At 48.1% G+C, this 144,179-nt stretch overlaps 1 protein-coding gene across 1 annotated transcript; it reads right to left on the minus strand.

Annotated features, from left to right (window-relative positions):
- Nucleotides 1-14,924: 14,924 nt before the first annotated feature.
- On the minus strand, nt 14,925-67,627 carry LOC119965407. Its single transcript, XM_038796158.1, has 8 exons — nt 67,538-67,627; nt 47,318-47,427; nt 39,309-39,650; nt 29,578-29,847; nt 24,539-24,877; nt 24,191-24,460; nt 17,166-17,281; nt 14,925-15,315 (listed from the first exon to the last, which is right to left on the minus strand). The coding sequence occupies exons 2-8, from the start codon at nt 47,403-47,405 to the stop codon at nt 15,223-15,225; spliced, it is 1,518 nt and encodes a 505-aa protein (XP_038652086.1). The 5' UTR covers nt 47,406-47,427; nt 67,538-67,627; the 3' UTR covers nt 14,925-15,222.
- Nucleotides 67,628-144,179: the final 76,552 nt, after the last annotated feature.

Here is a 144,179-nt window from a genome sequence, read left to right on the forward strand (position 1 = left end):
GGAAAATCTCAGCAGGTCTGGCAACATCCATAGGGAGAGAAATGAGCTAATGTTTCAAGTCCGATGAGTCTTTGTCAAAGCTAACAGGCAGAGAAAGTGGGAAATATTTATACTGTGGAGTGAGAATGATACATGAGTCATAGCCACAGAAGCCCAGGGAAACCGGGTGCTAATGGTCAGAGAAACCAAGAAGAAAGAGTGTTAATGGCAGTCCCCAGAGAGAACAAAAGATGTGAAAGGTCAAACAGCAGAGAAACTAACATCAGACGGTGAACTGTCGATGTCGGTGAAGGGGAAGGAGGAAGCTGGGAGGAGACAGGGTAAGGAAAGGTGGATAAAATGGGGGGTGGGGTTAATATATATTAAGAAAGACAGGAAAGAAAGAAATGGTAAAAGTCTGTTAAAATGAAATGGGATGAAAACAAGTGAGTTGAGGTGGGGTACAGCTAATCATCTGAAGTTGTTGAATTCGATGTTGAGACCTGAAGGCTGTAGCGTGCCTAACCGGAAGATATTCTTCCTCCAGTTTGCGTTGAGCTTCACTGGAACATTGCAGAAGGCCAAGAACAGACATGTGGGCATGGGAGCAGGATCTTTTGTTAAAATGGCAAGCAACGTGGTCAGGGTCCTGAATGTGCACAGACCGACGATGCTCAGCAAAGCGATTCTCCGATATAGAGGAGACCAGATTGGGAGTAGCGAATGCAGTAGACCAAATTGGAAGAGATGCAAGTGAAATACTGCTTAACCTGGAACGAATGTTTTGGGCCTGGGATGTTAAGTATGGAAGAGGTAAAGGGGCAGATGTTACACCTTCTGCGATTGCATGGGAAGGTCCCATGGGTGATGGGAGAGGTACTGGGTATGGTGGAGGAGTGGGCAAGATTATCCCGGAGGGAACAGTCTCTGTGGAATGCTGACAGGGAGCGAAGGGAAAATATGTTTGGTGGTGACATCACACTGGAGTTGGCGAAAATGGCGGAGGATTATGCTTTGCATACGGAGGCTGGTGGGATGAAATATCATAGAATTTACAGTGCAGAAGGAGGCCATTCAGCCCATCGAGTCTGCAACGGCTCTTGGAAAGAGCACCCTACCCAAGGTCAACACCTCCACCCTATCCCCATAACCCAGTAACCCACCCAACACTAAGGGCAATTTTGGACACTAAGGGCAATTTAGCATGGCCAATCCACCTAACCTGCACATCTTTGGATTGTGGGAGGAAACTGGAGCACCCGGAGGAAACCCACGCACACACGGGGAGGGTGTGCAGACTCCGCACTGACAGTGACCCAAGCCGGAATCGAACCTGGGACCCTGGAGCTGTGAAGCAATTGTGCTATCCACAATGCTACCGTGCTGCCCTAATGAGACCCCTCCCTATGAGAGCGAGGGCGAGGGAATAAATATTTCCCACTTTCTCTGTCTGTTAGCTTTGACAAAGAGTCAACAGACTCAAAACCTTAGCTCTTTTCTCTCCCTACAGATGCTGCCAGACCCACAGAGATTTTCCAGCAATTTCTCTTTCGTACTTGCTTAAGAGATGTTCTTTGAGACTGTTTTAAGCGATTGATCTGAACCCTGTCAGGACAATGCAGGATCTCCAGCTGAAGTCTTCAGAAACAGTCTTCATGGTTTGACATCCAGACCAACTGAACAATCTGCTTCTCTGCTAAAATGCCTGTTATTCTCGCTCCTCCATTAGTTACATCACCTTACTAACTCAATACATGGATCTCTAATTAAATAATCCACAGAATCTCCTTCATCCAAACAAAAATCCATTCACCCAAGTCTTTACAATGATTTAATTGCACTACTGGCTCCCAACCTTTCAAACCAGGATTCTTTTAAACCATGACTGCAGCAGTCACACAGACTAACCCAGGCTTTTAACCCTTACTGCACCAAATACATATTGTTGTGTTTGGTCTTCTATGTTTTGCAAAGGAATCCACCAAACATCTTGACTTGTCCAAACCAAGATCTTTGTGGAATCACACATGGTAAGATAGCGATCTGTTACAGAGCAAGTATCGTGGAGTTTCCTTGTACTCCTCTGGAACTACACCTCGCACGTCTGTTCACTTGTATGTCTTACTACCATCTCCTACAACTATCTGGTGATGGCCAGATGTGTCCCCACTTATGCAGGAGTCCCTGGTCACATGACCACGGTCTTGAGACCGCATGATGTGCCTGCACTACCACCTACTGGTTGAATGTTGCACACCATCCAGCTATGATATTGCTGACAGGCTTATCACCGCATCCCCTTCCTCAGAAAACATTAAGATGTGTTTACAAGCAACATTGATCTTTTAACTTTATACAATCATGAAATTTGTCTAACAATGTGAATGAGTTTTACTAGGGTGTCCATTAACATGATGTGCCTGGCCAGCATCCGTCTCTTTTGCAAATTTCATTGTGCCTCCCTCATGGGATCACCTCTGTGATCATTCAAGCTGTTGCCAGCCTCTTCGAAGTTTACATGCTGGTCTCTTGTTTCTTTTCCTCTTTGCTCTGTGCCTTTGGAAGGCCTGTGCCCATGACTGCCACACTTGTGTCACCAGCCTCTTTCTTTTGCGCTTCCTGGAATTATGCTCTTTGTTGCTTCTCATTATTCCCATTGCTGGTTTGTTAGTGGGATGAGCTGACATTATTTTGATGAGATGGTGATGCAGTGTCATGTGTTTCTTGCTCTTGTGTTTTGGTTCAGCAGCTTCTGGTATGGTGCTGATTTTTACCATGTGCTCAGAGGTCTGCAGAGTTTCAGGAGCACCTTGAGGGGCAGTCGCATCACCTTTGGGTGGTGTGACCATGCCCACTTCTGCGTCCTTACCGACATGTTAGAGCACTTCCATTCCTGGTGCCTAAGTGAAGGTTGGAACTGGGGCAACAGGTGCCACCCCTTCTTGGCTCGCTAGAGCATCGCTCACTTGCTCTTTATCACTCGAGATTATGATGCTCTCTGGTCATGATGATCCAGGTACTGGGTCAGGTCGCTGTCATTGCAGTCAACATCGTTATCTTCCCATTCATCATCATTGTTGTCGATGGTTTGGGAATGAATTACCGGAACCATCTCAAAGGCCTGGAATGGGTCACCACGTAGCACTGAGGCCAGTTTCTCCAATATTGTGATGATTCCATCCATTTCCAGCTCAGTCAGTGGCTGATCTCTGTGGCATCTGCAGATTCTATTTTTAAGTTCGCCATCTTCGGGCTCCCGCTCTTCACAGCGTCTAGTGCGGTCTGGGCATCCCGATAACCACCTTGTCATTCCTTCCAGACCACCGGAGTAATGCTTCTTGAGCCTGTCTGTGCTGCTGGAAAACAGATCAACAAGTCGTTCATACTGGTCTTCATCTGCCTCACCTTCCATGCCATCACTTTCTGCATCGTCAAAATCTTTGATCAGATATTCATAGCAGTCATCATCGATTCAGCATCGGCTGCAATGATCTCTCCTGTAAAATATAACATTAAAAACAGAATTATGAGTTCACACAATAGGATGGCAAGTTCAAAGTCAGCCTTGAGTTTGGCCGTTGAGCGTTGGCTTAACATGCCACACTTCAGTGGGACTGAAGAAGATAAAGAACAATTCATTTGGTACAGTTTTGTCACTGTTCTGCGAGTGCTTCCATCTTTTGTTTTGTTTGAATTGTTTTCATCGTTCCATTTTTGCCCTCCCTCACATTGTGGTTCTGCAAAGAATGATTTAAGCGGCCACGAGTCCAACTGATATACTTTCGTGATCACCACGTTTGTGAAATACTCATTAAGCTCGAACTGAAACTCCAGAGCGAAGATCCTCGGCTTCCCATGCTCTGTCCATTTAACATTCACACCTTGCTGGCTTTAATACAGGCTCATCAAGCTCCTCTATCATGCCATTGAGCCCATTCATGTCCTTGAAGACTGTCAACCAGAATTGCGGAATGCTCACTGGCTGTTCCGTCTCCTTGTCTGATTTGTCGTCCTCCACCTGGATTTCTCCTGAATCTTCATAATGAAGACACTGTAATGTCTTGTAGGAATCTGAAGTGTTCAGCTGACCAGCCATCTTCTGGGACTTATAGTGGCTGGACTAAATTCAGGGATTCACATGAATCTGTTCCTAGGATGGAGTCAATGTCCATGTCTACAATATTAAACAGTAACGTGTGCTTCCTGCCTGCCATGGATAACACCAATTCTCAGATACTGAAGGTCTCTATTGTTCTTGTTCCGATGTCCACGGGCAGCCCTGGTCGATCAGCGACTTCCGCTGCACGTTCAGCTTTTGCAGAGCAGAGGGACTCACGAGGTTGACTTTTTTTTATGGACAAAATCACATTTTAATAGAGAATTGTTCAGTACCACCATCAATTTCAATCTAGTTTTAACAGGTTCCGGAGAATTCTTATGAGCTTCAGTCTTCCTTCAGATTTTATTTACATCATTCTTGTTTGGACCCCTTGGGTCCTTCGCCGCGATGAGATCGATGAAAAACTGATCTTCGGTATTTATCTCATCAACTGCGTGCACAGATCTGATATGGTCCATTGTCGAACGCGCAAAATATTGTTTTGCAAAATGCCCAATACAGCAGGACCTGGAACAGACTTTTCCAAAGGCCAGGCATTGCCGTGGGGCATGTCAAGTGCCACATTTGTGGCAGAAGGTGGCGGCAGTGGCTCCTGTCGGCCGCTGAAAATGGCCACAGGTAGGATTCTCCGTCGGCCGATGCCAAAATTGGGAAATGCAATTGGACAGAGAATAGCTTCCGAAGCCAAAATCGCAGCAGCTGCCGGTTTGACGCCAAATTGCAATTCTCCGTAACCCCGGAAATGGGGTAACTGCGCCGCGTGCCGCGCGGAATCTAAACGGCATTTGCAATTCATTAGTGGGCCCACCGAGATTCTCTGCGTCCGATTGGACGAGTTCCAGATGGCGCAGTCCAAGTGTGCTCTCAAAAATTGTGAATGTGGCCTGGTGGCTACATGAGTTAAAAGGCCGTTTTATATAACTTTGAGCCATGACTCATAGCCCCTTTGTTCACTTCTTGGGTGGTCTGGTGATGTGTATTACGATGTCTGGTTAGCAGCCATTTTGCTTGAATGTAACCTTTAAAATGTCAATTCTTCCACTTGAAATTGGCCATGTTGTATCAGGTTTAATATAATGTCCATGTATCCTATGGAGTTCATCCAAATGATGGATTTGCTACATCTTACACACTTAATGGCATGATTCTGATGGATTCCTTCGCTAAGTTCATGTTTTGTCGTAAACCTCACCGATGTGCACCTTATCAAATATCTTTGATAACCAAGTACACTACATCTACCTGTTCCCCTTTATCTATCCTACACCATCAATAAACTTGAATACATTTAGCAAACATGATTTGCTCGCAGAAAAATACTTTTCACTGTACCGCAGTGCACGTGACAATAACCAAAACAACAAAAACAAAACAAAATCGGAACAGAATCCCGGAACGGGCACATTTAACCGGGTGTTTCCCAGTTCACGCTGTGCTGAGAATCACCATGCTATCTCCCGGGATTCTGTTTCCATTTGATGCCTCACTTCGTCCAATTTCCCGCACTGAGGTGCACTGCTAACCGAAGCTTCTCAGTGCAGGGAGAGAGCGGGACGCCATTTTGAATCACGTCCGAACCTCTCGAGCCCCCGACATGACCCCCAAAAGCCCCAAAGCCCCAACTCACCTATAAGAGGGTCCTCCGCTCCCCCCACCCCCACACCCCAGACACGCAAGACACCCCCAGCTCCAATCTCTGGTGTGGGACAAATGCCAGCCTGGCACCTTGGCAATACAATCTGGGCACCATGCCAGTTCCCATACCAGCTGGCAGTGCCACATGGACACCTTGGCAGTGCCAGGCTGGCACCCAGATGGCACTGCCATGGTGCCGGGTGGCACCAACAGTGCCTCGGTTCCACTCTGCCCAGAGGGGAAGCACCTTGTGGCCTCCGATCTCCTGGGAGATCTCCACAAGTGTTTCATCTGGTTCCCATTTATGGAGAGCAGCACAGAATGGTGCTCGCCCGACATTTTCAAGGCAAAGGGGTTAGAACCCAATTTCTCATGTACCTCAAGGAAATGCATGTTAGAGTGAGACAAGATGGCTTGTCCTATTACGCAAATTTGAAAAATAATGATCCCATCCACAATGGGCGGGATTCTCGCAAGATCGCTTTAGATCTCAGGAGCCGGGGTGGTCGCAGAATAGCGATCTACTGGCCGCGTTGCTGTTCGGGCACATCGTGGATGGTAGATCATGCCCATGGCTCTTTCCCAGATAGACTGTTAAATAATTTGTTGGCCAAGTTATAATTATCTGGATATTTTTAGGGGCTGGGGATCTTCTTCCCACTTTCTGAAAATACAAGAGAAGTTGGTTACGGTACTGCATCCAGAAGACTAGAAGAGATGTTACACTTTACCAACTTTTTTGTAAGTTTATTTTAGAACTATTGAACATGTAATACACTTTAAAGTGGATATGTTCATTGCAACATCAATGACTACAAACAATAAAAAGCATAGTCTTAATTCTAAAAGCAAATCCAATAAAACATGTTAAATGCTGGGGCTCATATCAATTTATGAATACCCATCAATATTCAAAGTAATGCTTTACCTGAATCCCAAGTGAATCAATTGTTGGGGCAGTTGGATTGCAAAGCTTTCTTTTTTTACAATATCCAACTCCTCGACAGCTGGAGATACATTGAAGAGCCCCTGGTGTTAGTAAGTAGCAAATTGGCATGGATAGGAAATTGGCTAATGGGCAGCAGACTGCACGTGGTGATAAGGGGTTCTTTTTCAGGTTGGTATCCTGTAACCAGTGGGGTTCCACAGGGATCAGTGCTGGGACCACAACTGTTTATGATATATATCAGTGACTTGGAGCAAGGAAGTGAATGTGCTGTTGTCAAATTTACAGAAAACACAAAAATAGGTGGAAAGGCAAGTTGCGAGAGGGATACAGACAGTTTGCAAAGAGATATTGATAGGTTAAACAAGTGGCCGCTGCAGTTGGCAAATGCGGGAAAATGTGAAGTTGTTCATTTTGGAAGGCAGAACAAAAGAACAAAGTTTTATTTAAATGGAGAAAATCTGCAGAAAGCTGCAACGCAAAGGGGCTTGTGGTTCTTGTGCACGAAACACAGAAAGCTAGCACATGGGTGCAGCAGGTAATTAGGAAGACTAATGGAACATTGGCCCTTATTTCAAGTGGATTAGATTAAAGTTAGGGATTCTTGCTGCAACTGCATAAGACACTGGTGAGACCAGGGGCTGGATTATCCGATCCCCGACGGCAAAATCACGTTCGACGGCAGGGCGGAGAATCCCCAATGACGCCAAATCGGGGGTGGCGCCGCTTTCGCGATGCTCCGCCCCCTGAAAAGCAGAGCACTCTAGGAATACGCCGCACACTGGATCCACGGCCTCAGGCCCCATGATGCTCCATCCTCGACCGGCCAAGTTCCCGGCGGCATGGGACACGTCTGGTGTCACCTGTCGTGAACTCAGTGTGGTGGCTGCGGACTCCGTCCAGCAACCGCCATAGTTGGGTGAGGGCCGTTCTGCGGGCAGGGGGGGGCTTTATTCGGAGCTGGGGGCACTGTGTGGGGGGGGGGGGGGGGGGGGGGGGTCCGTGGTTTGCGTCCGCCATGAAGCACGGCATGGCCGCTGCAGGCCGCTGCAATGCACAGGTGCAGCCACGGACCTGTCAATGATTCAGGCCATATTGGCAGCTAGAGCTGGGAGCCCTACGCTACCTGGCTGCTAAGCCCCCCCACCCCCCGGAACAGGGAATCGGTGGCCATTTTGCACCAGATTTCCTGGCGTAAAACGCCACCTTTTTCCCAGCGGCGTGGGGACTTAGTCTACCAAACAGAGAATCCAGCCCTACATCTGGAGTACTGTGAACAGATTTGGGCCCCTTATTTGGGGAAAGGTATCGGGTGGGACTCTCAGTCCGCGTCCACCCAACGACCTGAGAATCCCGCCAAGGTCAATGGACTTCTCCATTAGAATCCAGCCCATTATTTCATTGGACGTGGTTCAGAGAAGGTGTAAGGGTTCATTTACTCCACATGCGGTGGTCTCATCTACCACTCTTGGACGTGTGTCTCTCTCCTGCGAGTGATGGTAAACTGTGGAAGTGTCACACTGGGACGACTTCGCACGAGAGTGAGAGAGTGGTTCACTGTTTGCATCCCATTACATACATGTCAAAATTGATGAATTTCAGAGGCTTTAAGGCAGGAAGTTAGGGGATAAACAAAAATGCAGGGCCGCAAATGTAGTAATCTCAGGATTACTCCCAGTTCCACATGGTAGAGAGAGCAGGAACAGGAGGATAGATCAGATGAATGTGTGGCTGGAGAGATGGTGTAGCCGGGAGGGATTCAGATGCTTGCGGCATTGGGACTGGTTCAGGGGCAGGTGGGTCCTGTACAAACCAGACTGGTCGCATCCAGGCAAAGTTGGGACCAATATCCTTGTGGGGGCTTTTTCTAGTTCTGGTTGGAAGTATTTAAACTATTGTGGCAGGGCGATGGGATCCCAGGTGTAGGATCAGAGAGATAAAATTCAGACCAGGAGGATAGAAGTAGAACATGAGCTAGTGATGCAGCAGATTAGTGATAGAATTGGAATTACAGGAGAAGCAAACTTTCCAAAGTGTCCAGCAAGGAAAAATGGTGGGGTTAAACTGGTTATACTTCAATTAAAGGAGTATTAGGAACAGAGTGGACAACCTAAGAGCACAGGTTGACACACAACAGAAGGATGCCATTCCTATAACGGAAACCTGGCTAAAGGAGAGGCAAGATTGGCAGCTCAAAGTGCTGCCACACTTTACAAAAATATGAGAATATTCTACCCCATAACTTTTGGGGATCCTTTACCTCTGCTGTTAATGCTGACATGCTCAGCCTAGTTTGATATTTGGCCACAATTGTTAAGCAGTTTTTTAGGCTTCCTTGTCTGGCTCAGACGTACCAAATCAAGAAACCATAGGCGGGATTCTCTCAGCCCGGAGCCAGGCCGGAGAATCCCCGCGACTGGCGCGAATCGTGCCATGCCGCCCCATCACCAGCACGCGATTCTCCGTAGAGTGGAGAAACGGCGCCATTGAGCCGAGCGGCCGTCGTAGAAATGGTGAGTCCCACCGCTGCCGTCCACACCTGCTCTCAGCTGGTGGGACCACGGCATTGAAGGGTCCGGGGGCGGCCTGTGGAGGGGGTGGTCCGACTCCAGGGGGCCTCCAATGTGGCCTGTCCCGCGATCGGAGCCCAACAATCGGCAGGCCGGCCTCTCTGGCTGGCGGCCTCCTTTTCTCCGCGCTGGCCCCTTCAGTCCTGCGCCATGTTGCGTTGAAGGAAGCCACTGCGCATGCGCGCGTTGGCGCTGGTGCCACTGTGCATGCACGGATCCCGCACCGCCCAGTTGATGCCGCGATCAGCAGCTGGAGTGGCGTGAATGGCTCCAGTGCCATGCTCACCACACATGCAACTTAACCTCTTGGGGACCATTAATCCCACATATGGGACCATTAATCCCACTTCAAGTGAACAATTATCCCTGGGTTTTGTGGCGATGCTGGTAATGAAACTGTCAATTTTCACCACGATTACTCCACTGAAACTTACAGCAATTTCAGGGGCGGGATTATCTGACTCCCCGCGGGGTCGGAGTATTGCCAGGGGGCGGCGTGAACCCCGCCCCCGCCGGCTGCCAAATCGCGCCGGTATTTGGCGGGAGTGGGAATCGCACCGCGCCGGTCGACGGCCGCTGGCAGTGGTCTCCCCGGCAATTCTCCGGCCCACAATGGGCTGAGTGTCCGCCTGTTTACGGCCGGTCCCATCGGTGTAAATTACGACAGGTACTTATCGGCTGGACCTGGTTCTGCGGGCGGCCTCTCGTGTCCTCGGGGGGGGGGGGGGGGGGGGGGGGGGGGGGGGGTGTGAGGGGATCTGGCTCAGGGAGGTGCCCCCATGGTGGCCTGGTCCGCGATCGGAGTCTACCGATCCGCGGGCGGGCCTGTGCCGTGGGGGCACTCTAATACTCCGCGTCGGCCGCTGTAACAGTCCGCGATGGCCGATGCGGAGATGACTCCCCCTGCGGGTGCACTGGGATGACGCCAGCACACGCTGGTGCTCCCGCACATGCGCCAACCACCCCAGGAGTCTGCACATGTGCAGAGTATTCCAGAAATCTAGAGGTTACTGTCAGAGATTTATTGCTACCCTTGAAGGTGCAGTGTTCAAATCACCCCAGAGAGCAAACACCAAACAATAAAACAATTCACAAAAATTGCCATTTTAAGCTATTAATATCATTGGAAAATCCAGAGGAAAAGCTAAAGTTCATTGAATAAGATGTCGATCAGTTTTAACAGTAGTTAGTTTAAAATTACTGCTAAACACCCTCAAAGGCCCTGAAAAGATCAATTTGCATTTGTGGGATGTCAACCTCCTCCACAAATAGCCCAGAATATTCCGGCTGATTTACACACGTGATCTTCCAGCCCTGCCCAGGGTGAACCCCTTCCATGAGTTTCCTGGCAGCTCGACTGTCACCAAACACACCGCGGGGAGCGGGGAACATGCCAAACAATGTAAGATTTTTTGAATGTTACACTCAAAGTGATGAATAAAGTGCTCTTGATTTCCTCGTCGGCTGTTTCAGAGAATTCCTCTTTGTGATTGGCTGCTTACCCAGCTCGTCGATATCACTGCCGCTGCCTGACTGGAAATCTCCTGATACAGCAGCAGATTTAAATTATCTCCAGGAAAGCGGAAGTCTGAGCCACACACATTACTGGATATTTGTAACTAGATTTTTTTGAGAGCCATTTCACTGCTGACTACAAAATCCATCCTCAGCTCGAACACGACTGCAGATCTCTAGTGCCACCAATCCACGACAATCAGAGTAACAATGCACATCAATAAACAGAGCATTTTACACACGTTTCAGAAGGAGGCTGGGTCACTGTCTGTGTGGAGTCTGCACGTCCTCCCCGTGTGTGCGTGGGTTTTCTCCGGGTGCTCTGGTTTCCTCCCACAGTCCAAAGATGTGCGGGTTAGGTAGATTGGCCATGCTAAATTGCCCGTAGTGTAAGGTTAATGGGGGGATTGTTGGGTTGCGAGTATACGGGTTACATGGGTTTAAGTAGGGTGATCATTGCTCGGCACAACATCGAGGGCCGAAGGGCCTGTTCTGTGCTGTACTGTTCTATGATATGCTTTGGAGGCCTCACGGTAGCATGGTGGTTAGCATCAATGCTTCACAGCTCCAGGGTCCCAGGTTCGATTCCCGGCTGGGTCACTGTCTGTGCGGAGTCTGCACGTCCTCCCCGTGTGCGCGTGGGTTTCCTCCGGGTGCTCCGGTTTCCTCCCACAGTCCAAAGATGTGCGGGTTAGGTGGATTGGCCATGCTAAATTGCCCGTAGTGTAAGGTTAATGGGGGGATTGTTGGGTTACGGGTATACCGGTTACGTGGGTTAAGTAGGGTGATCATTGCTCGGCACAACATCGAGGGCCGAAGGGCCTGTTCTGTGCTGTACTGTTCTATGTTCTATGTTCTATGTTCTAAGAATTATAGCTTGTTGAGAGTTACATTTATATCTCACCAATCATGACCTCAGACGTCCCAAAGTGGATTACAGCTCTGTGGTTTCACAGCAGAAACACACGGCAGGATTATCTGCCCCACCCTGTGCAGCGGGTTTTGTGGTGGCACTGGTGGTTTGCAATTGGCCGGCGATGGGATTTTCCAGGCCCGCCGCTGTCAATGGGTTTTCCAATTGTTTGCGCACTCCGCCGTCGGTGGACCGGAAAATCCCGCTGGCTGGAGTGGCTGTAAACCCTCGGCATTGTCACGATTGTAATGTGGGAAACACACCAATCAATTCACGCAAAGCAAGATTTCATTGATAGCAATGTAATAAGGAGTAAATAATATGTTTTTATTGAAATTGGATGCAGGGTGAATGTTGGCCAGAACATCAGGAAACACTCAGTGCCTCAGTGCTGCACTGAACTCTCAGCCAAGATGTTGTGATCAAAGCCCTGGACTGCGATTGGATAATTCAATCTTCTTAATGTTGTATTTATTCAACGTTAAACATATCTGCACCATTGTAATCATTCCTATGTTCTGTACAATCATTTCTTTAACTTCTTCATCTAAAAACTTTAAAGTCACCTTTAAAAATATCAACAATATTGTTCATATTCCACCAAACTGTATCATCTTTCTTTTTACCATTTATTGGATTCAGAAATTAAAGTTGAATCGGACAGCTATCAATTAAACTTTAAAAATTGGTCTGGAAATGTTATCCTTCAATTGATTTTTATAAGTTATAACTCTACAAAGCTTGCTGTTGTTTCTTCAGTCCATCCATTTATCTGAGAGTTAAACTTCTTCCCTTATAAAACATTCTTTCATTGAACAATCACAAATCTAACCATATTAGGTGTGAGGTGATTCATTTTGCTCGTGAGAACATGGAGTGACAAATATGAATCAAGGGCTAAAACTCTCAATAGATTGTGCAGGATTAGAGGGACCTGGGTGTATAGCACAGGGCTAAATCGCTGGCTTTGAAAGCAGACCAAGCAGGCCAGCAGCACGGTTCAATTCCCGTAACAGCCTCCCTGAACAGGCGCCGGAATGTGGCGACTAGGGGCTTTTCACAGTAACTTCATTTGAAGCCTACTTGTGACAATAAGCGATTTTCATTTTCATATGTACATAATAAAAGCAAATTACTGCGGATGCTGGAATCTGAAACTAAGGAGAAAATGCTGGAAAATCTCAGCAGGTCTGACAGCATCTGCCGGGAGAGTCTAGGTGAGCTTTGACAAAGGGTCATAATTCATTTTAGGTGTAAGGACAGGTGGTGAGAACAATGAATAACGGATATAGTATTCTGGCCTTTATTATATTAATAGGGGCATTGACTACAAGGGCAAGAAAATTATGCTGCACTTATACAAGACACTAGTTAAAGCTCAGCTGGAACATTGTGGAAAATCTCTGGATGCTGCACTATGGGAATGACCTAAGCACATTGGAGAGCGTGCAGAAAAAGTTTCCAAAAATGGTTCCAGGGATGACAAACTTCAGTTATGAGGATAGATTGGAGAGGGTAGGACTGATGTTCTTGGAGAGGAGAAGGCTAAGAGGAGATTTGATGGAGATGTTCAAAATCAGAAGTGAGCTGGACACAGTAGGTAGGGAGAAACTGTTCCAACTTGTAAGAAGATTGTGAATGAGAGGGGATGAATTTAAATTGATTTGCAAAAGAAGGAAATGCGATACGGGAAAACATCTTTTCACACAGTGAATGGTTCAGGTCTGCAATGCACTGCCTGGAAGTGTGGTGTAGGCAGGTTCACTCAAGGCAGTCACGAGGGCCTTAGATGATTATTTGAATACAAACAACGTGCAGGAGTACAGGAAAAAGGCAGGAGAATGGCACCAAGTATTAATGTATATTCCGCAAGCTGGTGCAGACACGTGAGGCCAAATGGGCTCCTTCTGCACCATAACAATTCTATGATCCTATGATTCTATCCATTAAGTTAATGGCCATTCCACCAGAGTTTGCTGCAATCCCCATCTCAGAATAGTGGTGAAAGTGTTGTCACTGAGCCTATAAATGTACACACACTCAATAGTACACACAAACATCTGTATATATCATAAATGGACAGTCACAATCTTTAATTGTCAAAAGACTAAATGTTGAGCTAACAAAAGAAAACTCCAGGTGATGTTTACAACTTTAGGGCCTTGTGAAGAATGTTGGGAGTTCTCTATAGAAACAGGAAACGTTCCTGACAGGAAAAGATCAAAGGGGAAGATCTGTGATTGGGCAGAGAGCAGTAATGATTCATTGACTAAAGGAAACATTTCCCCATTCCATGCTGAACAAATCTCATCACCACAATCTATCAACACCATCAGAAAACAATTGATTATTGGAGATGCTAAATGATTGTGAAGAATAATTAATAAATCTTCCCGTCAAACTTCACTCATTCCTACTTTGTGTTTTTACGTTTCCATAACTTTTATTCTTGATGATGTTTCATTGACTATTTTGTGTTAATCTTTTAGACACGGTTGGTTTTAAACATTTTCTGTATCAGAGCACGGACACAGCCTTCTCCTGAGGATTTGCTGTGTCGTTGTGTGAACAGGGGTTGGGAGATGAACAGGTGACTCCCATATTTACTGAGCCGACTTTCATTGCTTCTCATTTGCAGAAACTCTGCACCATTCAGCTCTTCTGCAGAGAAAGTCCTGATCACTCTCTGGGGACCTACAGTCACAAAACCATATTGAAACACTTTGACATTTACACACAGTGCATGACTGGGTCATAGATCATAGATCATAGAATTTACAGTGCAGAAAGAGGCCATTCAGCCCATCGAGTCTGCACCGGCTCTTGGAAAGAGCACCCTACCCAAGGTCAACAATTCCACCCTATCCCCATAACCCAGTAACCCTACCCAACACTAAGGACAATTTTGGACACTAAGGTCAATTTATCATGGCCAATCCACCTAACCTGCACATCTTTGGACTGTGGGAGGAAACCGGAGCACCCGGAGGAAACCCACGCACACACGGGGAGGATGTGCAGACTCCGCACAGACAGTGACCCAAGCAAGAATCGAACCTGGGACCCTGGAGCTGTGAAGCGATTGTGCTATCCACAATGCTACCGTGCTGCCCCTTATGAAATGAAACTCACTATTGTCACGAGTAGGCTTCAATGAAGTTACTGTGAAAAACTCCTAGTCGCCACATTCCGGCGCCTGTCCGGGAAGGCTGGTACGGGAATCGAACCATGCTGCTGGCCTGATGGGTTTGCTTTAAAAGCCAGCGATTTAGCCCAGTGAGCTAAACCAGCCCAACAGTCAATGTCAATCCCTCCAGTCATAAAGCTGTGAGCTGGAAAGTTAGCTCTTGTAAAATAAAATAAGATACACTGAGACTGGGAACGATTGAAATGACACTTTGCAATAAAAACTAACCTAGCTTCATAGAAATATCACCACACAACATATCCAGAGTAAAACCAACTCAGGTTTCCAAGTTTGGTTTGATCATTGGGCCCAGATATGATCAGCTCAATAGTCTCCTTCTGTGCTGTATCATTCCATCTATGATCTCAAATCAGTGTCAGAGTTCAAGGTCTTTAATTGAACAGCTTCTTCATTTCCTGTCATTTTGTGTGATTTCCCACTCTTCGACATCTAAGAAGAGGAAAAATATTTACATTGAATAAATCCTTTAGGAACAAATGTTGGATTTAAGAGACAGATGAAATGGAAATCGAACAAAGCCATTTTTATAGAATAGGCAACATATCTGAACTTGACCCACACATGACATACTCATTGTTAATTAGATCATTACAACAGGCAAAGAGCCGTATTTTCCAAGCCCAAGGAGCTGGATTTGGAATGTGGTCAGCAAGGAAATTTGGAAAGATCGGGTTGGAACCTCAGTGCTTTCCCGTCTCCATGAGCTTTTCCTGAAGACGGACTAATGGGTTTGATGATAACCTGCAAGGCAGCAGTAAGATGCGAGTGAAGTCTGGTAATGAACTGCATGGGGAAAGAGATTGTCCCTGGAATGCATGTATCACTTGCTGCATCAGGAAACTGACAATGGATTGGTGTTGTCCTCACAACAGGAAGTCCAATTCAATTGAGGGTTTCAGTTTATTTGTCAGCAGTAACTGACAAATGGGATTTATCCCGAAGAAGCAAACATCTCTTGGCACAACTTCAAAGTAACTGATGTCTTCACTAAATCCTTGCCTTTCTGCAATGGCAGCCTCTCCCCCCCCCCCTCCCCCCCCTCCCTCCCTCCCCCCCTCCCTCCCTCCCTCCCCCCTCCCTCCCCCTCCCCCCCTCCCCTTCCTCCCTCCCTCCCCCTCCCCCCTTCCCTCCTCCCCTCCCCTCCCCTCCCCTCCCCCCTCTCCCCCCCTCCCCCCCTCCCCCCACCCCCCCTCCCCCCTCCTCCTCCCCCTCCCCCTCTCTCCCCTCCCCCCTCTCCCTCCCCCCTCCCTCCCCCCTCTCCCTCCCCCCTCTCCCCTCCCCCCTCTCCCCTCCCCCCTCTTCCCTCCCCACCCTCTCCCTCCCCCCTCTCCCTCCCCCTCCCCCCTCCCTCCCTCCCCCTCCCTCCCCCCTCCTCCCTCCCCCTCCCCCCTCCCCCCCCCACTCCTCCTCCCCCCTCTCCCCCCTCCTCCCCCCTCTCCCCCCTCCTCCCCCCTCCCCCCCTCCTCCCCCCCTCCCCCTCCTCCCCCCTCCTCCCCCCTCCTCTCCCCCCTCCCCCCCTCCCCCCTCCTCCCCCCTCCCCCTCCCCCCTCCCCCCCTCCTCCCCCCCTCCCCCCCTCCCCCCTCTCCCCCTCTCCCCCCCTCTCCCCCCCTCTCCCCCCCTCCCCCTTCCTCCCTCTCCCCCCCTCCCCCCCCTCCACCCCCCCTTGAAGATGCTTCCAAGGCATACGTCAAGGGAATGAGATAAAGTAGGGAAAGGAACTTTTGTGCCACATGAACCTGAAAATAGACCAACAGGGCTGAATGGTCTGTTCTGTGCTGTACCTATCATATAATTCTATGTAAATATCATAAACAATACAGATTATCTCACATCCTTGATGTTAAATTCAATCTTTCCACTGTTTACAATATTTATTTGTTTCTTACCCAACTGCCTCCTAGTCTACAATTCGCACTTCACCCAAGAATAAACAGCCTTGACATATTGCTTCCTCGAACACAAACTGTGCCGAGCTCTCAGAAACAGAATTGCTTATTTTGAATTGACTGAGATTTGAAGATGAGTAAACTAGGTATAGCAAACCGGCCACAGGGGAAGTGGTTTACAGAGAGACAAATTGATTTCGAAACCCAACTCTACTGAAGCTCTCTAGCGACACAAGACCACAGCAACAACAATGACAGCACACAGAAAAAATCTACTCAAATAGTCACAAAATAGATTATTGGAAGTTCATCATCATTTTTACTGTTCTTGCTTTCATTGTTCAAATATCACTTTGAGAATTTTCTTAAAGAAAGCCTGAAAAAATTCTTACTTTGTCCATCCTCTTCAACAAGAAAATTAGTCCAACAGCAAAGCCCAGTTTAACAAACAAGTAACCGGAAACTGTGATGATCCAAATGTCTGGAAATGTTCTCGCTCTCGCTCTCACTGTGAGGGAGAAAGTTATTATTTACAGTTTTACTCCACATCTCAATGAAAATTTAAAAACTGCAGCCATTTATTGAATAAAAAGAGACAGAAAATGATAACAATCTGATTTAAATTCTGGAAAATAAATGATCAAATATTTGTGAAAGGTTTCCCTGGTGTTTATTTATTTGGTCACAGTTTCTGTCTGTGGATTTCTTTTCATCAGGTTGTTGTGAAATGGTTTTGAAATAAAATGGTTGGCTCAGGGTGAATGGAAATGGAGTGTTAAACATTGGATCATTCATGTAAGTGAGAATAAATTGGATGTAAAGTGTTGTCTTCCCAGACTGGTAGAGTACATACACTGGGAAATTCCAGTAGTTAACAAAGGGGTTTCATTGATGAAAGGCAAAGGCAGTTAAGTAATAGGCACAGAATACTAGTCAACAGGTCTTAACACTTCAACTCCCTGGTCCACACTGCCCGAGGTCCTGCTTCCTGGACCCTGCGCAAGCTCCCCATTGGCTGGGGTTCACCGTCTCCAGAATGATTGGCCCTGAACCGGTCATGTGGTCCATGGAGTCTGCCCCTTAAAGGGGCCGTGCTACCACATCCCCCCCCCCCCCCCCCCCCCCTTAAGTACCTTCTTATAACTATCCAAAAGCTAGAGACGGAGGTTGTAAATGTGAACAGAGAAAACAGGAAAAAGAGAGTCCATCAAAAAGTCAATCGATGCCATTCATTCAAAGGAGGAGTAAACATGCTAAGAGGAGGACAAAGCATCCATGGCTGGCGAGGAAAATCAAGGACAGCCTAAAAGCAAAAGAAAGAGCATACAAAATGGTGAGGTTTAGTGGGAAGCCAGAGGATTGGGAAGCCTTTAAAAACAAGCAGAGGACAACTAAAAGAGCAATAGGGCGGGGGGGGGGTCGTTAATTTGTATCAATCTTCACAGTGGAAGACACCAGTGGGATGCCAGTGCTGCAGGAGAATCAGACCACTGTTTAAGAAGGGAGGGAGGCAGAAGACAGGAAATTATAGGCCGGTTAACCTGACTTCGGTCATTGGTAAGATGTTAGAATCCATTATTAAAGATGAGATCGCGGAGTACTGGGAAGTGCATGATAAAATAGGACTGAGTCAGTACAGCTTCGTCAAGTGGAGATCATGTCTAACAAATCTGTTAGATTTTGAGGAGGTAACAGGGAAGTTAGACAAAGGAGAACCAGTGGACACGATTTATTTAGATTTCCAGAAGGTCTTTGACAAGGTGCCGCATAGGAGACTGTTAGATAAGTTAAGAGCCCATGGTGTTAAGGGTAAGATCCTGGCATGGATAGAGAATTGGCTGACTGGCAGAAGGCAAAGCATGGGGAGAAAGAGTGGGTCTTGTTCAGGATGGCAGCCCGTAATTAGTGGTGTGCCTCAGGGACAACAAGTTTTCACAATATCCATTAACGATTTGGAAGAAGAAACTGAAGGCACTGTTGCTAAGTTTGCAGACGATACAAAGATATGTAATGGAACAGATAGTATTGAGAAAGCACATGGGCTGCAGAAGGTCTTGGATAGGCGAAGAGGGTGGGCAAACAAGTGGCAGATGGAATACAATGTGGAAAAGTGTGCGATTCTGCACTTTGGAAGGAGGAATGGAGGCAGAGACTATTTTCTAAATGGGAAAATGCTGAGGAAATCAGAAGCACAAAGGGACTTGGGAGTCCTTGTTCATGATTCTCTTAAGGTTAACGTGCAGGTTCAGTCTGCAGTTAGGACGGCAAATGCAATGTTCGCATTCATGACGAGAAGGCTACAATACAAGAGCAGGGATGTACTTTTGAGACGTTATAAGGTTCTGATCAGACCCTATTTGGAGTATTGTGAGCAGTTTTGGGCCCCGTATCTAAGGAAGGATGTGCTGGCCTTGAGGGTCCAGAGGAGGTTAACAAGAATGTCCCTGGAATAAAGAGCTTGTCACATGAGGAATGGTTGAGAGCTCTGGATCTGTACTCACTGGAGTTGAGAAAGATGAAGGGGATCTTATTGGAACTTATAGGATACTACGAGGCCTGGATGGAATTTACGTGGAGAGGATATTTCCATTCGTCAGAAAAACTAGATCCAGAGGACACAATCTCAGACTAAAGGGATGATCCTTTAAAACAGAGAAGAGGAGGAATTTCTTCAGCCAGAGGATGGTAAATCTGTGGAACTCTTTGCCGCAGAAGGCTGTGGAGGCCAAATCACTGAGTGTCTTTAAGACAGAGAAAGATAGGTTTTTGATTAATAAGGGGATCAGGGGTTACAAGAGAAGGCAGGAGAATGGGGATGAGAAAAATATCAGCCATGATTGAATGGCGGAGCAGACTCGATGGGCCAAGTGGCCTAATTCCGCTCCTATTTCTTATGGTCTAATGGTCTTATGATCAGGAGACCTCTGGGTTTTCTTTGACCTCCTTAGCCCTGCCACAGGCTTGGCACTCACTTAAGCTACCAAGTGGACAATATGGACAATAATTGATGCCACCTCTGGGGCACCCATCAATGACAGGCGAACTGGCCTCCCAGCCTCGAAAGCACAGCTGGCTGAACAGAAACGGGAGTCCCTGGCTCCAGTTGGCTGGACAGAGTTACATGTGTATTCATATTGCTAGCTGGACTTGCTGACTCCATGTTGTGAGTCGCCACCCCTCAACTCATCAAGTGGTTGGTGTGATTTATGATGGTCTTCCCATTCACATTGCCCACATAACACACCGGCCCTGGCTAGGCCACAGCCCATCCTTCTAACCAAGGTGAACCCAAGGTGAAAGTACGGACCAAAACTGGATCTCCCAACCAGAAACGAACTGTTGTCCTTCTATCCTCTGACCGCTGACTCTTCTGGAAGGCCTGATGTGCCTCCAACCTCCCCGCCAAATTTGGAAACACAAGATCCAATCCAGTTTTCAACCAATGGCCCATGAGTAGCTCAGCTAGTTTGACACCCCACAGTTGAATGAGGAGCTAAGTTGGATAACAACAAAGAAATTAGCCAACCTCTAGTAAAGGGGTTATCAGATTGCTTTTTCATGACATTCTTAAAAGATTGGGCCGTCTCAACCAGACCGTTCAATGTTGGGTGGTAGGGGGCTATCTTCATGTGACATATGCCATTGGCAACTTGCGTCCCAGGCTGGTGCTGAAAAGCATAGTTGTAGACCACCAACATCAAGGCCCAACGCTGTACCCTCACTGAGGCTGTGGGCTTATCTTCCCTTAAAAGGCCCAGTAACAGCTTGTGGTCAGTCCTCATGTCGAACTGTTGACTTTCCACATACTGGTGGAATTTCTTCACACTGAATATAACCCTCCTTCTCAGTCTGGACATAGTTTGTTCTGCTTCAGAAAGAGTCCTTGAGGAAAAGGCAAGAGGGTGTTCCTAACCTTATCCCATTTTGTGCGATAAGACTGCCCCTATACCGTAAAGGGACACCATCACCACGATTGTTTTCCCCATGTCAAAATGCACCAAGACATTTGAAGACTGTAAAGCTTGCTTCACAACTCAGAAGGCATCTCTCCATTGCCACCATTGATTCTTCCTGAATATCTGGTGAAATGGTGTCAATTTTGTAGCTAAATTCGAAATAAACTTGCATAATAATTGACGATAGGAAGGATTTAAGCTCTCTGATATTTTGGGGCACAGGGACATCTCGTGTGGCCTTGACGTTTTCTTACGATGTGTGCAACCCTGTTGCATGAACGCAAAATCCAGGTACATCACCTCAGGCCTATAAAGTATATTTTTAGCATTTTAGCTGGACCCGTACATCACAAAACCTCTTTAATACTTCCTCTAGGCTGACCATGTGTTCTTCTGGTGTAGTACCGGTGACTTGTGCGTCATCAATGTAAATCATCCACTTGGGAATATCTTGGGGGAGGGTTTCCATTGTGAGCTGGAAGATAGGACAGGCTGGAGCAATGTCGAATGGCAGTCTGGTATACTGGAAGCGGCCTTTCTGGGTAGTGACTGTAGCAAACATCTGAGATTCCTCATCCAACTCTAGTTGTTGATAGGCATCACTGAGGGCTAATTGTGAATATATGAGGCCCCCCACCAGCTTGGCATAGAAGTCCTCAATTTGGGGAATCAGATACCGATTGATCTGAGCAGCCTGATTTGTGGTCAACTTATAGTCCCCACAAATTCTTATCGAATGATCAGGTTTAAGGACAGGGACTATCAGCCCCACCCATTCTGAAAACTGGACCAGTTTGATGTTACCGAGCTCATCCAGTCTCTTTAACTGTGCTTCATCCTTCTGATGCAATGAGTATGGCCTTGGTCTGGCTCTGAAGAACTTGAGGGTTGAATTTGCATTGACATATTTCTCAGCGTTTATACCCTTAATCCTGTCCTATTACTTGTGGAAGATGTTTTTATACCTCCTAAGAGATCTTGGAGGATACCAATAGATATCTTGGTGATTTTCAGACTTTTGAGCCTAATCTTCTGTAACCAGTCTCTTCCCAACAGACTGGGTCGATGTTCTTCCATGACAACCAAAGGCAGATTGGTCTCCTGCCCTCTGTATGCCACTGGGATATTAGGTCTTCCGAGGATCTTCAAAATCTCCCCGGTGAAGGTTGAAAGCTTGTCTGTTGTACGCTTCAAGCCCCAGTATTGACTTCCAGTTTAAGGGGTCTACCATTTACTCTTAAGACAATTTTAGCACACTAGGCTTAATAGCTGGCTTTGAAAGCAGACCAAGGCAAGCCAGCAGCACGGTTCAATTTCCGTACCAGCCCCCCCGGACAGGTGCCGGAATGTGGCGACTAGGGGCTTTTCACAGTAACTTCATTGAAGCCTACTCGTGACAATAAGCCATTTCCATTGCATTCCCTTCTCCATTATGTTCAGTGGTACTGTGGATGGCTGTTGCTTTTCTTTTCTTTTGAATTGGCACACAAACTCCCAAACACAATAGGTCCCCCCCCCCCATCACAACCACCCCCACATTGATAGCAGTCCACCTCGGATTCGGATTGACGCCCAAACACTCTCCCGCTCCTTGGGTTCCGGTCCTATCCCAAAGTCTGTATCTGGTTCTGCGCTGTGCCTGTTGATTGCACCACAGATCTCGTGGCCATAGCACCCCATACCTGATTCACCTCCCCTCCTGCCATGCTTTTGAGTGCAATTGCGCCTGTTCGGCGCACTAAGTCACCTGAGCTATCTCGATCGCGATTCCACGGTAGCATTGTGGATAGCACAATGGCTTCACAGCTCCAGGGTCCCAGGCTCGATTCCGACTTGGGTCACTGTGCGGAGTCTGCACATCCTCCCCGTGTGTGCGTGGGTTTCCTCCGGGTGCTCCGGTTTCCTCCCACAGTCCAAAGATGTGCAGGTTAGGTGGATTGTCCATGATAAATTGCCCTTAATATCCAAAATTGCCCTTAGTGTTGGGTGGAGTTACTGGGTTATTGGGAAGAGGTGGAGGTGTTGAACTTGGGTAGGGTGCTCTTTCCAAGAGCCGGTGCAGATTCGATGGGACGAATGGCCTCCTTCTGCACTGTAAATTCTTAGAAAAAATATAACTGTAGTCTCAACCAGAGGCTTCTTCTTTCCCACAAACAGTCGGTCATGCAGCAGGTTACTATAACTGATCCCAACCTCGTAGTGCTCAGCAAGCTGAGAAAGGTTCTTCATGGTCCCTCACTGCAGAGTTAAACTAATAAAGCTGGAGGATAATCGAAGATAATTGGAGGATAATTTTAATCTTTGATTAAAATTTCACTATCTGGGCAAAGGTTTACAAGTCTGGTGCCTCCGGGGGCTTTAGGTTCCTCATCAAATTATAAGTTTGTGGGCGCCAAACTGATCTCTTCTGGAACTGTTCAACGTACTGACTCCATGGCTCAACCCATTGGTCAAATGGGTGTAGTTTCTCAATGATTGGCATTTCCACTCACTGTTTAAATGATTCCAGCTTTTACTGGAGCTTCACTACTTTCTGAACTGTTCCTTCCTCCCCCTCAGTTCATGACAACTGTCGGCTGCGATTGAAAACTTTTACCTCGTCGCCAATGTAGTGGCTCGAGAGATACACTGGAGACTTCCAATAGTTAACAAACAAAGTTTATTGATGAAAGGCAAAGGCAGTTACGTAACAGGCGCAGAACACCATTCAACAGGCCTTAACACTTTGACTCCCTGACCAAACTGCCCGGGGTCCTTCTCCAAGGGCCCCGCACAAACTCCCCATTGGCTGAGATTCACGCGCTTCCGTGCAATTGGCCTCAAGTCGGTCACATGGTCCGTGGAGCCAGGGCCTTTAAAGGGGCAGCGCTATCGCAGTGACCGTGCATTTTGTGAAAGTTCCATTTAAAAAATAATATGGGGTGAATGTATGGCATGGAGGACTTAGGCATGAGAGACGTCTGGGTTGAGGACTATGAAGTCTTATACTAATTTACCAAATGAAGTTGATACCCCAGGGAACAGAGGGAGGCTTTTTAAACTACACTCGCCAACCTCCAATTTTACCTCTAACCTGTTTTAGGAGGCGGTGACCCCAAGCCCATATGGTGAAAATAGCCGATGTACACTGGGAGGATGTGGCTAACTGAGAGGTGTCAGGAAATAGCTCGATTTCCAATTCCCACCTCAAAGGGGAAAATCAGGCCCTATACTATCCCTTTTCATTATCTGGCAGAATCCCCATGGGCTCAACCTTGTTATTATCAGATTAAATACAGACAAGAGATGAGGGATGATTGTCGGATCAACCAATTAATCCTTCAATGCAACAACTGTGACTCCAATCTTCACACTGTGGACTATAAAAAGGTATGAGAAGTGAGAATTTATCATTATAAAAGAGCAGAAAGTAAAAAGAACTTGCGATGGGAGTCAGAAAGAGTAAAATCTGAGACACTTACTGTTCACCTTCAGATAATGTGGAATGTAAATCTTGGGGGTGTGTTGATGAAACAAAACACATGTCCAGTTCCTGTTGCCTCTCTCAGCTTTCTGAATAATCAGTTTCAATGATTTCTCTTCCCCATTCTGTTCATTCAATGTTTTCTCTGCAACAGTTTTCCCATCACTGCTGATCCAAACAAGTCTCAGTGAGCCAGTGACATCAGAGACAGAGCAGGTCAGGGTAACGTTGTCTCCCTCACTCACTGCATCAGATGGTTCAGCTGTGACTGTGCAAAGAAGAAAATCATTTAGATTTTAAACAATGACTTGATCATTGAAAACAACAGCAACAGTCTGTCTCCTACCTTTAACTGTGATGAGTGTGATTGTCACTATTTTATGTGTTGCCATAGAACATGTGTAAACTCCAGCATCTTCAAATAGGACAGGGACAATTCTCACATTGAAGTTCGTGCCATTAAAAGTTGTCTCTGTGAGGCCCAGTCGATCCCCAAAGTCAGTCCTGTTTACATTGATGGGCTGAGATTTGTAATTAGAAGCTATTTCTTTCTCTTTGTTCTGAAAATTATACGATGACCAGGTCCATTTAGTTTTAATGTATTCAGAAAAAACTCCACAATTCAGGTTGACCTCACTGTGATTTGTGCTTGACCGATAAAGAGTGTATTTAATGTTGTGTAAATCTGTAACAGAGAGAGGAGAAGATGTTAGATTTTTATAGCTGCTGAGATACAGATCTTCAGAATTTCCACAGTAACAAACATGCCTTTTGCCATTATTCACTGGGAGGCATCACTGAGACAGGGAAATTGTCTGGGAGCTGGATACACTGGCTATTCATCCAGACTGACCATTGTTCAAACACTTTTGTTTGGTACAAAGTCTATCTGCCCCAAACATGGACCCCATCAAAGGTGGTCAAATAAAGACATTGGGCGCGATCTAACTGGAGAAGCTCCAGCACATCTTGGCACCAACCAGCACAACCCACCCTTACCCAGCAGTGGTCCCAAGCCTGTCCCCTGCTGTAGCTGCCCCCTCCCCTCCTTGATGCATGATGCCTGCGGCTCACAATGCCCTCACTGTGTTCCCACTGGAGAAGCTGGAACATAATATACGGGAAAGGGCCCAGACAGACAGCAGGGTGACAGAAATCAGAGTCCTGAGCTCCTATAAGGGACAGACCCTCGATGTCAGAGGGGTGACTGAGGGCAGAGCGGCCACTGACGATGATGTCGGCCTGCACCGCAGAGATGAGGATCCATCGGCCCCCACCCAGATGACCTGTGTCGCGTGAGTTGTTCATGTCAGATGAAATGATAATTTCCTCTCACTGACCACATGTCCGTTCTCTCGCAGGATCTCCATTTGATGGTACCTGCCCATCCAGAGACAACCGCCAACCCGTCATCCTGGGGTGGTCCTCGAAGTTGGCGGCAATTTCCGACTGTCCCAGGATGTAGCTGTCATGCATACTCCCTGGAAAGCGTGCACACGCGTGCATGATGCAGAGCAAGTGGTCGCACATGAGTTATGGATTCAGGGAGTGCAACTCCTTTCTGTTGATGAAAGGCACTCCCGGACCATCCGGTGCACACAAGGTGACATGCGTGCCATATTACTCTCTGGACCTGGGGCATCCCGGCGATGGCAGAGATTCCTACTGCTTGGGACATTGGTTCATGCCGTCAGAGTTCATGCCGTCGGTTGCCTGGGCAAAGAGGGCATCCATGATGCCACAAACGCACTTTTGGATTGTAGCTTGTGAGATGCTGCACAGGTCCCCGCTTAAGCCCTGGAATGAATCGATTACTTTCAATGCCACTGGGAGAACCCCCCCCCCCCCTCCCCACACACCAGGGATCCCATATCAAACATATAATTGCACTTCTCTTACACCTCTTTGATGTTGTCAATGTTTGTAAATATTGGGGTTTCACCATGAGTCACTAATCCATGAAGGGAGTTGAATGAATGGTTTGTGGATTCTGTCAATCACAATTCACCGTTCGAACGTTGTGAATGGCTTGCAGCTAATGGATCTGCGGGTTGAAACACAGGTCACAGCTGTACTCCTTTGAGGAATGGGTCTGTGGAGCCTCCAGGTAAGAGTTACAGCTTTAATGTTTTACACTGCCCCTATCTGGACTGCGCTCTAGCTTCCAGATAGGGGTCTCTTTTCTGGATGCTGGGGCACTGAGGAGAGGTCCCTCTAGTTTGGAGGACCCTGTGGGAGAGCCTTTTCATCAGGGGGTCTTTGTGGGAGTCCCTCTAGTACGGGGATCCCTGGAGAGTCTCCCTATTCATGGAGTCCCTGTTGGAGGGGTCTCCCTATTTGTGGGGTCCCTGGGAAGGGTTTCCCTATTCATGGGGTCCCGGGGGTATCCGATCTCTCGCTACATTGAGGAGTTCCGGCGAGCGGAGCTCCTCAGTGTACAAAACGGGGCTATGTGCAGCCTCTGCTGCGCATTCACCACTGAGGCCGCTTATACAACACAAGTCGCATTGTATAGTCATCCGTTTCTCCGCACTGCGAGCGTCGGGAAACACGCGGCTAAACGCACTCGCTCTGGAACTTTGTTCCCATTTAGTTGAATCGAGCCCTTCGTTTCCCAAACAGAGAATCCTGCTCATTGTCTTACCAAAGGCTGTTTGATCCTTTTTTTAAAAGAACTAAGCAATACATGTGAGATATACAAATAACCGAATTAGACCATAAGGGGATCTCATTCTGTGTTGCGACTGGTCACTAGTGAGGTTCCTCAAATTTATTCATCTGAAATTTATATCTGTACAATTCCTGCTTGATCTTTCTTTCTTTTTCTCTATTTCTACCACAACTTTCCAATTTTCTCAGCCAGACTAACCCAAAGTCATTTATTTGTTCTTGCAGTACATTCACCAGCTGACAAAATGGGAATGTTGGGAATCCTTTACCTATTGTCCAGGGAGCAATCATGAATGGGTAATAATAAATAAGCTGCACAATTTACATCTCACAAAGATGACTTTGCACATGTTACCTGTCCACAATCTATTCCACACTAAATCCTCCTGGTCCATCCTCACTGACAGACACTGGCTCCATGTTCTTCAATAGATCAAATCTCAAATCCTCATCATCATCAACAAATCAGTCCACAGCCTCACCCTGATTTACCTCGACAACTTCCTGCAGGATGATCTCCTTTCACATTCCCTGTCTGCCTCTCACTGTTCCCTCCCTCTATTCCACTATTGGTGGCAAAACCTGTTTCCTCAGCTGGAACCTCTCAAACTCCCTCCTTAAACCCTTCTATCTCTTCACGTGTTTTCACACAGACTGAAACTCTCTCCCTTTTCACAAACCCTCAGTCACATCTCTGAAATTTCTCCCTAACACTGATGTTCACCGGGATTTTCCAACCCGCCAAGGCAGCTCCCGGCATGCGACATTCGGCTCACAGTTGGAAGTCCATAGACCAGGTGATGCTGGTGGCGGTCAGGGCAGGGTATCATTGAAAGACTTTGCTGCTTTTTTCATATTATCGCACCGCTTGCTGCAATTCAGGTTTCTAATAGTCATTTGGTCGTATTGAACCTGAGTATTGATGAAAAACAGTTGTTGCTGTTGAATCTTTTCATCTTGCACTCATCAGGACAATTTACAAGAATGTCAAATTGGAGAGGCGTTGTCACGGAGAATGCAGCAATCAGAATGCACTTACAAACCAATCAGTACTCTCTCCTCATGCAGTATAAATTGTTTTTCTGTTTACGATTCTCTATTCTCAAGAATTTACCTGATGAATGCAAAATGAAAAGTATTGACAGAATGTGTTTTTTTCACAATACTCACATTTTCTACCTTCCGGTCCGGGATTCTGCTTTCTGGGGACGAAGTCGCCACGCCATTGGGAAAAACAGCGCCAACAACCCCGGCGTCAACAGGCCCCCAAGGTGAGGAATTCTCACCTGTCTCGGGGGCTAGGTGGATGCCGGAGGGGTTGGAGCTGCTCCAGCTGAAGGGGCTGCACGAGTTCGCGCATGCGCCAAAAGGCTGGCGTGATCTCGCGCATGCACGGATTGGCCAGCGTGTATTGGCGCATGCGCGGGGGGTTCTCTTCTCCATGCCAGCCATGGCGAGCCCTACACAGGCTGGCGCGGAAGGAAGGAAGGAATGCCCCCAATGCACAGGGCCGCCCTTAGATCGGTGGGCCCTGATCGCGGGCCAGGCCACCTCGGGGGCCTCCCAGGGTCGGATCCCCCACGCCCCCTCCTCCCGAGGACTGCCCCAGCCAACTTACCTGCCAGGCCTCGCCATGTGGGACTATACGTAACCCACGCTGACGGGACTGGCCAAAAACAGACGGCCACTCAGCCCATTGGGGCCCGGAGAATTGTCGGGGGGGAACTGCTGCCAACGGCTCCCGACTGGCGTGGCATGGACCCCAACCAAAAAACAGCGCCTGAGAATACGGCAGCTGGCGTCAGGTCAGTGGGGCGGGATTTGCGGCGCCCACCGGGGATTCTCCGACTCTGCGGGGGGTTGGAGAATCCCGCCCCCAATGTTCAACTGCTTCACTCACTCTGTTGATTCCAGTGTCTATCGGGTGTAAGGGACAAGGAAACACCTCACTAACTCTGTTCTTGTTCCTCAATCACAAGCTCTCTGTTTACAGCTGGACACTGGTTCCCCACTCAGTTACCTGGATTTATTCTACACTTCACATAAATACAAACTCTGATCTTTTATTCCAAAGTGTCACTCTCAGATATTCCCCTCTTCCTCTCTCAAAGCCCCACTTCCAGCCTCTGCCATTTCTCTCTATCCACCATCTCTCCTCCACGTTCCCATCCTTTCTATCCTGCCCTCTCCTGTTCATGGTCAAAGATTCCCTGCCCATTCCTCTTCCCTTAGTCGAGCTCCCAGCTCAATACTTCAGGAAGCTGAGAGTGTGCAGCAGCTGGAATCACTTCAAATAGCAGCAAAACCCAGTTAGAGGTGGCATTCAGGCTAGTTTTTTGATTAATGTTGTTTTGTGAACCAGATCACCAAATGGTGACTGTCACCATGAAGTGTTGATGATTGACGAGTAGGATCCCACTTTATATGTAACAGTTTTGTACGAGTAACTCATTTATATCTGTGGTAGTAACCACTGCTGTATATATTAGGGTATGTATGGTAAGGCCCTGTACTACAGGTACGGGGGTAGTCCCTGCCTGCTGGCTCCGCCCAGTAGGCGGAGTATAAATAGGTGTGCTCCCCATTCAGCAGCCATTTCGCCAGCTGCTGTAGGAGGCCACACATCTTAGTGTAAGAAAGCTTCAGTTGTATTCAACTCTCGTCTTTGTGCAATTGATTGTGCATCAATATCCACTGTGAGGAAACTGCACTTACATTGGGAAATGGAAAAATCAACTTTCACTGTCAGAGTAATGAATCCATTTTCCTTCACTTCACACACATACAACCTCGCATCCTCTCCAGGAACATGTTTGACTGTCAGATAGACTGTGTTGTTGATTCGGATCTGATCAGTTTTACTCCTGTTCAGCTGAGATGAGTCTCTCTGTTTCCAGTGAAGACTGACTGTGTCTGAGAGTCTGGAAATGGTGCAACTGAGGGTGACGTCACTGCCCAGCGGAGGCCACAGTGGACTTGATTCAACTGTGAAAAACAAATCAATAAGGTTCAGCGTAAATAGCGGCAGTTACAATCCAATGATTAGCATCTAACTAACTTATGATTTACCCATCATGGGCACTTAAACCCTTCTGCATTCATGAATAAGAACAGATTAAATACAAACTTCTTATCCTGGGCTGGCAGGATTTACTTATGGGGAAAAATTGGGTCAACTGGGCCTGTATTCACTGGATTTTAGAGCGATGAGAGGGAATCTCATTGGAATGTATAGAATTCTGACAGGGCTGAACAGACCTGGATACAGGGATGTTGTTTCCTCTGGATGAGGAAGGGTTGGGGGGCCAGTGTTCTCGAATACAGTCACAGTCTCAGGCTATGGGGTAATCCATTTAGGGCTGAGGTGAGGTGAAACCTCTTAACTCAGAGGGTGGTCAACCTGTGGAATTCTCAATCACAGACAGCTCTGGAGGCCAAGTCACTGAATATGTATTTTTTTAAATTTATGGGATGTGGGGGTCGCTGTTTAGGCCAGCATTTATTGCCTATTCCTAGTTGCCCTTCAGAAGGTGGTGGTGAGCTGCCTTCTTGAAGCACTGCAGTCCTTGAGGTGTAGGAGAGTTTAACAAACAAAATTGATTTATAGACTCTGGAGGTTTCAAGGTGTAGGGGGGAGAACTTGAGGGTGTGGCTTTGAGTTAGAAGAATGTTGAATGATAGAGCAGCTCAAAGGGCCGAATGGCCTATTCATACTTCTATTTTCTATGATTCAATGGGGATGGTGTAGATGCGGGGGTGGTGTGAGGGTGATGTGGGGGTGAGGGTGGAATGAGGGTGAAGGTGGTGTGAGGGGAGACTGGCGAACCATGTCCATATGTTTTGGGCATGTCGGAGGTTGAGGGGGTTTTGGACGGATTTTTCAGATATAATGTCAAAGATTTTGGGGGTAACATGAGCTCTGAGACCAGAGTTTGCAATATTTGGAGTTTCAGAGGATCCGGAAGTGCAGGTAGGGAGAGAGGCTGATGTATTGGCCTTTGCCTCCCTGTTATCCCAGAGATGGATTTTGTTGTGCTGTCGGGATTAGGAACTGCCTAGGGCAGGGCTACTGGGTGAGCGATTTGCCAGACTTTCTGCACTTAGAGAAAATCAAGTTCGCCACCAGGTTGGAAAAGGAAGATTCAGTTCGAGGTGGAACCGATTCATCGACTACTTTAAGGAATATTGATCATCAGCGAGTTAGGCTAATACAAGAAAAGAAAACGTGAGTTGAGGGTATAAAAGTTAAGGTTTTGGGAAGCCATTTATTAGCAGGTTATCCTCACACTGAGAGACCAAAGGGTTCTCATCGCTCCATGCCTTCGGACTGATCACCTGAGTGAGACGTGAGAAGTCTCTTTAGTTGTTAATTTCAGCTTGTTTTGGAGAATCCCTACAGTGCAGAAGGAGGCCATTCGCCCCATAATGTCTGCACCAACACTCTGAAAGAGCACTCTATCCAGGCACCTTATCCCCGTAGCCCAGTAACCCCACCTAACCTTTAGAGCATGAAGGGATATTTCAGCATAGCCAATCCACCTAACCTGCACATCGCTGGACGCTAAGGGATGATTTATCATGGCCAATCCACCTAACCTGCACATCGCTGGACACTAAGGGACGATTTATCATGGCCAATCCACCTAACCTGCACATCGCTGGACACTAAGGGACGATTTATCATGGCCAATCCACCTAACCTGCACATCGCTGGGCACTAAGGGACGATTTATCATGGCCAATCCACCTACATCTTGGACTGTGGGAGGAAACCGGAGCACCCAGAGAGAAACCACAGAGACACAGGGAGAATGTACAAACTCCACACAAACCCCTTTACTGTTAACTAAAACTTTGCATTCTACCTTTTTTATCTTGTTACCATCCTCAATAAATCTTTTGAAGTTACTGGTTGAAGTGTTTAGTCTTGCCTGATGGTTAAGTCTAATGTGAACGAAATGATTTAGTAGACAATTCACAATCGGTGATTTATTACAAGTGAGTTGTATCCCATCAATTAAATTGAACAGAGAATCAGATTGTCAGAGGCTCCAATCCAATGTGGGAGATTTGATTTGAGGTTTTCTTTATTGGAAAATATTTTATTGAGGCATTTATAATTTTAACATTTTAACATTTTAAACAACCCACACAAAAACACCACAATAACATACCCAGCTCTCCCCAGCCCTAAACCCTGACTATCCATACATTAGATACCCTGCCATTATTCGTCACATCCATGTCTCCCCTCCCCCCCTTGCTGACGGTCAATTTTCCTTGAAGAATCGATTAGCGGCTGCAACCTCCGCATGAACCCCTGTAGTAAGCCCCTTAAGGCAAACTTAATTTTCTCCAGCCTAAGAAACTGCCGTGTCACTGACCCAATCCCCCTGACTTTGGAGACTCCGCGTCCCTCTATCCCAGAAAAGTACGTCTCTGGGCTACCAGGGAGGCAAAAGCCAAAATGTCGGCCTTTCTTCCCCCCTGGGCTCCCAGATCTTCCGACACTCCAAATATTGCCACCTCTGGACTCGGAGTCACCCTCCTTCCCAGGATCTCTGACATGACATCTGAAAATCCCTGCCAAAATCCCTCAGCCTTGGACACGCCCAAAACATATGTACCTGGTTCGTAGGACTTCCCCCACACCGCCCATACCTCTCCTCCACCTCAAAAAACCGACTCATCTGAACCACCGTCATATGAGCTCTGTGGATCACCTTGAACTGGATCAGGCTAAGCCTGGCACACAATGAGGAAGCATTGACTCGCCTCAGGGCCTTCTCTCACAACCCAACTTCCAACTCTCCTCCCAGTTCTTCCTCCCACTTCCTCTTCACCTCACCAATTGGGACCCCTTTCCACTCCATCAGTTCCTTATATACTTCCGAGACGCTTCCCTCCCCTACCCCCATTTTAGACATCACCTTATCCTTAGTGGGAGGCAAGAGAAGCTCGGGACCTGCCTCCGAACAAAATCCCGTACCTGCAGGTACCGGAATCCATTCCGACCCGGCAACTCAAACACTTCCTCTAATTCCTCCAGGCTCGGGAAACCCTCCACTTTGAATGGCATCTCCCTCAGTCTCCTCTCCTGCCCCCTTGCCTGGATTACAAATACCTCACTGTTGCCCATATTCTGTTTGTAACCTGAGAACTGGCTAAATTCCTCCAGTAACCCATAATTCCTGCAATTCCCCCCAATGGGTGTTATCTTTGGAACAAATCGTCCGCATACGGCGAGACCCTATGTTTCAACCCCCTCTCACTATCCCCTGCCAAACGTTTGATGCTCTCACCGCCATTGCTAACGGCTCTATGGCCAGGACAAACAGTAGTGGGGAGAGTGGACACCCCTGTCTCATCCCCCGACACAGATTAAAATACTCTGATAGAACCCGGTTTGTCCTTACGTTCGCCACCGGTGCCTGATATAGCAATCAAACCCAATCCACAAATCCTTGCCTGAACCCAAAACTTTCCAGGACATCCCACAAATACTTCCACTCCACCCGATCAAAGTCCTTTTCAGTATCCATGGCCACCACCACCTCGACCTCGCGCCCCTCCGCAGGCATCATTATTACATTTAGGAGCCGCCTAATGTTGGACGTCAGGTGCCGTCCCTTAACAAATCCCGCCTGGCCTTCCCCTATTACTCCCGGAACACAATCCTCTATACTTGTGGCCAAGATCTTTGCCAGCAGTTTCGCATCTACATTTAGCAGAAAGATTGGCTTATACGAACCATAACACTCCGGATCCTTATCCTGCTTCATAATAATGGAAATCGATGCCTGTGATAAAGTTGAGGGGAGCACTCCCAGCTCCTTCGACTCATTGAAAGCCTTTACCAGGAGCGGCCCTAACAGTGGGCTTGGGGAGATTATAGACGGGTTGCGGGCAATGCATCAATTTATTGCGCAGAGATTTTACAACAATGGATCTCCGCATCAAGCCTGATTGCCTGCAGCTGCACCCTCAAGCAGACAACGCCAAGTCGGCCTTCGCACATTGGCTAGCTTGCTTTGAAGCATACATCGGATCTGCGACAGAACCACCCTCAGAGGCACAGAAGCTCCAGATCCTGTACACGTGTCTGAGCTCCGATATCTTCCCCTCATCTGGGACGCGCCTACCTACGCTGAGGCCATGGCGCTACTGAAGGAGAACTACACTCAGCAGAAGTCCACCTCTTGGGTTTCGCTCCCAACTTGACTGGCAGCTCCAGGATCCATTCTCCTCCCCAAGCACATGCGGCTCCACAAGGCAGACCCATTGGTCGAGAGGGTACAGCTACTTCACACAAACCCGCAGTAGTGGCGTACCCCGATGGCCGCCAAGACACAGTCTCCCTCAGGGACCTTGCACCAGCCGGGACCCCACACCCCTCCTCTCTGCCCCGGCGCCACCCTCCCTCCCCCCCCCCCCCCCCAGCGCATCTCACCACAGCCCCTGCTCCAGGACGATCCATCCTTCCCTTGGTCCCACCCGGGGATGAAGATGAGGTCGACACGCTTCCGGAGTCACCGGCGACCGAACCGACGCCTGCATCGCCACCGGGACTGCGGCGCTCACAACAAAGGATCAAGACACCCGACCTTCTGAATTTGTAAACTTTTCCTAAAATGTTAAACATATGCATGTAAATAGTCTTCCACTACCCCCACTGGACTCTTTTTTAAGAGGGGGTGAATGTGGTAGTCACCACTGTTGTATATATATCACATATGAGGTGTATTACGGTAAGGCTCCTGTACTACAGGTACGGGGATAGATCCCTGCCTATTGGCTCCGCCCAGTAGGTGGAGTGTACATGTGTGGGCTCTCTGAGCTGCAGCCATTTCGGCAGCAGCTGCTGGAGGCTACACATCTCTGCGTAATAAAGACTCAATTGCACTCTGCTCTCCTCTCGTCGTAATTGATAGTGCATCACCCCCCCCCCCCCCACTCTGCTTCCATGAACTAGCCCGCTTAGCTAGCCTGGCAGCCCCCGCCCATGGCGCCTCGCATTCTACCCCCCACTGATTTCCCCTCCCCCGCTCTTCGTGCAAACAGTCAAAACAAAAGCAAGAAGTAAAAACAAACAAATAATTCCTCCCAAGGTCTGGACACAAAGACCCACCCCTCATCCCTTCACAAATCACTGCAAACAGACCTCACCCCAACCAGAAACGACAAAAACAGAAAAACGAAAGAAACCAAAATAACAGAAATCCAAGTTTTTCACAGCATAGTTCCGTTCTCCTCATCAAAGTTCAAGGTCCTCCTTCCCTTGCCAGTCAATTCTCTTCAAAAAGTCCGCTGCCTCCCCCACCGATCCAAGCTACGACTCCCGGCCCCCATTGGTCACTCATAGGCAAGCCGGGTACAATAGTCCTAAATTTAAGCCTTTCTTGTACATGACCGACTTGATCTTATTAAAGCTCGCCCTCCTCTTCGCGAACTCTGCTCCCAGGTCCTGGTGCACCCGAATCTCGATATCCTCAAAGTGCATCGCCTCGTCTGCATGGCCCATCTCATGATACGTTCCTTATCCAGCAACTGATGCAGTCGTGTTAGCATTGCCCTTGGTGGCTCACCTCTCCGGAGCTTGCGCATCAGTGCCCTGTGGGCCAGATCTACCTCCAACAGCCGGTCAAATGCATCTTCCCCAAGCAGCTTCTCCAGCATCTTCCCAACGTATGTACCCGCATCCGATTCTTCGATTCCCTCCGGCAGACCCACGATCCGGACGTTCTGCCTCCAAGAATGGTTCTCCAGGTCCTCCACTTTCTCCATCAGTCACTTCTGCTAGTCACGCATCAGCCCATCTCTGCTGCCATTGAGGTGGACTGGTCCTCATGCTCCCCCACCAGCTCCTCCAACCTCTGGATCATCTATTCCTGGGCTGCCAGTCTCTTCCCCACACACTCAACCGCCGCCTTGATCAAGTCCACCAACCGGGCCAGGTCCCCAGAACTTTCCTTCCGCCGTTGGGTGAACGTCTCATTCAGGAAGCCCACCAACTGGTCCATCTACCACTGAGCCGGCAGGCACCTCCCCCATCTCCGCCTGCTTTGTCTGCTTCTCGCTCGCCTCTGCCAACTGGTTCACTTTCTTCCGGGCACTTCTGGACCGCAGCTCCATAAACTAGGGGTCACTCTCTTCTACTCTCACTTCTGCACCTTTTTCTTACAAAACTACCATGAGCGGGAGCTGACAAATGGGCGACCTCTCACTCCATGACCGCCACCAAAAGTCCCAGAATTGAGGTTTTCTAATGGGGGAAAAGGGGAGATTGGGGGAACTGGAATGAAGAATTCTTTCTCCTGGATCACAAGAAGTTTCCCAGTGAGTTTTCTTGTCTTGCAGCAACTGCTGAGATCCCTTAGGCTCAGGAAATCCGGCCGACCAGTTACTGTGAAGCAGGTTAAACCCGAGGCTGACAATTCATAACATACTTAAAATTTTTACCTCACTCCTAACCTACCTCAGGAAAACCCAAAGATCGACAGGTTGGAGTTGAGTTCAGCATTTTTCCATTGGTTGGGAGAATTTAAACCCCACTCACACACATTCACTCTCCCACACTTTAAGGTTTCCCCACAGTATTGACATTCTCCACCCTGTTTAACTCTTTAACAGAATATAAATCACATGGACATTCGTCACCTTTTGGAGCCTCAACTAAATGACTCACAAAATAGAGTCATTCACTGGATTTCAATCATGAGCAGTGATGATGGGGTTAATTACTGCAAGTGATGATTTGTTAACAGAATTCAGTCCATCTCCAGCAAGTGTGTCAGTGTACAGACCAAAATAGCCTCTTGTGTGGTAGATTCATCGGATTGCTGTTTCCGTTAGAGTTGCAAAACTAGGGTAGACAATGGCATAGTGGTAAGGTCACTGAATGAGCAAACAAGAAGCTCTGGGACATGGGGTGGCTGTGGGCAGGAAAGGCGACCTTGCAGATACCTGCTCTGACTGCGCCTTTTTCCGCTCTACCATTCGGCTGATTGAAAAATAATGTGGAGAGTAGCATCAAGGTGCCGGGGCAGGTTCAGTCTTAGTCCCTTAACAATCATGGCGCCAATTTTAACGGCTGCCCCAATACAAAAAAGTAAAATTAGGGGACAGTGCCAGGGTACTGCATGGGCATGACCCCCAACTCCCTGAGTGAGGCACTTACCTGAGCTCCTCTGGTGAGTCCTGCTCACCAGGTGTATGATGTGGGAGACTTGTCGTGATTATATAATGGGGAGAGGAATTACCAGATCAGAGACTTGATAATTTGATGTAAATTTATAGTAATGGAGATCCCGATGTTGAATGTCAAGATTCCCGTTATGTCACTGTCAATGGATAGGACACTTTTTCTTGTGGTATGTAATGCAATTTGGGCCTCCCGCAACATTATCTACTCCTGTCACTGATCCATCCTGGCAAAAACAAGAGTGGAAATCCATGCTCATGGGTTCAAATCCCACTACAGCAACGGTGGAGTTTAAATTTGATTGGTAAATCTGGAATATAAAGCTTGTCTCTGTAATGGTGTTTATGAAAATATCACCGATTGTTGTGAAATCCCATCTGGTTCACTAATAATAATAATCTTGATCAGTGACACACGTCGGCTTACATTAGCCCTCGGGGTTGGTTTAGCACAGTGGGCTAAACAGCTGGCTTGTAATGTATAGCCACCGAAGTTGGCCATTCCCTCAATACAAAATGGAGGAACGCAAAGCTTACAGGGTAAAATGGACAAAGTTTGCAGCACAAGCAGGCTGCAACAAGCCACTGTGTATTCTGTCTGCTAAGAGAGCAGACAGCACCGAAACGAACATTCCGCATACTAATGAGGCAATCTCCGGGACAGTCAACATAGTAATGGAACGATCCCAGAGACAATGGACACAAATAGGGAAGTGATTGCAACAGTGTATGGGAAACCAGACACCCCGGCACCAGCGGGGTTCGAAGACAAAGCACCTGAAGGCCCACCCAGTAGCCGAGGGACAGCCTCAGTATTGGGGGGATTCAAACAAATTGATTGGGAAGAGACCCAATCGTTCCCCAGCAGATAGAGGGTCCGCCCAAAAGGGCTCGAAGCCTTAGGACCTATAAAAGACAGGTCCCAAACTTAGTTCGTTCTTCTTGACCAGCCTTCCTCTCTTGACCAGCCCTCTTGACCAGCTTTTACCGAAGAAGACCTTGACCGAGAGAGAGGAGAGGTTCGGACAGCAGCCGCCAGCAAGTAAGTGTCTCACAACGATCCCTTTTAACCCGTACCAACCTGAAGTCTGCGGACCCAGTGCAGAGCAAGAGGCCTTGTCCCCTGATCTGGCAGTTCCCTTTAAGATAAGTATTGGTTTATTTACCAGACCTACACATGACTCCAGGCTCAAAACGATGTGGTTGATTCTAAACTGCCGACAGAAATACCCGATCAAGACGCTGAGTTCAAGGCCAATTGGGATGGATAACAAATGCTGGCCTTGCTGATGAGCCTCACATCTCATGAAAGAATAAAAAGTGTTTACAGTTATGTTGACAATTTCAAGAGAAATGATGAACAAAATCTTTCCCTGGTTGTTTTGATGAGAGAAGCAGCTTTGCAATGGGTGGTGTGAAGCTCATGTAATTGCATCAGTACATATGCAAATAGAACATAGAGCTTACAGTGCAGAAGGAGGCCATTTGGCCCATCGAGTCTGCACCGACCCACTTAAGCCCTCACTTCCACCCTCTCCCCCGAACCCAATAACCCCTCCTAACCTTTTTGGACACTAAGGGTATTTTAGCATGGTCAATCGACCTAACCTGTACGTCTTTGGACTGTGGGAGGAAACCGGAGCACCCGGAGGAAACCCACGCAGATACGGGGAGACTCCGCACAGACAGTGACCCAAGTCAGGAATCGAACCTGGGTTCCTGGAGCTGTGAAGCAATAATGAAAATGAAATGAAAATCGCTTATTGTCACGAGTAGGCTTCAATGAAGTTACTGTGAAAAGCCCCTAGTCGCCACATTCCGGCGCCTGTCCGGGGAGGCTGATACGGGAATTGAACCGTGCTGCTGGCCTGCTTGGTCTGCTTTAAAAGCCAGCGATTTAGCCTGGTGAGCTAAATCAGCCCCACAATAGTGTTAGCCACTTGTGCAACCGTGGTGCCCCTAAATAATTGGGCAGCACCATGGCATTGCTGCCTACGGCGCTGAGGACCTGTGTTCGAATCCCGGCCCTGGGTCACTGTCCATGTGGAGTTTGCACATTCTCCCGGTGTCTGTGTGGGTTTCACCCCCCACAATCTAAAGATGTGCAGGATAGGTGGATTGGCCACGCTAAATTGGCCCTTAGTTGGAAAAAATAATTGGGTACTCTAAATTTATAAAATAAAAACATATGCAAATATTTACAGAGAATTATTATATTGATTCTTTCTAAACTTTGTTTCACTCACCCTGGACCCCGAATATCTCGTGTTGTTTCAGGAGTTTTTTACTCGGCTGTGTTTGGAACAAGGTGAACAATCCTGAAAGTTTTAATGTGGGGTTTTGAATTATCAGATTAATGGTGTGACGATCCCGATATATCCACTGGTATAACTTGTTCTTTCTGAAGTATTCACTCCATTCTGCATTCCACGATCCCCAATACTTTTTCTGAAAAGTAACCAGTTGCTGGATTTCTTGCCCGGAGTGTGGTTTCCATTCCCAGAGAAAAGAGCCATCTCCAGGATTGTCTGGCCCTTTTAATGAAATGTCACCTCTCTTATCCGCAAAATAATAATGATTTGGGTTTCCTGGTAGAAATAGGAATGGTATAAACAATTTAATATCAAATCATAATCTTTAATCTGCTATTTATTTACATCTTTTGTCTTTCTATTTTATTGATCATTCCCTTCACTGGAGTCAGTCTTACAGGGAATACAGAACAATTCCATTATGCGCTCACTGTGTCAATGAGTTACCAGAAAGTACATCATTAAAGTAAAAAGAGTTCCAAATAAAACCAGCTGTGCTTCAATCTGGAGTGTTAATGCAAACTGAACCATGTTCTGCAAAGGTTTTGTCTACTGTGTACATACTGTATATTTTTTCTTGGCCACAGAAAAATACTTTTCACTACTTCGATACATGTGACAATAAATCAAATCAAATCAAGAATTCCTGCTGTGGTAATCAAGAAGCAAGAGGAATAGATGTACATCACCAACATGCTGTCGTGGGCTGCAGTCGTTTTGAAGGAATTTGATTCTTGTACAAAATGCAAAATCTTCCACATTCAGTAAGAAGCTAAAGCACAACATGTTCTGGAAGTCATCAACACAGCAGAGACACGGGGCGGGATTCTCCAGTCACCGACGCTGAAATCGCATTTGGCGATCGGCCGGAGAATCCACTTTTACGCAGGAATCGTTTTTTCCGATGCTCCCACCATCCCCCCCCCCCCCCTCAAAAATGGCATATTCAAGGACTATGCCGCACGCCATTGGGCTTGCCTCAGGACGTCACCTGAAGCCCACCCCGATGCTCTGCTCCCAATAATCTGAGTTCCCGATGGCGTGGGATACATGTGCTCACAACATTCTGGGGCCTAACATGGCAGCTACGGACTGTGTCCAGCACCGCCACAGTCGGGGGGGAGGGGGGGATGGGGTGGTCCAGGGGTGACGAGGGGGGTTACAGGGAGGCAGTATTTGGCAGGCTTGGTCCGCACGTGGCCGGCGCCATGCACATGTGCGGTCATGGACCCAGCCATTCTACAGCCCTAGCCGCAGGTAAAGCCGGGGCTTTACGTGGCGTGGCTGCTATCCCCCCCCCACCGGGCGGAGGATCGGTGCGGGGACAGAGCCAACTTTCTCGTCGTACGACCAGACGGTTCCTGCGGACATAGCCGCAGAATCAGAGAATCCAGCCCACTGAACCTGACAGCGAAGCATCTCGCTCAGGTAAAGAAAACTATACAACGAGATGCAACTCTACAAGTGATGCAGGAATTAGTGATGAAAGGATGGTCCAAAACTATCAAGGACACATCTGTTGCTATAAGAGAGTCTTGGGCACACAAAGATGTCCTGATTTGCCAAGTTGGTGCTGTGCACAAAGGAACTAGATTCATTATCTCCAAGGAGATGAGAAACAAATGCTGAAACACATCCATGCAAGTCATCAAGACATTGAGTCCAGTCTGAGAAAGTCAAGAGAAGTTCTCTTCTGGTCAAACATGAACAATGGGATTAAAGTCCACATCAGTCACCATCAGGCAACGTGCCTCAATGACTGTCATCCAGTGGCCTCAATATCCATCGTTAAGAAGTGCTTTAAGAGGTTGGTCATGAGCCACATGAACTCCAGACTCCCAGAATGCCTTGATGCACTGCAATTTGCATTCAGCCACAACCGGTCCACAGCAGACGCCATCTCCCTGGCCCTACACGTAACACTGGAGCATCTCAATAACAAGGACTCCTATGTCAGACTCCTATTCATTTACTAAAGCTCTGCCTTCAACACCATAATCCCAGCCAAATTATATCAAAACTCCAAAACCTAGGACTTAGCCCCTCCTCCTGCAACTGAATCCTCGACTTCCTGACCCATGGACCATAATCAGTAAGAATAAACAACAATGCCTCCTCCATGATAGTCCTCAATACCAGGGCCCCGCAAGGCTGCATACTCAGCCCCCTACTATGCCCCCTATCCACATACGTGTGTGTGGCAACATTTCTCTCCAACTCCATCTACAAGTTTGCTGATGACACGATCGCAGTGGGTCAGATCTCAAACAATGAGCAGTCGGAGTACAGGAGGGAGATAGAGAACTTAGTGGTGTGGTGTAACAACAACAATCTCTCCCTCAACATCAGCAAAACAAAGGAGCTGGTCATTAACTTCAGGAACAGAAGTATCAAGGAACAAAAAAAAAGAACAAAGAAAAATACAGCACAGGAACAGGCCCTTCGGCCCTCCAAGCCTGTGCCGATCATGATGCCCTAAGTAAAAAACGCTTCTGCTTTTACACGGTCCGTATCCCTCTATTTCCTCCCTATTCATGTACCCGTCCAGATGCCTCTTAAATGTTGCTAATGTGCCTCTGGCAGCCTGTTCCAGGCACCCACCACTCTCTGCATGAAAACCATACTCCACACATCTCCCTTCAATTTTCCCCATCTCACCTTGAACCTGTGCCCCCTTGTAATTGACACTTCCACCCCTGTGTGCATCAACGGTGCCGAGGTGGAGATGTTTGACAGCTTCAAATCCCTAGGTGTGCATATCACCAGCAATCTGTCCTGGTCCACCCATGACACCTATACCCCTTAGGGGCTGGTTTAGCACAGGGCTAAAGAGCTGGCTTTTAAAGCAGACCAAGACAGGCCAGCAGCACGGTTCAATTCCCATACCAGCATCCCCGAACAGGCTCCGGAATGTGGCGACTAGGGGCTTTTCACAGTAACTTCATTTGAAGCCTACATGTGACAATAAGCAATTTTCATTTTCATACTTCCTCAGGAAGCTAAGGAAATTCGGTAGGTCCCTCCCCATTGACTCATACTAATTTTTACATATGCACCATAGAAAGCATCCTATCTGGCTGCATCACAGCCTGGTATGGCAATTGCTTGGCCCAAGATCGCAAGAAACTATAGGGTCGTGAACACAGCCTAGTCCATCACACAAAACCATCTCCCATCCATTGACTCTATCTACACCTCCAGCTGCCTTGGGAAGGCAGGCAGCATAATGAAAGTGCCCTCCCACCCGGGTTATTCTTTCTTCCAACCTCTTCCATCGGGCCAGAAATATAAAAGTCTGAGAATACACACAAACAAATTCAAAAACTGTTTCTTCCCCACTGTTACCAAACTCCTGAATGGCCCTGTTATGGATTGAAATTATCTCTTCACACATCTTCTCTACTGAGTAGTGCAACACTCCGTATGCTTCACCCGATGCCTGTACCTATTTACATTGTGTATTTATGTATGTTCTATTTTTTTTAATGTATGGAACAATACTATTCATTGTACCTCGGAACACATGACAATAAACCAAATCCAAATCAAACCCAGATCCAAATACAAATCAAATACAAATCTAAATCCAAATCCAAATCAAATCCAAATCAAACCCAGATCCAAATACAAATCAAATACAAATCTAAATCCAAATTAAATCCCAGTGCAGTCCTTGTAATGAATATCATGCTAAGCAAGATAAATTGTCTCTCATGACTCATGACAACCCAGAAGGTCCATGGATGACACTTGGAATACACCTCTTCACTCTCTCAGAAATTGATTGTCTCATCACCATCGACTATCATTCAGACTATTAGGAGTTAGACCAGCTGATGTCAATGAATTCCAGTGAGATTGTAGCAGGCCTGAAAGCACACTTCAGTCTTTATTATATTCCAGATATTATGATGAGTGACAATGACCTACAGTTCATGATGAAGAATCCAGCTGCTTCAGAAATGATTGGAAAATTCAGCACGACACACTATTTCCACACTACCCCGGTAAAATGGAAAGGCTGAGGCAGCAGTGAAAATTGCCAAAGGGATGATCAGGAAATCAAGCTCCGCAGAACCCTGCAACAAGCAGTCAGCACTGCCCAAAGAAATGATTTGGTCCTTGAAGACTACGACTCAGATGTTGATTTCTTCTTTGGACATCGCGAGCACAGTGACAGCTCCGACACAGAAAGTGATGATATGGTCCTTGAAGACTACGACTCAGACGATGATTTCATTATTGGACATGGCGACCTCAGTACCAAATCCGAACCGCAATGAGATGTGTTGTACAGTGAAGAATCCAACACAGACATGGACGAGTTCTTCGGATTTGAGGATCCTCAGCCCAGCACAGACGACATCCTAACCCAGAAGTACAGGATTCTGCTGCGGCCTGACTTCAAGAGACAGAGAGCGGTACAAGCCCACAGAGAGCGGCCTGACGCCAATAGACAGAGAGGTACAAGCCCACAGAGAGCAACCTGATGTCAAGAGACACAGAGAGGTCCAAGCCGACAGAGAGCGGCCTGATGAACAGTGCTCCACACACCACGAAGAGTCCCGACTCCACTCAGAGAGTGGTCCATGCACCACAAAGAATCCCCGGCTCTGCAGAGAAAGCGATGACAGACTCCACAGCGAGACCACTGTACGACTCCGTTGAGAGCGCACAGATCGACTCGACAGCGAGACCACTGCATGACTCCACACAGGGAACGATGCCAGACTCCACAGAGAGATCAGTACAAGCCTCCACAGCGAGCTCATTGACAGACTCCACAATGGAAGCAACGCAAGGCTCCAGAGCACAGTCCTTGCATGAACAAAACCATGAAGGTCTAGCAACCTTATCTGAGCAACCAGCAGCAAGCGATGCAAGTTCTCCATGCTCAAGTGCACAGCAAGACGACTATGAAAGTCTGCCACGCTCACGTGACCAACAAAAAGACTCTGACAGTCTACCCAGATTATTTGAGCCACCAGAAGAACACTCTGACAGTCTACCCAGCTCATTTACCCGATAAGAAGACACTGAAGGTCTACCCACTGGATGTGTGACAAGTGACAAAGGCTTCACAATTCCCATGCAAGATATGCAACATCTCAGCGAGACTGACAGATCTCAGCTAGTATGTACAGAGGCACTCGACAATCAAAATGAGGTTACTAGTGACTCCAGTGACACCACGTTAATTGACACCTTATCCACTCGAGCCTCTCCACAAGAAAATACATTCCTGAATGTTTTGACTCCAGACGGGGAGCATCAAGACACCTCAGATGATTCAAGTGAACCTGAAATGACTCCGGACGGGGAGTGTCATGAAACCAAAGCTGATTCAGGTGCACCAGAAAGGACTCCAGACGGGGAGCATTGACAAGCCAAAGATGATTCTAGTGAACCGGACATGACTCCGGACGGGGAGCGCCGAGGAATCAGAGACGGCGCGCTCAATGAAACAGCAGATGCCACAAAGGACACTGACACAAGTAACTTTGTGAAGGGCTCGAATTCTCCACTCGGAATGGTCATTGAGCGCAACAAACACAACAACAAAACCTACAAAATCAACAACACTGACAACAACAAGAAGCGTACCAAAGGCACCAACGTCAGCATCAAGCATGACAAAAACAACAATAATGGAACAACGACTGGTACGACATGGTACAACTCTGCAAATGCAGGACAATGTAACAGCACAGCTCCTAATACTGGCAAGTGTGCAGACATACCATGGCATGAGAACGCATCTTACAAATTCACATTTGCTGCACTACAAACAAGCAGACCAGCTTTCAAGGCAGCTGACATACAGCATCTATACCGCAAACACAGACACCAGTCCAGATCAGACAGGGAAGATGATATCAAGAATCCCTACCACAAACATAGAAAGAAAAATAGTCCAAATCAGACAACAAAGTGATTTGATCTTTGAACACCTCCTGATGACTTTTTGGTTACGTAAACACCAGGACACTGGCGGCATTCACAAGGGAATGACAACATCAACATCGCCACTTCCATAACAGCACAAGAAAGCCACTCGACCGTGTAAATTCATGAACTTTGAACTCATACATATTGTATAATCATCACGGTCATGATTTGTACATGTCATCACTTATCTATCTATTTTGTTCAATTTTCTTTAACCAAGTACAGAAAATATGTAACATGAAAAAAGGGAGATGTGGTGATATGCATCATAGTAAATACACAAGAGGTTAATGCAAATACACTACAACTAAGTAAACACTAGAGGGAGCACCAGAGACATCATGACATGCAGACATGCAGCTAATGAACACACAGAATAGAATATGACCATGGGCAGTCAAGACACCCAGAGGTGACACTACCACAAGGGAGCAACCCATATAAAAGGACAGGGCACACACGCTCTTTCTCTTTCCACAGGTGACATGTAGAGAATAGGACAGGGGCAGATCAGAAGGATCACACCCACCACGTGGCTTAGAGCAGACTGATTAGTTAGACTGAGTTACTATAGCAAGGTTAGCAGGCGAGTCAAACTCAAGTAGGAGAATTGTTAACTGTTCAATTAATGTGTTAAACCTATCTCCAAGTCTGAACCTTCCTTTGTCAGAGCATACATCAAGGAAGCAGCTTGTGCTACATGAAGAAACATAACACAACAGGTTTTGAGCCCTGAAAACCATCAATGCCATGACACCGTGATGAAAGGAACACTGCTGTGGCGAGTGAAGTTAAATTGTTTCTGAACTATCCTTGTCCTGTGTATTTTCTGGCTTGTTCTATAATTCATATCTCTGGTTTACCTCAGAGCAAAGCAGAGATGACACAAGTTCTAGTGGTTAGCACTGCTGCCTCACAGTGCCAGGGACCGGGGTCCGATTCCAACCTTGGGTGACTGTGTGGTGTTTGTACGTTCTCCCCGTGTCTACGTGGGTTTTTTCTGGGTGCTCTGGTTTCCTCCCACAATCCAAAGATGCGCAGGTGAGGCGGATTGACCATGCCAAATTGCCACTTTGTGTCCGAAGATTGGATGGGGTTGCGGGGATGAGGTGAGGGAGTGGTTCTAGGTCGGGTGCTTTTTCGGAGGGTCGGTGCAGACTTGATTGGCTGAATGGCATCTTTCTGCACTGTAGGGATTCTATGATTCTAAGTCTACAATAGGTTTATTCACAATGTTTTATCGTAATCAGTCGTAATTGTGCATCGGTCACTGAGAGTAAGTGCGCAGGGCAGCAGGCAGTAAAGAAGGCAAATGGTCGGTTGGCCTTCGCAGCGAGAGGATTTGAGCATAGGAATAGAGTTGTTTTGAATTGTATAGGGCATTGATGATAATTTATGAGGTTTGAACCAGGGGCCAGGTGCCTCCTTACGTCACTGGCAAGAGGTGGGGAAAATCAGAAAAGGAGATCTCACCACCGAGTTTCACGTCTCGGCAGTCTTGTGAGATTTTCCTCCAGCGTCAGCATTTTGGCCCACAGTGAACGGCAACAGGAAATCTCAGAGTGTGAACCATTGAGATGTGACATTGTGCTCTGACTTGGAATTTTCCTAAATGTAAGAGCAGAGAAGGTTAAGGGGGGGGGTTGTTGGGTTACGGGTATAGGGTGGATACGTGGGTTTGAGTAGGGTGATCATTGCTCGGCACAACATCGAGGGCCGAAGGGCCTGTTCTGTGCTGTACTGTTCTGTGTATTGATGGACCGATAGAGAGAATTATACAGAGATCAAGAGAAAGATTTGTCGAACAATGAGAAAAAGGCTCAAATGTTCCATTGTATTAAGCTGTTCTATAGTTACAATCTGTAGAGTGAGCTCACACATTGATTAAAGGAGCAGCTCCTTCTCCCTTTCAGAATAGTAAATGTGTAAATTCATTAAATACAATGATATAAAGTGAAACAATGGATTGTGGTTGGTGGAAATTAGTCACTTACTTTGTGTGGAAATGGGTGGAAGAAGAAACACAAAAAAACTGAACATCAAACCAGCCGGCAATTTGCTGCAGAACAATTGTAGACTCATTTCCCAGATTCAGTCTCTTTCCCTGTAAGAAACATACATTTAGATACAGTGGCAGAAAACCTCTGAAGTAAAACTGAGTCATATCTCTTCAATATGTTTCACACCAGATTTTAAAGGAAACCTAACTTTGGTGAGAGGATGTGGAGATGCCGGCATTGGACTGGGGTGGGCACAGTAAGAAGTCTTACAACACCAGGTTAAAGTCTAACAGGTTCGTTTCAGCCACTAGCTTTCGGAGCACTGCACCTTCCTCAGGTGCATGAAGAGGTATGTTCCAGAAACATATATACAGACAAAGGGCGGAATTCTCCGCTCCCGGGAAAAATCGGGAGGGCCGTCGTGAACTCGGCTGAGTTTCACGACAGCCTTGGAGGCCGCTCCTCGCCTCCTATTCTCCCCTCCTGGCGGGGCTAGGAGCGGCACTCCGTAACTCTCGGCCGCCTGGAGGCGCGCCAAGAGTGATGCGACAGCGGCGCCTATGTGACATCAGCCGCGCATGCACAGGTTGGCCGGCTCCAACCCGCGCATGCGCGGCTGACGTCACGACGGCTGACAGATGAACCCGCGCATGCGCGGTGGCCGTCTTCCCCTCAGCCGCCCTGCAAGACGTGGCGGTTTGATCTTGCAGGGCGGCGGAGGAGAAATAGTGCGTCCGATTGAGACGCCGGCCCGACGATCGGTGGGCACCGATCGCGGGCCTGTCCCCTCCCGAGCACAGTCGTGGTGCTCATTCCCCACCAGGCCCCCTACAAGCCCCAAAACGGACATCTCACGGCGATTTCACGACGGCAGCAATCAGGTGTGGTTGCCGTTGTCATGAAACGGTCGCGAACGGCAGGTCGCTCGGCCCATCCGGGTCGGAGAATCGCCGGTCGCCGTGAAAAATGGCGAGCGGCGATTCTTCCGAGCGGAGGGTGGGAGAATCGCGGGGGGCGCCAGGAGGTCGTGAAATTAGTCGGGGGGCCCTCCCACGATTCTCCCACCCGGCATGGGGAGCGGAGAATCGCGCCCAAAGTCAAAGATGCAAGACAATGCTTTGAATGCGAGCATTTGCAACTAATTAAGTCTTAACAGATCAAGAGATAGGAGTAACCCCAAGTTAAAGAGGTGTGAATTGTCTCAAGCCAGGACGGTTGGTAGGATTACGCTAGCCCAGGCCAGATGGTGGGGGATGAATGTAATGCAACATGAATCCAAGGTCCTGGTTAAGGTCGTACACATGTGTGCGGAACTTGGCTAAAAATTTCTGCTCGGCAATTTTGCGTTGTCGCTCGTCCTAAAGGCTGCCTTGGAGAACACTTACCCGGAGATCAGAGGCTGAATGCCCTTGACTGCTGAAGTGTTCCCTGACTGGAAGGGGACATTCTTGCCTGGTGATTGTCGCGCGATGTCCGTTCATCCGTTGTCGCAGCGTCTGCGTGGTCTCGCCAATGCACCATGCTTTGGGACATCTGTTCCTGCAGCGTATGAGGTAGATATCGTTGGCCGAGTCGCACGAGTATGTACCACGTACCTGGTGGATGGTGTTCTCACGTGTAATCGTGGTACCCATGTCAATGATCTGGCACGTCTTGCAGAGATTGCCATGGCAGGGTTGTGTGGTGTCGTGGTTGCTGTTCTGAAGGCTGGGTAGTTTGCTGCAAACAATGGTTTGTTTGAGGTTGCGCGGTTGTTTGAAGGCAAGTAGTGGGGGTGCAGGGATGACCTTGGCATGATATTCATCTTCATTGATGACGTGTTGAAGGCTGCAAAGAAGATGTCGTAGTTTCTCCACTCCAGGGAAGTACTGGACGACAAAGGGTACTCTGTCAGTTGTGTCCCGTGTTTGTCTTCTGAGGAGGTAGGTGCGGTTTTTTGCTGTAGTGCGCTGGAACTGTTGATCGATGAGTCAAGCGCCATATTCCATTCGTAAAAGGGCATCTTTCAGCGTCTGTAGATGTCTGTTAAGCTCCTCCTCGGCTGAGTAGATCCTGTGTATCTGGAGGCTTGTCCATAGGGGATGGCTTCTTTAATGTATTTAGGGTGGAAGATGGAGAAGTGGAGCATCGTGAGGTTATCTGTGGGCTTGCGGTAAAGCGAAGTGCTGAGGTGACCGTTCTTGATGGAGATGAGTGTGTCCAAGAATGTAGCCGATTTTGGAGAGTAGTCCATGGTGAGTCTGATGATGGGATGGAACTTATTGATGTCATCGTGTTGTCGTTTCAGTGATTCATCGCCATGGGTCCAAAGGAAAAAATTGTCATTATCTTGTGTATAACGTCGATTGAAGGTCCTGTGCGGCGAGGAGGTCTTGTTCCAACTTGTGCATGAAGATGTTGGCATATTGAGGTGCGACTTTGGTCCTCATGGCTGTTCCGTGCTTCTGGATGATGAATTTGTTGTCGAAGGTGAAGATGTTGTGATCCAGAATGAAGCGGATGAGTTTTAGAATTGCGTCTAGAGATTGGCAGTTGTCGGTGTTGAGTACTGAGGCTGTTGCAGCAATGCCGTCGTCATGGGGGATGCTGGTGTAGAATGCCAAGATGTCCATTGTGCCGAGGAATGTTCCTGGTGCAACTGGTTCATGGGTGCTGAGTTTCTGTAGGAAGTCCGTCATGTCGTGACATGTCGCACTTAGCCAGCCTGTCCAAGTCACCCCACAACCTCTTTGCATCCTCCTCATAGTAAATACTGCCACCCAGCTTAGTGTCATCTGCAAATTTGGAGATGTTGCATGCAATTCCTTCATCCAAATCATTCATGTATATTGTGAACAGCTGGGGTCCCAGCATTGAACCCCACTCACCACTGCCTGCTACTCTGAAAAATACTTATTCCCACTCTCTGCTTCCTGTCTGCTGACCAGTTTTTTATCCACGTCAATACATTACCCTCAATAGCATGAGCTTAAACTGTGCTCACTAATCTTTTGTGTGAGACCTTGTGAAAAGCCTTTTGAAAGTCCAGATACACAATATCCACTGGTTCACTCGTGTCAACTCTGCTGGTCACATCCTCAAAAAAGTCCTGAATATTTGTCAAGCATGATTTTCTGATTTTCCTTTAGTGAATCCATGCTAACTTGGACCAATCCTGTCCCACTTTCAAATGCTCAGTTATTTCATCCTTAATAATTGACTTCAGGGCAGCACGGTAGCCTATTGGTTAGTATTGCTGCCTCATGGCACTGAGGTACCAGGTTCAATCCTGGTTCTGAGCAACCATCCATGTGGAGTTTGCACATTCTCCCCGTGTTTGCGTGGGTTTTGCCACCACAATCCAAAGATCTGCAGGGTATGTGAATTGGCCATGCTAAATAGCCCCTTCATTGGAAAAAAAATGAATTGGGTACTCTAAATTAAAATAAATTAATTAATTAAAATAATTGACTCCAGCATTTTCCCCACCACCGATGTCAGGCTGACTGGTCTATAATTCCCCGTTTTCTCTCCCTCCTTTTTAAAAAAGTGGAGTTACATCAGCTACCCTCCAATTCGTTGGAACTCTTCCAGAGTCTATAAAATTCTGGAAAATGATCACCAATGCGTCCAATATTTCTCGGGCCACTTCCTTAAGTACTCTGGGATGCAGAGCATCAGGCCTTGGGGACTAATTGGGTTTTATTCACATCAATTTCCCCAATACAATTTCCTAACTAATAGGGATTTCCTTCAGTTCCTCCTTCACGCTAGACCCTCTGTCCCCTAGTATTTCCAGAATGTTATTTGTCTCCTCCCTAGTGAAGACAAATCCAAAGTAATTGTTCAACTGGACTGCCATCTCTTTGTTGGCCAATATGAATTCATGCAAAGACTACAATGAGCATGTCACCTTTATCCTTAGTGGACACCCTCATTCCCCCAGCCCATATGGGCTGCAGATTAAACAAATCTTCCAACTGGAACAGCCAGCCACCAAGACGCTATGCCCTGACAGCCTGCCCCCCGAAACCAATGGCCTTGAACTTCCATAAAGCTCAAGCCATCTGTCTTCACACTTCTGTCTGAGTGCAGGGATTCATTCTCACTGCAGCCATAGTCCCCACTTTGTGAGGGATTTCAGGCCACACGAGGTTGGATAACACCTCTTGCCAGAGTCCCATGTCCCACTTTGCCCATGTAGCCTGGCGTCTCATAGGACCCCATCCAAGAGCCTCACCGTTACCCCCAATGCTGATCCTCTGATTGACCTGCTCCCACCCACTTTCCAGCTGCCACTCTGGAAGGGCAATCCGTTCTGTGATACAGTCACTAGCCCAGCAAGGACGACATGAGGAATGCGCCAGACGCATACCCCTTTAAATCTAGAGGCTCACAGCCGTGAAAGGGCGCGAAGACATGCGAGCGCCCCTACCCCACTGAGATGCCAAGACTGAACCCTCCCCCCCCAGCCCAGATTAGCATTTACCTGGATTCCCTCTGTCCTCTCAACTGTGCCCCCTCTGCAACTGGCACAAGGCTCACGGGGAGATTAATTGCTCTACCCCCGTTGGTCTCCAGCAAGTTATAACACCAAACAACAAGCAGGAAAGAATAAAATATGTAAACTAACATGACAGTCATTTAGTTATAAGAGCCCCCTCTTCCTATAGTTTGAAAATAAAGATAAAACTGTACAAATGGAATGATGTCCTTGTTTAGTCTCATGAAGAACAGGGTTTAGGAGAAGAACTGGTTTGAAAGAGTAAAAGTAGAGAAAGTAAAAGATCTTTGAACAATTATCATAGAATTTACAGTGCAGAAGGAGGCCATGCAGCCCATCAAGTCTGCACCGGCTCCTGGAAAGAGCACCCTACCCAAGGTCAACACCTCTACCCTATCCCCATAACCCAGTAACCCCACCCAACACTCAGGGCAATTTTGGACACGAAGGGCAATTTATCATGGCCAATCCACCTACTCTGCACATCTTTGGACTGTGGGAGAAAACCGGAGCACCCGGAGGAAACCCACGCAGAGGATGTGCAGACTCCGCACAGACAGTGACCCAAGCCGGAATCGAACCTGGGACCCTGGAGCTGTGAAACAATTGTGCTATCCACAATGCTACCGTGCTGTGTTCAATAACTCAAACCACCTTGAAGCAAATGCTTGAAAAGAAGCAGGTTTTCAGTAAGATGTCCTACCTTGTGGGGAGAATCTCTTGAAGAAGTCCGGAGGCTGAGCAGCAATGCTGCTAACACAGAGATACACAACAAACTGAGGCTCTTAAATGGTCCCAGCAAAGTGAAAGATCGCAAAAGTGGAACAGCAATTCAAAAAAAGAAGTGAGAAAGAAAATAGGAAACTACAGGCCTAGTTGGATTGGCACCAGTCATTGGGAAAGTATGAAAGTATGGGAATTTGTAATGCATTTAGAAAAAAAATAGTGTCAACAGAACAAGTCCACATGTTTAATGAAGAAGAAATTTGCATAACAAAATCATTGCTGTGTCTTCCTGTGAAACCACAGAACAGATCAGCTTCCTCTTCGTGGTTCCGAGTTCAGACATCATTGCAGTTTGCACATAATTTTCTAATGTTGCCACAGGGGAAAATTCCTGGAGTTCCCTCCATATGCCATCTTATTGCTCATTCACTGTCTGTATCTCTTTGCAGCATCTTGTGTCCTCCTCTCAGCTTGCATTCCCATCAAACCTTGTATTGTCAGCAGACTTTGTACATTAATCTCTGTCTTTTGATCGCAGTCATCAGTATGAATTGTAAATAAACCAGGCTCCAGCCCTGATCCTTGTGGTACTTGGCTAAATGAGCGCAGGCCCAACCTACTCAAGAAGCTGAACACCATCCAGAACAAAGCAGCCAATTGATTGTCACCCTATCAATCATCTTAAACATTTACTTCCTCCTTCACCAACACACAGGGTGGAATTTTCCGTATCGTGCAGAGTGCTGGCTGAGATGAGAAAACCTGTGTGCAGCTCGCTGACCACACAGCTAGCTTCTCTCACCGCATTGTGCAGTCCACTGTGCAAAATAATTCTGCAGGCTTGGTCCAAAACGCCAGGCTCGCGAGGTCATCTGCAATAAGCCGGCAACGCTGGGAATCCCAAGGTCGGGCACCACTTTTAAACGGCCCCCTGATTTCCAATGAGGAACAAAGATCTCACCACCCCCCATGTATACAGAAGCCACGCCCCCCCAACACCCTTCCTCTGCCACACACACTAGGGGATCTACCTCCCATGGGCGTGGGGATCTCCTCCACAAACATGGGGAATTCCACCCTCGCCCAAGGTCACAGTGGAAACACCCTACAGACAAAAGGGAAATGGATAAGTGGGTCCCCCAAATGAAGCCCCCCAGAGGGATCCCCTTGGCATTTCCCTCTGGCACCCAGGGGGCAGTGACATTTTGTAAGAGGTTAGTGGGCAGTGCTAGGGTGTCGCGGCAGTGCCAGGGTACTGCCCGGGAATGTCACTCTCTCCCTGGGAGCTACACAAAACTGTATGACTCCAACAGATTCCTTTGCTTGGTTCACGTTTTGCAAAGCCTGTTGTAAACCTCACCAATGTGCACCTTATCAAATGCCTTTTAATAACCAAGTACACTACATCTACCTGTTCCCCTTTATCTACCCTAGACCCTCAATAAACTCTAACACTCTAGCAATCTCCTCAGGATAACTCTACGTCATGTCATCGCCTACAGCTGCCTCTCAAGGCCCCTCAATGCATAACGGTGAGTCAAAGTCTCCACATGGATGCCTATGTTTAGAATGCATGGGCGGGCAACACAGCACTACCCCACACCACTTAACCGAGTGGTGACAACTTCAGCCACTCAACTCTTGAACTCTCACTACAGGCACAGGTAATGCACTCCAGGGCTTCATGGTTTGGTGGACCACGAAGGTAACTTTTCAGGAACAGCTTAAATATAATGCAAGGGACTAGAAGAGCGTTTGATGGCCACCTTTCCAAAGGGGACCTCAGGCTTGCCCAGTCACCCAATGGTTCTGCAGCACCATAACACTCACTCAAATTTGAAGTATGTGCAGTACAGGAGCTATCATTGGCACTGTCAGGAAGTAGTGTTGCTTGAAAGTGCTTCACTATTCTGACTCCAAGCATGTCAATCGAGTTCAAGTTAAATGCTCTCAGCTGTGGAAGTGCTATCTTTGACATAGAATCATAGAAAAATCATAGAATCCCTGCAGTGCAGAACAAAGCCATGCAGCCCATCGAGTGTGCGCCAGGCCCTCCAAAAGAGCACCCTACCTAGACCCAATCCCCCGCTCTATCCCCACAACCCCATCTAACCTTTGGACAGTAAGGGCAATTTAGCATGGCCAGTTCACCTAACCGGCACATCTTTGTACTGTGAGAGGAAACCGAAGCACCCGGAGGAAACCCGTGCAGACACGGGGAGAACATGCAAACTTCACACAGTCACCCAGGGGTGGAATTGAACCCGGGCCTCTTGCGCTGTGAGGCAGAAGTGCTAACCACTGTGCCACCATGCCGCACATATATTGGCATTTGTATGAACATTTTCTTCCCCACTTCCCACCATGCGTTTGTGTTCAAACTTCAGTAAGTGCTTCCATGTCACCCCCACGCCCTCCATCACCCCGCCTCCCCACTTGCACCGTTGCCATTACTCCACGGTTTTCGGTTTGTCAGGTGCACGCCTTTTAAAGACAGTTCTATATCACACGGTCATAAAATCACATTGACGTGGAAATTAAATTTGATGATGGGGGTGGGGGTGGGGGGGGGGGAGGAGGACTGGCCACAATAATAAGAGGCAGATGAATTCAAACTAAGTTCCCAACGTTCAATGGCAGGATACACCATTGGCTGGGGAAGGGACATTTTCTTCCTGGATGCACTCTGCCAGGAAGCATGCCTTGGGCCTTCTTGCGAGATTCTCTGATCTCATCACCATCGGAAAATCTCAGCATAAGTATCCTATGGTTTTCGGAACAAACCCAATAAGAAGGTTATGGAGCATGAACAGGACATAGAGAGTGGACAACAAGGAGACAGCAATAACCTTGTCATAGACTGAGTGTATATTTGTGTACAGGGAGGCAGTGAGATCATTCCGCATTGAAGTTCAGTGAATAAGAGTGTGACAAATTCAAAGAACAGGATGTTTGGGAGAGCTGAGGTGAATTGTAAGTATTTATTACCGTGTTACATTGACGTAGAATCATGAGCATCCGGTGACTGAGTTGCTGGGCTCAACCTTTCATATGAAATAGGAATACGTTGGCAACCTTGGGCTTTGGGACGATTGTTATGAAATGAGTGAGCTGTGGAGTGAAAGAGGCTGCTCACCAGCAGAATACTTTTGTAGATCGGGCTTTTGTGAAAATGGGCTGCACTCCCCCTGCCCCAGGGAAGCGAAGGGAAATGAGAGTAGTGTGTGGATAGATTGCTGGCAGTATTGGTTGTTGGGACAGGGGATGGTTGGCAGTAGGTCGGTGGAGCTCCCTTATTCTATGAGTGGCTTGGATATCGTCTGTATTAACATTTTCTTCAATCAATAAGACATCATGATGAGTGCATTATTCCCTTCAGACAGACCGTTCTGTGTCTTGCTCCCTTGACATCGCTTGGGCATCTCGTTTCTGATGTCATGTTTCCATCATCATTATCTAATTAACATAACTGTTAACTTTTTATCTTACATAGGCAGCTGTTTGGCAACTGAAAAACATGCTGCACATGTAATTCTAAGCCATATAATGTAAAAACAGAAAATGCGAGAACTGTTTTTACTTAGCACGGTAGCATCATGGTTAGCACTGTGGCTTCACAGCACCAGGGTCCCAGGTTCGATTCCCTGCTGGGATACTGTCTGTGCAGAGTCTGCACGTTCTCCCCGTATCTGCGTGGGTTTCCTCTGGGTGCTGCGGTTTCCTCCCACAGTCCAAAGATGAGCAGGTTAGATAGATTCGGCATGCTAAATTGCCCTTAGTGTCCAAAAAGGTTAGATGCGGTTATTGGGTTATTGGGTTGAGGGAATAGGGTGGAAGTGAGGACTTAAGTGGGTCGGTGCAGACTCGATGGGCCGAATGGCCTCCTTCTGCACTGTATGTTCTGTGTTCAGATTTCCAGCACCTACCGTATTTTGCTTTTATTATAATTTTAAGCCATGATTTGTTATCACTGAACAATAGATGTTAATCCAGAAAACTTGAGTTTATTGCAGTGCAGACAACAAATTGAAATGATAATTACACTATGTTGGATTACAGCCTGCTACACACATCTCTACTTATGTTATTCACGTAAAAAAAAGTTATTCTTTTTGCTTCTTCAAGCCTTTAAATCAAGAAATTGTAGAAAACCCAGGCCTGAATCTTGCGTTCGTCAGGCACGCATGGTCAGCAGGCCGGGAAACGGACATAATGTGCTTCTGGATGCAATCGGATCCCAACTTTGATTTCACTGGCTGGAATTTTATGTAGCGGATACTGGGAAAGGCTCAGTGCTGCCGGGGAAGGTGGATGCCGAGTGAAGTGCGGGTGCAAAGCAGAAGGTGCAACATCAAATTTGCTCTCAGTAACAATAATGAGACAAATCACCAGATCATCTTTTTTACAAATAATTTTTATTGAGATTTTCAAAAAATATCAAAAACAGAAAAAAAAAAACAAGCAAACAACAACAAAAAGAAAAACAAAATAACCCCCAAAACCAACCCCCCCCCCCCCCCCCCCCCCCCGCCAGTAACTACAAAAAGAAGAAATATATAAGCACCCGGCATATTCAATAAACACATATACATATTCCTCCCCTCCCCCGAAACAAACCTCCCCTCCCCCCACCTCCCTCTCCCCCCCCCCCCCACCTCCCTCTCCCCCCCCCGCCTCCCTCCCCCTCCCCCCCCCCCCACCCCCGCGGGTTGCTGCTACTGCCGGCCTATTTTCCTACCGTTCTGCCAGGAAGTCCAGGAAAGGCTGCCACTGCCTAAAGAACCCCTGTACTGATCCCCTCAAGGCAAATTTCACCCTCTCCAATTTGATGAACCCCACCATATCATTGATCCTGACCTCAACGTTGGGGGCCTCGAATCCTTCCATTGAAGCAAAATCTTCCACCAGTCTACTAGGGACGCAAAGGCCCGAACACCGGCCTCTTTCGCCTCCTGCACTCCCGGCTCCACTGCAACCCCAAAAATTGAGAGTCCCCAGCCCGTCTTCACCCTGGATCCTACCACCCTCGACACCATCCTTGCTACCCCCTTCCAAAATTCCCCCAGCGCTGGGCATGCCCAGAACATATGGGCATGGTTCGCTGGGCTCCCCGAGCACCTAGCACACCTGCCTTCGCCCCCGAAAAACCTACTCATTCTCGTCCCGGTCATGTGGGCCCTATGTAGCACCTTGAATTGTATGAGGCTAAGCCTCGCACAGGAAGAGGAGGAATTCGCTCTTTCCAGCTCCTCTTCCCATTTACTCTTCAGCTCCTCCACCGAGGCCTCATCCACCTCCTGCATGACGTGGTACACGTCTGAAATCCTCCCCCTTCCAACCCACACCCCCGAGAGCACCCTGTCCATTACCCCACATGGGGGCAGCAGAGGGAACCCCTCCACCTGCCGCCTGGCAAATGCCCTAACCTGCATGTACCTAAACATGTTTCCCAAATCACCAGAAGATCTGATGTTTGTTGAGAGATATCTGCCAGGAGACAGGAGAACTACTCTACTCTTCATTAAAATAGAAACTTTTACAGCAAGCAGAACCTCACCGGCATGCCCCTGGCTACATTTTGTAGACAAATGCTGGCGGGGCGATTTTCCTGGGTCTGTTTCGAGGAGCACTGGGTGTAGGGAATATTGTACACTCAGGCAGACTTGTTCTCAGGCACCAAGTGATATATCCACAACAGCTCAGTGAATGCAGTGCCAACCCAGAAAAATCTGCACATTGGTCTGTTCGTTCGGGATCTTCACTGCCATAACCTATCTCTGTTGAATTACTTCACATTGGAACAACAGGGTAATTTTACTTGTGATCAGTTGTGTCAATGAGAAATATCAGGATGGTCTTGAGTTGTACAATGATGCCTAATCTTCGCTGCTAGAGACTTCAAGCGGCCAATCTGATAGTGACCACTTCACATCATTCATCAGTATTAATTACCCCAAAGTGTGAGTAATCACAGACACAGCTGACCACCTTACACTAAACATAGTGGCACAAGTGGTAGCACGGTGGCACATGGTTAGTACTACTGCCTAAGGATACCAGAGAGCCGGGTTCAATCCTAGCCTTTGATGACTGTCTATGAGGAGTTATTGCAGTGTCTGTGTGGGTTTCTGACTATGTGGAGTTTGTATGTTATCCCTGTGTCTGTGTAGGTTGCCTCCGGGTGCTCCGGTTTCCTCCCACAGTTCAAAGATGGACAGATTAAGTAGATTGGCCAGGCTAAATTTCCCTTAGTGTCCAGGGGTGTGCAGGTTACTGGGATAGGGCAGGGGAGTGAGCCTGGGCAGGGCTCCTTCAGAGGGTCGGTGCAGACTCGAAGGGCTGAATGGCTCCTTCAGCACTGTAGGGATTCTATGATTCTAAAAAGTACCTACATCGTTGGCTTCTCATAAGTTTTAATCAACACTATGTTGACTAAAGGAATAAACTAAGTGATGCATAAATAAGTAATTCTTGAAAGACACACTTCAAAATACACAAAACATGCAAAATAAATTCAGAATATAAATCTCCAAATGTGCATTCTATTTGCAAAGTTTCCAAGTTGGACAAATCCGGTTTGCAGAGACAGATCTGGGTTCAGACCAATATCGGAATTCAGAGTCTATGTTCAGCTTCTTGTGAATTACTCGTCTCATTTCCTGCCACCTCGTGTGGAACCTGATACTTTGATGTCTGACAGAGACACAAAAGATGGTTTAAGGAAAGACCTTACAACAAGAAACACTGGCTTGGATAAAGATGACTCATTACATGTCAAATCACGAAGCAAATTAAATTGTGCTGAATCCAGCATACAAATAATCAACCACTTATGAGATATCAGTACTAGAATTAAGTAAAACAAAACAACAAAATGAGTAACTGGCGAGGGTCCGTCAGTGTCTGTGGAGAGTGAACAGCCAGTGAACATTTCCAATGAGGAGCCTTTGCCAGAACAACTCCTCAATGGTGAACTCATTTCCATCCTTCAATGTCGCTGCCTGACCTGTTTAGGTTTTCCAGGATTTTCTGTTTCCACCTCAAATGTTGTGCTCCCATTGAGTTGGAGAGGAATTGTCCATTGCTTAAGAATCAGACTGTGGTGGCATGCCCCTTTAAGGGGGTGAGTTCCCAAGTGTTGTGTGACCCAATTGGGCAATGGGCCAGAGCGCACGCACCCTGGGGGCGGAGTGCAGTTTTCCCAGTTAGTTAGGATTCTGGAATCTTGAAACATGGTAGCCTTTTATCTCACTCTCTGTATATAGTTATTACTTTAATAAACTGTTATTCATTAATCAACTTGGTGGTCGCCTGTCTGTTAGGATATTACATTGGCGATGCGGATCTACCTTGCCATCCTACTGCTACAGGAATCGAAAGTGCTGACTTCATGTTAAAGTCTTTCTTTGAAGCAAACTTGATCAGCAATCTGAGTGTCAAAATGATTCTTTTTGGCAAACTAGCACCTTTTTCGACCCCAATACAGAGAACTGGGGTCTCTAAGTCGAACCCCTCCACTTTTATAAGAGCAACGAAAGTGGGGGTGGGGAAGGGAAGCAGCATATCGACGGCCTGTGAAGCTCACACATATGACCTGATTAGCAATCTGACTTCCCCAGATGCCTCCAACCCAAAACCTTTTGAGGAGTTTGTGGAATTAATTAAGGCCCTCATTAATAATGCAAAGATACAAGTTCAATTCAACCACAAGGGCCCAGGGGTGACAATTGCGGAATTTGTGGCACACCTAAAGAAAAGGCTGAACGATGTGAGTTTGGGTCTGCAGTAAAGAACATGTTGAGGGACAGGCGGTTCTGTGGTGTTAACAACATGGCCATACAAAAATAATTGTCAGCAGAGGCAGAGATTACTTTAAAGAAGGCAGCAGAAGTTTCCTAGGCTATGGAAAGTGCCGAAAGGGGGGCAATGGATTTACAGAGCGTGCAAACAGGGGAGATCCACAAGGTTTGATGCGAAGCCACAGACAGGCGTGGCACCAAAAGGTGAAGATGCAGAAAGTAACAAGCAAAGAGGCTCAGAGCAGATATAAGGAATTTTGTCCACAGACTAGGAGCAAGGAAGACTGCTACTCATGTGGGGGAGGTCACCCCCAGGAAAGATCTGGATTCAAGGAAGCTTACAATAGGCGGGGGCACAATAGGAGGAAATGCAAAGCCCACAGAGGGTCAGCAAAAAAACCTCCGTCTCCAGTACATAGTGTTGAGAATAACCCTGACAATGGATCTGAAGTGTACACTTTAAACAACGTTAAGGTGGGCAAGGCACTCCCAATTACTTGATGGTAAATGGGCAGCCGCTTAGAATGGAGGTGGGCATGGGTGCCACCGCTACAGTTGCAGGTGAACAAAGGTATCATTATTTGCAAGGTGGGGTGCAGCCCCCAAAGCTAAAAAGCATGATGGCCAGGCTAGCCACGTATACCGAGGAAGTTTTAAGAATCCACGAACGAGGAGGTACGCGGAGGCTCCGAAGGAGGGATTGCTGAGGGAGCGACGTAACCTTCAGCCCAAGTTCGACTTGCTGACCACCAGAAAGGCGGAAGCTCAGTGGAGGAAGGCACAGGGAGCGGTGTACGAATATGGGAAGAAGGCGAGTAGGATGCTGGCGCATCAGCTCCGTAAGCGGGACGCGGCCAGGGAGATTGGTGGAGTGAAGGATAGGGGAGGAAATGTGGTGCGAAGGGGGGTGGACATTAATGGGGTCTTCAGGGACTTTTATGGGGAATTGTACCGGTCCGAGCCCCCAGTGGAGGGGGGGGGGGGGGGGCGGGAATGGGGCGCTTTTTGGACAGGCTGAGATTTCCGAAGGTGGAGGAGGGGCAGGTGGAGGGGCTGGGGACGCCGATTGAGCTGGAGGAGCTGGTTACTGGAATAGGCAGCATGCAGTCGGGGAAGGCACCGGGGCCGGATGGGTTCCCGGTAGAATTTTACAAAATGTACGCAGACCTGCTGTGCCCCCTGTTGGTTAGGACATTTAACGAGGCAAGGGAGGGGGGGGCTTTGCCCCCGACTATGTCACGGGCGCTGATTTCCTTGATCCTTAAACGGGACAAGGACCCCCTGCAGTGTGGATCATGTAGGCCGATCTCGCTGTTAAATGTGGATGCCAAGCTGTTGGCGAAGATCTTGGCCACAAGGATAGAGGACTATGTGCCGGGGGTCATTTGTGAGGACCAGACGGGGTTTGTGAAGGGAAGGCAGCTGAACACCAATATACGTAGGCTTCTGAATGTTATAATGATACCGGCGGTAGAAGGGGAGGCGGAGATAGTGGTAGCATTAGACGCGAAGAAGGCCTTTGATAGGGTTGAGTGGGGGTACTTGTGAGAGGTGCTGGAAAGGTTTGGGTTCGGGGAGGGGTTTGTCAGTTGGGTGAGGCTGTTATATGAGGCCCCGATGGCGAGCGTAGCCACAAATAGGAGGAGATCAGAGTACTTTCGGTTGTACCGGGGGAGGAGACAGGGGTGTCCCCTGTCCACCTTGCTCTTTGCGTTGGCAACTGAGCCCCTGGCCATGGCGTTGAGGGAGTCGAGGAATTGGAGGGGCCTGGTGCGGGATGGGGAAGAGCACAGAGTGTCACTATACGCAGATGACTTGTTGCTATATGTGGCGGACCCAGTGGGGGGAATGCCGGAGGTGATGAAGATTCTTAGGGAATTTGGGGGCTTTTCTGGGTACAAGCTCAACCTGGGTAAATGTGAGCTGTTCGTCGTGCACCCGGGGGATCAAGAGGAGGGGATTGGTAGGCTCCCACTGAAAAGGTCAGGAGGAGTTTTAGGTACCTGGGAGTCCAGGTGGCTAGGAGCTGGGGGGGCCCTACACAAACTTAACCTCACTAGGCTGGTGGAGCAAATGGAGGAGGAGTTTAAAAGATGGGACATGTTGCCGCTGTCGCTGGCAGGCAGGGTGCAGTCAGTCAAGATGATGGTGCTCCCGAGGTTTTTGTTCCTAATCCAGTGCCTCCTCATCCTTATCCCAAAGGCCTTTTTTAGGAGGGTCAACAGGAGTATTACGGGATTTGTATGGGCGCATGGGACTCCGAGGGTGAGAAGGGAGCGGGGCAGGGATGGGGGGGGCTGGCGTTGCCCAACCTCTGTGGGTACTATTGGGCTGCCAACGCAGCGATGGTGCGTAAGTGGGTAATGGACGTGGCAGGGGCAGCATGGAAGAGGATGGAGATGGCGTCCTGTGTGGACACGAGCCTGGAGGCGCTGGTAACGGCACCGTTGCCGCTCCCTCCAACGAGCTATACCACGAGCCCGGTGGTGGCGGCTACCCTCAAAATCTGGGAGCAATGGAGACGGCATCGGGGGGAGGTAGTGGGCTCGATGGTGTCCCCGATACGGGGGAACCACCTGTTTGTTCTAGGGAGCATCGATGGCGGGTTTCTTGGCTGGCACAGGGTAGGTATTAGGAGGTTGAGGGACCTGTTTGTGGATGGGAGGTTTGTGAGCCTGGGTGAGTTAGAGGGGAAGTTTGGGCTGCCCCCGGGGAACATGTTTAGGTACATGCAGTTTAGGGCGTTTGCCAGGCGACAGGTGGAGGGGTTCCCTCTGCTGCCCCCACATGGGGTATGGGACAGGGTGCTCTCGGGGGTGTGGGTTGGAGGAGGGAGGATTTCGGACGTGTACCACATCATGCAGGAGGTGGATGAGGCCTCGGTGGAGGAGCTGAAGGGTAAATGGGAAGAGGAGCTGGGTGAGGAGATTGAGGAGGGGACGTTGGCGGATGCCCTGGAAAGAGTGAATTCCTCCTCTTCCTGTGCGAGGCTTAGCCTCATAGAGTTGAAGGTGCTACATAGGGCCCACATGACCGGGACGAGGATGAGTAGGTTTTTCGGGGGTGAAGACAGGTGTTCTAGGTGCTCGGGGAGCCCAGCGAACCATGCCCATATGTTCTGGGCATGCCCAGCGCTGGGGGAATTTTGGAAGGGGGTAGCAAGGACGGTGTCGAGGGTGGTAGGATCCAGGGTCAAGCCAGGCTGGGGACTCGCAATTTTTGGGGTTGCAGTGGAGCCGGGAGTGCAGGAGGCGAAAGAGGCCGGTGTTCTGGCCTTTACGTCCCTTGTAGCCCGGCGGATGATTTTGCTTCAATGGAAGGATGCGAGGCCCCCAATCGTGGAGGCCTGGATCAATGATATGGCGGGGTTCATCAAATTGGAGAGGGTGAAATTTGCCCTGAGGGGTTCAGTACAGGGGTTTTTAGGCTGTGGCAGCCTTTCCTTGACTTCCTGGCAGAACGGTAGGAAAATAGGCCGGCAGCAGCAACCCGGGGGGAGAGGTGGGAGGTGGGAGGGAGGGGGGGGTTGGTTTCGGGGGAGGGGAGAAATGTGTACATGTGTTTATTGAATATGCCGGGTGCTTACCTTCTTCTTTTTGTAGTTGCTGGGTGGGGGGGGTTTGGTTTTGGGGGTTATTGTGTTTTTCTCTTTTTTTTGTTGTTGTTAATACTGTTTTTTTGTTGTTATTTTCTGTTTTTGATTTTTTTTGAAAATCTCAATAAAAATTATTTTAAAAAAAAAGAACCATGAACAACCACAACATCCATAATCAGCCTGCAACCAATCACAACTGCGTTTAGTAGTCGTACCCAAGGCCCAAGTCTATTAGGCCGGGATTGGCTTCACCAAATTAGAGTAAGGTGGCTATCAATCTTCCCAATTAACAAAAGTGGTCTTTATGGCAGTCTTTAAAAAATCAAGAAAATTTCCAAAATGAGTTCGGCAAGACGCAGGGCCTAAAAGCAAAGATTTACGTGGACCCTGGGGTCACACCCAACCCATTCCCTATGCCTTACATTGAGTCTGAACTCAAGCAACTAGAAGAATTAGGTATTATCAAACCTGTACAGTTTTCAGAGTGGGTGGCTTCAATGGTGCCAGTAGTTAAGCCATATGGAACTAACAGGATATGCAGAGACTACGAACTAACTGTAAATAAAGCAGCCAAATTGGACTGATACCCAATACCAAGAATTGAAGATTTATACACTAAATTGGCAGGAGGATTAATTTGTACTAAACTTGATATGAGTCATGCGTACCAACAATTAGGGTTAAAGAAACATCCAGGGAATTTGTCACTATAAACACCAAGTCACCAAGGTTTATACTAGTATACCTGGCTACCTTTTGGAGTCTTTTCTGCATGTGTGATAGTCCAGCGCACAATGGAAAGTTTACTACAGGATCTACCTCAGGTGGTTGTCCATCTAGAAGATGTACTGATTACTGGAGCTTCCAAGGAGGAGCATTTAGCAAATCTCAAAGAAGTCTTAAAAAGATTTAAGAAGGATGGAGTATTGGCTGAACAGGAAAAAATGGACGTTCCAAGCTCAGGGAGTGACGTGCTTAGGATTTAGGGTGGATGGCAAAGGGCTGCACCCTATACAGGAGACGATCAATGCAATTAAGCAAGCATGGCCCCCAAAAATAGGTCAGAATTGAAATTTATTTTAAGGAATTGTTCATTATTACGGCAGATTTATTCCTAATCTTTCTGCAATGTTGGCACCCTTTCACACACTGCTCAAGAAGCACCAGAGGTGGTATTGGAAAGTGCATCAGAAAGAAGAGTTTGAAGAGATTAAACTAGCTTTACAGTCATCCATTCTCTTCGTTCATTTTGACCCATCCTTACCCATGAGGAATCCCCTTATAGAATCACAGCGGTTTAGGTCCATAATATGGAAGATGGTGCAAAAAGGCTTATTGTCTGTGTCTCAAGGACTTTGACAGTGCTGAACAAGTTTGCTCGCAAATCAAAAAGGAAGGACTAGCCATAATATTTTGAGTAAACAAGTTCCATCAATACATCTATGGATGCCATTTCATAGTCATTACCAACCACAAACCCCTGTTGGGGGTTTTTAGGAAGGATAAGGCCATTCACCCCATAGGTTCAGCTCGGGGTCAAAGCTGGGCTCAATTGTTAGCAACCTATGAGTACACATTTCAACATAGGCGGGGAACCCACATTTCAAACACAGATGCTTTGCATTTACAGCATACTGCCTCTACCAGTATCACAGGAAATCATTCTTGCTTTACACTATCTCGATACAATGCCAGTGTCAACGTGGCAGGTCAAGCTTTGGACCCAGAAATGCACCTTATTATCTCAATCAAGAGCATTGTCCTTCACGGCTGACATTATGATAACAGGTCTGAGCAGTTGCGACCCTTTCAGATGAGGAAAGATGAGTTGAGGTGTGAGGTCGGTGTATTATTATGGGAAGCAAGGGTGGTTGTTCCCACTTTCACCAGAAAATCATGGTTACAGGTGCAACACTGTGCCCATCCTGGGATGACGAAGATGAAGATGCTCACACGCGTGGTGGCCCGGAATGAATATCGACATAGAGAATCTGGTCAAACAACATGACCAAATGTAGCAGCACTTGCCATCTGCGGCTGTCATGCATTCTTGGGAGTGGCCTGGTTGACCTTGGGTGCGACTACATGTCGATTTTGCTGGCCCATTTATGGGCTCCATGTTCTTGCTCATCACAGATGCTCATGCTAAGTGTTTGGACGTACACAAAATGAAGTCCAGAACCTCATCAGCGAAGGTAGAGGAATTGTGACTGACATTTGACTCCCCCCTCCCCCTCCACCCACTCAATGGATTGCTCGAGGTTTCAGATAATAGGATTAGTTTTACAAGTGAAGAATTCTAACATTTTATGCGAACCAACAGCGTTCAACATATTTGAACGCTCCCTACCACCCTGCTTTAAATGGACAGGCAGACAGAATCGTAACAATCAAAACCGCCATTCTCCACAATTCAGACTGGCCGGTTGTGGTTACCCTATCAGACTGCACATCATGCTACCCAGGTGTTACACCCGCCAAGTTACTAATGGACAGACGCATTAGAATGCAATTGAATCTTCTATTTCTGAATTTAGTGGCGAGGGTGGAGACTAAATAGAATGAAAAGAAATCTGAAAGAACATTTGAGGTGGACGATTTGGTATGTGTGAAGAATTTTGGTGCTGGTCCAATTTGGATCCTGGGAAAGGTCGTGGCAAAAAATAGGTCCAGTATCGGAGGTGGATGTTCAAGGGAGAAGGTTAAAAAATCACCTGGACCATCTGAGGAGGAGAGAACCGCTCACAGACCCACCCAATGGGATAACCTGGCCCTTGTCGGCTTGTCGGTGCTATGAATACAAATGGAAATGATGCCGCAGCAAACTACCCCGAGGATGAACCAAGTAATGTTCCAGGGGGACACAAATGAACCCTTCAAACATTTCCCCAATTCTTTCCAACCCCTCCGGAAAGTGATAGCAGGAATGGTTATATCATTAAAACCAGAAAAGAAGTTATAATCAATGAGGCTTCACAGAATTATAAAACATTGTTGGAAATAATATTAATATTTAATTGAAATTCTGTAAATTAGTGTAGGCTTCAATTCCAATTCTCTTCCTACAGCTAGTGATGCATTAAGGCAGACGTTCATCTGTTTCCATAGCTCGTAATTTCCGGAACAGGTCCTTAGCGGTTTATAAGATTGAGTTAAGGGAATCAAGGATTATGAGGAAAGGGCTGGAATGTGGTAGTGAGGAATGTTGTTGGCCATGATCCTATTGAAAGGCAGAGTAGACTCGAGGGGCCAAATGGTCTACTCCTGATCCTAATGGTCTTGGGGGCGCCACTCCACATACAACATGGCTGACCAGGAGTCACTTCCGCTCTTACCACCAGCCATTGGTGTGTTTGGATGAATTTGCAGGTTGACACACTCAACCTGTTTGATTGTGTTATGAACGCACCTTCCTTGGCCATCAAGTCCTGAGATGTGAGTTGAACCCAGAGCTTCTGACAAGGAGGCAGGGACTGTACCCACGGCACCACAAGCTTACATTTTGGAAGAGTCCAAATCAACTTTAAAAATGTCAAATGACAGCCCTGCATTAGTTTCTGATTTACTAAAAAGTCACAGAAAAGTTTTTTTTTAATGTTTACTTTACTCACTCTCTTCAAGTAGAAAATTAGTCCAATAGCAACACTCAGTTTCACGAACAAGTATCCGGAAAATGCCAGGATCCAAGTGTCCAGAAATGGTCCCACTGGAAAGGACAAAGACAACATTTTAGTTCCAATCACATCTCATTTAGTATTTAAACACTCCTCAGCTATTCTGAGGCACTGACAGCTCTTTTTGACATCAAGGCAGCATGCGACTGGGTATGGCATCAAGGAGCCCTAGCAAAACTGCAATCAATGGGAATCAGGGAGAAAACTGTCCGCTGGTTGGAATCATAGCTGGCACAAAGACAGATGTGGTTGCCGGGGAACAATCATCTCAGTTCCAGGGCATCATTGCAGGAGTTCCCCAGGGTAGTGGCCCAGGAACAACCATCTTCAGCGGCTTCATCAATTCATCATCCCTCCAATATAAGGCCAGAAGTGGGGCTGGTTGCTGGTATTTGCAAATTACTGCACAAATGTTCAGCACCATTGGAGTCTCCACGGGTACTGAATCAGACTGTGCACATGTGCACGAAGATATGGATAACATTCAGGTTTGAGCAGATAAGTGGCGAATAATATTCATGAAACACAAGTGGCAGGCAATGGCCACCTACAACAAGAGAGGGAATCCAACCATCTTCCCTTGACATTTAATGGCATCGCTACTTGCCTGGATAATGTAGCTCCAACACCACTAAAGTGAACACCATCCAGAAGAAAACAGCCCAATTCATTGGCACCAATCTACTATTTTCAATATTCATTCCCTCCACCAAAATAAATAGTGGCAGCCGTGTGTACCATCCACAAGGCACACTGCAGTAACTCACAGAAGCTCCTTCAGCAGCACCTTCCACACTAGCAACTGATAGCAACCTAAAGAATGGCAAGTACAGCAGATACATGGGAACACCTCCACCTGGATAGTTCCAAGTCGCACACCATCCTGAGTTGGAATTATCTTGCCATTACTTCCTGTGCTTGGGTCAAACTCTGATCCCTTTCCTAACAGCACTGTGGGTGTACCTACACCACATGGACTGCAGTGAATTAAGGCACCAGCTCGCCACCATGTTCCCAAGGTTATTTGAGAATGGGCAATGAATTCCAGCCACATCTAGATGGCATGAAATAATTATTTTTTTTAAATGATCACATTGTCGCCCCCACCGAAGAAATATTCGGCCGAGAGGCGGGAGCCAAAGGTGCTCGGCTTTTTTTTAAAAATGATTTATGGGATGTGGCATCACTGGCAAGGTCAGCAGTTATTGTCCATCCCTAATTACCCTTCTTGAACCTCTGCCGTTCCTGATGCGTAGGTACACCCACAGTGCTGTTAGGGAGGGAATTCCAGGATTTTGGCCCAGTGGCAGTGAAAGAATGATGATATATTTCCAAATCAGGATGGTGAGCGACTTGGAGGGGAACCTCCAAGTGGTGGTGTTCCCATATATCTGCTGCCTTTGTCCTTCGAGATGGTAGTGTTCGTGGGTTTGGAAGGTGCTGCCTAAGGAACGTTGGTGAGTTTCTGCAGTGCATCTTGTAGATGGTACACACGGCTGCTACTGTGTGTCGGTGATGAAGGGATTGAATGTTTTGGATGGAGTGCCAGACAAACAGGCAGCTTCATCATGGATTGTGTCAAACTTCTCAAGTGTTGTTGGAGCTGTACTCATCTAGGCAAATGGAGAGTATCCCATTACACTCCTGACCGACTCCTTGTCGATGATGGATGGAGAGGTTTTGGGGAGTCAGGAGGAGACTTACTCGCCGCAGGATTCTCAGCCACTGGCATACTCTGGTAGCCACAGTATTTGAATAGCTAGTTCAGTTCAGTTTCTGCTCAATGGTAACCCCCTGGGATCCAGCAATGGTAATGCCATTAAATGTCAAGGGGCAATAGTTATTTCCTCTCTTGTTGGAGATGGCCATTGCCTGGCACGTGTGTGGTGCAAATGTTACTTGCCACTTGCCAGCCCAACCTTGGATATTGTCCAGGTCTTGCTGCATTTGGATATGGAACACTTCCGTATCCAAGAAGTCACAAATGGTGAACACCACAATCATCTTAACACTTCTATCAACATTTATCATTCAACATTTTAACTGAGTTACCAACAGCAAACGTTGTACCCTGAGAAGAGGATGAGATGCAATGTCACAGTGGATCAATCTGTCAATTGTGAGGCTTGGGTGTGAACAAATATCTTTCTACCTGTTATGTATTATTGAATCCGGACACAAAAGACGAGGCTTTCAGCCTGCCATACCAATCATTTGAAAGGCAATTAATCCCGTTCCCTGTTCTTTCCTAGAACCCTCTTGTGCCACACCACTGGCTTTCTGTGTTGGCACTTCCATCAACATCTCCTGGACTATGCCCAGTCAGAGCTGGCAACCCTATCGATAATGTTAAACTAACTAAGCAAGAGACTTGAACCTCGAGTTTCTAAATCAGATGCAGGGGCACTACTAACCAAGCTACAAGACCACAAACTAACAACGTGTATGGACCGACAACAGGGAAATGCCCAATGAGGCAATTTGGGGGTCCAGGCACAATGAGGAACATCATTTTGGGTGGTGTCCCAATGGGTACAGGAGGTCCCCCCAAAAGGAGGTAACTCAATCTCTTCCCACCACCCACTAACCCCACCCATCCTCTCCGCCTTCCCACTTTTTACCCTGAGTTGTTAATTAGTAGTCTGGCCATTTTCCTTCCACCTTCACTTCCCACTGGATTATGGTGTTGGAGGCAGAGGCGGAAAGAGACCCTTAAGTGGCCTTTAATTGTCAACATAAAGGCCTCAATAGATTTATATACATTAATGATTTGGACGAAGGAATTGCATGCAATATCTCAAAATTAGCAGACAACACTAAGCTGGGTGGCTGTCAAGAGGATGCAAAGAGGTTGTAGGGTGACTTGAACAGGTTGGCTGGGTGGGCAAATACTTGGCAAATGCGAGGTTATCCACTTTGGTGGTAAAAACAGGAAGGCAGATTATTATCTGAATGGTGGCAGTTTAGGAAAAGGGAAAGTGCAACGAGACCTGGGTGTCATGGTGCAACAGTCACTGAAGGTACAGCAGGGGGTGAGTGTGATGATATGATCTGCATACTCGTCTGGCATTGGGCCAGAACGTCGGCTTACCATTGGCCCTGGTCGGTCACGTGCCTCTCGACCGATTGGCCAAGAGGCTGAGTTAACCACGCCTCTATCAACGAGGTATAAATGCTCAGAAGCCTGACGATCGTCCCTTTCCACTGTAGACGATCGCCAGGCTGTGTTCTAGTTAATTAAAGCCAGACTTTGGTAAATCACTCGCCTCGCGTGCAATCGATGGTGCATCAGTGAGGAAAGCTAATGACATGCTGTCTTTCATAGCGAGAGGATTTGAGTACAGGAGTAGGGGTGTAGTACCCTCAAAAACGACGCAAGAGAGTAGAACAGTAAAGAAGGCTTTAATAAGCTCAGAACTAGCCTGATGCCGAGACGCGTACTTACTGGGTGCCGCCTGCAGGGCGGCCCCTTATATGCAACTCCCTGGTGGGCAGAGCCAGAGGCGGAGCCCCCCAGGGTTCCAAGCCCGGTCTTAAAGGAGACATCACCTTACATGATGATAAGGGTACAGTAATACAGTAACCATTCATTACATTCACCCCCTGTTTAAAAAACAAAGTCTGGCGGGGGTGAAGTGGAATCACAAGTCTATTTGTTTCAGAGGCCTGATCGTCCTTATCGACCTCCTCAGCTCTGGGGGTGGTGCGGCGGACACAGACGTCTTAGTTGAGGGTACATCCGGGAGCATGGTGGTCGGTGCTTAGGTCCGGGTCGGGGTAGGGGGTCGGGGCACAGGGGGATTAGTTGGCTCTGGGGGTAGCGGTGCCAGCGCTGGCGGGGGGTGTAGGGGGGGAGGCACTAGGGGGCACGCGCGGTCGGTGTCCACCGACGGGGGAGGGGGGGGCAGGCAGCAATGGGTGCCAGGACCCGCAGGGGAATCGGGAGGGGGGTGGCCGGGGGGGGGGGGGGGGGGGGGGGGGGGGGGTGGCTCTGTAGTGGTGGAACCAGCGGGTGCCAGATCCTGGAGGGAAACCGTGTCTTGCCTGCCATCGGGGTGCTCGACATAGGCGTATCAGGGGTTCACATGTAGTAGCCGGACCCTCTCAACCAGGGGGTCCATTTTATGGCTCCAAACGTGCCTCCAGAGAAGAACAGGTCCCGGAGTTGTCAGCCAAGGTGGAAGCGAGACCCCGGAGGTGGACTTCCTGGGGAAGTCAAACAAGCGGTTGTGAGAGGTCTCATTCGTGGCTGTGCAGAGGAGCGACCTAATAGAATGTAGGGCATCGGGTAGGACCTCCTGTCAACAGGTGGTTGGGAGACTTCTCGACCGTAGGGCCAGAAGGACAGCCTTCCAAACTGTCGTGTTCTCCCTCTCCATCTGCCCGTTTCCCCGCAGGTTATAACAGGTCGTTCTGCTCGAGGCGATGCCCTTGCTGAGCAGATACTGACGCAGCTCATCGCTCATGAACAATGTACCCTGATCACTGTGGATATAAGCGGGGAAACCAAACAGGGTGAAGATGCAGTGCAGTGATTTTATCACGATGGCCGAGGTCATGTCGGGACAGGGGACGGCGAATGGGAAGCGGAAGAACTCGTTGATGACGGTTAGGAAGTAGGTATTGCGGTTGGTGGACAGGAAGGAGCCTTAGAAGTCCTTGCTTAGTCGCTCAAAGGCCCCCGAGGCCTTTACGAGGCGAGCCTCGTCTGGCCGTTAGAAGTGCGGTTTGCACTCCACGCAGATCTGGCAAGCCCTGGTCATGGCCTTGACCTCCTCGGTGGAGTAAGGTAGGTTGCGGGACTTGATAAAGTATGCGAGCTGGGTAACCCCCGGGTGACAGAGGTCATTATGGATGGCTCGCAGGCGATCCTCCTGCGCGTTGGTGCACGTGCCGTGGGACAGGGCATCTGGGGGCTCATTGAGCTCCCCTGGACAATTTTATCATTTTTAATGTTGCCCCGTTGTGCGTTATCAAACATGAAGGCTACCGATCGTTGGTCGGTGACGAGGGTGAACCTCCTACCGGCTAGGTAGTTCCTCCAGTGCCGCACAGCCTCCCCAATGGCTTGTGCCTCCTTTTCGACTGCAGTGTGTTGAATCTCAGAGGCGGTGAGAGTCCTGGAGAAGAAAGCTACTGGCCTGCCTGCCTGGTTGAGGGTAGCAGCCAGCGCGATGTCTGACGCATCACTCTCTACCTGGAACGGGATGGTTTCGTCCACCGCGTGCACAGCGGTCTTGATGATGTCGGCCTTGATACAGCTGAAGGCCGACCGGGCCTCAGCCGTCAGGGGAAATGTCGTGGTCTTTATGAGTGGGTGGGCTTTGTCCGCATATTTGGGGACCCACTGGGTGTAATAGGACAGAAGCCCCAAGCACCATTTGAGGGCCTTGAGGCTGCGGGGGGTGGGGAAGTTCCTTAACATGCATGCGGTCGGGGTTGGGGCCTAGACCCTGTTTTCCATGACGTAGCCGAGGATGGCTAGCGGGGTTGTCTGGAAAATGCATTTTTCCTTGTTATAGGTCAGGTTAAGGGCTCAGGGGGTCTGGAGGAACTTTGAGGTTCGCGTCATGGTCCTGCTGATCATGGCCACAGATGGTGACATTTTCCAAGTACGAGTATGTAGCCCGCAAGCCGTACTGGTCCACCATTTGGTCCAGAGCCCTCTGGAAGATGGTGACCCCATTTACGACGCCGAAGGGGACCCTGAGGAAGTGGAAGAGCCGGCCGGCTACTTCGAAGGCAGTATAGGGGCAGTCTTTCAGTCAGATAGGGAGCTGGTGGTAGGCGGGATTTGAGATCGACAGTGGAAAATACCCGGTATTGAGCGATCTGATTTATCATTCCTGCTATGCGTGGAAGTGGGTACGCATCGAGCTGCGTGAAGCGGTTTATGGTCTGGCTATAATCCACAACATCTGTTTCTTTTCCCTGGACCGGACTACCAACACTTGTGCTCTCCAGGGGCTGTTGCTAGCCTCGATGACGCCCTCTCCCAGTAAACGCTGGACCTCTGACTTGATAAAAGTCATATCTTGGGCACTGTACCACTGGCTCCTGGTGGTGATGGGCTTACAGTCAGGAGTGAGGTTCGCGAATAGAGAGGGGGGTGCGACTTTCAGTGTCGCAAGGCTGCATACCGTGAGGGGGGGGACAAGGGTCGCCGAACTTCAGTGGCAGGCTTCGGTGGCTGCATTGGAAATCCAGCCCGAGCAGCGGGGGGGGGGGGGGGGGGGGGGGGCAGAGGTGAGGGAGGATATAAAGTTTGAAACAAGTGTATTCGGCGCCCTGGATCGAAAGATCAGCAATTCAATACCCCTTGATTTGGACTGAGTGGGACCCGGAGGCGAGGGCTGTGGTTTGGGGCATGGGATGGGTGCACAAGGAGCAGCGCCTGACCATTTCTGGATAGATAAAGCTCTCCGTGCTCCCAAAGTTGAAGAGGCAGGGAGTGTTGCGCCCATTGACCTGGACCTGCATCATGGAATTCTGCAGGTGCTTTGGCCGCGTATGGTCTTGGGTGATCGCTCCCAGTTGCGGGCAGTCCGAATCCTCAGCCGAGTCGGATTCACAAAATGGCCGCCGTCGTCGGTTGCAAGTGTCAGGTCGAGAAGATGGCCACTGCCATGATTCGCATAAGGCAGATGACGTGTCAGAAGGGGGCGTGTCCTGTTGGTGCGCAGCCGCGTTGCGAGGACTGCGGGCCTGTGAGCCACATTTTCAGGCCTGATGATCTTTTTGCTTCTGGGCCTTGGGCCTGGCCAGGCAGACCCTCGCGAAATGCCCCTTCTTCCCACAGTCGCTGCAGGTGGTGGAGCGGGCTGGGCAGCATGGACGTGACCCTGCCCACAGAAATAGCACGGTGTGCCCCCGGTCTGGGTGGGTGGCCACGCGGCGCAGGCCCGTAGCGTGGCCGAGTCTGGGGAAGTCCGAGGGCAGCTCGCAGGGTCCGCAGAGTACGTGCGTAGATTGTGGCGGGCCACTTCCAGCGAGGTGGCGTGTGTTACCGTGTCCTGGAGGTCTTTTGCTCCATTTTCGAGGAGTCGCTGCCGGCTGTAGGTCGAACGGATGCCGGATACGAAAGTGTCTCTGAAGCGCAGGTTCATATGGACTTCCCCGTCACATCCTGATGATTGCAGTTCCTGGCAAGCGCAGTGAGTTTTTCGACGAATTCGTCTCGCATTTCCCCTGAGCGCTGCCGGCAGGTAGAGAGCAGATGCCGGGCATGTACCTCGTTTATGGGTTTGACGAACTGCTTGTGTAGTATCTCGACCGCCTCGTCATAAGTAGTAGCTTTCTCGATCGTGGCGGAGATTCTGTGACTCACCCGAGCGTGGAGTAGGCGCAGCTTGCGTGGCCCTTGGATGGGTGTCTCTGAGGAGTCCAGGTAGGTCTCGAAGCAGCGGAGCCAGTACTTTAAAATTTATTTTGCGTCCGGTGTCCGTGCTTCCAGGTTGAGCTTCTCTGGCTTGACGTCCATCCTGACGTAGTTTAGTTTAGCTTATTAAATTGTAGTACCCTCAATAACGACGCAAGAGAGTAGAACGGTAAAGAAGGCTTTAATAAGCTAAGAACCTGATGCCGAGACGGGTGCTTACTGGCTGCCGCCTGCAGGGCGGCCCCTTCTATACAACTCCCTGGAGCTGGAGGCGGAGTCCCCCAGGGTTCCAAGCCCGGTCTTAAAGGGGACTTCACCTTACATGATGATAAGGGTACAGTAATACAGTAACCATTCATCACAAGGGGTATCTTGCTGCAGTTATACAGGGCCTTGGTGAGGCCAAACCTTGAGTATTGTGTGCGGTTTTAGTCTCCTAGCCTGAGGAAGGACATTTTTGCTATTGAGGGTGTGCAGAGAAGGTTCACCAGACCAATTTCTGGGATGGCAGGACTGACATAGAAAGTAAAATTGGCTTGCCCACCCACTATAATATGAAGAACTGTGTAGATGTGGGCAGGTGTTGGTGGGACATTGTACAACTCCCCCCCCCCGCCCCACCAACCTTCATATATACCGGCAGGGGAGGAGGAGAAACATTAAAAGATAAACCTTCCAAATTTCACCAGTAAGGTTTGTTTCTTCCCATGTGGAAGCTATGCATTCTCCCATGGAAAAGCATTTGCACTTGCACACATTTCAAGATTAAGTAGCAGTCAAACCAATATGTGAGGCAGTGCGGGCTTTTAACCCCATTCGTTCAACAGCAGCAACAAATTGGATTGATGGAATGATGCTCACATTGTAAAATATTTGCAGCTCACTTCATTGGGATGTTATCAATGAACATTGGACACTGATTATCGTGCGGGTCACCAAACGTTTGGCCCATCTGTTAGGCCTGAACATCCACAGAGTAGCTATCAGAGTTAGATTGCCACTCCCCTCCTACTTACTTACCTTAAAGATTTTCCCAATCCTATCTCACCCAATGCTCCGATTCAGGCCGGATGTAATACGGGCAGTGCAACGTGTCCCTAAGACCCAATGTCAAGGGCAGCTCAGTCGATGTCAGGCAGCTATCCTCCATTTATACAACACCCGTCAACATAAACCAGGTAGGTTCACTGTCTGGCAAAGTTCAGAGGTCCTTGATAGGCCAGGGGGAAGCTAACTGTATGAGATAAGTGGGAAGGATTGGGGGGGGGGGGGGGGGGGGATAGAGGCCTCATTGTGGGGGTCAGATTGAGCGTTGGGTGAGGGGTTGTGTTGGGCCCAGGGGTGGAGGGGTGGTCAGGCTTGGTGAAAGTAGCGAGCCAGGCCTTGGAAATGGAAAGGTGGAGTACTTAATGCAAGTGGGGTGAGGGGGAAAGAGTCCTGAATGGAGGGAGGGGTAATGGGGGGTTCCTTTGAGGATGGGGAGTATTCAGGGAGGTGGGAGTCTCTGTGGGGGTTCGGTGTTGGTCTGTACAATATTTACCCAGAAGTTAGAAGTAGTTTTAATTTTTCTAACTCTGAATTACTACTGCTGTAGCAGAGTCGGAGCCATCCGAAGTTTATGTTTTAAATCACATTCGGGATGGTACCCAGTGCACTGAAGCCCAAGAGAATTTTGCGCTTCCAGGGCAGGTTCCCCAGAGCATCTTTGAGACACCACTCATTTACTCTACCCTGCAGTGGAAACCCAATAGGGTTAATGGGGAGAGAGAGGCAGAGAGTAGGAGAGTTTTGGTGAAATAATTCAAGTATTTAGGGCTGCGTAACTGAAAACAAGGCCATAAATGATGGGGTAAAATAAATACAGGTACCCAAGAGTTCCGAACTTGAGAAAAACAGAGTTTTGTTGGATGGTTGCTATGCTGGAGAAGGCTACATCGATAGGGAGGGGAAAGGCTGTGAAGGGATGTCAATACAATGAGAATTTTAAATTTGAAAATTAAACAGTGGGAATATTATTTCACGCAGGTAAATAATCGACATGGAAATTCATGATACCTCAGATTAAAACATAACCACCTCATAAAACCTCACATTCCGAACACTGGATTTCTGTTATAGTGCTATGTGAAGTACATTTCAATCAGTTGCACTGTCCATCTATTCCACATTATTTTGTAACAATGTCACAAGTTATCAGTAGGGAATATAAACACTTACCCATGATTCCTAGATAATATGGAATGTAAATCTTGGGCGTGTTTTGATGAAACAAAACACATTTCCAGTTCCTGCTGCCTCTCTCAGCTTTCTGAATAATCAGTCTCAATGATTTCTCTTCCCCATTCTGTCCATTCAATGTTTTCTCTGCAACAGTTTTCCCATCACTGCTGATCCAAACAAGTCTCATTGATCCAGTGACATCAGATACAGAGCAGGTCAGGGTCACGTTGTCTCCATCACTCACTGCATCAGATGGTTCAGCTGTGACTGTATAAATAAGAAAATCATTTAGATTTTAAACAACGACTTGATCATTGAAAACAACAGCAAGATTCTGTCTCCTACCTTTAACTGTGATTAGTTTAATAGTCAGAAATTCTTCTGAGTCAGTAGTTAATGTGTAATTTCCTGCATCATCGAACAGCACGGGGTCAATCAGCACAGCAGTAATGGGCCAATAAGCGTATTTCCGAGCTGTGGTTATTCGACTCCCAAAATACGTCCTGTTTAAATCGACATGCTCAGTTTCATTGATAGAAGCTATCTGGTTGCCTTCATTCGGAAAGCGAAATGACTTCCAAATCCAGACATTATTCCGATGTCTCCAGGAATGACGTCTTTCAGAAAACAGGTGAAGTTTACTGTGAACTGTACTCGACCGATAACATGTGTAGGCAGCATGTGAGAAATAAACTCTTGCTGTGATAGAAAAAGAAGACATTGGCTTTGATATTAACAATGACACATCAAAACAGGTACCGCTTTTTAAATGCCAACCAAGTCTGTCACTTATACACGTTTCTCTATCTCTCAATATCTCCAGCGAGAAAAAAGATTTGAAAAATATGTGAAATAAATGAAATAATTATTATTACACCAGAATTATTTGAGTTCATGGCATAAAATAAGTTAATGTAAGATATTGGGGATTTATGTACACTGTTGAGGAGGTTTTAAACTAATGTGGCAGGGGGATGGGAACCAGATTAGGAATTTAGAGGTCAGTAAAGAGGCAGCAACTAAAGCCAGTAAGGTACTAGATAATAAACTCATTGTGACAAAGGGGAAGAGTAGACCGGGAAGAGATAATGAACGCAAAGGGACAGGTGGTCTGAGGTGCATTTGTTTTAATGCGAGAAGTGTAGCAGGTAAGGCAGATGAACTGAGGGCTTGGATTAGTACCTAGGAATATGATATTGGTAATACTGAGACTTGGTTGAGGGAAGGGCAAGACTGGCAACTAAATATCCCAGGGTGTAGATGCTCCAGGAGGGATAGAGAGGGAGGTAAACGGGGTGGAGGAGTTGTATTACTGGTCAGAGATGATATCACAGCTGTGATTAAGGAGGGCATGATGGAGGATTCGAGCACTGAGGCAATATGGGTAGAGCTAAGAAATAGGAAGGGTTCAGTAACATTGTTGGGACTTTACTACAGGCCTCCCAAAAGTGAGCATGAAGTAGAGGTACAAATATGTAGACAGATTACAGAAAAATGTAGCAGCAATAGGGTCGTTGTGATGGGAGATTTTAACTTCCCCAACATTGAATGGGACTCATGTAGTGTTGGAGGCGTAGATGGAGCAGAATTTGTAAGGAGCATCCAGGAGAGTTTTTTAGAGCAGTATGTAAATAGTCCAACTCAGGAAGGGGCCATACTGGACCTGGTATTGGGGAATGATCGCGGCCAGGTGGTTGAAGTTTCAGTCGGTGATTACTTTGGGAATAGCGATCACAATTCCGTAAGTTTTAGAATACTCATGGACAAAGACGAGTGTCCTAAAGGAAGAGTGCTAAATTGGGGAAAGGCCAAGTATAACAAATTTCGGCAGGAGCTAGGGAATGTGGAATGGGAGCAGCTGTTTAGGGTAAATCCACATTTGAAATGTGGGAGTCTTTTAAGGAAAGGTTGATTAGAGTGCAGGACAGACATGTTCCTGTGAAAATGAGATAGAAATGGCAAGATTAGGGACCCATGGATGACAGGTGGAATTCTGAGACTAGCTAAAATGAAAAAGAAAGCTTACATAAGATCTAGGTGACTTAAAACTGATGAAGCTTTGGCGGAATATCGGGAAAGTAGGACAAATCTCAATCGCGCAATAAAGAGGGCTAAAAGGGGTCATGAAATATCTTTGGCTAACAGGGTTAAGGAAAATCTCAAAGCCTTATATTCGTATATAAGGAGCAAAAGGGTAACTAGAGAAAGGATTGGCCCACTCAAAGACAAAAGAAGGAATTTATGCGTGGAGTCTTGAAAAAATGGGTGAGACTTAATGAGTACTTTGCTTCAGTATTCGCCAAGGAGAGGGACATGACGGATGTTGAGGCTAGGGATGGATGTTTAAGTACTCTAGGTCAAGTCGGCACAAGGAAGGAGGAGGTTTAGGGTATTCTAAAAGGCATTAAGGTGGACAAGTCCCCAGGCCTGGATGGGATCTATCCCAGGTTACTGAGGGAAGCGAGCTGAGGCCTTAACAGATATGTTTGCAGCACCCTTGAGCACGGGTGAGGTCCTGGAGAATTGCTAATGTTGTCCCTTTGTTTAAGAAGGGTAGCAGGGATAATCCAGGGAATTATAGACCTGTGACCTTGACGTCAGTGGTAAGCAAACTGTTGGAGAAGATACTGAGGGATAGGATCTATTCACATTTGGAAGAAAATAGACTTATCAGTGAAAGGCAACATGGTTTTGTGCAAGGAAGGTCATGTCTTACAAACCTAATAGAATTCTTTGAGGAAGTGACAAAGTTAATTGATGAGGTAAGGGCTGTAAATACATGTAATCACATACATGGACTTCAGTAAGGCGTTTGATAAAGTTTCCCATGGCAGGTTGATGGAAAAAGACAGCGAGAGCCTTCTCCCGCGGATGGAGGTGGCTAGCACGAGGGGACATAGCCTTAAATTGAGGGGTAATAGATATAGGACAGAAGTCAGAGGTGGGTTTTTTACGCAAAGAGTGGTGAGGCCGTGGAATGCCCTACCTGCAACAGTAGTGAACTCGCCAACATTGAGGGCATTTAAAAGTTTATTGGATAAGCATATGGATGATAAGGGCATAGTGTAGGTTAGATGGCCTTTAGATTTTTTCCATGTCGGTGCAACATCGAGGGCCGAAGGGTCTGTACTGCGCTGTATCGTTCTATGTTCTATGTTCTAAGTGAAGTCGTATGGGGTTTAGGGTGTACTGGCTAGATGGATAAAGAACTGGCTGGGCAACAGGAGACAGGTAGTAGTGGTGGAAGGGAGTGTCTCAAAATGGAGAAAGGTGACTAGTGGTGTTCCACAGGGATCCGTGCTCGGACCACTGTTGTTTGTGATATACATAAATGATCTGGACGAAGGTATAGGTGGTCTGATTAGCACGTTTGTAGATGATACTAAAATTGGTGGAGTTGCAGATAGCGAGGAGGACTGTCAGAGAATACAGCAAAATATAGATAGATTGGAGAGTTGGGCAGAGAAATAGCAGATGGAGTTCAATCCAGGCAAATGCGAGGTGATGCATTTTGGAAGATCTAATTCTTCCAAAGAGCGGACTATACAGTCAATGGAAGAATCCTGGGGAAAATTGATGTACAGAGAGATCTGGGAGTTCAGGTCCATTGTACCATAAAGGTGGCAACGCAGGTTGATAGAGTGGTCAAGAAGGCATACAGCATGCTTGCCTTCATCGGACAGGGTGTTGAGTACAAGAGTCGGCAGGTCATGTTACAGTTGTATAGGACTTTGGTTAGGCCACATTTGGAATACTGCGTGCAGTTCTGGTTGCCACATTATCAGAAGGATGTGGATGCTTTAGAGAGGGTGCAGAGGAGGTTCACCAAGATATTGCTTGGTGTGGAGGGTTCTAGCTATGAAGAAAAGTTGAGTAGATTAGGATTGTTTTCGTTGGAAAGACGGAGGTTGAGGGGGGGACCTGATTGACGTCTACAAAATTATGAGAGGTATGGACAGGGTGGATAGCAACAAGCTTTTTCCAAGAGTGGGGGTGTCAATTACAAGGGGTCACGATTTCAAGGTGAGAGGGGGAAAGTTTAAGGGAGATGAGCGTGGAAAGTTTTTTACGCAGAGGGTGGTGGGTGCCTGGGACGCTTTGCCAGCGGAGATGGTAGAGGCGGGAACGATAGCATCATTTAAGATGCATCTAGACAGATACATGAACATAGGAACATAAGAACTAGGAGCAGAAGTAGACCGTCCGGCCCTTCGAGCCGGCTCCGCCATTCTATAAGATTATGGCTGATCTTTTCGTGGTCTCAGAACCACTTACCCGCATTCTCGCCATATCCCGTAATTCCTTTATTTTTCAAAAAAACATCTACCCTATCTTTAAATATATTCAATGAAGTAGCGTCTACTACTCCTTTCGGTAGGGAATTCCATACTTTAACCACCCTCTGAGTGAAGAAGTTCCTCCTTGATTCAGTCCCAAATCTGCTCCCCCTAATCGAGGCTATGCCCTCTTGTCCTACTTTTACCGACCATTGGAAACATTTTTCTTTTCCATTCCCTTCAAAATTTAATATGTTTCTATTAGATCCCCCCTCAACATTCTGAATTCCAGTGAATATAATCCCAATCTACTCAGCCTCTCCTCATACGATAACCCCCTCCACTCCGGAATCAGCCTAGTGAACCTCCTCTGCACCCCCTCTAGTGCGCGCACATCCTTTCTCAAGTGTGGAGACCAAAACTCCAGGTGTGGCCTCACCAGCACCTTGTACAACTGCAACATTACCTCTCTACTTTTAAACTCAATCCCCTTCGCAATGAAGGACAAAATTCCATTTGCCTTCCTAATTACTTGTTGCACCTGCAGACCAACCTTCTGTGACTCATGCACAAGTACACCCAGGTCCCTCTGCGTAGCAGCATGCTGCAGCTTTTTACCATTTAAGTAATAATACGTTCTATTGTTACTCCTACCAAAATGCATGACCTCACACTTATTGACATTATACTCCATCTGCCAGACCTTTGCCCACTCACTCAATGTGTTAATGTTCCTCTGTAAGGTTTTACAGTCCTCAGTACACTTTGCTCTGCCACAGACCTTCGTGTCATCTGCAAACTTGGATACCTTACACGTAGTTCCCAAATCCAAATCGTCTATATAAATTGTAAATAATTGTGGTCCCAACACCGATCCCTGAGGCACACCACTCGTCACTGATTGCCAGCCAGAATAGCACTCATTTATTCCCACTCTTTTTGTTTCCTGTTAGACAACCAATCCTCTATCCATGCTCGTACTCTATTCTTTTTTTAAAAAATGTTTTCTATTGAGTTTTCATATTTTATATCCAACAAATTACAAATTATTAGAAAACAAAACACGCAAAAATTAACATTATATTTACAGGTAAGCATTTTCATAATAACAACTGTGGCCGCCCCCTTTAGCCGGCATACATATTTTACATTCCCCAATATGGCCGAGGCACATGTTTATAGGCATTTATTTACAGTTTGGTTTTGGGCCTTAGCTAGCCATCAAACCCCCATAACGAACCCGTAGCCCCCCCCCCCCCCCCCCCCCCCCCCCGGCTACCTTCCCCCGATTCCCGTCCATTTTCCCCTGATTCTTGGCTACCTGGCTATTCTTCCTCTTGTTCGTTGGCCACAAACAGGTCCCGGAATAATTGCATGAATGGCTCCCACGTTCTGTGGAAGCCGTTGTCTGATCCTCGGATGGCGAATTTGATTTTCTCCATTTGGAGAGATTCCGAGAGGTCGGACAGCCAGTCTGCAACTCTGGGCGGTGCTGCTGACCGCCAGCCAAACAGGATTCTACGGCGGGCGATCAGGGAGGCAAAGGCAAGGGCGTCCGCCCTCCTCCCCAGGAATAGATCTGGCTGGTCTGAAACCCCGAAGACCGCCACTATCGGGCATGGCTCCACCCTCACCCCCACCACTTTGGACATAGCCTCGAAGAAGGCTGTCCAGTACTCTACAAGTCTGGCGCAAGACCAGAACATGTGGGCGTGGTTGGCCGGGCCTCTTTGGCACCGTTCACATCTGTCCTCCACCTCCGGGAAGAACCTACTCATACGGTTTCTTGTTAAGTGGGCTCTATGTACCACTTTTAGTTGCGTCAGGCTGAGCCTTGCGCACGTGGAGGTGGAGTTGACCCTATGCAGTGCTTCGCTCCAGAGTCCCCACCCTATCTCAATCCCCAGGTCGTCCACCCATTTCATTCTTGTTGCGTCCAGTACAGTGTCGTCCCTTTCTACCAGTCGGTCATACATGTCGCTACAGTTCCCTTTCTCTAGGATACTTGCGTCCAGTAGGTCTTCCAGTACTGTCTGTCGTGGCAGTTGTGGGTACGTCCTTGTCTCCTTTCGTAGGAAGTTTTTGAGCTGCAGGTACCGTAGCTCATTCCCCCCGGCTAGCCAAAATTTCTCTGTCGGTTCGTCCAGTGTAGTGATCCTGCCGTCCGTGTATAGGTCCCTGACTGTCAGTGTCCACCCCGTCCTGCCTCCACCTTTTGAAGGTGACGTCAGTCAGTGCTGGTTTGAACCTATGGTTGTTGCAGATGGGAGCCTTGTCCGACATTTTGGTCAGGCCAAATTGCTGCCACAGTTGGTTCCAGGATTGGAGGGTGGCTGTCACCACTGGGCTGCTGGAGTGTTTTTTGAGTGGGGATGGGAGTGCTGCCGTGGCGAGGGCCCGGAGGGAGGTCCCCATGCAGGAGGCCTCCTCCGCACGCACCCACTCGGCTCCTGGATCCATCCCCTTACTCGCTCGGCTGTTGCCGCCCAGTGGTAGAATTGTAGTTACGGGAGGGCTAGCCCCCCCCGGATTTTGTTTTTTGTAGGACCTTCTTTGGGATCCTAGCATTCCCCCCCAACCCCCCCCCCCCCCCCCTCCCCCCCGCCCATACGAACGCCATGATAAGTATGTCCAGCACTTTGAAAAAGGCCTTGGGGATGTAGATCGGAATGGATCTAAACAGGAAGAGGAACCTGGGCAGTACGTTCATTTTGATCGTCTGGACTCTCCCCATGAGGGAGAGTGGGAGTGTGTTCCATCTTTGCAGGTCCTTTTTTACTTCCTCCGTCAGGCTGGTGAGGTTCCATTTGTGGATCCCTTTCCAGTCATGGGCTATTTGGATCCCCAGGTAGCAGAATTTATGTCGGGCTTGTTTGAACGGTAGCCCCTTTAGTGCTGCCCCCCCCACTGCGGGTGTACTGGGAAGATCTCGCTTTTGCTCATGTTGAGTTTGTAGCCCGAGAAGGCTCCAAACTCTTTTCTGGAGTGCGATGATTCCGTCCATGCTGCTTTGTGGGTCCGAGATGTAGAGGAGCAGATCATCTGCATAGAATGAGACTCTGTGCTCTCTGCCTCCCCTTCAGATCCCCCTCCAATTTGTTGCTGCCCTGAGTGCGATTGCTAGCGGTTCGATTGCTCGTGCGAACAGCAGCGGGGACAGTGGGCATCCTTGTCTGGTGCCCCTGTGCTGCTGGAAGTATTGGGAGTTGGTATTATTGGTCCGTACACTCGCCATGGGAGCGTTGTATAGGAGCTTTACCCAAGCGGTGAACCCTGTTCCAAGCCCCAACCGCTCCAGTACCTCTATGAGGTATTTCCATTCGACTCTGTCGAAAGCCTTTTCTGTGTCCAGGGAGACGATCACCACTTGTGTTCTCTCCCCGGAGGGGGTCATTATCACGTTCAGCAGGCGCCTGATAAGCTGTCTACCTTTGACGAAGCCCGTCTGGTCCTCTGTGACCACCTCAGGCACACAGTCTTCTAGCCTTTTGGCTAGGATTTTGGCGTCTGCGTTCAGCAGAGATATGGGTCTGTCTGACCCACATTCCGTTGGGTCTTTGTCTTTCTTAGGTATCAGCGAGATTGAGGCCTGTGATACCGTGGGTGGCAGTGTGCCCCTAGCTAGCGAGTCTGTGAACATCTCCCGCAGGTGCGGGGCCAGCGCTGTCGTGAATTTTTTGTAGAAGTCCGCCGGGAATCCGTCCGGTCTCGGCGCCTTTCCCGTCTGCATGAAGCTAATGCTCTCCATGATCTCTCCCAGTGCTAGTGGTGCTTCCAGGTCCCGTTTTCTGCCCTCTCCCACGACTGGTATGTCCAGTCCATCAAGGAACCGGTTCATCCCAGCCTTCCCCGTTGGGGGCTCTGAGGTGTACAGCTCTTGGTAGAAGGCATTGAAGGTTTTGTTAATCCTCTCTGGTTCTGTTTCCAACGTGCCTCTGGTACCCCTGATTTGCGCAATTTCTCTGGTGGCTGCCTGCTTTCTCAGCTGGTGTGCCAACAGGCAGCTGGCTTTGTCTCCGTGTTCGTACAGGGTCCCGCGCGCCTGGCGGAGTTGGTGCACTGCTTTCCTGGTGGAGAACAGGTCAAAACTCCTTTGTAGTTCTTTTCTCTCTACCAGGAGCTCTCCGGTCGGGGCCTCGGAGTATTTACGGTCGACCTCCAGTATGGAGTCGACCAGCTTCTGCCTAGCCACCCTTTCCTCCCTATCTCTTTGCGCTTTGAAGGCAATGATTTCCCCTCTTAGTACGGCCTTAAGCGCTTCCCAGAACGTGGAGGATGAGACCTCCCCGTTTTGGTTGTTCTCCGTGTACTCTGCTATGGCCCTCGCTATCCTTTCGCTGAAGGCCTTGTCAGCTAGTAAGGCACCGTCCAACCTCCATTTGGGGCACTGGGCCCTTCCCATCTCTAGCCGCACGTCCATGTAGTGTGGAGCATGGTCTGATATCACAATTGTGGAGTATTCCACTTTGTCTATCCCTGGAAGCACCGTTTTCCCCACCACAAAGAAGTCAATTCTGGTGTACACGTTGTGTACTGGGGAGAAGAAGGAGAAGGAGAATTCTTTCTCCCCCGGGTGGGCGAACCTCCAGGGGTCCACTGCTCCCATCTGCTCCATAAAGTGACTGAGTTCCCTTGCCATGCTTGAGGTTTTCCACCTTTTGGAGCTTGATCTGTCCGTGTTTGGATCCTGCACACAGTTGAAGTCTCCCCCCATGATTAGTCGATGCGTCTACCGGCGCCCCATCCAGGGCCCCGCTGACCATGACATACCGCCCCCCTGGGTCTGTAACCGCCTTTGTCGCCCTAAACATTGTCCTCTTGCCGATCAGTATCGCCACCCCCCTGGCCCTTGTCCCATAGCAGGAATGGTAGGTTTGTCCCACCCAGCCCTTTCTTACCCGCAGTTGGTCCTGCTCCCTCAGGTGTGTCTCTTGGAGGAAGACTATGTCGGCCCTCATGTTTCTGAGGTGGGTGAGGACTCTAGATCTCTTCACTGGGCCGTTAAGTCGCCTTACGTTCCAGGTGATTATCCTGGTGGGGGGCTACTGCCCCCTCCTTCTTGTTGGATTAACCATATTTATCTGGTGGACGCGCCCCTGCCCTCCGGGTTTTCCCTTTGTTAGGGGGCCGTCCAGGATGGCCGCTATCACGGCATTCCGCATGCGGTCGGTCCTCTGCGCTCCGGGGTTTCCCTTTGTCCCGGGGGCACCCGCCATGGCCATTCACTGTGTGTTCGCCACGCGGGTAGTCCCCTGCACTCTGGGGGCCCCCTTCACCCACAGACCGTACTGGGTGGGTGCTTGCAGCGGTTCCTTGTTTCGAGCCCTTGGTTGTGGCACTTTGTAGCCCTGTTCCTTTTCTGGCCTCTTTTGTCCCTTTGTCCCTGCATTTCCCCTCCCTGGTGTCTCGCTCCCTGTGTGCCCCCCCCCCCCTGGTCTCTCCCTTTTCCCTCCTCCCCTGTATACCCCTCCTTTGCCCCTCTATCCCCTATTCCTGTTACCTGCTTTGTTGCGTGCCCCCGGCGTTAGCTTTCCTGCTAGTACGGTGGCCCCCCTCGCGGGGGTTATTGTCTCGCTTCTCCTCTGCCTGGCCTCTACGGTTTTCTGCCCGCTCTTCCCCCATCCTACCCTGCACCCCTCTTGCCTGCTCTCCCTTCTCCAATACTTTTGTTCCCTCGTGCTGGGGCCTGGCCTCCCACCTGCACCTGGAGCGGTCCCTTGGGCAGAGGGTTGTTTTTGTTCTGGGTGTTCCTGTCGGGGGGGGGGGGGGGGGGGGGGGGGGGGGGGGGGTTAGGGGGGGTGCTGGCTTTGCCTCGCCCTTCCCACCCCCCCTGTCGGCGTGTCGTTGCCTCTTGCCAGGGGCCCCTCGTCCCTACCCCCCCCCCCCTTCTATTTTTCCAGCCCGTGCTCCTCGACGAACCAATTCGCCTCAGCGGGGGCTGTAAAGAAGTATTCCCGGTTTCGGTATGTGACCCAGAGTTTCGCTGGGTACAGCAAACCAAAACGCACTCTGCTCCTGTAGAGAGCTGCTTTCGCTCTGTTGAACTCAGCCCGTCTCTTAGTTATGTCTGCTCCAGGATCCTCATAGATTCGGATGGCGTGCCCTTCCCATTTGCAGGCTCTATTTTCCTTGGCCCAGCGCAGGATTGTCTCCCTATCCCGGTACCGGTGCAGTTTGGCTATGACTGCTCTCGGTTGTTTCCCTGCCTTGGGCTTCGGGCGCAGCGACCAATGTGCTCTGTCCATTTCCGGTGGGGTGGGGAAAGTGTTCCTCCCCAATCCCCACTAAGTTGCCCAGCATCGCAGCCACGTATGCTGTGAGGTTTCTACCCTCGGTCCCCTCTGGCAGGCCCACTATCCTAACATTTTGCCTTCTCGAGCTGTTTTCCTGGTCATCTACCCTGCCCTTCAGCCTCCCCTGTGTTACGCCCAGTCTTGCCACTTCCCTCTCCAGGGCCGTGACCCGGTCGCTCATGTCGGTCGCTGCTTTCTCCAGCTCTTTAATGGTTGCCTCATGGGCTTCCAGTTTCTCCCCTTGGGCATCCACTTTCTCCTCCAATCTGGTCAGAGCCTGCTGCACCCCTGACATGGCCCTGGTCACTGCTGCCTGTGCTGCTGCCTCTGCGTCTGCTTTCACCTCTGCCTTGATTGCCTGCAGCTGCTCCCTCAGCACCTTGGTAAGGCTACCTTCCAATTCCAGCCCCCCTCTAGCCCCAGGGGAGAGGACACCTGTCTGTCCAGCTCTTTTTGATGCGGTGATACATCCGTCCCGCCGCTTCGCGTGCTAATCCGCTCGCCTGAGCTGGCTTGCCCTTTGTCCCGTCTGCTTCTGGTGCCCCCTCTCCCTTGGCTCCCTTCTGGCATTTTTTTCTCCCCCTTCCGTTTCATCTTTTCTTCTCCCCTTGTTTTTCTTTTCCCCCCTTTTCCGCACCCTATTTTTATTTCATTTATTTATTTATTTATTTAATACTTTTTTTTGTCTCTTCCTTTCCCCCCTCCCCCTCTTCCCTTCTTTCCTTTACCACTTTATTTTATTTATTTATTTATTTATTAATTATTTTCTCCCCCCACCTCTTTTATGCAACTCCTCTCAGGTGGGCTTACTTTTGATGGGAGTGAGTGTAAAAAGAGAGAAGATAGTACATATACCCCTCCCCCCTCTCTCTTTAACAGTTTTCTTTTGTTTTTTTTAATAAAAGTCCTTTTTCTTTTCTCCCCCCCCCCTTCCTTTCTCCTCACCCAGGAGAGAGAGAGAGGCTTTTGCCCAGTCCCTTTGTCCTTGCCTCGTGGTGGGAGGAAACCGGAGCCCCCACAGGAAACCCACACAGACACACGGAGAACGTGCAGACGCCACACAGTCAGTGACCCAAGCTGGGGAATCGAATCTGGGATCCTGGAATCGGGCAGATAATCCATTCCGGCAGGCAGGTCTTGCATCAGCCAGGACATTGCCAACATGGTCCTCAACTGCACAACATGCCAGAAATTCCAACCATCCCAGCCCAAGGAAACGCTGCAACAGCACGAGATCGTGACCTCTCCGTGGTCTAAGGTGGGGATAGACCTCTTTCATGCAATTGGGCGTCATTACGTGTTTTTAATCGACTACTTCTCCAACTACCCAGAAGTAGTGAAACTGTCGGACCTCACATCAAAGTCAGTCATCAAGGCCTGTAAGGAGACGTTTGCTAGGCACGGTATACCACTCACAGTAATGAGTAACAACGGTCCATGTTTCTACAGCCAAGACTGGTCCGACTTTGCACAATCCTACCACTTCAAGAATGTCACATCCAGTCCCCATTGCCCGCAATCAAACGGGAAGGCTGAGAAAGGGGTCAATATTGTCAAGCGGCTGCTTTGCAAGGCTGCAGACACAGCATATGATTTTAACCTGGCGCTGTTGGCATACAGGGCAATCCCTCTGTCGACTGGTTTGTCTCCGGCACAGCTACTCATGAACCGCAACCTGCGGACGACTGTTCCAGCCATTCACATTCCAGACCTTGACCACCTCACAGTGCTGCAGAAAGTGCAGTGATCAGGGACCAGCAAAAGATCACGTATGATGCTCATGCCACGGATCTGTCTGCGCTGGCTCCAGACGATGTTGTTCGCATTCAGCTGCCTGAAGGAGGCTGATCAGCCCCAGCTGTTGTCGTCAGGCAGGTTGCCCCTAGGTCTTTCATTATTCAAATGGCTGATGGCTCCATTCTGCGGCGCAACAGGAGGGCACTGCGCAAAGTTGCCTGCCCACCACCCGACCGCACCTTTCCGCATGTCATCACGCCTCCTCCGGACATCTCGCACCACAAGGCCACCGATCTGACAGCAATCCCGTCTGTCCAGGTGCCGGCGACCCCGTCCACCTCTGAGGCGGTCGACAAGAATCCGTCGCCAACCACAAAGACTGAATCTACAGACTTGAATCCTGTAAATTTTGATCAGTTTGCTCTGTATCTCCACGCTAGACACCTTCCCATGTATATATGTTCATTCACTCACCATTTGTACATAGTCATACATGTATATGCAGGCAGGTCACCCTCACTGCCCTGATCACAAACAGATCACCCTCACTCCCCCTGATCACAGACAGATCACCCTCACTCCCCCTGATCACAGGCAGATCACCCTCACTCCCCCTGATCACAGACAGATCGCCCTCATTCCCCCTGATCACAGACAGATCACCCTCACTCCCCCTGATCACAGACAGATCACCCTCACTCCCCCTGATCACAGACAGATCACCCTCACGCCCCCTGATCACAGACAGATCGCCCTCATTCCCCCTGATCACAGACAGATCACCCTCATTCCCCCTGATCACAGACAGATCACCCTCACTCCCCTGATCACAGACAGATCACCCTCACTCCCCCTGATCACAGACAGATCACCCTCACTCCCCCTGATCACAGACAGATCACCCTCACTACCCCTGATCACAGACAGATCACCCTCACTCCCCCTGATCACAGCCAGATCACCCTCACTCCCCCTGATCACAGACAGATCACCCTCACTCCCCCTGATCACAGACAGATCACCCTCACTCCCCCTGATCACAGACAGATTACCCTCACTCCCCCTGATCACAGACAGATCACCCTCACTCCCCCTGATCACAGACAGATCACCCTCATTCCCCCTGATCACAGACAGATCACCCTCACTCCCCCTGATCACAGACAGATCACCCTCACTCCCCCTGATCACAGCCAGATCACCCTCACTCCCCCTGATCACAGACAGATCACCCTCACTGCCCCCTGATCACAGGCAGATCACCCTCACTCCCCCTGATCACAGACAGATCACCCTCACTCCCCCCTGATCACAGACAGATCACCCTCACTCCCCCTGATCACAGACAGATCATCCTCACTCCCCCTGATCACAGACAGATCACCCTCACTCCCCCTGATCACAGACAGATCACCCTCACTGCCCTGATCACAGACAGATCACCCTCACTCCCCCTGATCACAGACAGATCACCCTCACTCCCCCTGATCACAGCCAGATCACCCTCACTCCCCCTGATCACAGACTGATCACCCTCACTCCCCCTGATCACAGACAGATCACCCTCACTCCCCCTGATCACAGCCAGATCACCCTCACTGCCCTGATCACAGACAGATCACCCTCACTGCCCTGGTCACAAACAGATCACCCTCACGCCCCCTGATCACAGACAGATCACCCTCATTCTCCTGATCACAGACAGATCACCCTCACCTCCCCCTGATCACAGCCAGATCACCCTCACTCCCCCTGATCACAGACAGATCACCCTCACTCCCCCTGATCACAGACAGATCACCCTCACTCCCCCTAGGGAAATTGCAGATGCACTAGTGATAATTTACCGAAATTCACTAGACTCTGGGGTGGTCCCGGTGGATTGGAAATTAGCAAACGTGACACCACTGTTTAAAAAAGGAGGTAGGCAGAAAGCAGGAAATTATAGGCCAGTGAGCTTAACTTCGGTAGTAGGGAAGATGCTGGAATCTAGCATCAAGGAAGAAATAACGAGACATCTGGATAGAAATTGTCCCATTGGGCAGACGCAGCATGGGTTCATAAAGGGCAGGTCATGCCTAACTAATTTAGTGGAATTTTTTGAGGACATTACCAGTGCACTAGATAATGGGGAGCCGATGGATGTGGTGTATCTGGATTTCCAGAAAGCCTTTGACAAGGTGCCACACAAAAAGTTGCTGCATAAGATAAAGATGCATGGCATTAAGGGTAAAGTAGTAGCATGGATAGAGGATTGGTTAATTAATAGAAAGCAAAGAGTGAGGATTAATGGGTGTTTCTCTGGTTGGCAGTCAGTGGCTAGTGGTGTCCCCTCGGGATCCGTGTTGGGCCCACAATTGTTCACAATTTACATAGATGATTTGGAGTTGGGACCAAGGGCAATGTGTCCAAGTTTGCAGATGACACTAAGATGAGTGGTAAAGGGAAAAGTGCAGAGGATACTGGAAGTCTGCAGAGGGATTTGGATAGGTTAAGTGAATGGGCTAGGGTCTGGCAGATGGAATACAATGTTGACAAATGTGAGGTTATCCATTTTGGTAGGAATAACAGCAAACGGGATTATTATTTAAACGATAAAATATTAAAGCATGCCGCTGTGCAGAGAGACTTGGGTGTGCTAGTGCATGAGTCACAGAAGGTTGGTTTACAGGTGCAACAGGTGATTAAGAAGGCAAATGGAATTTTGTCCTTCATTGCTAGAGGGATGGAGTTTAAGACTAGGGAGGTTATGTTGCAATTGTATAAGGTGTGAGTGAGGCCACACCTGGAGTATTGTGTTCAGTTTTGGTCTCCTTACTTGAGAAAGGACGTACTGGCACTGGAGGGTGTGCAGAGGAGATTCACTAGGTTAATCCCAGAGCTGAAGGGGTTGGATTATGAGGAGAGGTTGAGTAGACTGGGACTGTACTCATTGGAATTTAGAAGGATGAGGGGGGGATCTTATTGAAACATTTAAAATTATGAAGGGAATAGATAGGATAGATGCGGGCAGGTTGTTTCCACTGGCGGGTGAAAGCAGAACTAGGGGACATAGCCTCAAAATAAGGGGAAGTAGATTTGGGACTGAGTTTAGGAGGAACTTCTTCACCCAAAGGGTTGTGAATCTATGGAATTCCTTGCCCAGTGAAGCAGTTGAGGCTCCTTCATTACATGTTTTTAAGGATCAGATAGATAGTTTCTTGAAGAATAAAGGGATTAAGGGTTATGGTGTTCGGGCCGGAAAGTGGAGCTGAGTCCACAAAAGATCAGCCATGATCTCATTGAATGGCGGAGCAGGCTCGAGGGGCCAGATGGCCTAGTTCCTAGTTCTTATGTTCTTATGAGCGCAGACAGATCACCCTCATTCCCCCATTAATTCTCTATAGCTTCCATTGGTTCATCCTGATGTCCTGGTAACTAGCAGGCCAGTTCTTTATTTTAATACCCGCTCCAGTATAGATTTAGACTTACGCACACGCATGTTTCGGCCCCCAGTAATCACAGTTATGCCATTTTCCTGCACATCCCATGTATACATATCTGTATACGCTACTGCACTGACGATCAGATAGACTGTGTTATTCAGATGGATCTCATCAGTGTTCTTCCTCCTGTTCAGCTGAGATGTGTCTCTCTGTTTCCAGTGAAGACTGACTGTATCTGAGAGTCTGGAGATGGTACAGCTGAGGGTGACGTCACTGCCCATTACAGGCCTCTGGGAATCCATCTCAACTGTAGAAACAGAGAAATGAAGATTTGGCAGAGTTCAGAAAATAGAGCATTTTCGGAAATATATTCACAGTTTCACTTTTGAATTTTTTAAATATAGTGTAGATGGTTCAGTGCGAGGAAATTATGAGGGAATCAATTGAGTAAAATAGGAACAGGAGTAGGCCATAGAAACTCTCGAACCAAATTCACCACTCAACACAATCGTGGCTGAACGATCTCTTGGAGAGGCGGTGGCGTAGTGGTATTGTCGCTGAATGAGTAATCCAGAGACCCAGGGTAATGATCTGGAGACCTTGGTTTGAATTTAAACTCAATAAAATACCTGGAATTAAAAGTCTAATGATGACCATGAAACCATTGTCAAATGTCATAAAAACCCATCTGGTTCACTAAAGCCCTTTAGGGAAGGAAATCTGCCATCCTTACCTGGTCTGGCCTACATGTGACTCCAAACCCACAGCAATGTGGTTGATTCTTAAATGCCCTCTGCAATGGCCCAGCAAGCCACTCAGTTGTATTCAACTGCTTCGAAAACACAAAAAAAGGAATGAAACCGACGTACCACCCGGCATTGGTCCAGCAAACCCAGTCCTGTCGACCTTGCAAAGTCCTCCTTATTAACATCTGGGGCTTGTGCCAAAGTTGGGAGTCCTGTCTCACAGACTAGTCAAGTCGCAGCCTGACATAGTCATACCCACAGAATCATATCTTACAGACAATGTCCCAGACACCACTACCACCATGTCCTGTCCCATCAGTAAGCTATACAAATATGTATACATAGGAGTTTCAGGAAAATGGTATCACTGTGATTACTGGGGACAGACACATGCATGTGCATAAGTCCAAATCTATACTGGAGCAGGTATTAAAATAAAGAACTGGCCTGCTATTGTTACCAGGACATCAGGATGAACCAATGGAAGTTGTTGAAATCTACCATGCAGTTTAAGTGTAGTCTCGTATACACTTTGAACTCAGTAGAAATTTAAGTTACACTTCTCGGGTGCGAAATTAAATCTTTATTGTGTCTATTGATTATAATTGAGTTTTAGATCTTCTTGTGGTTACAAATCAATGTTCTCAGTAAGCCCCTGCCAGCAAAAGACTTTATGAGATGTAATCGACATAGTAGTTTACAAACAGATTTAACTTTCAAAATACAGTAATGGTTTCTTGCTCAAGCAAAACAGCTTGCGTAGACTTTAAGAGGTAGAGTGGAAATATGAAATATGAAATAAGGATAGCGAAGTAGTTAGGTACAAGGTATAGAATGATCCTGGATGGAAAATGGCTGCCCGGACCTCTATGTTTAAGGAAAATGTTATCAGTCTGACTCCATCTGTCCCTACCCCTGTAATGTGCTGATTGGCTTGGATGAGTTTCAAATGCATTTGGTTGGATGGTTAGTTGTCAATCATTAATATGCAACATAGCTATTAATATGTCGCATTTTAGATGTTTGTGTGTGTTGGAATGTGATCTACACTTTTAATCAGCCCTGGTTCCTACTGGTTTTTCTGCTGACTGCTATACTATTCATATTCTGAACAATGGTGGATTCATGTTGTCATGGTACCTATTTTGACCTTGATCAGATGGTGGTACTGTTTGATACTTTTAATGAAACTAATTTGAACTTCTGCAATTCTGTTGATTAGAACAATGGACAGTTTATAATGTCAATTTAACTTTTCAGCAGATCTAAGCTCTGCAGCCCTGCCACATCCAGCCGTGAATGGTGGTGGACTATTAAACAACTCTGTGGGGGAAGAGGCTCAACAAATATCCCCATCCTCAATAATGCAGGAGTTTAGTACATCTGCAAAAGACAAGTCTGAAGCACTCGCATCAATCTTCAGCCAGAAGTGCTGAGTGGATGATCCATCTTGGTCTCATCACAGATCACAGATGTCAGTCTTCAGCCAATACAATTCATTCCACATGATATCAAGAAACAGTTGAAGACACTTGATACTGCAAAGACTATGGGACCTGACAATATCCTGGCAATAATACTGAAGACTTGTGCTCCAGAACTTGCCACACCAGCTGTTTCAGAACAGCTACAACACTGGTATCTACCAAGCAATATGGAAAATTGCCAAGGTGTGTCCTGTGCAGAGGAAACAGGAAATCCAACCCAGCCAATTACTGCCCTATCCATCTACTCTCCATCATCAGAAAAGTTATGGAAGGAGTCATCAACAATGGTATCGAAAGGCAACTTACTCAGCAGTAACCTTCTCACGGACACTCAGTTTGGGTTCCACCAGGTTCACTCAGCTCCTGACCTTATTATAGTCTTGGTTCGAACATGGACAAAAGAGGTGAATGCCAGAGGTGAGGTGAGAGTGACTATCCTTGGCATCAAAGCAGCATTTGACTGAATATGACATCAAGGCACCCTAACAAAACTGGAGTCAATGGGAATCAGGGGGGAAACTCTCCACTGGTTGGAAACATCCTGACACAAAGGAAGATGGTTGTGGTGGTCGGAGGTCAACTATCTCAACTCCAGGACATCACTGTAGGAGTTCCTCAGTGTGACATTATGGTAAATGTTCAGAATACAAAGGGTTAATCTCATATCATAATTAACCACTAGATGGAAGGGCCTCACGGTAGCATGGTGGTTAGCATCAATGCTTCACAGCTCCAGGGTCCCAGGTTCGATTCCGGCTGGGTCACTGTCTGTGTGGAGTCTGCACGTCCTCCCCGTGTGTGCGTGGCTTTCCTCCGGGTGCTCCGGTTTCCTCCCACAGTCCAAAGATGTGCGGGTTAGGTGGATTGGCCATGCTAAATTGCCCGTAGTGTAAGGTTATGGGGGGATTGTTGGGTTATGGGTATACGGGTTACGTGGGTTTAAGTAGGGTGATCATTGTTCAGCACAACATCGAGGGCCGAAGGGCTGTTCTGTGCTGTACTGTTCTATGTTCTATGGAGCTAAATGCAGAACTGTGTAAAGCTGTGACTCACGGACGTCTGGGGGAAGGGTGGAGAGGAGAGCATTGGAGCAGTGAGGGAGATCAGAGTACAGTTATAGATAAGAGTGTAGAGAATAGTGTTAGTTGAGTGCACATTGTAGATTACTCGATTATTGTTTACTGCAGGAGTAAGTGGTCGAGCTTTAATAAGTAGTGCAAATAAATGTTAACTTTGTAATAAACTTAGTTTCTGTGGTCTTTGTGAAGACTACATCCTGAGAACAAGAATCACAAAGAACACCACACTCAGAGTCGTGTCCTAGGCCTAACCATCTCAGCTGCTTCATCAATTACTTTCCTTCCATCATAAGGTCAGAAGTGGGTTGTTCACAGGTGGCTGCACAATGTTCAGCACCATTCCCAACTCCTCAGATAATGAAGCAGTCCATATCCATATGCAGCAAGACCTGGGCTATATCCAGGCTTGGGCTGACAAGTGGCAAGTTACATTTGCGCCACACAAGTGCCAGGCAATGAAATCTCGTCCAAGAGAAGATATAACCCTTGCCCCTTGACATTCAATGGCATTACCATTGCTGTAACCCCCACAACCAACATCCTGCGGGTTACCATTGATCAGAAACTGAACTGGACTAGCCATATTAATACTGTGGCCACCAGGGCGGGTCAAAGGCTAGGAATCCTATGGCGAGTAACTCACCTCCTGACCCCCAAAGCATGTAAATCATCAACAAGGCACAAATGAGGAATGTAATGGAATACTCTCCACTTGCCTGGATGAGTGCAGCTCCAACAACACTGTAATTTGCAGCAAACTCATCAAAGGACCAAATGAACTGGACATGTTGGAACAGGACATTCCATTTTAAATGAGCAGATCAGGCAGACAACTGAATCAAGGCAAACAGGCATGAGTCATGAAACAGCCCAATCTCATTCAGGGCAGTTGAAATACAAATCACTTGCAGCCCCAGCCAGAAAGACTCACAATGCCTTAATGGATAACAATTAAAGTTATCACCAGTGACCATTGTCAAGAGACCAGGGACAGTTGAAATGCAAATCACTTATTGTCCTGGCCAGACGGAAGCACAATACCTTAATGAGATAATGATTAAAGTTGTCTCCTGTGACCATTGTCAAGAGGCCAGCAGAAACCAGAGACATTGCAAGCTTTTTGTAAGGGCACTGATTAAAATCAAATTACATTATGATACTTTTTGATTGGGGAACTTGATCACTTCCATTCTGTCAACAATCAAAAAAGGCTTCCTTTGTCCTGGAACTCGCCTGTGGGAGGGTCAGTGTTTGACCCATTCAGGGTTTTGCCCTTAAAAAGTTAAGTCTAAGGAACTGTGGAGAACTCTACTTTCTTGCGAGGAACTCTACTCTCTTGCCTGAAACACGCTTCGCCTTGCTGAAGACAGACCACGAGAACCGGAGGAGCAATAGCCACAAGGACTGGCCAGTTTGGAAGAAGATCTAAAGAAATCTGTGTCAATGTTTTTTTGAACTATCCTGTCCCTGGAGCGGTGAGTATATTCCTCCAGCAAACAGAAAACTCCCAATTAGTATAGCTTGTTGAGGTTTGGGGAGGGTGAGTGAATATATCTGTGTTTGCGTCGCTAAGTAAATCTGTGTAAGCTGTAAGAATTTCGATGTGCCGTTTAGTCTCTTGTTTTGCTAGTATTTCATAATCGATGTTGGTGTGTGTTGGTTAATCTGAGTTGCAGAAGACTAAATTTCTCTTGATAAATCAATTATTTTAAAACTACCATTATTGTGGTCTCACCTTCCTTTCACTGTCCGCTCTGGTCAAGTCACAATAATTGCCAGGACATATTCCCGTAGTCAAGGACCAGAAAAAGGAATCTGAGCGCTTCGAACACGCTCACTCAAGAGAGGCTACTGGTCAGGAATAAACAGTGGTCCCTCTCTCTCTCGCTCTCTCTTGTGAAGTTGCACTAGTGGGGCGCTTCCGGTGACATTTCACCATCACAGGAGAGAGACTCACACAGGCGTAGGTGGCAGTCAAGGTAACTATGTGGCATAAGGACAACCTCACTGGTTAGGTATAAACAGTGAGGCTTGTCCCCTCTCTCTCATGAAGTTGTCCCAGTGCGACACTTCCGGGTCATGGTTTTAACACCTGCAGGAGAGAGACACCCACAGTTATCTAGACACCCAATACCAGCCTGTTGTGGAGTAAAGGAAACCCCTTTTGTTACAACACTCAAGAACCTTGACACCATCCAGAGAAAGCAGCCCGCTTGATTGCTACCCTTTCTGCAGACATTCACCTCCCTCCACCACTGGCAAATAGTGGAAGCCATTGTGTACCATTGACAAGATGACTGCAGTAACTCACCAAGGTTCCTTAGGCATCACCGTCTAAACCCACGACCACTACCATTTAGAAGGACAATAGCTGGGCAGCCACCACTTGGAGGGTTCCCCTCCAAGTCACTCACCACCCGATCTAGAAATATATCGCTGTTCCTTCAATGTTGTTGGGTCAAATTCCTGGTACTCTCTCCCTAACAGCATTGTTTGTGTCCCTACATGGACTACAGTGGTTCAAGATGGCTCAACGCCATCTTCTAAAGGGCAACGAGGAATGGACAATAAATGCTGGTCTAACCAGTGACACCCACATCCCGTAAAATAATTACAGCAAAGAATCTTCTCCACCTTCTAGCCTATTCCTCCTTTCGAGTAATTGTTCGTGCCCAGAAATCTATCAATCTCAGTCTTGAATAGACTCAATGACTGAGCATTAAATACCCTTTGGGGTACAGAATTCTAAAGATTTAAATCAAAGCTGGAAGCATAGATTCCTGGGTGTTGTTACATCTGAAACACTCAAATGCGCTTATAGTGAGAGCCAACTCCCTCACCCCTCGGAAAAGCACTGGTAAGGCTATCCTCTTTGCCACTTCCTTGCTCACTTTAACGTCTGGCACACACTTCACTTGCTTAATCACAGTTTTCACAATTAAACATTCACACTTAATCTGTTTCCTTGCACTATGCCCCTCTCACAGCCATTACTGTACTTGCACGCACAACCCAAAAGAATTCCTTTGCTTTTAGTCTCATACCGAAACATCCTCTTACTTCAACTCTCCACATGTACCCCATAACAGCTTGTTGAATAACTGAGCACTGTAACAAATTTAGGCATGTCACCAGATCACAATAAGCTACTTTCCTCTTGAGGGGGAGAGCTGACTGTTGGTGGTTTAATCTGAAAATCACCGCACCTCAGGCGAAGAGCAATGTTGAGAGGATGGGCCCTTCAGGAATAACCTCAGACTGGTACAGGAATTGAACACATGCTGCTGGCCTTGCTCTGCATCATGAACTAACTGTCGAAACCACTGAGCTAACCGGCACCCAAAATAACAATGCCCAGCTTGGGGTTGAATCCCATTCCTGAGATCAAGAGCCTTATAGTTTACAGTCTGAGCGAGCCGGCCGCACAGCTGTGCACTGCACATTCATTGCAGAGTCCTTCTGAAGAACCACACAGGGATTTCTTTATTATTTCTCTTGTTCTACTCTTTTGTTTACACATTCTTCACCTTTTTCTTCTTTCTTTGTTACCAAATTTTCATTACGTCTCTCCATCCATTACTCTGTGTCTTTCTTTAACTTTCCTTTTGTCTCTTTTCTTTTCACTTTTGCAATCTTACCTTGTGGAAGGGACATTAATGAGTTGCCAATTCAGAAGCATGCTGAGAAATACTTGACTATAATTCAAGCATGCTTTTGGACTAAAATAAGTAGGTCAGGTAACATAAACAAAATATTGCTTAATATTCTGCTCTCGGCCTTATCAATGAAACAATTGTCCTCCGAAAGATAACAAATGTGTACTCGAATTGTTTATCCAAGGGCAAGAACATACGTACTACGTATTTCATCTTACTTACTTTCCAAGGTCTATTTAATATAACATGCCTGTTTATTTCAAGCTGTTATTTTTTCAGACTATAAATATGCATTCTTCAATCGAATCTCAGAGTGCAGTGCCTTGGCTTTGCAGCTGAAACACTCTCTCTCTGCAAATATATTTGTGTAAATAAATTTCCTTAAATTGAACCTCGAGGAATTTGTCTTATTATGATTTCCACGACAAATTGGCGTAGTCGTTGCAGTTTCCCTAATTTAAGGGAAGTGAACCCCAAAACGAATCTCTAAACAAGGACTCTCTCAGCGGAAAGGGAGAGAACCTTAGCGCGACCCAGCTGAAAGGGGGGGGGGGTCTGCTGCTCAGCAGCCTTAATTACTGGCCAGTGACTCATGCTAGGAGAGTTATCTTAATTAATAAATTAACGATAGCTGCATGAGAAAAAAAGGTGCCTTAGAGCCTAAAATTAAAAAAAACTTTGAAGTTCATGCCAGAATAACACCGTGTGCACTCCCTATAGTATTTGTAAATGATTTCCACGGTCGTTGTTATTGTTATATATGTTCTGAAGTATTTTTCAGAAGGAATGATGAGCAATAAACCCGACGCCCCGTCATCGGTCATCCTGAAGCCTCGGTAAAGATATCCGGAGCGAGAAAGATGGTGAACTCCCTAAAGAAGACAGATAAGAGAGTCAAAATGAGTAAGAAAATGAAAAGAAACAATCGTAAAGCAACAGGATGAGGTTGGAAAACCTATATGTCCCGCATAGGAATCTAATAAAGCTGACCCCCCTCTCGAAACAGAAAACAGGGAAGTAAAAGTAAATAGAAGATTAAGGTTAAAGCGAGATTTGTCTGTAGCCGTGGGATAAGGCTAACGGTTAACTGTGATATTTGAGAGCTGTGAGAATCTGTGTGTTTTGTTTAACCAATTAATTTTAGTCAAAGCATGAAGTGGGCTGGTTTAGCACACTGGGCTAAATCACTGGCTTTGAAAGCAGACCAAGGCAGGCCAGCAGCACGGTTCAATTCCCGTACCAGCCTCCCCGAACAGGTGCCGGAATGTGGCAACTAGGGGCTTTTCAGAGTAACTTCATTTGAAGCCGACTTGTGACAATAAGTGATTTTCATTCCATTTCATTTCAAGTGCTAAATTATTGGGAACCCAGTGCTAAGTGGGTTATATTTTCTGTTACCTGAGTCAGAGATTATAACTTAAGTGATTTTTGTTGAGATTTCTCTAATGAACTGAAACATTGGAAATTGAAATCAGTTTAAAAGAAAGTGCCTTTACGAATAAAAGTAATTGAATATAAGTTTTTGGATTACGTGAAAAGACGTAAATGGCATCATTCCAAGTTCTGCAGGAAACATTAACCGTTTCAGCAGACAGTTGACCTTTTCTGAATTGACAAAGAAAAATACATCTCTAAGAATAGATAATGCCTATAAAATCAATCATTGGAAATTGACTTAAATGTGTGCTATTTGTAGCCCCCTCCCAGGGGATATTTTGCTGCTTCTAAAATACTCTTATGGTGCATCTTGGCTTTGAAGGATGGGATCCCACCCGGCATAAATGGGGGCTGGGTATTGAAATGGACGGACCAAATTGCCTGATAGAATTTTATGGCAAGCAGGAGGGCAAAGTGACCTGGAAAGAGGAGCAATGGCCCGCTACATTTGAAAGACAACAACCTCCCCGAGAGAGCATTTACTCCCTTCAGTCCTGGCCCAGGTACTGGCCCATCTATGGGCCCAACATAAAAATCATGTTGGAAAAGTACATTCTGCCCCAGCGCATAGGGTGCAGTTACAGAAGAACGTTGCCCTGCCCTGCCTCAACTATCCAGGTTGTCACCGGAAGCAGAAAAAGGGACAGAGGGAGTGATCAATGCACTATTACAGCAAGGGATGCTGAAGAGAACACAGAGCCCCTGTAACACCCCATTTCAAAGGTAGAAAGACTCAATGAGTGGTGGTTTGGACAAGATCTCAGAGCCATCAATAAAATTGTTATCACTATTGCTCTATTGGTGCCGGACACAAATGTAATTTTGTCTTCTATACCACCAACAACGGATACGTTCTCAGCCTTTTTCTCCATTCCATTGCACGCAGGAAGTCAATATCTATTTGCCTTTACATATCGGAATTAACAGTATTTATTTTTTGAAATAATTTTTATTCAAATTTTTGCATAATATCAACAACAAAAAGACAGAATTTTTTTAATACAAAGAACAGAAATAACAGTCCGTCCATCCCCCCCCCCCCCCCCCCCCCCGGGCATACACAGCGGAAGAGATAAACTAACACCCATCATTCCCCCAAAACATCAGCCAGTCCCTTCAATAGACAGGGCAGAAACACCCCCCCCCGTATACACAGAAGAGGAAATGAATTAATGCCCGACATTGGCACAGAACAACTATGCCCGTCCCTTTAGTACAAAACAACAAAACCCTCCCCAGGCGTCCGCCCACGTCCCCTCCTCAATCTCCTCACCCAGCTCCTTGGAATTAACAGTATTAAAAGAGACTTGGACGAATGCCAGGCTCAACATTCCCTCAATATGATGACGATTTATTGATAGCCTCAGAGGGAGGCTAGTTTGTCAACAGAATACCCTTTTGTTATTATCACATCTGGCGAGAAAGAGGGCATAGGGTGTAATTGGACAAACTGCAATTCTGTCAGGAGACAGGGGGATTTGCAACAGGGGTCCTGGTGCAAGAGCATTGAGGAGGGAAAAGACCCCTTGCCTATTACTCGGTGGCCCTATGTGCTGTGGTAAAGGTTATGCCAAGTTGCTTAAGAGCAGTAGCAGCCACAACAGCCATAGTAGAAAAAAATCAGTTTTGCTGCTGCTTAATTCATCTGCAACGCAGCATTTTACTGCGGCTCGACACACTGGGTACGGGGTAATCCTCTCTAAAACCACCTTTACCTACAAGCGAACGCCAGCTATCAACCCTGCTACACTTTTACCCGCGTCCTCGGAAGCAGAACATATGTATGGTCATGACTGTTTACAATTGGTTGAAGCCACCACAACCCCTCGACCTGATTTATTGAGGGACCTACTAGAAAATCCAGACATCATCTTTTTGGATTGGATTGGATTGGATTTGTTTATTGTCACGTGTACCGAGGTACAGTGAAAAGTATTTTTCTGCAAGCAGCTCAACAGATCATTCAGTACATGAAAGAAAAGGGAATTAAACAAAATTCAAGAAAACACACCGATGGGTCAGCAAACCGACCAAATGATATGACCCTCCTGGCCGGCTGTGCAATAGTAACTCCATTCGAGATAGTGGAAGCTTTTGCTCTGCCTTCGGAAATGTCTGCTCAATGGCAGAATAGTTTGCCCTTACTAAGTATGTATTCTAGCTAAAAATAAACAGTCAATATTTATATGATTCCCGATCCGCTTTTGGGGTACATGATTTTGATCAATTATGGAAAAACAGGGGATTCATTAATTCCTCCGGCAAACCTATTAAAAATGCTAAATTTTTTAAATTTACTAGATGCTGTTCAGCTACCCAGCAAGATACCCGTTTTAAAGTGTCAAGCGCATACTACCGCAGACGATGAAGTCTCATGTGGCAATAGATTTGCTGATAAAATAGCAAAGGAAGTGGCTTTCAAACAGCAGCCACAATTACAAGCTGCTGCAGTTGAACTTCCGTCCACCATAACAGAACCAAAGTTAAAACAGGCACAGGAGCAAGCCTCCCTACAGGAGCATCGCTCTTGGCTAAAAGTGGGTTGCTAGCAAGACAATCATCAAATCTGGATCCACCCAGATACCCATGCAGTATGCCCCAGAAATATGTTTTTGCCACTATGTCGCCTTGCCCATGGGCAGGCTCATGTGGGCAAAGGCGGAATAACACATAACATATTGTCAACAATAGTATGCTCGAGGTATTACGGTAACAATTGAAAAAGTAGCCCGCACATGTATGATTTGTCAAAGGAATAATCGTTGATAGTGGACATGTTTTCCCGCTGGGTAGAGGCTTTTCCAACCAAAAGAGATGATGCTAGAACAGTGGTAAATATTCTATTAAAGGAAATAATACCTAGGTTTGGGATTACCAATGGGTATTAACAGTGACAGGGCAACTAATTTCCCTAGCAAATTGACCAAAGCCCTAACAGAAGCCATGGGATTTTATTGGAAATTGCATATCCCATATCAGCCACAATCCTCAGGAATGGTGGAAAGGGCAGATGGAATAATTAAAACTGCAGTTACAAAAGTGTGTCAACAAAATGGGCTGCTATGGCCAGATGCCATACCCATAGTAATGTATGCCCTGCGAAATCAGAGAAATCGTAATACGGGGTTAACCCCATATGAGATATTAATGGAACGTCCCATGACAACTTGAACTAAACCCCAATGACACCAGCGGCAGTAGCCTCAATATGGGCAGATGCGGCATCACTAAAATATGCCCAGGCCATGTGTGAAACCACTGGAAAAAAACATGAAAAGGTGTGACAGAATAGCCAGGTAGCCAAGAATCAGGCGGAATTAGTCAAGAATCAGGGGAAGGTAGCCAAGGCATGAAAGGGAGAGATAGACTGGGAGGAGGGAGGGGGGGGGGGGGGACGGCTAAACCTGAGGAAAGAAAGGCGAACCGCGGAGGGGGGGGAAACAAGAGAGGAGAACCGGGGGGGGGGGGGGGGGGGGGGGGGGGGGGGGGGGGGGGGGGGGGGGGGGGGGGTGGGCAGGGAAATGAGAGCCGGAAGGAAGGCATGGGATACCAAAACGTGCATGAAATGTCCGAGCGGGAACAAAGAAAATAAAGACGGAGGACGGAAGAGAGCAGAAGCGGAGGCGAGCGCAGGACGGCAGCAACATCCGTCCGGGAGAAACAGGCGCAACAACACGAAACAGTCGACTACTTACGTGGTGTAAATAATTTTGCCAGGTGTACAGAGCTGCCGCTGTCGTGCGTGCACAATACCCTACCAGTTATTCTATTTTATATTTTATTGTATTTTTTTACTATGTACCATTTCCTTCTCCTTGGTATGTTGGGGTGTGCCCTTCTCTTCTAGATATGTGTATATATATATATATGTTTCTTATCCTGTGTACATAATGGTAACTATACCTTGTTCAAAAACCCAATAAAAAACATTTATTAAAAAAAAAAGGTGTGACAGGCTCAGATGCATCCAAAAGAGGGAAACTACACACCCTTTAAACCTGGAGATGAAGTGTATGTGAAAGCACTAAACAAAGATTATTTTTCTCCTAGGTGGAATGGACCCTCCCAAGTGCTGCTAACAACCCGAACAGCCGTTAAAGACAAAGAAAAGCCAGATGGGATCCACGCAACTCGTGTAAACACATCATACGGAACTTTGAGAATACTAGCGAAGCGCTGACCTGAACAGAATGATGGCGTTGATGTTTTTATATTATCATATTAATCCAACATCATGTAGGGTAAACTGCATACTAAACCTCAATATACATGTCTCACTCATACGCAGAGAGGCAAAATAAATTAAGTTGTTGGGTTTGTACACAAATTCCCAGATGCTTGGAGGAGGGCTTCACTGTGCGACCTATCCTATTCACCAGTAAAGAGATAGCAGAATGGGCACTAAGACAAAATAGTACAGGACGTAGTGAAGATACACAGATATGGTCGACTGGAGATTAACTGGATACGATATGAATAGGTTTGAGGAATGGTGAGGGCCTAGGTTTAATGTAACACGTCAACCGCCCTGATTGATCCTTCCCAATTATACTGGAGTCCCAAAGGAAGTATATGCTTTAAGAATCATAAAACATATGGGACCCACTCAGTAGGCACAAGGCAGTGTGATCAGACCTTGAATTGGCATCCCGCTATGTTCCACCTTACAGCTAAAGGACTATTCATCTTTGATTGGTCAGGAGTTGAAAATCAAACTAGTGGAGGCTTCTGGGAAGGGGATCGATTAGATTAATGATGACTGATAGTAAAGGAAACCTGACCGCATATAATGGCACGTATTTTATCTGTGGCCACACCAGAAAATTGGGAAGGCTCCTGCTATTTGGGATATGTAGTCCCTTATGTGCATCACGTTCAGCAATTGCAGGGCCATCCCCATCACAGGACGACACAAAGTATTATGACATGGGCACAAATGCTGGGAATAATGATACCACCATTAGGAATAGCCAGTAATGCATACGAACTACGCGAACTACGAGACATCCTTGAGCGGGTAGTTAATGACACTGCAGAAGCTGTTAACCAGATAGAAACTGAGTGGTTGCTATAAGAGCGGTTGCCCTGCAGAATAGAATGGCTCTTGATTTCTGTTAGCTGAAAGAACGGCACTTGTGCTCTGATTGGAAGTGACTGTTGCACATACATCCCTGATATCTCAGAGAAAATTGATAATCGGTGGATCACACTCGTAAAGAGGTAACAAGATTGCATGAAAATGAGGGATGGGACTTTAGCTTTGGATGTTAGGATCGTTAGGACAGATGATTGTGTTCTGGATTGAATCGCCATTGTAATCTTGATTGTCATATAGTTACTGTTTTAATGTTGCGCAATATATTTTATTGTAAACACGGGAGAACATCCCTAGCCACCTTGCCTCCTTGCTACGAGGCTCAAAACACACAGGCAACTGTCATACGTCCATTCCCCTTACATTATAAACCACCCTTCTCTACAGAGGACACAATAAATTACTAAAAGGTGTTGGTCAAAAGATCAACAAGGAGGGAATTATGGAAGGGAAATTAATGAGTTGCCAATTTAGAAGCATGCTGGGAAATACTTGACTATAATTCAAGCATGTTTTTGGACTAAAATAAATCGGTCAGGTAACATAAACAAAATGCTGCTTAATATTCTGCTCTCGGCCTTATTGTGAAAATAATTGTCCTCCGAAAGATAACAAAATGTGTATTCGAATTGTTTATCCAAGGGCAAGAATATAGGTACTACGTGTTTCATCTTACTTACTTTCCAAGGTCTATTTAATATAAACATGCCTGTTTACTTCAAGCTGTTATTTTTTCAGACTATAAAATATGCATTCTTCAATCGAATCTCAGAGTGCAGTGCCTTGGCTTTGCAGCTGAAACACTTTCTCTCCGCAAATATATTTGTATAAATAAATTTCCTTATATCGAACCTCGAGGAATTTGTCTTTATTATGATTTCCATGACATACCTATTTCCCTATTTGTCTCTGTAACCATAGACAGGGAAGTGCATTGGGATTGATGCAAGTGGACATGTTAAAGGAAGCCTCCGTATTGACTGAAATGTCGATGGATGGCCAACAGTAGAAAGAATACCCCACAGTTTAGAATATGTGGGTGTAAATTATGGAAAAGATCCTCATAAAGAAATCAAGTGTCATGAGGAATGGACAACAATGGGCATATGTGTCAGCCCTGGCTCAGTTGTTAGCACCCTCCCTCTGAGTCACATGGTTCTAGGCCTTAGACAGCACCTTCCAAACTCACAGCCACCATCTAGAAGGACAATGGAAGCAGACACATGGGATCACGTCCATCTGGAACTTCTCCTCCAAACCAGACTTGGAAACATATCACCATTCCTTCACTGTCATTGGGTCAAAAGCCTCAAAACTCCCATCCTAACAACACTGTGGGTGTACCCTTATCACATAGACTACAGCTGTTCAAGAAGGCAGCTCACCACCACTTTCTCAAGGGCAGTTGGAGATGGGCAATAAATGCTGGCGTAGCCAGTGAACCCACATTCCATGAATGAATAAAACAAAAGTCCCGCTGCAAGGTTGTGCACAAAAATTAAAGCTGACTCTCCAGTGTAGTACTGAGGGAGTGTTACAATGTTGGAGACATTAAGCTGAGCCCCATTTGCCTGCTTGAGTGAACTATTTCAAGAGCCTTGGCCCATACTTATCCATTAATCAAAAATACAAACACAAAGTATCTGATGCTTCTCAAATTGCTATTTGTGGAGCCATTCTGTGCGCACATTTGTTACCTGGTTAGCAAAATTACAATAGTGACTACACTTCAAAAGTACTCCATTGTCAGTGTGATGATATGATCTGCATACTCGTCTGCCATTGGGCCAGAACGTCGGCTTACCATTGGCCCTGGTCGGTCATGTGCCTCTCGACCGATTGGCCGAGAGGCTGAGTTAACCACGCCTCTATCAACGAGGATAAATGCTCAGAAGCCTGACGATCGGCCTTTTCCACTGTAGACGATCGCCAGGCTGTGTTCTAGTTAATTAAAGCCTGACATTGGTAAATCACTCGCCTCGCGTGCAATTGATGGTGCATCAATTTAATTAACTACAACTTTGAAGATGGAGTTCCGCATCAAGCCCGAATGCCTCCGCATCAGCCCGCAAACTCTGAACTCTACAGAACTCTTTAAGCTCTGGCTGATTGCCTCGAAGGGTTCCTGGCATCTACAACCACCCCCCCACCGGGGCACAGAAGCTGCACGTCCTCCACTCCAGCGTGGGTATTGCGCTTACTCAATAATCGAAGACGAAACAGACTATGATGAAGCTATACGGAAGCTAAAAGGACAATTCCTCAAACCCATCAACAGGGTATTCGCTCGACTCTGCTGGCCACCAGAAAGCAGGTCCCCGGTGAGTCTCTAGACCAATACGCCCGGGCCCTCTGTGCCCTGGGGAGAGGTTGCGCCTGTGAAGCGGTGTCCGCTACAGAGCACATGGAGCTACTCGTCAGAGACGCTTACGTGGCTGGGATGCTGTCCCCCGTGATCCGCCAGCGGATGCTGGAAAGAGACGAACTCAGTTTAACGGAGACACTGACTCTCTCCGCCTCCCTGGAGGTCGCAGATCAAAGCGCGCGCACCTATGGCCTGGCCAGGCCGCCTCCTGGCACGCTTCCCACCAGCTACCCACCGCTCCCGGCCTCCCTCAGGCTTGTGCCGCGGGGCGCCCCGATAAATCCGCGGGGCCCCGCTGCTACTTTTGTGGGTACGCTAAGCACCCTCGCTCGCGCTGCCCAGCCCGCTCCGCCCTCTGTAAGAGCTGCGGAAGAAGGGCCACTACTCCACGGTCTGCCAGGCCAAAACGCTGGCTGCAGCGCTTCTGGAAGCTGCACAGCACTCTCCCCCCCCCCCAGGCCTCTGCGAACGGCCTGTGTGCTCCCTCTCTCCCAGGGCCGCCCCAGCCGCTCCCGACTCGCGCCCCACCGGCCGACATGCCATCCCGGCCCTCCAGGCCTCTGCCTGCCCGCCGCGCACGTTTCTCCCCCCGCCCCGGGCCCGGCGCCCGACGGCTCGCTCTCCGGGCCTCCCTGGTCCTGCCTGCCCGCAGCGGCCCTGCTTCCCTCGCTCCCGGACCCCGGCTCCCCCCACCCCGGGCCCCGGCGCCCGACCGTCTCGCCTCTCCGGGCCCCCGGTCCCTGCCTGCCCGCAGCGCGACTCGGCTCCCCCCGCCCCGGCCCCCCGCACCGGCCCGCGCGCCTTACCTCCGCCCACAGCTGATGCACCTAGCCGGCGTCCTGGAGCCGGCTTCCGCATCCCCACAGCTGATGCACCTAGCCGGCGTCCTGGAGCCGGCTTCCGCATCCCCACAGCTGATGCACCTAGCCGGCGTCCTGGAGCCGGCTTCCGCATCCCCACAGCTGATGCACCTAGCCGGCGTCCTGGAGCCGGCTTGTGGCCCCACAGATGCACCTAGCCGGCGTCCTGGAGCCGGCTTCCGCATCCCCACAGCTGATGCACCTAGCGGCGTCCTGGAGCGGCTTGTGCATCCCCGCAGCTGATGCCGGTCACTCACCTCTTGGAGCCGGCCTGCGCGCCTCTCCGCTCACAGCGCCGGGAACGCTAGCTCCGCCTCCAGCGGCCACGAGGGCTTCCTGGGCGCCGCCATCTTGGGGTGCCGACCCCACGTGCGGGTGGGCGCCGCCATCTTGGGGGACCCCACGTGCGGGTCCTGGGCGCCGCCATCTTGGGGAACAGACCTCACCTGGGGATCCTGGCCACCGGCTTCCACATCTGCCACGCAAGGTCCCTCCAGCATGGAATCGGACAGCGACGACGGATTTTCTCCAGGCTCGCGGCCGTTCACCCCACATATGGATCCTGGCCACGACTTCCACATCTGCCACGCAAGGTCCCTCCAGCATGGAATCAGACAGCGACGACGGATTTTCTCCACGGCTCGCGGCCGTTCAACTCGACCAGTCATCCACGCACGCTCGCCAAAACGACTACGCTGATCCACCTCAACGGCCACAAGACGGACTGCCTGCTGGACTCCGGGAGCACGGAAAGCTTCGTTCACCCTGACACGGTAAGACGCTGCGCGCTCCCTGTCCATCCCGTAACACGCAAAATCGGTTAGCCTCAGGTTCGCACTCCGTCCCATCACCGGGTGCTGCATCGCGGACCTCACGGTCCAAGGGAAGGTTTTTAAAAATTATAAATTCCTTGTCCTCCCTGACCTTTGCGCACCGGCACTCCTAGGACTGGACTTCCAGTGCAACCTGCAGAGCTTGACTTTTCAATTCGGCGGCCCTAACCCCCTCACTGTCTGCAGCCTCGCGTCCCTCAAAGTAGACCCTCCCTTGTTTGCTAACCTCACCCCGATTGCAAACCCGTCGCCACACGGAGCAGACGGTACAGCGCCCAGGACCGATCCTTCATCAGGTCCGAGGTCCAGAGGTTGCTGACGGAAGGGGTCATCGAGGCCAGCAACAGTCCCTGGCGAGCCCAAGTGCTGGTGGTCCGGACGGGGGAGAAAAACCGGATGGTCATCAATTATAGCCAAACCATCAATCGGTTTACGCAACTGGACGCGTATCCTCTCCCCGTATCTCTACCATGGTAAACGAGATCGCGAGATACAAGGTCTTCTCAACTGTGGACCTTAAGTCCGCTTACCACCAGCTCCCCATCCGCGCGAGTGACCGACTGTACACCGCGTTCGAGGCTGACGGGCGCTCTACCACTTCCTTAGGGTTCGTTTGGCGTCACGAATGGGGTCTCGGTCTTCCAAAGGGAGATGGACCGAATGGTCGACAAGTACGGATTACAGGCTACCTTCCCGTACCTTGATAATGTCACCATCTGCGGCCACGACCAGCAGGACCATGACGCCAACCTCCAGAAATTCCTCCAAACCGCAAAACTCCTTAACCTCACGTACAATAAGGATAAATGCGTGTTTAGCACGACCGCCTAGCCATCCTCGGCTACGTAGTGCGTAACGGAGTGATAGGCCCCGACCCCGAACGCATGCGCCCCCTGATGGAACTCCCTCTCCCAAATACCCCCAAATCCCTCAAACGCTGCCTAGGGTTCTTCGCATACTACGCCCAATGGGTTCCCAAACTACGCGGACAAGGCCCGTCCCCTCATGCAAACCACGACCTTCCCGCCGTCGACGGAGGCCTGCCAGGCCTTTAGCCGCATCAAAGCGGACATCGCAAAGGCCACGATGCGTGCCATCGACGAGGCCCTCCCCTTCCAGGTCGAGAGCGATGCTTCAGAAGTAGCTCTGGCGGCCACCCTGAACCAAGCGGGCAGACCCGTGGCCTCTTCTCCAGAACTCCAGGCTTCCGAACTCCGCCACCCATCTGTGGAAAAGGAAGCCCAGGCCATAGTCGAAGCCGTGGCGACATGGAGGCACTATTTGGCCGGCAGGAGGTTTACCCTCTCACAGACCAACGGTCAGTAGCCTTCATGTTTGATAATGCACAAAGGGGCAAGATCAAAAATGACAAGATTTTACGGTGGCGGATCGAGTTGTCCACGTACAACTATGATATCTTGTATCGTCCTGGGAAGCTCAATGAGCCTCCTGATGCCCTGTCCCGCGGTACCTGCGCCAGCACGCAGATAGACCGCCTCCGCTCCTCCACGCAGACCTCTGCATCCAGGGGTGACCCGCCTACACCACTTCATTAAGGCCCGCAACCTGCCCTACTCTATCGAGGAAGTCAGGACAGTAACCCGTGACTGCCACATCTGCGCCGAGTGCAAACCGCACTTCTACCGCCCCGAGCGCGCACACTGATCAAAGCATCCCGCCCCTTTGAACGTCTCAGCATTGACTTCAAGGGGCCCCTTCCCTCTAACAACCGCAACATTTACTTCCTGGCGGTTATCGACGAACACTCCCGCTTCCCCTTCGCCATTCCCTGTCCCGACATGACCACATCGACCGTCATTAAGGCCCTACTCTCCATCTTCTCACTGTTCGGCTACCCCGCGTACATTCACAGCGATCGGGGGTCCTCATTTATGAGCGACGAGCTGCGTCAATTCCTGCTTGACAGGGGCATCGCCTCTAGCAGGACGACCAGCTAAACCCCCGGGGTAACGGACAGGTCGTGCGGGAGAATGGTACCATCTGGAAGACCATACTACTAGCCCTCCGGTCTAGAAATCTCCCTATTTCCCGATGGCAAGAGGTGCTCCCGATGCACTGCACTCTATCCGCTCACTCCTCTGTACTGCAACTAATCAGACACCTCATGAGCGTCTTCTTGTTTTCCCCAGGAAGTCGTCCTCTGGATCCCCTCTCCCGACGTGGCTGGTCACCCCGGACCATCTTGCTCCGGAAGCATGTGCGGGTGCACAAGTCCGATCCGTTGGTGGAGCATGTCCAGTTACTCCACGCTAACCCGCAGTATGCGTATGTGGAGTACCGACGGTCGGCAGGACACGGTCTCCCTCCGGGACCTGGCACCCGCCGGCGTGCAGCCCCCCCCCACCACAGACCCCCCTCCCCTTTTTCACCCAGCACCCCACTCAGCTTCCCCATCCCTCATCCATGGCGTCTCCACGGCCAGCTCAGGTGACGGAGACTACTCGAGGTCTATCGCTCCCGGACTCCAGGACATCAGCAGGACCATCAGCCGATCCGACGACTCCTCCTCCACTACGGCGCTCGGCCAGGACGTCAAGGACCACCAAACGACTGATCGAATCCATCTAGAGTTCTACGGTCCCATGGACTTCCTTTTGTAAATATTGTTATGTCTGGGCCAGTGGCAAGCCCCCAAATTCGACAAGGGTACGGAGAGAAAATTATTCTCCCGACGGCTACTCATATCATCAGTTCTTCCCCCCCCCCCACCCCGGGTCTCGTTCACCCCCCCCCCCCCCCGCCTTCCTTCTCCGTAAGGGGTGAATGTGATGATATGATCTGCATACTCGTCTGCCATTGGGCCAGAACGTCGGCTTACCATTGGCCCTGGTCGGTCATGTGCCTCTCGACCGATTGGCCGAGAGGCTGAGTTAACCACGCCTCTATCAACGAGGTATAAATGCTCAGAAGCCTGACGATCGGCCTTTTCCACTGTAGACGATCGCCAGGCTGTGTTCTAGTTAATTAAAGCCTGACATTGGTAAATCACTCGCCTCGCGTGCAATTGATGGTGCATCAGTCAGCAAAATGTTTTGAGACATCCCAAGGTTATGAGAAGTGTTTCTTTCTGTCTATATCCAGAATAAAATCACACTGTTGCTCCAGAAACATTAATATACAGATAAATATTGTTCAAGAAAAAGATTGGAATTATTGACGAACCAGTGTTGGGTGGGGTTGCTGGGTTATGGGGATAGGGTGGAGGTGTTAACCTTGGGTAGGGTGCTCTTTCCAGGAGCCGGTGCAGACTCGGTGGGCCGAGTGGCCTCCTTCTGCACTGTAAATTCTATGATCTATAATCCAGTTCTATTTTATAGACAGTAAATTGCTGTGCACACAGGGATACGCCATTGGCTGATTTTAATGAAAGCAGCGCTTTGGATGATACAGCTGTTGAATATTTAATATTTGGAACACCTATTATAATTTACCTGTATGCTTGTTATCTTACCTTTAATGCCAAACATTTCATACTGTTTTAGAATTGTGGTACTGGGCTGTGTCTGCCGGAAGCTATACAATCCTGCTAAATCGAATCCAGGTCTCGTAATCCTCAGGTGAAGGGTATCATTGACCTGAGCTATCGTGCTGTAAATGCTTTGTGTCTCATTGTGCTCCTTGCTCCATTGTATCTTCCACCCCGAATCTTGCCTGTGGAAAGTACCCAACTGCTTTGTAGGGTGTTGCCCAGAATGTGGTTTCCATTCCCAGATGACAGGGCCATTTCCAGGATTATCTGACCCATTTAATATGAAATTGCCAGTCTTATCCAAAAAGTAGATTGGATCTTCTGCAAAAAATAAATGCAAAATATTTTTAAGAATAAAACAGTAGCTCAATAATCAAATGCGTCTAATAATGCAAGTAATTATTTTATAATTTTCAATTAATATTTAAAGTCAGGAAAGTTATAATGTTGTATGTGGAAGCTTGATATGCACAAATTGGTTCTAACCTTTCTTAATTACAACCGTAACGGCGCTTCAGAAAAAATACTTGATTGGTTTTAAAGTCCTCTGGAATACCCTGAACTCATGAAAGGTATTCTGGAATGGAAACATCCCTGTCCTATTTCAGTCAACCAACACGCCCACTGTTTTTCTCAAAACCTGCATCATTTTCCTTTTCGCGCATGCATCCATTAGTCAGGCCTGGTGTTTGTAAAGCTGTAGTTAAGTAATGAAAATCAGGAATGCACGGAAGGCCGGATTTGGAGGAATACAGAGATCTCAGAGGGCTCGAGGAGGTTCCAGAGATAAAGGGAGCATGGCATTATCATAACTGTAAGAACTGCAAGGGTTAATGAAGTGTCTAGACTAGCCACTAGAGGGAGCTATAGTTACAACTATATACGGTAGTGTTGCTAAGCCTTGGGGGAGAGTGTGTGCAGGGGTTAGCTAGAAAGAGTCAGAAGTACAAATAGTGTAAGTGAGAGCAGATCATAGTTTATATCAGTATTATGATTAGCTGTAGATAAGTGTAGTTAAATGTTATTAATCAATGTGTACATGTCGGACATGTTAGGAGTACATGTCGAATCCAAATTAGTAGTGTTGATAAATTTAGAGCTTTTTTTAAGTTCAAGCTATTTTGTGGCCTTTGTGGACACTACACCAACCATCCTGAATTTAGCAACATGAAGAACACCACATGGAGGGGTAAGTGTAGGGAGGGATCAGAAACAATGAGAAATTAAAACTTGAGAATTAAACAAATGGATTTAGATTTCATGTGGTTTAATAATCTACAGAGGGCAGCTCTAGGTATCGACTAGCACCAGGACTATTCCCCAGATATTTGATCCAGGTACGCATGCGAAGGGCACTGGCGATGAACTGTGAGGTTAACTCCCCCTTCAGGACATGTGCTGTGGTTCAAAGGTCCCACTTTTGCCTATGGGTTAAATGGTTGAGGGTTCAATTCCTATTGCAGCAATAATTGGGGAACTTGTCAATAGAGCAAGAAGCACAATGAGACACAAAGCATTTACAGCACTTTGATGCAGCACTGAAAGTGGATGCTCTATTTGATTTAACTTCTTTCTAATGAAACACTAAAGCAAGACTTTATATCCCATTCGTTAGAACATAAAGGGCCGGATTCTCTATTTCTGAGTCCAGGGGCGAGATTCTCCGCTTGCTGACGCCGATTTCATAGAACGGCATAATCGGGACTACGCCGCACGCCATTGGGACGGCCTCAGGAAGTTACCTGAAGGCCCTACCCGAATGCTCCGCCCCCAAAGGGCGAGTTCATGACAGTGTGGTAACGTGTGCTCTCAATTTTCGGGAACCTGGCGTGGTAGCTGCGGACTGCGTCCTGTGCCGCCACAGACTTTCATGTCAGAAAACTCGCTGCCAAACCCTCACGATTCTGCAACCAGTGAGGGTCTAGCACTGGCCGCGTGGAACACCACAGAAACCCACGAAAAACGATGCAGGAATCGCCGTGTCCGTGATGGACACCTGCAGGGCTGACCAGCTGCAGCCACGGTTAAACAATACTCCCCCCCCCCCCCCACCCCCCCCCTCCCCACCACCCCCCTACCCCCCCCCCCCCCCCACCACACGCGCCCCCCCCCCCCCCCACACACACACTGAGCGGGGCCGGAAAGAAGGGACAGGTTGTGCTGGAGGGCGCCCATACAGCTGATGGGTCGGCTGGGGCCAGTGGGCCTTTAGAGCTGCCCCGGGGGCGTCACCTACAGACCCAGGGAACCAGGTTTAAAGTGGCATGCCCAATCGCATGGGCATGGCTGCCTTGCCATCTGCGGTAACGGTGTTGCATACCCATCCACCCTGACCCCACAGCCCACCTCCTGCCCCTCCCCCCCCACTACTCCCCTGGCTCTGGCAGAAGCCCCCCTGGTCAGCAGCATGACTGTCGGCGAAGAATGGCAATACTGGACACTGCCCGTACGCCCTCTCTCAGCAGCATCCACGCCAGGCTCACTATTTGTGAGAGCACACATAGACCGTGCCACTAGGAACTAGGCCCATCAGAAGCAGAGAATCGCGGATGGGCCTGCTAGTGATATGTAAATAGTGATTAAAGTACACATGGTGTGCGTCGCATTGAGGAGTTGAAGCATCACGATTCGGCGTCAAACCAGTGGCTGCTGCAATTTCAGTGTCGGGAGACATTCTCAGCCCAATTGCACACCTGATTTCAGCGTCAGCTAATGGAGAATCCAGCCCAAAATATCCCATGGTCGTATTTGAAGAGCAGAGGTGTTTTCTCAATTTTCTGGCCAACATTGACTCTTTAAACAAAACTTGCAATAAATAATCTTGTTATTTATCTATTGTTGTTTGCGGGAACTTACTTTTTCAAATTGGCTGCCATGTTCCCCACATTACTACAGTGGCCATGCTTGAGAAATAGTTGATTGCTTGGAAAGCCCTTTGTGGCAATGCTGCCGGGAAAGGTGCTATGTGAATGCAAGTTTCCCTAGCTTCCATTTCTACCTGCTGCCACTTGCCTGTTTTGGTCAGAGATTCACCTCACTAGCTTGGTCCTGGATCCCACGTACAGGCCTAAGGAAGCTCTACTATTTGCATACTTAGGATAAACCATTTGGAGCTAATCCAGCAGAGTTTCTAATATATTACAATGCAAAGATATAGGTTTCATTCAGTTTGTAACGATTCAGCATCATTTTACTTACTTGTGATTTCCAGATAGTATGGGGTTACAGCCTTGGGGGTGTTTTGATGAAACAAAACACATTTCCAGTTCCTGCTGCCTCTCTCAGCTTTCTGAATAATCAGTCTCAATGATTTCTCTTCCCAATTCTGTCCATTCAATGTTTTCTCTGCAACAGTTTTCCCATCACTGCTGATCCAAACAAGTCTCAGTGAGTCAGTGACATCAGAGACAGAGCAGGTCAGGGTAACGGTGTCTCCCTCACTCACTGCATCAGATGGTTCAGCTGTGACTGTGCAAACAAGAAAATCATTTAGATTTTAAACAATGACTTGATCATTGAAAACAACAGCAGCAGTTTGTCTCCCACCTTGAACTGTGATTAGTTTAATGGTCAGAAATTGTTCTGAGTTCAGATTTAATGTGTAATTTCCTGCATCGTCGAACAGCACGGGGTCAATCTGCACACAAGCCATGCGGTGGTACCTAAATCTGCATCTCAAAGCTGTGGTTATTCGATTCCCAAAGTACTCCCTGTTTAAATCAACATGATGAAATGGAAAAGAAGCTATCTGGTTCTCTTGATTCGGAAAGCGATGTGACCTCCAAACCCAGATGCTCGCATATCTCCAGAAATAACTCCGTTCAAAAAGCAGGTGAAGTTCACTGTGAACTGCACTTGACCGATAACATGTGTGGGCTGCGTGAGAGGTATATCCAGCTGGAATACAAAAAGATCATTTTTATTTTGACATTGATTGCAAAAAAGGTACCGCATGTAAAATGGTGATCAAGTCTGTCATTATTTTTCACAAATTCCCTCAAAATTTACCCTCCTGCTATGTAATAATAAACACAAACAAACGTCATTAAGAACTTGCTAACCATTTTTAGAAATATGGTTACTTCCTCGTAAAGTTATTGCGAAACTTCTAAACAATTACCTAATTTTAGCCGACACTGCTGCCAGACGTTGGGGTCAACGGGGAGTTGGCAGTTAAGATAATGGGAGTCACTTATCCCAAAGATGCTATCCCTTCCCACTGTGCTCCCAAGTTCATCTGATCTTCTGAGCAAGGGAGGAGGGCAGCTGGAGGAAGACAGTGTGGATAACAAAATCTACCATTTCAAACTGAGGCTTCCTCTGCTGCCCTGATAGTACTGAGACACAAATTATTTATTTGAATACCCGCTCCAATATAGATTGGACATACCCACATGCACGATTCTGTCCCCAGTAATCACAATGATGTCATTTTCCTGAACTTCCCATCTATACAGATTCTGATTTTCTGCTCCAATATGTCTGACAATCAGATAGACTGTATTATTCAGATGGATCTCATCAGTGTTCTTCCTCCTGTTCAGCTGAGATGTGCCTCTCTGTTTCCAGTGAAGACTGACTGTATCTGAGAGTCTGGAGATGGTACAACTGAGGGTGACGTCACTGCCCAGTACAGGCCTCTGGGAATCCATCTCAACTGTAGAAACAGAGAAATGTGCATATTACAGTTCATTAAATACAGCATCTTCTGAGACACACTCACAGTTTCATTTTCAGAATTTGGATACAAAGCAGATTGATATGAGGCACTAATCAGTGAGGGAAATTGTTTAGGCCATAATTCAATAAGATAAGAATATGAAATGAAAATGAAAATTGCTTATTGTCACGAGTAGGCTTCAATGAAGTTACTGTGAAAAGCCCCTAGTCGCCACATTCCAGTGAGGACTGGTACGGGAATCGAACCGTGCTGCTGGCCTGCTTGGTCTGCTTTAAAAGCCAGCGATTTAACCCAGTGAGCTAAACCAGCCTCTATAAGAGAATATAACAGGTTGAGGCCACATCGACTCTCGTTCCTGCTCCACCATTCAATGGGATCTTTCATTTTCTATGTTAACTGCACTTTCCTATCCGAATCCCATATCATTTGATATCCTTGGTATCCAAGAAACTCGCAATCCCAGTCTTGAGTACTCAATGACTGACCCTTCAGCCCTCTGGGCTGGAGAACTCCAAAGATTCACAACCCTCTGAATGAAGAGTGGTCTGCTCATCTCAGTCCTCACATTAGACCATAAGACATAGAAGCAGAATTAGGCCATTCAGCCCATCGAGTCTGCTCTGTCATTCAATCATGGCTGACATGTTTCTCATCCCCATCCTCCTGCCTTCTCCCCCATAACCCCTGATCCCCTTATTAATCAAGAACATATCTATCGCTGTCTTAGAGACACTCAGTGATTTGGCCTCCACAGCCTTCTGCGGCAAAGAGTTCCACAGATTCACCACTCTCGGCTGAAGAAACTCCTCCTCATCTCTGTTTTGAAGTCTGAGTCTGTGCTCTCAGATTCTAGTTTCTCCTACTAGTGGAAACATCCTCCCCACGTCCAGTCTATCCAGGCCTTGCAGTATCCTGTAAGTTTCAAAATGATCCCCCTCATCCTTCTAAACTCCAATGTGTACAGACCCAGAGTCCTCAACAGTTCCCCATGCGCATGGCAGACCCTTGAAGCTGAGACTACGGGCGAGATCTTCCAGCAGCTCATGCTGACAGGTTCTTCAGTCTCGTTGGCAGGGCACCCCCGTCCAGGTTCCCAGTGGCATGGGCGGATTAACAGTAAATACTTTGCAGTGGGTGAGGCCAGAACAATCTCACCACCAGCCAACTGCAGGCCACCTCCTGCTGCCAAACAAACACACGCGGGAAGGCCAGAGAATCTCGCCTACTATTGAAACTGGCCTTTTGGGCCAGTGGCAAAGCAATAGATCCTGCATATCACCTGGAAGAACGTTATCCGACAGATCCAACAATAGATCTAACCTCACTGTGGGCTTTATCTCATGTTCCATTGGGTCACCATTAATTCTGTTGATCACTCTTGTCCATTGCCATTCACATCAATCATTCCCTTTTTTGGTTTTGGTGTGGTTGTGTTTTTACAGCAAATGTCCTTTCTGCCCCTAACTTCTCCCCATTTATTGGGCTGTCTGGGGATGGCATCGGATACACACCATCTTACTTGCACGATGGCTGTGTTCTTCCTAGGCCATACGTCCTGGAGTGGGGCTCAAACCAGGGCAGGGAGGGGGGGGGGGAACTACCTACTGAGATGCAAGCACGGTGATAAGATTTATCCGATCTCTGTGCTGTGGATTTTCAATGATCTCAATGTTAAATGAGTCTGGGACCCAGACAAGGGGATCACCACACATCAGCAACAGTGATGTCATTAAGCAGGGCAGGGAGTCAATGACAATGAAGAATTTTCACAGCTAGCTGTTACACCCTGGGCGAAGGCAGTCAATTCCAGCCCAACTGGCCCCAGAGTCCCAACATAAGTGAATTAACCAATAATTTGCATAATGTTCCTCCATGAGATCTTTGGCCCTTGACTGCTCCCATAACTTACAGGCACCAGATTTGTGAGTGAAACATAACAACAGTTTATTTAGAACTAAAATAGAGATAAGACATGTAATACTTATAATAGAGTAAGGCCAGCTAATCTAGTACTTCCCCCCCCCCCCCTTTGATGTCCCCCCCTCTCCCCAAACACACACAAGACACACCGATGGGAGAGGGTAAAACCAATACAAGCATTAATATAAATGGAAGATGTGTCCTTGCTTTATTAGCATGTACTAGATGCTGTGGTATGAAGCGACAAAAGTTCAGCTCCTTTTTCACCAACATACCTTTAATGGTTCAAACTCCTGCTATAGGTGAATCTACCCTTAAGTCCTGATCATCTAAGTTTTCTTCAAATCCCTTGCCACAAGCCTGGCCTTTGCCTTATAAGTTCCATCTGGAAGAACCTTTTCTGTACCAAAATCCATCTGTGGGATAGAGCTTTTTGTCCCCTATCCGTACTTCCGTGTATACCCCAATTTACTCCAACCTATGCAATTCTTGCTGTTTAGATCTTGATGACTTTTTCATCTACTTTATTTGAAGCCACCAAAATCTCACGTGTATGTGGGCTTCTACTTCTATTAGTATTCGCAGTCTTACTCCTGTTCCGAGATCTTGATAAACTACGTCCTCCTTTCCTGCCTGGTATCTCGTTCTGTACTGCTACTGCTTGATCATTCCCTTCTGTAGCAGGATGTCCTTTCAATAGTTCTCGACCTTTTCCTGCAAACCTGTTCACTATCCGATGTACTATCTGAACTGGCACTGCGTTTCTGTGCCCTCCATTTTTGAACTTCGTTTTCCCAATCCATTGTCTTAACTTCACGCCCCTGAATGCTGTACATTCAACCAATGTTTACTTTCCAGTGGCCTTCCCTGCTTACTAATAACAGTTGCATCCTTCCATTGACTAGACCCTTCAGGCGCAATATGCCACTTTTGTACCAACCTTTGGCAGTTGCCCTTTCGGAAAAATGGCCTGATCTAATTTATCAGAAGTGTCGTGTTCCTCCAAAGAAACCCTGTCTATATCAGTTAACTGGTCCTCATAGTTCTGTAACACATGGTACCAGACGATTCTGGTTCCTCGTCTTGTCTGTTGGCTCTGTCTAATTTGAAAATTTGTAATCGGTTACCAATTATCCTTGATGAATGTACCCGAAACAGTTTTGATTACCATGTTGCAAAATAAATGTTTGCCATCTATGCCTATAATCTTCCCTTGGCCTTTCCATTCATTTAGAATTGTCTCTCTTATAGTTATACCATTTCTCCTGTTGAAAAACGGCATCTGATGGCCGTACATTATGTCTTAAAGCTCTTTCAGAGACTTCTACTTCCAAAAAAGCCTTTCTACTGCTATGTAACGCGTTTAAATGTTCAGCAAAACCTGAGCTAATTGTAGTCCCTCCCAAGCTGGAGGCTGGTCATCCAAATGGAGGGAATTTTAGGAATTTATACCAAACACTAATTGCTAAGGACTATAGCCCCCAACCATCTGCAATGAATTATTTGCATGTACCGCCCATGCTAAAGCTGAATTTAGCCTGCGTTTGGTCGATCTCCCAAAATTTTCCGAAGCATGTCATCGATGACAGCATGATTTCTTTCGCAGACACCATTACTAAATTGGGCTTTCGGCAGCCGTGTTCATAACTCTGATATTCCTGTTTTCACGCATATCCCTAAACTCATCATTAGCAAATTCTCCCCCATTGTCCATAAAGAATTTTGTGGTGGACCCATTCCACCCCATTTCGGGGCAGCAACGGTAGCATGGTGGTTAGCATAAATGCTTCACAGCTCAGGGGTCCCAGGTTCGATTCCCGGCTGGGTCACGTCTGTGTGGCGTCTGCACTTCCTCCCGTGTGTGCATGGGTTTCTCCGGGCTGCTCCGGTTTCCTCCCACAGTCCAAAGATGTGCGCGGTTAGGTGGATTGGCCATGCTAAATTGCCGTAGTGTCCTAATAGTAAGGTTAAGGGGGGGGGAGTTGTTGGGTTACGGGTATAGGGTGGATACGTGGGTTTGAGTAGGGTGACTCATGCTCGGCACAACATCGAGGGCCGAAGGGCTGTTCTGTGCTGTACTGTTCTATTCCTGTCCTGATCCATTTTTCCACAATTTTGTCCAAAATTACTCTCTTTTCTTTACTTCGTACAATCGTTGATTGACTAAATCTGGTAGCTAAATCTACAAAATGCTAAATAAATATATTATTTGCTTTATCCCAGATCTTAAGGTCCATGGCCACAATGTCATTAAAAATTCCTGGCCAAAGGTAGGGTTACTATCAGTTGTGCTGGTGTCCTTCTGTACTTCCTGCAAACTTCACAGCGATCACTAACCTGTTCTATCAGCTTAGAAATAGTCATCATCCCTTACCCCTGCATCCTATAATAAATTTATCAGCCTACGAGGGGACGGATTTGCAAATTGCCTATGCAGTTTTACTACAATAAGCTTTTTACCAGCTAAAGTCGCATTATCAACTGTCATTAATACATCCTTAACCACTCTACTTGAAACATTATTTGTCAATAATGGAATACAATAATGTCCCGACTGTGTAAATTGTAAGTCCACCGTCTTTCCAAAAACTGTTGCCTTATCCTGTTCCATATCCAGCTTCATGTGTGCTTTCTTCATCGACGGTCTGCTCAGAAGCAAAGGTATCTCACTTGATACAACATCCGTGCTAATAAAATGATTCACTCCAGCAATATTGCAAGGGATCACCACTCTTTTCAGCGACTTCAGAGTATTATCATCCCCAAACATGAAACTTGTGGAACTTTTAAATTCCTTAACCTTGTTACGATTTTCAGCATCCAATGAGTCCAGATAACATTTTAACCAGTCAATCCCTAAAACAGTAGATGTGCAGCCACTGTCCAATACAGCACAGTTAAAAGATTCTGCAACCAACACTCTCATTACCGGCGTAAAACTGCTTGTTAATAGGACAATGCCTTCTTTCTGGTCACTATCTTTTTCCTCTTCTGACTCTTCCGTGTCATGTGTCACTTCAAATACTCTATCATAACGAGTTGGACAGTTTGAAAGCATAATGGTATTGAGAGTCACATCGAAAACATCGATTTATCATGCCCCGTGCATTTCTGGGGTTCATCCTCCTATTGTAGGTTCTAACTGGGTTTCTGTCTTCATAATTTCCTTGTCTCGGTCTCCTTTTATAGTCTTGAGGCCTGTTCGTAGCTATACAATTTCGCCATCCTGTTAGTAGTGTATCTTCCATATTCTGCCTTATAGCAGGCTGACCTATTTGGGTCATCAGAGCCATTGGAATCGAATGTTTCCCCAAAAGATTTTTTAAAGCTGTTGTCATCTGTCGAATAAGGTATCGTTATCCGTAAACTGAACTCCTGTCAAAACCAGGAGCCTATCCATGTTTCTCACTCTAGCACAGTCAAGTAATTTAAAGGCCAACACAGACTGTGGAAATTCCAGCCTGTGTTTCTGCAGCCTTTTATATAGTCTGCCAAATTCCATTATATAGTCTTCCATAGATAAATCCTCCATTTTCCGGAACTTATCAAAATCCGACCATGCTTCATACGTACTTAACAAGTCACCTTTCTTATAATCTTGTCCATATAAAGTAATAAAGTCGCCAGACCTTCTTCTGAGTCTAACTCTTCCAACTCCAGCTCAGAAAGCACTTTGTTTCGAATTTTACTGCCATATGGTAAAGAAAGAGCCAATGCCATACCTTTTTTTCTCTTTCCTAAAGTAGTCACCTTAGTCCACATAACTACTGCACTTCTCCATTGGTCGTATGATTCCCTTTCAGAAAATAGGGGAGGATAATCATAACCAGCCATCTTTGTCCTGGGTTCAGCCATGTTTCCCTTTTTTTTCTTCACTCCTTGGTTTGATCTGGAAAAATTGTATCTTTCAAGCCTTCACATTTACACAGCAACCATCGACTGCTACTATTGTTAGCATGTACTAGATACTGTGGTATGAAGAGACAAAAGTTCAGCTCCTTTTCACCAACACACCTTTAATGGTTCAAACTCACTCTGCACAGAACTCTACAGATCATCACAAGCTCCAGAGTCCACCTGAAGTCCCTTTACATATCAATGTCAATCACTGAACACTTAACATAAATGAGACAACCATTGAACACTTAACAGAAATGAGACAACTAATTGCAATGTCTCTTAACCCATTACTTAACATGCTTCAGATGTTGAACCCATTGTACCAGCAGGTTGTCCTCCCAGGAGGCGGAATGATTGAAACCACCGATTGGATTGTTAACAAGTATCTTCTGGCAGATTCGCGGGTCCTCCTGCATACCACCCACACCTGTTTTCCACTCCTGCAAAGAACCGGCTCATCCTCGCCACTGTCATGTGAGCACTATACATCACCTTAAACTGGATGAGGCTCAACATCGCACATGACAAGGATGCGTTCACCCTCCGCAAGGCCTCTACCCACGTCACAACGAACACCTCCCCTCCCAGCAACTCCTCTCATTGCGCTTAATCTCCTCCACCAGGGTACCCTCCCTCTCCTTTAATTCCTTGTACTGTCTGTGCGGAGTCTGCACGTTCTCCCCGTGTCTGCGTGGTTTCCTCCGGGTGCTCCTGTTTCCTCCCACAAGTCCCGAAAGACGTGCTTGCTAGGTGAATTGCACAGTGGCTAGTGCTGTTGCTTCACAGTGCCAGGGTCCATGATTCGATTCTCGGCTTGGATCACTGTCTGTGCGGAGTCTGCACATTCTCCCTGTGTCTGCGTGGGTTTCCTCCGGGTGCTCGGGTTTCCTCCCACAAGTCCCGAAAGATGAGCTTGTTAGGTAATTTTGGACATTCTGAATTCTCCCTCAGTGTGCCCAAACAGGGGCCGTATGTGGGAATTTTCACTGTAACTTCAGGTGACAATAAATATTATTATTATAAATATCTGACACCCCCCTCCCCCTCCCCGATATCAGCTTCCAACAACAACTTGTCTTGCAACACCGAAGGTGGCAGCCCCCGGGAAGGATGGCACCTCTCCCCTCACACAATCTCTCACCTGCAGGTACATAAAGCTGTCCCCTTGGGAAAATCATACATTTCCTCAACTCCTCCAGCCCAGCAAACTTTCCCCCTATGAACAAGTCCCTGAAGTATTCTATCCCCACCTGCCGCCAACCCTGGAACCTCGCATCCAGCCCCCTCCAGCTCAAACGTATGGTTGTCAAATATCATCGCCCATAATGAGATGCCCTCCAGCCCAAAATACTGCCTGTACTGGCACCACACCCGTAACGCCAAAACCACCACCGGGCTCATGGAGTACCTTCCTGGCGAGAATGGAAGATGGTGCCATCAACAGTGCCCTCAAATGCATCCCCTACATGACGCCACCCTCCATACACCCCCCAAACTAACCTCTCCTCCGTCGCCCATTTCTTCACCATTGAAATGTTCGCCGCCCAATAATAATTTATCAAGTTCAATAACGGCGGCACCCCCCCACCTCCTCTCCAGGAGTACCCGCCTCACCCACGGGGTCTTCCCTGCCCTCACAAACCCCAAAATTATCCCATTAACCTTCCTGAAAAGATCAGAGGCTGAATACGCTGCAGGAAAGGATGTCCCGAGGAATGGTACATTGGTGAGACCATGCAGATGCTGAGACAACGGATGAACGGATATCGCGCGACAATCACCAGGCAGGAAGGTTCCCTTCCAGTCGGGGAACACTCCAGCAGTCAAGGGCATTCAGCCTCTGATCTTCGGGGAAGCGTTCTGCAAGGCGGCCTTCAGGACGCACGACAACACAGAATCACCAAGAAGAAACTGATCGGCAAGATACGCACACATGAGCACTGCCTCAACCGGGACCTTGGATTCATGTCTCATTACATTCACCCACTGGCCTAGGCTTGTGAAATCCTACCAACTGTCCTAGCTTGAGACAATTCACACCTCTTTAACCTATGAATATTCCTTCTTATTGTAGATGTTGGACAGTATTTGGGGAGTCATGAGGTGAGTTACTCGCCGCAGGACTTCTGGCATTTGACCAACTCTTGGAGCCACAGTATTAATAAAGCTGGTCCAGTTCAGTTTCTGATCAATGGTAACCCCCAGGATGTTGACTGTGAGTGATTCAGCGCTGGTAATGCCATTGAATGTCAAGGGGGGGATTGTTGGATCCTCTCTTATAGGAGATGGTCATTGCCTGGCACTTGTGTGGCACAAATGTAACCTGCCACTTGTCAGTCTAAGCCTGTATATTGTCCAGCTCTTGCTGCATTTGGACATGGACTGCTTCATTATCTGAGGAGTTGAGAATGGTGCTGAACATTGTGCAATAATCAGCGAACATCCCCACTTCTGACCTTATGATGGGGGGAAAGTCATTGATGAAGAAGCTGAAGACAGTAGTTAGGCTTCGTACAGCCCCCTGATGAACCCCTGCAGTGATGTCCTGGAGCTGAGATGATTGATCTGCAACCACCACAACCACCAGGGATGACTCCAACCCAGCGAGGGAGGGGGAATTTCCCTCGAGTCCCATTAATTCCAGTTTTGCATCAGTTCCTTGATGCCACACCCAGTCAAATGCTGCCTTGATGTTAAGCACAGTCATCCTCACCTCAACTTTACAGCTCGCATCTCCTCATTTTTTAGCACAGCCTGTTCCACTTGGTGTGTTCTCCACAATAACTTGACCCTGATTTACTTCATCCTCTTACAAACCAGACTAACACACACAAGGTAGACCACTGTGGCCGTCTCCCGATGTTTAAACCTCTCATTCCTTTTAAACCCTGAGATCTCGGCATTCACACAGTCCCTGCAGGTGGAAGGAGATTTGTAATATTTTTTTAGCATCAAGTGCTTGGCTCAACACTCACATTTCTGATCTGACATCCCCAGGACACTACCAGTGCTGTAGATAACGGGAGCCAATGGATGTGGTATATCTGGATTTCCAGAAAGCCTTTGACAAGGTGCCACACAAAAGGTTGCTGCATAAGATAAAGATGCATGGCATTAAGGGTAAAGCATGGATAGAGGATTGGTTAATTAATAGAAAGCAAAGAGTGGGGATTAATGGGTGTTTCTCTGGTACCAATCAGTAGCTAGAGGTGTCCCTCAGGGATCCGTGTTGGGTCCACAATTGTTCACAATTTACATAGATGATTTGGAGTTGGGGACCAAGGGCAATGTGTCCAAGTTTGCAGATGACACTAAGGTGAGTGGTAAAGCGAAAAGTGCAGAGGATACTGGAAGTCTGCAGAGGGATTTGGATAGGTTAAGTGAATGGGCTAGGGTCTGGCAAATGTGAGGTTATCCATTTTGGTACGAATAACAGCAAAGGGGATTATTATTTAAATAATAAAATATTAAAGCATGCTGCTGTGCAGAGAGACCTGGGTGTGCTAGTGCATGAGTCACAGAAAGTTGGTTTACAGTTGCAACAGGTGATTAAGAAGGCAAATGGAATTTTGTCCTTCATTGCTAGAGGGATGGAATTTAAGACTAGGGTGGTTATTTAGGGGCTGTTTAGCTCACAGGGTTAAATCGCTGGCTTTGAAAGCAGACCAAGGCAAGCCAGCAGCACGGTTCGATTCCCGTAACAGCCTCCCCGAACAGGCGCCGGAATGTGGCGACTAGGGGCTTTTCACAGTAACTTCATTTGAAGCCTACTCGTGACAATAAGCGATTTTCATTTCATTTCATTTTCATTATGCTGCAATTGTATAAGGTGTTAGTGAGGCCACACCTGGAGTATTGTGTTCAGTTTTGGTCTCCTTACTTGAGAAAGGACGTACTGGCACTGGAGGGTGTGCAGAGGAGATTCACTAGGTTAATCCCAGAGCTGAAGGGTTGGATTATGAGGAGAGGTTGAGTAGACTGGGACTGTACTCGTTGGAATTTAGAAGGATGAGGAGGGATCTTATAGAAACATTTAAAATTATGAAGGGAATAGATAGGATAGATGCGGGCAGGTTGTTTCCACTGGCAGGTGAAAGCAGAACTAGGGGACATAGCCTCAAATAAGGGGAAGTAGATTTAGGACTGAGTTTAGGAGGAACTTCTTCACCCAAAGGGTTGTGAATTCATGGAATTCCTTGCCCATAGAAGCAGTTGAGGCTCCTTCATTCAATGTTTTTAAGGTAAAGATAGATAGTTTTTTGAAGAATAAAGGGATTAAGGGTTATGGTGTTCGGGCCGAAAAGTGGAGCTGAGTCCACAAAAGATCAGCCATGATCTCATTGAATGGCGGAGCAGGTTCGAGGGGCCAGATGGCCTACTCCTGCTCCTAGTTCTTATGTTCTTATGTGCAGGGTTTCTCTTTTCACGTTTGCAATCTTTTCCTATTTGTCTCTGTAACCAGACACGGGGAAAGGCACTGGGATTGATGCAAGGGGTCATGTTAGAGGGAGCTTCAGTGTTAACTGGAATGGCCGATGGATGACCTGCAGTAAAATGATTTCCCCATAGATTAGAATATTTGGGAGTAAAATATGGAAAGTGTCCTCATAAGGAAGCATTAGCACGAGGAGCAGAGTGCATGGAGACGTGGAAAACAATGGGTATATTAGAGCTGATGAAGAGCGGGGGTGGCGAATCGCCCGGGGCCGCATCAATCCCGCCCCCGCCATGTCCCGAGATTCGGCGGGGGCAGGAATTGCGCCGCGCCTGACGGCGGGCCCCCCGTGGCAATTCTCCGGCCCATGATGGCCCGAAGTCCCGCCGCTGGCAGGTCTTTCCCGCAGGCGTAGTTTAAACCACCCCTGGTACCGGTGGGATTGGCGGCGCGGGCGGGCTCCGGGGACCTTGGGGGGGGGGGGCGTGTGGCGATCTGATCCCGGGGGTTTCCCCCACGGTAGCCTGGCCTGCGATTGGCGTCCACCGATCGGCCGGCGGGCCTGTGCTGTGGGGGCACTCTTTTTCTTCCGCCCCTGCTACGGCCTTCACCATGGCGGGGGCGGAAGAGACCTCCTCCCCTGCGCATGCGCCGGTATGACGTCAGCAGCGGCTGACGCTCCGGCGCATGCACGGACTTCCGCCGGCCGGCAAAGGCCTTTCAGCCCCGGCTGGCAGGGCGCCAAAGGCTGTTCGCGCCAGCCGGCGGAGCCAAAACCACTCCAGCGCGGGCCTAGCCGGGTCCGCAACCGCCATGCCAGGTTCACGAAAATAAATAGTATGAGTGACCCACGTCGTCGGGAACTCAGCTCATCGGGGGCAGAGCATCGGGGGAGGGCCTCAGGTGACGTCCTGAGGCCGTCCATACGGAGTGCAGCGTACTCTGTGAGTATGCCGTTTTGGAGGGGGCAGTGCTCCACAAAAGCACCACCGCCATTGATTTCGGCATAAACAGGGATTTTCCGGCCGATCGCCAATTGTGATTTCGGTGTCGGAGACTGGAGAATCCCGCCCTGAGTCTTCAAATCCCACTCCACAAAAAAAATGAGTAACACACTAGAGTGCAGTATAGAGGAATGTGGCACTGTCCAAAATACCAACAGACATTGAAGTGAGGCTCTATTAATCCTCTCCGGTTGGTGCACCTGAAATCACATCATTAAATCAAATTATCCGCTCAGTGTTTCATTGGTCTTTGTAGAACCTTGCAGTGCACAAATAGGCTTTCCAAACATCATAACAGTGACCATACTTCAAAAGTACTTCTTTAGCTGTCAAATTCTTTGGGATAATCCCAAGGTTGTGAAAGGACCTTTACAAATTCTTTATCCTTTACATAGCTAGAAAATGACCCCACTGTCACGACAGGCATTAAATACGCAAATAGATATTATTCAAGAAAAATATTGGAATTATTGATGAAACAACAGAATCCAATTCTATTTTACAGACAACAAGTTGCTGTGCGCACCGGGCTATACTATTGGCTGGTTTTAATGAACGCAGCACATTGGATGATACAGCTGTTGAATATTTAATATTTGGAACACCTATTATAATTGTATCTGTGTGTTTATTACTCTTACCTTTAATGCCAAACATTTCATACTGTTTCAGAATTGTGGTACTGGGCTGTGTCTGCCGGAAGCTATACAATCCTGCTAAATCGAATCCAGGTCTCGTGATCCTCAGGTGAAGGGTATCATTGACCTGATCTATCGTGCTGTAAATGCTTTGTGTCTCATTGTGCTCCTTGCTCCATTGTACCTTCCACCCCGAATCTTGTCTGTGGAAAGTACCCAACTGCTTTGTAGGGTGTTGCCCAGAATGTGGTTTCCATTCCCAGATGACAGGGCCATTTCCAGGATTATCTGACCCATTTAATATGAAATCGCCAGTCTTCTCCAAAAAGTAGATTGGATTTTCTGCAAGAAACAAATACAGAATAAGTATTTTAAAATCAAACAGCACTCACTGATCAATTGAATTTTGAGGTAATTTCTTTACAATTTGTGAATTTATTTGTGCAGAATTTGTGCAGTATCTATGGAAAGGAGATGGAATTAATCGTAATAGTGCAAGAACTTTTATGAGAGAACGTTTAGGAGAGTAAACCAGACAATAATGAAGAAATCAATATTCCTCCCCAGCTTAACACTTCTCTCAAATATCTCACAGGATGTTCACATTTAGAGAATGAATCAGTTTGAAATACAGAACAGTTCTTATGAAATCATATGCAACAACATTACAGCAATAACGGTGAGGTATATGACCAGATCATCTGTTTTCTGTGACATTGATTGACAGGTCAAAATGCTGCTTAAGAGACTGGGAACTCTCCTCTCAATTCTTCAGATTAATATTCACCTGAACTATTGACAACAGGGCTCCCCACTGCTCCCCGGCACCACCATCATCCCCCCCCCCCCCCCCCCCCCCACAACAGGATAAATCTAATCCTATTTCCAGTTCTCTCTAGCTCTGACAGAGATTTATCCAGACTCGAAAGGCTAGCTCCCTTTTCTCTCCACAGACCTGCAGAGATTGCCCAGTACATTCTGTTTTTACCTCAGTTTGACAGCTCAGTTAAAGGATGGGACCTTGAACAATGGACCTTTCTATCAGGACCAAGATAGCTGGAAAGGGTGACATGTTGCTGAAGCTTTTCATCTTGAACATCCCATCAGGACAAATGCTGTACACAAATACCGGTGGCACAGTGGTACAGTGGTTAGCACTGTTGCCTCACAGCGCCAGGGACCCGGGTTCAACTCTAGCCTTGAGTGACTGTCTGTGAGGAGTTTGCAGGCTCACCCCATGTCTGCGTGGGTTTCTTCCGGGTGCTCCGGTTTCCTCCCACAGTGCAAAGATGTGCAGGTTAAGTGGAGTCGTCATGCTAAAAAGTTTCCCTCAATGTCTAGGGATGTGCAGGTTTTGTTACGGGGTTAGGGTGGAGTCGGCAGGGAAGTGGACCTCGGTAGAGTGTTCTTTCAGACAGTGGGTGCAGACTTGATGGGCCAAATGGCTTCTTTCAGTACTGTAGGGATTCTATGATTGTATGAATACCAAATTTCCAGTGATTCATACTAGTGATCCAGCCAACAAGACAAATAATCCAGGGACAGGCATTCAAATCCCACATTGGGAGCTGGGGAATTTAAACTCAATGTGGTGGTATGATTAACATAGCTGCCTGCCATTGGTGCAGAACACTGGCTTACCATTGGCCCTGGTCGGTCATGTGCCTCTCGACCGATTGGTTGAGACCAGTCAGGTGACGGCTCCCCGATTGGTCGAGAGGCTGAGTTAACCCCGCCTCCAGGGCGAGGTACAAATACCCAGTACGCCCGGCGGTTGTCCATTTACTGTAGTCGACCGCAGGGCTAACATCTAGCTTATTAAAGCCTACCTTTGTACAGCAACTCGTCTCGCATTCAATTGATGGTTCATCAATTTAATAAGCTAGAATTTTGAAGATGGAGCTCCGGATCAAGCCCGAATGCCTCCGCATCAGCCCACAAACTCAGAACGCTTCAGAAATCTTTAAACATTGGCTGGCATGTTTCGATGGTTACCTAGCGTCTGCAAACAGCCCCCCACCATGGCACAGAAGCTTCATATCCTCCACTCCAGCATGGGCATGGTGGCATACGCAATGATAGCAGAGGAAAAAGATTACGACGCGGCCATGGATAAGCTGAAAGGACAGTTTCTTAAACCGGTAAACAGAGTATTCGCCCGACATCTGCTGGCTACCAGACAAAAGCTCCCCGGTGAGTCATTAGACGATTTTTACCAGGCCCTCGCTGTCCTGGGGAGGAATTACACCTGCCTCCAAGTTTCAGCCACGGAGCACATGGAACCTCTGATTAGAGATGCTTACGTGGCTGGGATGCAGTCTGCCGCTAGCCGCCAGCGGATGCTGGAGAAAGACAACCTCAGCCTAACTGAGGCACGGACTCTCTCCACCTCCCTGGAGGTCGCCGATTTAAACGCCCGCACCCATGTCCCCAGACGCGCTGCACCACCCTGGGCCTCCTGGCACGCTTCCCCACCGCCATCCGCCGCTCCCGACCCCCCTCAGGCCTGCGCCGTGGGACACCCCGACAAGTCCACGGGGCGCCGCTGCTATTTCTGTGGGTTCGCTAAACACCCTTGCCCGTGCTGCCCGGCCCGCTCCACCCTCTGAAAGAGCTGCGGGAAGAAGGGCCACTTTTCGACGGTCTGCCAGGCCAAATCGGTCGCTGCTGTACCACGCAGCGGCCGGGGATCCCCCCTCTGAGCATTTTCGGGCCCTTCCAGCACACTGCGCCAATCTCTCCCCCCCGCCCCTGGGCCGCTGCGACCGGCCTGCACGCCTCCCCCCTCCTCCAGGCCCTTCCAGCGCACCGCGCAAACCTCTCCCCCCCCCCCGTCCCCGGGCCCCTGCGCCCGGCCTGCGCGCCTCTCTGCCCCCGCTCTCAGCCGCTCCGATCGGCCCGCCGGCACCGCTAACCCCGCCCCCAGCAACCCCGAGGGTCCCGCGGACGCCGCCATCTTGGGCCCCAGATGCCACATGCGGGTCCTGGGCGCTGCCATCTTGGGGCACCGATTCCATGTGCGGGTCCTGGGTGCCGCCATCTTGGGGCGCCGACTCCACGTGCGGGTCCTGGGCGCCACCATCTTGGGGCCCCGACTCCTCGTGCGGGTCTTGGGCGCCGCCATCTTGGGGCCCCAACTCCACGTGCGGATCCTGGGCACCACCATCCTGGACTGGAGCGCAAGGTTCTGCCAGCTACTACTCGGCCGACGATGACTACGATGATGGTTCTTCTCTACGGCTCGCGGCCATTCAGCTCGACCAGTCATGGCCACGCACGCTCGCCAAAACAACGACGCTGATCCACCTCAACGGCCACGAGACGGGCTGCCTGCTGGACTCCGGGAGCACGGAAAGCTTTGTTCACCCTACCACGGTAAGATGCTGCGCGCTCCCTGTCCATCCTGTAAAACACAAAATAGGATTAGCGTCAAGTTCGCACTCTGTCCGCATCATCGGCTGCTGCATCGCGGACCTCACGGACCAAGTGAAGGTTTTTAAAAATTATAAACTCCTTGTCCTCCTTGACCGTTGCGCTCCGGCACTCCTAGGACTGGACTTCCAGTGCAACCTGCAGAGCTTGACCTTTCAATTCAGCGGCCCTATACCCCCCTCACTGTCTGCAGCCTCGCGTCCCTCAAAGTGGACCCCCCCTCCTTGTTTGCTAATCTCACCCCCGATTGCAAACCCATTGCGACACGGAGCAGACGGTACAGCGCCCAGGACCAGACCTTCATCAGGTCCAAGGTCGCTGAAGGAAGGGGTCATCGAGGCCAGCAACAGTCCTTGGCGAGCCCAAGTGCTCGTGGTCCGGACTGGGGAGAAAAACCAGATGGTCATCGACTATAGCCAGACCATCAACCGGTTTACGCAACTGGACGCGTATCCTCTCCCCCGTATTTCCGCCATGGTAAACGATATCGCGAAATACAAAGTCTTCTCCACTGTGGACCTCAAGTCCGCTTACCACCAGCTCCCCATCAGCGCGAGTGACCGCAAGTACACCGCGCTCGAGGCTGATGGGCGCCTCTACCACTTCCTTAGGGTTCCATTCGGTGTCACAAATGGGGCCTCGGTCTTCCAACGGGAGATGGACCGAATGGTCGACAAGTACGGATTACCTTCCCGTACCTCGATAATGTCACCATCTGCGGCCACGACCAGCAGGACCATGACACCAACCTCCGGAAATTTCTCCAAACCACAAAACTCCTTAACCTCACTTACAATAAGGATAAGTGCGTGTTTAGCACCGACCGCCTAGCCATCCTGGGCTACGTAGTGCGTAAAGGAGTGATAGGCCCCGACCCTGAACGCATGCGCCCCCTGATGGAACTCCCTCTCCCAATACCCTCAAATCCCTCAAACGCTACCTGGGTTTCTTCGCTTACTACGCCCAATGGGTTCCCAATTACGCCGACAAGGCCCGTCCCCTCATCAAACCATGACCTTCCTGCCATCGACAGAGGCCTGCCAGGCCTTTAGCCGCATCAAATCAGACATCGCAAAGGCCACGATGTCCGCCATTGACGAGTTCCTTCCCTTCCAGGTCGAGAGCGACGCATCAGAAGTAGCTCTGGCGGCCACCCTGAACCAAGCGGGCAGACCCGTGGCCTTCTTCTCCAGAACTCTCCAGGCTTCCGAACTCCGCCACTCCTCAGTGGAAAAGGAAGCCCAGGCCATAGTCGAAGCTGTGCGACATTGGAGGCACTATTTGGCCGGCAGGGAGTTTACCCTCCTCACAGACCAACGGTCAGTGGCCTTTATGTTCGATAATGCACAGAGGGGCAAGATTAAGAATGACAAGACCGTACGGTGGCGGATCAAGTTGTCCACGTACAACTATGAGATCTTGTATCGTCCTGGGACGCTCAATGAGCCTCCTGATGCCCTGTCCTGCGGTACCTGCGCCAGCGCGCAGATAGACCGCCTCCGCTCCCTCCACGCAGACCTCTGCCACCCAGGGGTGACCCGTTTCTACCATTTCATAAAGTCCCGCAACCTGCCAAACTCCATCGAGGAAGTCAGGACAGTAACCCGTGACTGCCACGTCTGCGCAGAGTGCAAACCGCACTTCTACCGCCCCGAGCGCGCACATCTGATCAAAGCATCCCGCCCCTTTGAACGTCTCAGCATTGACTTCAAGGGGCCCCTTCCCTCTAGCAACCGCAACATTTACTTCCTGACGGTAATCGACGAATACTCCCGCTTCCCCTTCGCCATTCCCTGCCCCGACATGACCACATCGACCGTCATTAAAGCCCTCCTCTCCATCTTCTCCCTGTTCTGCTACCCCGCATACATACATAGCGATCGGGGGTCCTCATTTATGAGCAACGAGCTGCGTCAATTCCTGCTCAACTGGGGCATTGCCTATAGCAGGACAACCAGCTATAACCCTCGGGGTAACGGACAGGTCGAGCGGGAGAATGGCACCATCTGGAAGACCATACTACTGGCCCTCCGGTCCAGAGATCTCCCTATTTCCCGATGGCAAGAGGTTATCCCCGATGCCCTACATTCTATCCGCTCACTCCTCTGTACCGCAAAAAATCAGACACCTCATGAATATCTTCTTGTTTTCCCCAGGAAGTCGTCCTCGGGATCCCCTCTCCCGACGTGGCTGGCCGCCCCCGGACCCATCTCGCTCCGGAAGCATGTGCGGGTGCACAAGTCCGACCCGTTGGTGGAACAAGTCCAGTTACTCCACACTAACCCGCAGTATGCGTACGTGGAGTACCCCGACGGTCGGCAGGACACGGTCTCCCTCTGGGACCTGGCACCCGCCGGCGTGCGGCCTTCCCCCCTTCACCACAGACCCTCCCCTGTTTTTTTTTCCCCAGCGCCCCACCCAGGCCACCCCTTCCCCATCCATGGCGTCTCCACCACCAGCCCGGGGTGACGGAGACAGTTCAAGGACCATCGCTCCCGGACTCCAGGACATCAGCGGAACCACCACCATCGGCTGAACCAGCATCACCAACTCCACTGCGGCGGTCTGCCAGGACGTCAAGGGCAACGAAAAGGCTGATCGAGTCAATTTAATTTTCAACAACACCATGGACCTTGTATGGACAATATGTACTATTGTTAAATGTCTGGGCCAGTGGGAAGCCAAACTTTTTTTTCCATTCTCTGGCTACAACTCATACCACCAGTTCTCCCCCCCCACCCCCAGCTCTCATTGATACCCCCCCCCCAGCTTCTTTCTCTGCAAGGGGTGAATGTGGTGGTATGATTAACTTCGCTGCCTGCCATTGGTGCAGAAGGCCGGCTTATCATTGGCCCTGGTCGGTCACGTGCCTCTCGACCGATTGGTTGAGACCAGTCATGTGACGGCTCCCCGATTGGTCGAGAGGCTGAGTTAACCCCACCTCCAGGGTGAGGTATAAATACCCAGTACGCCCGGCGGTCGTCCATTTACTGTAGTCGACCGCAGGGCTAACATCTAGCTTATTAAAGTTTACTTTTGTACAGCAACTCGTCTCGCGTTCAATTGATGGTTCATCACTCAATTGAATTAATAAATCTTAGAGAAAGGGTAGTGTCTACAGGGGTGATCACAAAAACACTGGATTGCCAGTGCTTTACTCATGTGATTCACAGAAGAAAATCTGCTATGTGTGGCATGTTTTGTGATTTCAGATCCACAGCAATGCAGTTGGATCTTAACTCCCCTCTGAAATGGATGAGTTTGAAGTCCCAAGCCAGTTTTAATATTTAATGTTGCAGATTAATCAAACTTGCAGATGATATCAAACTCGAAGTGTCAGTGGAAATAGAGGAGACAGATCGGAAATTTGAATGTGGACCAAATATATAAGTGCACAGAACAATGACAGATGAAACATAATTCTGATCAGTGTAAAGTATTGTCCATAGGGAAATGGCTGCCACATCTATGCCACAAAATAACTAAACAAGATGTTAAGAGAGCTACTCGGGGAATCTAACCCTCAACTGATGCAAACAATGCAAAGAATCAATCAACAGAGCTAACAGTTGGTTGGAAGGTCCAGCCATGAATGATTTAAGTCATGAACAGATCAGCTCTCCAGCCAAAGCAAATGTTCACACACTGAGAAAAGTGCGGCAAAAAGTAATTGTGTCAACGAATTGACTTTTTAGGAAAGAGGAAGGAAAGTTCTGATACAAGAGGCTTGATGGCAGATGATTTTAAAAAGTAATATAAAATAGTTGTACAGACAGCAATAAAAGGTGGACTCTGTTTCTGCTTTTCTCCTCCTTGAACCTGTCAGTCACACTGTAATGACCAGCCCAGGACATACGGTGTGGGAATGATTATTTTCCCCGTGCTTCTCGAGGAATATTACTTTCCCCCCTAGGGGCGGGGTAGCTTATACGTACTTGTATAAAAGGTCGGCCAGTGTGGAACCGACCACCAGAGAGAGAGTACCCAGTGAGGTTTAACCGGGGCTCACGTATATACCTGTTATTTAAATATCTTTAACTTTTACTCGCTGGACTTCCTGTGCCTTACTAAACACACCCTGGCCCCCAACAAAACAGGGCTCAATGAAATGAGGAAGTGAATCCGACACGTTAGTCTGTTATTTTTACACAGACACTCCACCGGTCTGCACACACACAGGAATGTAATCACAAGATCCTACCAAATAGGGGCAGGCAAAGCCATTTGGCCCATTGAGCCTGCTTCCTCAATTCGATAAAAATGACTATCCGACTGTGACTTTGACACCACTTGTCTGCTTGTCCCCTTCACTTCCTTGTTGACCCTTTCAGAAAGTAAATTCCTACACATCTTGTTTCAAATGGGAAGTCCTTTTTATACTGTGTCCCATCACTCTAGATTCTCCGCAGAGAAGAAACGTGTTGTTTACTGCCTTGACATATTATCTATTTCAGTAGGGTCACTTCTTATTCATGGAGTCATAGAGTCACAGAGTCATACAGCGCAGAAAAGGCCCTTCGGCCCATCGAATATGCACGAACAATAACTACCCACTTACCAGCTCGTCCCTTATCTTTGAATGTGATGATGTTTCATGTACTCATCCAAGTGCTTTTTAAAGGTTGTGAGGTTTCCAGCTTCCGCTCCCTTCCCGAGCAGTGCATTCCAGATTCTCACCACCCTTTGAATAAAAACTATTTCCTCAAATCCCCTCGGAATTTCCTGCTACTCACCGTAAAACTATGTCCCTTTGCGATTGCCGTCTGAACCAAGGTGAACAGCTACTTCCTATTTACCCTGTCCAAACCCCTCATAATCTTACACACCTCAATCATATTCCCCTCAGCCTTTTCTGCTCTAAAGAAAACAATCCAAACCTATCCAGTCTCTCCTTATCACTCAGATGCTCCACCCCAGGCAACATCCTGCTGAATCTCCTCTGTACCCCTTCCAATGCAATCACCTCCTTCTTATAGTGAGGTGACCAGAACTGCACACATTCTTCTAAACTCTAATGGGTACAGGTCGAACCTGCTCAACCATTCCTCATAAAACAACCACTTCCTCCCAGGAATCAACCTTGTGAACTTTGTCTGAACTGTTTCCAATGAAAGTGTGCCTCTTGTTATGCAGACACTAGGATATTGCCTGGTCTGGAGGATGTTAGCTTTGCGGAGAGGCTGAATAGACTCAGACTGTTTTCATTAAAACAACGGAGGTTGAGGGGTGACCTGATAGATTCTGAGGGGCATGGATAGGGCATGGATAGACTCTTTCCCCAGGTGGAGGGTTCAGTCGCCAGGTGAGCACAGGTTTAAGGTCTGTGGGGTAAAGTTTAGAGGAGATGTGTGAGGCAGGTTTTTTACACTGAGGGTGGTGAGTTCTTGGAACACGCTGCCAGGGGAGGTTGTGGAAACAGATAAATTAACGGCGTTCAAAAGACATCTTGACAAACACATGGATAGGATGGGTATAGAGGGATACGGCACTAGGAAGTCCTGAGGGTTTGGTGCTATGTCTTTTCGTCCGACGTCATTTCGTCCAACGACACTTCGTCCACGTCTTTTGGTCCAACGTCTTTTTGTCTGCCCGTCTTTTGGTCCAACGTCACTTCGTCCAATTATCCAATTACAAATAGTTTAATTTAGTTTTTCAATGTTACTGCTCAAGGATCCTCTCCACCTATTTCGCCTCTTGAAGTTGAGTTCTGCATTTGTGCTGCTTGATCTCCAGACATTATTAAGATAAGCTGCAGGATATTCACCCATGTATGCTCCAGCGTGATGAGAGCCATTGTATCTGATGGAATATTTGATCATTTCAGACCTGTAATGTCAGAACCCACTGCCAACCAGAGGTTTTAATCACTCGACGAAAATCGAGTTTAAATCTGCTTCTTTCAGAACTGCACTCATTGTCTAAATCTAATTAGACTCCCACTTATATCTGTGTCTGTCGGAATTGTAGAATATCAAATCATCTTGTCCTCTCCCCATTATTCTCTCTCGGGTACAGTTCTGGAAATCTAACTTTTAGGGAATTTCGGGAATTTACAATTTACATCAATTTTAAGTAATTTCGGGAATTTTAAGTAATTAGTAAACTTTTAGATTTTTTAACTGCATTTTTAGATTTTTTAACTTTTTAACTGCATTTTTCAACTTGCATTTTACTTGCATTTTATCAATTACTTGCATTTTAGCAAGTAAATTAACGGAGTTAATTTGTAATTGGATAATTGGACGAAGTGACGTTGGACCAAAAGACGGGCGGACAAAAAGACGTTGGACCAAAAGACGTGGACGAAGTGTCGTTGGACGAAGTGACGTCGGACGAAAAGACGCGACACGGAGGGTTTTGGCAAATGTTGGTATCATGACCGGTATAGGCTTGGAGTGCCAAATAGCCTGTTCCTGTGCTGTATTGTTCTTTATCCTTTGCAAAAAATGTTCTGATCTTTTCTATTCTCTTTGCCAAATTGGGCAGCCTCCGATTTTCCCACATTAAACTCCATCTGCCATTTTTTTGTCCACTCACTTAACCTTTGTAAATTCCTTTGCTGACTTTTTGTACCCTCCTCACAATTTGCCTTTATGGCGCCAGTGAATCTGCCTACAATATGTCATTAAATAATTGAATCTCCAGCACTGATCTCTGAGACAGCCGATGATTATAGTTTGCCTATCTGTAAATGACCTAATTATTCTGAATCTCTGCTTCCCATTAGTCAGGCAATCCTCTATACATACTAAAATATTACCCCAACACCATGAGCTCTTATTTTACGCGGTAAACTTTTATATGGCACCTTATTGAATGTCTTTCAGAAATCCAAAAATACAACATCCATTTCATCCCTTATCTGTTACAATCTCAAATAATTCGAATAAATTTGGCCTCACCATTTCCTTTTCACAAAACAATGTTGACTCTGCCTGGGTGTATTATGATCTTTTAAATGTCTTGCCACTACCCCTTAATTATAAGTTCTAGTATTTTCCCAATGAGAGATGTTCGATTACCTGATCTATATTTTCTACTTTCTGCCTCCTTCCCTCCTTCCTATTTTCAATTCTCCTTTCCGGAATCCAGGGAATTTTGGAAGATTACAATCAATGAATCCACTATCTGTGCAGCCACTTACTTTGAGGCTCTCACATCAGGTCCAGGCACCTTGTCACACTTTAAATCCATTGAATCCCTGCAGTGCAGAAGGAGGCAATTCGGCCCATTGAGTGTGCACTGACCCTCTGAAAGAGCCCCCTATCTAGGCCGAATCCCCCGACCTATTACTGTAATCCCATCTGATGTGCACATCTTTGGACACTAAGGATCAATTGATTATGGTCAGTCCACCTAACCTGCACATCTTTGGATTGTGGGCAGCACAGCAGCACAACTGATTAGCACTGTGGCTTCGCAGTGCCAGGGTCCCAGGTTTAATTCCCTGCTGGGTCACTGTCTGTGCGGAGTCTGCACGTTCTCCCCGTGTCTGTGTGAGTTTCCTCCGGGTGCTCCGGTTTCCATCCACAGTCCAAAGATGCGCAGGTTAGGTGGATTGGCCAATGTAAATTGCCCTTAGTGACCAAAAAAGGTTAGGAGGGGTTATTGGGTTACGGGGATAAACTGGAAGTGAAGGTTTAAGTGGGTTGGTGCAGACTCAATGGGCTGAATGGCCTCCTTCTGCACTGTGTGTTCTATGTTCTATGTATTATTCTAAACCGGAGCATCCGTAGGAAACCCACACAGAATGGGGAGGATGTGCAAACTTCACACAGTGACCCAAGGCTGGAATTGAACCCCCGTCCCTGACACTGTGAGGCAGCAGTGCAAACCACTGTGCCGTTGTGCTAATGATCGTTATTGTTTTAAGTTCCTCCCTCCTTTTTACCTCTTGATTTTCTTGGAATGCATGATAGTACATAAGTGGACGAAGGTAATGAGCTTTATTAATTGGCATCTGTATTCTGGAGAATGATTTTGGCCATACCCATCTCCCTGAGAGAATCATACCAGCTGTCTCTATTAAGCTATTAGGCTCATCACACTGAGGAGAAAACAGCTGCCTGAGAATATTTTCTACTGGCACAATACCATTCTGATCAGCTTTTAATTTAGACCTATTCTGACCTCGAGCTTTCACATGTGAAAAAAACAATAGAGTAAGTTACTTAAATAATATAATATATTAAAGAAAGCTACTTACCATGTGCGAAAACAGACTGAAGTAGGAAAAGCAAGAAGTTTAACATCAAACCAAGGAGCATGTTCCTCCAATAAAAGCTACGTTCTTTAGTCTCTTGGTTCCTTTTTTGTGACAAATGTACAAATGGAAATAGCAATATGCGCACACATCCCACCAGATACAGAGACAGTACACATTTCCTCAATTTTTGTTCTTGGAAAAAAGACAACATTTCCTTATTTAGAAATGTGTAGTTACGAAATTACACATTCATGATAAACTTGTTTAAAATTAACAACCGCCAGAACCACGTGGCAGTGAGCTCCCATTTTCTCATCGGAAACTAAAATAATTTGAGATGGGTGTGAAAGAGAACAAGTAACACGTATCTACAAAAGATACTTGACAAAGCTTTTACTCTCTTTCTCTGGCTCCCTGGGCATTGTGTCAGAGGGCAGCTGGTACCTGCTTGAACACATCACCTGTAAGCCAGCAACTTTTGAAAAGGAGAGGGAAATTTCAGGGTGTATTATCTGTGCTTCACATAGAATCTGAAGCTATATCATGCAGAATATCATTTTATGAGGCTGTGGTGGTATGAATGGGAGCACTGCCATTGGTGCAGAGCGTTGGTTTCCCATTGGCTCTGGCTGGTCATGTGCCTCTCGCCTGATTGGCTGGGACTAGTCATGTGACTTTTCACCAATTGGTCGAGAGGCAAGTAGACCCCGCCTCCGAGGCAGGGTATAAGTACCCAGGTTTCCCGGCGGTCAGCCTTTCTCTGTAGTCGACCACCAGGCTAACAACTAGCTGATTAAAGCCACAGTTTGGATCTTCATCGTGTCTCGCGTCCAATTGATGGTACATCAATTTAATCAGCTAGAATTTTGGAATGGAGCTACGCATCAAGCCTGACTGCCTCTGCACCAGCCCGCATGCTGCAAATGCATCTGCAATCTTTAAACATTGGCAGGCGTGTTTCAACAGTTACCTGACAACTGCAGCCGGCAAGCCCACCAAGGAGCAGAAACTCCACATCCTCTACTCGTGCGTGGGCACGGCGGTATATTCAACGATTGAGGACGAAAGTGATTATGACGCGGCCATGGATATTCTGAGAGGACACTTTCTCCGGCCGGTCAACAAAGTATATGCACGGCATCTCCTGACTACTAGACAGCAGTTCCCTGGTGAGTCCCTTGAAGAGTTTTACCAGGCCCTCACGGCTCTAGGGAGAATGTGCGCCTGTCCCCAAGTTTCTGCGACAGAGCACATGGAACTTTTAATTAGAGACGCTTATGTTGCCGGCATATAATCCTCCTCTATCCGCCAACGATTGCTGTAGAAGAACGCCCTCAGCCTAGTTGACGCACGGACCCTCACAACCTCCCTGGAGGTCGCTGAACTGAACGCCCGAGAATACGCCCCCGGCCGCGCAGCAACCCCCTGGACTTCATGGCACGCACCACCCCCGTCCTCCCGACCCCCGCTCCCGGCTGCCCCGAACGGCCCGCAGACGCCGCTGACACTGCCCCCAGATGTTCCCACGGGCGCCACCATCTTGGGGCCCTGGCTCCATGTGCAGGTCCTCGGCGCTGCCATCTTGGGACCCCGATTCCACGTACGGGCCCTGGGCGCCACCATCTTGGGCCAACACAGAAGGCCCTGCCAGCGATTACTCTGCCACCGAGGATGACCTGGAACTCTCGCCACGACTTGCTTCCATCACACTCGACCAGTCGCGACCACGCACGCTCGCCAAGACTACGACAACGATCCAGCTCAACGGGCATGAGACGAACTGCCTACTGGACTCCGGGAGCACGGAAAGTTTCGTCCACCCCGACACGGTAAGACGCTGCGCGCTCCCCATCCACCCAGTTAAGCATAAGATCGATTTAGCCTCGGGTTTGCACTCCGTCCAAATCACCGGGTGCTGCATAGCGGACCTCACGGTCCAGGAGAGGGTTTTCAAAAACTACAAACTCCTCATTCTCCCCCGTCTA

Source organism: Scyliorhinus canicula, chromosome 4 (assembly GCF_902713615.1).
Source record: "Scyliorhinus canicula chromosome 4, sScyCan1.1, whole genome shotgun sequence".
Lineage (NCBI taxonomy): Eukaryota > Metazoa > Chordata > Chondrichthyes > Carcharhiniformes > Scyliorhinidae > Scyliorhinus > Scyliorhinus canicula.

Bases quoted from the DNA above. Each gene is read 5' to 3' on its own strand.
- LOC119965407 (XM_038796158.1), bottom strand. From the start codon at position 47,405: ATGAGTCTACAATTGTTCTGCAGCAAATTGCCGGCTGGTTTGATGTTC. The intron at 29,848-39,308 runs GTGAGTGAAACA...TGTTTTTCACAG, and splicing joins CGAGATATTCGGGGTCCAGG to TTGAATCAAGTCCACTGTGG. The intron at 15,316-17,165 runs GTAAGAATTTTT...TCCTCTTCTTAG, and splicing joins TGTTGAAGAGGATGGACAAA to ATGTCGAAGAGTGGGAAATC.